The following is a 144,179-nucleotide window of genomic DNA, read 5'->3' on the forward strand; positions in this document are numbered from 1 at the left end:
GTTCAACCCCGACCGCTTCGTAATAACCTTATGCTAAGACTGCCTCTACGTCGCACAAATTATGGAGCGTACGGTGCGATTTGCGGACTGCAGAGAACATTCAACAGAGTTGCATCTGTTTTCGACTTTCATCTCTCCCGTGATGCGCTTCGTCGAAAGTTTTTTCCTGTTTTTCGCCGGCAGTAGTTAAGATATTGACTATAAGATATACGTTTTTTAATGTTTTTTTTTTATGTTATTACCATGCTTGAATGTATTTTTTTACCATAGTTGATAAGGTTAAAATCATTGGGGCTTCATCCAGCCTGTTGATGTAAAACAACAATAAACAACAATAAACAATACTCTTCCCACCGATGTAGAGAATACCACCTCAGCCACGATTAAGGGGTCTAAGAGGAGGAAGAAAAATCAAGGTCAGTCCAATGGTGCGAGTTGACGGGACCGCGACGAACGTCAGCGTCATTGGTGATTTCGGCGACGCCGTTGACAACGAAACTGCTGCCAAAAAAAATATCTGAAGGATTCCAAGGCAGAATTCTTCACGCACGACATCCCCGGTGAGAAGCCCTTCAAGGTAGTCATCAGGGGTCTACAAAACTTCTACCCCAAGATGGTCTAAGCTGAAATCAATCGGTACAAGCTAGCCCCAATCGCTGTCGCTGATCGATCTTCTCCGTCATCGTACGGTCGGAGCCATACCGTGGCGGCCATCGTGACGTAACGCAGTGCCAGCGATGCCTCAGTTTTGGACACGGTACCCGCAACTGCAACATCAAGCCACGCTGCAGCAACTGCGGTCACGAACACGCCACTTCTGACTGCCCTGCAGAGTCTTGGCTTTAAAATGCGCCAACTGTGGTGGTGCACATCAATGTTCCGACAGACAGTGCGCCAAACGCGAGGACTTCAAACGCATCCGAAAGCAGGCGTCAAGCAACAATCAACCAGGACGCAAGAAGGACAAAACCCCAGCATTCAGAACGGAGGATTTCCCGCCTCTTCGTGCTCCCCAGCAAAGGCAAGCGAATTCGCGGGTGCAAACCACCCCCCTTAAGAAGCTTTCGGTGATTCTGCTGGCCAAAGCTCTCCATCCCCCCTACATCGTCGATGTCATCAGAAACCGATATCAATTGAAAATCACGAACGTAAGGGGAGGTGGGTCGGCCAAAAAACAACACCAGGGCAGAAACAAAATGTGCAAGCAAGCTCTGGATTGTAACCCGGCAAGTTCACAAGGTGTTTTTTTTTCGAGGCAATAAGCATTTTGCACATGGTGGTCGGTTTTGGAAATTCAAGGGTAATTTTTTTCTCTCCATGCAATAATTGGCACCCTAATATATATTGTTGATATAGCACATATGTGCTCTATGTGTTTTTTTTTTGTGTGGCCAACTGAGTATATTAACGGCATGGCCTCTGAACCAGAACTAAGCCACATGATCTCTCATACCGATAGAGAGAGTAGTGCCATAGAATAACTCTATTCGACGCTGGTCGAACCACGAAAAATGTGCTACAGTTTTTTAAAAAAACCCGAATTTATCCACCTATGGTGTGATCAGACCCTTCTTACTTATTCAAGTTTATTTATTTTATTGTCATTATCAGTGACCAAGCCCCCCACTCCCGTGTCATCCAGTGACGCTACGCCACTGCCTGGGGGTACCCGGAATATATCCGGGTGTAGTCTATTTGGTGAGGCTACCAATCACCTTATCATCGTATTTTAATGTGATTTAATGGGTTTTAATTCAATTCATATTCAAGGTCTGGAACACTTAACACGACTTGCATTGATCTTATTTTTGAATTCTGTAGTAATTTGATGTGTCGAATGATGGTTTGGATACGTTTTCCGTTAAATCCAGCGTGAAGGCCCATATTCACCGGATCTTATTCCGGCCATATCTCCGGAACCGGTTCACCGATTCCAAAACCGTTCCAATGGGACCCCAAGACCTATCATTTGGCGCCGAGTTTGTCCAAATCGGTTGAGCGGTTGCTGAGAAACGTGAGCGCATTCATTTCGTTACATACACACACACATACACACATACACACGTACACACACACACACACACACACACACACACACACACACACACACACACACACACACACACACACACACACACACACACACACACACACACACACACACACACACACACACACACACACACACACACACACACACACACACACAGACATGTTCCGATCTCGTCGAGCTGTGTCGAATGGTATATGACACTCGGCCCTCCGGGCCTCGGATCGATAGTCGGTTTTTCAAGTGATATCTATACCCTTCTTTGTAAGAAGGGTAAAAAGGTAACTTGCACAATAGACTGATGCAAAATTTGAAATTTTCACTCCACAGTGCTTAAACGGTTCCAAATCGGGTCCTGCTTAGCCTCCCAAAATTTGAACTCCTTTAGTAAGCACAAACCATTCCAAGCACTTGCCACAAACCATTTCAAGTTTATATGGGAATTACTATGGGAAAACTTATGTTTTTGTTAATATCTATCTAACAATTTACCACATCACTATGCTTTTTAAAATTATAGCAGTAGTTGTAGAAAATTTTCCCAGCTACAACTTTGTTGAAAACTACTTTTCAATCAAATGTAAGGAACAAAAGTTATTAACGATTCAAGTCACTGATGTCTTATGATTATGCTCATTCAACTGTTCAGCAGGCAACATTGGTGTTTCTGGTGCGAATAATAGGGCACACATATCATGGCTACTATGTCACACTGCAGAATACAGTGTTGCCTACAGAACAGCTGCTTGATCATGCCATAAGATTATCAATCTCTTAAACAATTAATAACAATTTAATTTGACATTTGGCTGAAAAACGATATTCAGCAAAGATGTAGCTTAGAAAATTTTTCGTAAGAATAGTTATAGAAATTTTCGAAAAAATCAATATGCAAAATGGGTGGAAGACAATGAACAAAAAGTTCGGTTTGCCCATAGTAATTTCCACATAAACTTCGAATAGTTTGTGCCAAGTCAGTTTCTTACCAAATGAGTTTAAATTTTGGGAGGCTAATCAGGACCTGATTTGAAACCGTTTGAGCACTGTAGAGCGAAAATTTCAAATTTTGCATCAGTCTATTGCACAATCAATGGAAATAATTTGATTGAATCTATCAAATTAGCGTAATGACAGAATAGTCCCAGCAATCAAAAATAACTTTTGAATAAAAGTTGATGTCTGATTTACGAGCGAGAATTTAAAGGTGTTTTAATTTGATTTTCACATGATAGTTTCGTGCAAAAGCAAATACCAATATATCTCAACACCTGTCAAAACCATAAAAAAGTGAAATAACAATAAAATAAACTGCTGGTTTATCGCGTTGACAAGTTGCCCAACAAGAAAAGCGAAATAAAATGTATAAGCATTATCAAACTGGAACTCGATTCATAATTACGCAAAGAGTTCACTTTTGCACACCTAGCTGCTTTATGCCCTTATAATTATAAAGCTTCATTTCGAAAAATGCAGCCACATCAGTTACGGTTCAGTGTCAGGTTTTATTGGCATTGTTTTTCGCAGTCGACCCGTTTCCTCCCCCACTCGTCTACTTTAAAATGGCATCCGTTTTAGATGTCGCAAAAGTGCACTTTGCGCGTTATCAAATATTTCATTTGTTTAATTAAATTGCGACTGCTGGTGTCGTAACATATGTCTGGCAGAAGCATTCTGCTTGTCACGCGCCGATATTTAGTGCTTTATCTGCCACCATGCCACCAAAAACTATTGTACGGAAATATTAATTCCCAACATTTAATTCAATTTGTTCCACATAATCTCCGGTTCACCTCGCTCCAGTGGTAATCATAAATATACCCACCCAAGCACGGACCGAAAATCGCTATTATCATCAAAAATTTACCGCAATGCCGGCCATCGCTAATGGAGCTTATGAACAATACGTTTAAATAGCATTTTTCACATTAATACTACTCTGGTTTTTTAACGATCCGTGGTCGTTTGTGTCTCCAAGGGCATAAATCCAATGAAAATTTAACGCGCGTTAATAGTTTTCTACGTTATTTATAATCCATTGCCGGTTTTACCTCCCCGGGATTTTTATAGGTACGTTCAGAATTGATCCGGAAAACTGCAGTCTGCTGAGCGTGTTAAACAATCTCACCTCTTCTGATGTTGTTACTGGACCTACCTACCACGTGGATGCGTTTTCTTTTTTGTATCAGCTATGGCTGCTTCTTCCATGGCCAAAATTGAAGCGGAAGTGGTGTCCAAAGCTACATTCATATAAATGATGTTCGAAGGCGGCAGCAGCGCATGTTAGCGCCAAGAGGGTGGAAAACTGCTCGTCAGATACTGGAAATTGCACCGGTCAAGCGAAAGAGATGAGATACTGCAAATGAAAATTTATAACCGAGATCGTCTTTCCTATTCGCTGAATGCTAGCGCATGCTGTTAAAAAACAATTTTCACATACGGGCATACCTATAGGATTGTTGTTGATTTTTCAATCGACGAGGGAAAATCGACTGAAAATTAAATGCTGGTGGTATTGGATAAGGATATTAAAAATTTATAATTGTAGACGGGGAATTTTAAATCCAATGATAAACAGTTTTTCCATTTATCTGAAATAAAACTCATCGTGGAGCCTTGTTTGAGGATGTACTCAAAGTTTTTCATTATTTCAGTCATTTGATATGGATTACGTGATTTCGATGAAAACTAAAATTTGATTGAATTCCTACTTTGAGAACAGTTCCACGTCAAATGACGAATCGGAAAAACTTAACCTTCTCCGATTTGCATAAAACTTTTGGATTTTGTATTTTTTTTTGTAATATGACGTGTTTGTCATTTTCAATAAATTGTAGCACCAAAACGTCACTTATGACCAAAATGTCTTTTGAGACAAAGTTGTAGAGAAAAAAAATAAATTGGGAAAAATATACCGATAATTTTTTTTTCGAATGACGCCTGAACAAACCAGCCAGATTTGCCTTCAAATGAAACATAAGTATTTCACAATACGGCTGATTTCGAGTTTCCGATAATAGAACTCGCATTTCAAATGGAAAGATTATAGGAGAAAAAGAGGCTGCCGGCAATAGTCACTCTCAGTTGAGCAGTTAAGAGCGTTGTAAAAACGTTTTCATCCCGTTTAGGACAGTTCTATCGAAATACGATCTATTTTTTGAGATATTTGCGTGTTTAATTTGTTTGAATTTTCAGATCAGCAATTATGTTTTCGTGCTACAATTTATTGAAAATCCCAAACATCGCCAAAAAAACTACAAGCTCCAACATCAAATCAGCAACCCACATGAGCATTCAAAATCAAAATCATTGGTGATCATGTTGAGATTGCAGGTGGTGGTTTTGGACCACATTTACCGCATCGAGACTCATGTACTCAGAGAAGAGATTAGATTCTGACTTGAGCCAAAACCTATCATGTGGCTCATTAAATACAATGAAAATTCATTATCAAATTCGACCGCTCGGACATGTTCCAGAAGCGTAAACAGCCTAAAATAAAAAGAAGAAGAAGAAGAAGAAAATTACGAAGAAAATAAGATGAAAAGTGTATTGTTTGTATACCCAGGTCACCCAGGTAGGGTTGTCGAAGATCTATTAGACCTAGTTAGTTTTAGTTTAGCTTTATAATAACACCTGGCTGGTTCGTCTCTATAGGAAAAGAGTGTGGAAGCTCCTGAAAGAAGCCCCCTAGTTACAGAGTTTGGAAGGGCGGAGGTTCAAGTAGGGTGCCCCCCTAGTTTCGGATTTGGCGGTTCCATAAGGTTAACCCCTCTAATTACAGAGTTAAGTACGGATTTGTATCTAGGACGTAGTCTTGGTTCGTTGCAGTGGTTCAGTAAACGGGTATTCAGTAGTTGGTTGTATTGTAAGAGCAGGATTCCAGGTCGTGGTCAATGAGAATTGCAGGTGTCAGAATAAGATGTTTTTGGGTGCACATGAGCAGTCTTGTAAGCGGTCACCGTAGTCGACGCATTTTCTGTGATAATCGACTGCCTTTGCTTCCGACACTTGCAAAACAATCTATCAAATTGGAATACCAAAATAAAATGTCATATGACAGGCTCTGTCATACGACACTGTCGCCGAAGACCGTCAAGAATGAATGTTTATTAGTTTTTCTCATAATAAAAGCTGCTGATGTTGTGCTTGTGATTTATGAAAATGGAAAGCAACGATGTCCTATTAATAACATTTCCGATCAGAAATGGTTTAATTTTCACCACATTGAGGATTTAGCGCAAAATCACACATGTCATATGATAGTTATTTAAAAAATTCATTTTGCTCGAATGTTTTTCTACCGTTTGTGTTGTGTAAGAGAGACGATGGTAGATCATAAGAGTACGAATACAATCAGGGCGTGCATAGCACCAGTGTTCCCAAGTAACCAAAAGTTCTGATAAAAGGCAATTTGTGACTTAAGCAGTTTGCTTGAAGGTGGTCCATAGAATTCTAAGCAGCCTCATTTTTAAGTCGTTATAAGAACTTGAAAGTTCCAGTAATTATAGAGCATTCTTAGCAGGTGCTGGTGGAACTTAAACGGATTTTTTTAAATGGTTTTGTCCTCTGCACTAATTGTATATTTAAGTTCGCACTTTTATGAAAGTTATTAATTCTAAAGGACGAAAACTATTTTTTGTGCAGAATATGTAAAAAAGGAGAGATTTTGGATGTATCTTTTTTAGCAGAATATGTAAACAAAGAGTGGGATTTCGGATGTTGATCTAAATGCATATACAGTGCAAAATAGAAAAATTGCGACCCCCTTTTCATAATCCTCGTCATCCGCACACCATTGGTTCGAAACTCATACATCTTACCCGATTATTTAATCTAATTTATTTCATTTCCTCCAATTTCTACACAGAGTCAACAAAGAAATAAAATTCATTGTTACTATCCAAGCGATAGAATACATCAGGATAGCAACACCGTCAACATAATTTTCAAATGGCTCCAAGCCAACACTATCATCGGCCTTTTCCAGGGCCACCAATTGTTAAAGAAGTATGATATTTTAAACTGATACTTTATTTCATACTAATCCTCTATCCGAAATTTAATGTTCATATCTGATTGCAATTAACGAACCAAATTTAATAAATGTACATAGTTAGGAATTAAGCCATGCAGCAAAAATATGCACATAGGACTGAAATAAAAGGTTACATCTACTGTATTTTAAATCAATATCAAGAAAAATTCACGAGAAGTTCACTAAACCGCTCAACGTCAAACATGATTGAAAATGGTCACCCTACTGGTGGAATGAACAAATACGAGTCAATTATTTTTTAATAAGGAAGTACGATACCAATTTTTCCGAAATTCTGAGACCAGGGGTTTATACAGTTGACGTTTTTTACTACACTCGCTTTGTTGTCGTGCGCGACAGTCTGTTTGTATTCGTACACTCATGCTCTACCGTCGTCTCTCTCACACAACACGAGTGGTAGAATAACATTCGAGCTAAAAGAAAATTATCAAAATAGCTATCATATGACATGTGTGATTTCGTTGTAATTCCTCAATTTGGTGTAAATCAAACCAGAATTCACACAAGCACACCATCAGCAGCTCTTATTATGAGAAAAACTAAAATACATACATTCGTGACAGTCTTCGGCGACAGTGTCGTATGACAGAGCCTGTCATATGACATTTTAGTTTGGTACTGTATTATGATAACTTGTTTTGCAAGTGTCGGAGACAAAGGCAGTCAATTATCACAGAAAATGTGTCGACTACCGTGACCGCTTACAAGACTGTCTGAGACTCACTATAACTTCTTTCTATGGAATGGAGTTCCTGGGAATTCAAACACTACTTGAGGTATTTATTAAGTTATTATAACATACTTCCTTGAACAAAAATGTGCGCTATAATTTTACCTACACATCTTTTCAAACCCGCTTTTTCAAAACTTTCGAAACAAAAATATTTCTTTTAGGGACACCCTAATAAAACTCTACAAAATAGTTCAAGCATGGTCATATAAAGAGTTAGATATATCATGTTTACCGAAAAGTTGCTTTAAATAATTGTTTCTACAATACCTAGAGTTAATACAAAAAATGTTTGATTCTTGATTTAAATTTATATGAGGACCACCCTAGTCAGCACTTCAACTAAACGGAGGATCAATTAATTACAAACAACTTCTACCAAGACATCAACCCCCTAAAATGAACAGCTTAAATGCCATTTCAGACCACAGTGCAATGTTCCATGAATTTCTTCCAAATTCCATAAATAGTGTTTTTTAATTTCTCTCAATGTCACCAATATCTCAGAATATCCATTACCTTCTTCAAACTTCAGGGAAGAAGACCCTGAGCCATTTCTACGATTTTTTCTAAAAATATGTGCGAAAAATATTTTCCAAAACGTCCAGTAAGTTTCCAAGCAAACCCTGGAAGATTATGGAACTTCAACGATACTCCTTGACAAGGAAATTCCTTGAACTTCTACAATTTTGGCTGAAATTCTACGATGTTCCATGAACTTTAAAAAATCGAAATAATTGTCTGCGTGTGAGGGTGGAATGTTATGCAGGCATTATAAACGTGAAAGAGCCAGTGGGTGCAAATCCGAGAGTTTGCCACCTAATGGGGTCGGAATTTGCATCCATGTGTCTCATCCTAAAGGTCACGAGTTAAAATTTCTTACCCGAACAAGTATGTGTTAAAGTTTGTTAAAGTGACTATAATACAAAAAAAAAAGAAGTCTAAGATGAAGTACCGTAAACCAGGTGTAAATTTATCATTATGCCTTGCGTTTTTAGTTGTTACGTTGACATTTTTCGGCGATAGTTATCGAGAGAAATCGTGACAGCACTCCATTTTGAGACTCCAATGATAGCCTTGATGAGATTCTATAAAAATAAGTATATGCTAATGTACAAATTTAAATATGATTTAGCTAACTCTCAATAGCATACAATACATCCCAGCATTTAAACAAACTTTCAAAGGATGCTGCGATTTTTCATTAACTTCAAAATTTAATTTTTTCATATAAATATGAAAAATCATAAGCGTTTACCTCCTTGTTCACCCATTTGCTCGCGTCAAATATTCACAAGCATTCCCAGCGATCAAGAGTTCATGAATAATCAAGAAAGCACCCTATTACACTAGCAACCCCGCAATATGATGCTTTTGTAATTTTCAGCAATTTCAGGAATGCTAAGGAGCCCCCAACATTCGGCCAGAAAACTTATTACCAATTCAAAGCATCTTCCAAATAAGCTTCAGCTGTTACTTAAGCATGATCTATAAAATAACTGAATTCTATGGACTATGTTGTCAATATGAAAGGTGCATTCTCAAGGCTGTCATTTTTAACTAAGCTAATTGTTTAAGCTAAATAAATAACGGTAAAAATTTTCGAATATCAAGAAGTCAATGGTTTTTTTTTTTTGCGAAGTGATCCAGTATCCAGTTCCTTAATAATGGTTTAATAATAAATTTCGAACATTTGTCCATTTAATTTCTTAATTTTCGGCATTTCTGCTGAAAATAGACTTCGTCCAAGGATTTAATATCTCCTAGAAAGTCTCTTGGAGGGCAATTGAAGTGTTGGTCAATTACAGTCCATATCGGTATTTTCAAATTAACGATTTCAAAAATGTCCTAAAAGATAATCAAAACATAACATTTTTGTAATTTTTCAGAAGTTTATTTCTATGTTTACGTTAATGAGTGGCCAATTTGCCCCAGGATAACGATAGAAAAGTTCATTTGCTATCCATCTCTCTAACTGATCGGACGTTTTATCACCATACACTATTTTCGAGCATCTTTTGTGTTTTTTGATTTTGCTATGCGGGCTTTAAGAGCATATTGCGTCGTGTTAGACACGTCAATTCTTCCGAAGCGACCGTGTATCTCGGATATTAAAAATTTCTTGGACAATAAGCTGCAGCTCAACATGTCACTGGTAAAAAGTAGCCACATAAGAATCGCTTCAGCTCATCACCTGAATCATTTCATGACATACGAGGAGAAGAAGATCTTGATTCCAATTTACGACATGGATAATGATGCTATCATTGATCATATGCGTCAGTGTGGTGAAGTGATAGCCATTAGAAGCGAAGTCAGGAAGAGCTATTTTCCAGGCTTTGGTAATGGAGTGCGAGTTGTCAAAATAATGCTTACTCTAACAGCAATATATGTAGGTGGAGAACCGGTTATGATGACATCGATCATGCAGTTTGGCATTGTCCGGGTAATTACGCCTCTATACCCTGGCCCGAGGTAAACAACCCTTCTGTGAAGTAAGAGATGTGTTGGGAACCCGTGATCTTCCCTACATGCAGGTGATCTACGAATTCCTTTGTTTGTATGATATTAGAGTTTGATGTGACCATCCCCTCTTTTCCACACACTTTCCAGCCATTGTGTCCCTGTTTTATAATAAGACTCTTATTATCCACCTGTTGCTATGCTACTTGCCAAAATTTGATCAACCGTTCGAGAGTAGTATCTGAAGGAGGCTTCAGAAACCTGTTTCCTACCTAGATGCTTCCAATCGAAATTGTTACCCATTAACCTCGAGCCCGCCACGAGTAATTGGTACCCAATACTAACCTAGAACTACTGCTGTTTAAAATGTAAATTCAAACATTACTGATTTTTGGCTCCGCAAAGTGTCACACACGACTGAGCTTAGTAAATAAACGAACTAGTTAAAAAAGCTTACTCTCCCCATCCCGTCGTACATAACCGTCGACGACAAAATTACGATGGTATCCTACCTGAATCAGGTTAAAATAAAACATGCTGTAATTTCGGGCGCAAATCCCACCCCTAACAACGTTGCTCTGAGGTGACAACAGCAACTACAAAGAGGAAAATAATCACCCAACTGATCCGCAGAATAGAAACATCAACAACAGTAACAGCGTGAACATTGGAACCAGCAACATCAACAAGACCAAAAACTCAAACAAACAACAATCGTACGCAGTCAACGGTAAGCAGTGGCCCTCTCTTCCCAAACCAACACCTATTGCAGAGCAATAGCAAAACAATAAAACTGAAACGAAACGCCAAAGATCGATCCACTCGGACACTACGAACAAATTTGAACGCAAACGACTCCAGCGAAAGTGATAGTAGCTTGATCTCCGTGAGTGGTGATATTTGTCCCTATACACAGCACCCATATAGGATTCTAGATGTTTCGCACATTGAAGATCCGGCTGAACGGTGTGCATTGTTCGAGGAGAACAAGAGGAGGAATCAGTCCGCAGCGTGCTCTCTTGCCGTGCGGATCTATTTGCTTTTTGCTGAAGGAAGTATTACCAACAATCAATACGAAACTAACGATTTTAAATTGGCTCACCACTTTAGTAGCCTATTGGTCCCAAGCAAACGATTAACGTACCCTATTCTAGTTGAAATTCTATTACTACACTATGTTTGTTTTGATTCGCTATGAAAGTTTGACAGATAACATCAGGGGTGTGTGGATTCATGCAGAACATGCAGGGGTGAGTGAAATAGCTTGGGACTGCTTGGGACCGTTGTTCTGGTACTGAGTGAGCCAAAAATAATAATGATTTTCTTCGGAACCCAGTGGTCTTAGAGTTACCTCTATGGTATTACTACTACCTAAAGCTACAACAAATTTAAACAGCGCTTTTCAGTGCTCAACCTGTAAAAATTTCTACCTTGTTCAACTCTTATTCCTTTTCGATCCTTGTTTGGACCCTACCCAAGGTAATCCTTCTTGGATATCGATTTGGAAAATTCCTCTTCGATCCTTCAGATTCTTATAGTAATCTGCTTGGAAGTCGATTTGGATAAAAATTTACTGCCGCCATGGCGCCTAAACGCAAAAGAAAGGGGCAAACTCTTGATCCCCCTTCTGATGAAATTAATTTGAGCAATAAATTTGATTTGCTCACGGATGATGAGAATGATCCATAATGCCAAGAAGGAAAAGGTTCCCCCTATTGTGATAACCACTTCCGATTTCCATGCTCTTCGCATGGAACTTTTGAACTTCGTGAAAGTTAAATTTTCACTACAAATTGGACGCCGGGGTGAATGCCGTGTATTGGCTGAAACCTTGGACGGATTTTAATGTCTTCTCAATTATCATACTGAGAAGCAGCACAAATTTTTTACTTACGACACCAAAACTGAACGTGTGTTCAAGGTTGTCATGAAAGGACTGACCAGTGGTGAATCCCTGAATCAGATCAAAGATGAACTGGAAAAATTATTTGGAGTTGTGCCACTCCAAGTAATTAAAATGAAAATGAAATCCCGTCCTGGCGATTCACGCAACGGGATTTCTAATGATTTTTATTTAGTTCACTTCAAGTCCAGTGAACTAAATAACCTTAAGGCCTTGGAAAAAGCTAGCCTTATGCTCCATGTCCGAGTGAAGTGGGAACACTTCAGGAAGACTGGAGGAAATTTCCAAAACCTCACCCAGTGCCGCAAGTGCCAGGGATGGGGTTACGGAACTAAAAATTGCTACATGCCAGCTAAATGCATGAATTGTGGTGATTCCTCTCACGCAAAGGACGACTGCCCTGTGAAGGAAGATCCTAAGAAATTTAAATGTTCAAATTGTGGTGAAAACCATAAATCCAATTTTTGGGAATGCAAGACTCGCAAAGCGATCCTACAATCTCGTTCTGAGTGACAGGAAGAAACTCTCCAATTCCTCTGCTGTTAACAACGGTCAGCGAGGATCAAATTCTACATTCGTACCCGTAGGTACAAATATCACCCCTGCTTCAAATTTTTCATCTATACCTACTCCCCTCGCTGCTAACAATGTTCAGCCTATGCTGCTATTGCAACGGGTAGAAATCAAAATACTAACCAACGTAATTCTAACGGAAATTTTGAAAATTTTTACTTAGGGAGCATTACTGCTCCTAAAATGGATTTTTTACAGAAATCATTAATTGACATGATTCTAATATGATAAAATCTAACTCCATGTTTGATGCTATTCAAACTGGAGTAAAATTTTCAAACAATATTGTCATGACTTTAAAATTCTGCAATGGATTTTAAAGCATTAAATATTTTAAATTGTAATGCTCGATCTCTTAAAGATGCATATTGCCGTTATAACTGAAACTATCCTTAAAGCTGACCATAAGGTTAAGAAGGACGCAAATTATTTAATTTATAGAATGATCGTCTTGATGGACCCTGTGGTGGCGTTGCCATCATTATTCATAGACGAATCAAACATAAAAAATTTTCTTCATTTGAAACCAAAGTTTTTGAAACTTTGGGAGTTTCTTTTGAAACAAAATTTGGACAACTTACGCTCATAGCTGCCTATTTGCCATTCCAATGCGTCGGCCAGCAAAAGAATTTTCTCAAGGGTGACCTTCAGAAACTTACCCGCCATAGGTCTAAGTTCTTTATTGTTGGTGATTTAAATGCAAAACACCGCTCATGGAATAATGCTCAAAGCAATTCCAATGGTAATATTCTGTTTGATGATTGTTCTGCAGGTTATTACACTATTTAATATCCAAACAGCCCAACATGCTTTTCTGCTGCAAGAAATCCCTCTACTATTGATTTGGTCTTAACTGACTCATGTCGACTTTGTACCCAATTGGTTACCCATGCTGGCTACGTTTCTGATCACCTTCCAGTAACTTTTGAAATATCCCAAGAAATAATGTCTAATCCCAACAGCTCTACTTTCAATTACCATAGAGCTGATTGGGAGCCATATCGAACATTTATGGAATATAACTTCGATCCAAACATTCCTTTGCAAACCAAAGATGAAATTAATTATGCTCTTGAATCTCTGACTACTTCTATAGTTGAAGCAAGAGCTGCCTCAGTACCAAAATGCGAGGTTAAATTCGATTCAATTATAATAGACGACGATCTTCAGCTCTTGATCCGTCTTAAAAATGTCCGTAGGAGACAATATCAAAGAACACGCGATCCTGCCATGAAAGTTATCTGGCGGGATTTACAAAAACAAATTAAAAAACGATTCTCTGCCCTGAGGAACAAAGTTTTTGAAAATAATGTTTCTAAATTAGACCCGAATTACAAACCCTTTTGGAAACTCACAAAAAATTTGAAAAAACCTCAAAAGCCAATTCCCGCGCTTAAAGAAGGTGGTAAAATTTTGATCACATATTTGGAAAAAGCTCAGAAACTTGCTAAGCAATTCGAGAGTTCCTATAATTTCAGTTTGGGTCTTACTAGTCCTATTGAGAATCACGTTGCTCGGGATGATCTGAATATTTTCTCTCGGGAAAATATTTTTGATGATTCTTGGGGGACTGATTTGGACGAAGTAAGGTCTATAACTAAAAAGTTTCATAATATGAAAGCTTCAGGTGATGATGGAATTTTCTATATACTCATCAAAAAACTCCCAGAGAGTACCTTGTCTTTCTTGGTAAAATTATTTAACAGATGTTTCCATTTGGCATACTTTCCTGATAAATGGAAAAATGCAAAAGTTGTTCCAATTTTGAAGCCGGATAAAAATCCAGCTGAAGCTTCTAGCTACCGTCCAATAAGTTTGCTTTCTTCAATAAGTAAACTTTTTGAAAAGATAATTTTAAATAGAATGATGCTTCACATCAATACGAACTCAATTTTTGCAGATGAGCAGTTTGGATTTCGCCATGGGCATTCAACTACTCATCAACTCTTAAGAGTTACCAATTTAATTCGTTCAAACAAATCTGAAGGCCACTCAACTGGAGTTGCTCTTCTAGACATAGAAAAAGCATTCGACAGTGTTTGGCATGAAGGTTTGATTGCTAAATTGAAAAAGTTTAATTTTCCACTTTACATTATGAAATTAGTTCAAAATTATTTAACTAACAGAACTCTGCAGGTAAATTATCAAAATTCCAAATCTAATCGACTACCTGTTAGAGCAGGAGTTCCTAAGGGTGGCATTCTTGGGCCTATATTGTATAACATTTTCACTTCGGACCTCCCTGATTTGCCTCAGGGTTGCCACAAATCTTTGTTCGCCGATAACACAGGCATTTCTGCTAAAGGAAGAATTCTTCGTGTTATTTGCAGCAGACTGCAGAAAAGTTTAGATATTTTCTCTTCTTATTTACAAAAATGGAAGATTTCTCCCTACGCTTCCAAAACTCAACTTATAATATTTCCACATAAGCCTAGAGCTTCCTTTTTGAAACCTAGTAGTAGTCATATAGTCACTATGAACGGAGTTCCAATTTCCTGGTCAAACTAATGAACTTTTAAAGATCACATTGAGGGCATTCAAGCCAAATGTAACAAATATATAAAATGTTTGTATCCTCTTATAAACAGGGAATCCAAACTTTGCCTGACGAAAAACTTCTAATATTTAAACAAGTTTTTAGAACGGCCATGCTTTAAGCTGTGCCAATATGGTCTAGTTGTTGCACTACCAGGAAAAAAGCACTTCAAAGGATTCAGAACAAAGTTCTGAAGATGATTTTGAAGTTGCCTCCCTGGTACAGTACTACCGAAGTACATAGAGTTTCTAATGTTGAGACTTTAGAACAAATGTCCAACAAAATAATTAATAATTTCAGGCAAAAATCGTTGCAATCCTCAATTGCAACGATTAATTCCCTTTAAACTTGATAAGATTTAGTTTTAGTTTTTAGTTTTAAGATATCAATTGTTATACTGACATGCAGGTTTAAAAAACCTGTTTAAAATACTGAATTGCCAAGGCAGGAACAATGTAAAAACATTTAGATATATCATAACAATTAAGGCTGGTAAGTTACTGTTACCTAGGTTAAAATAAAATGGAATTTATTTTGATTTTGGAATAAATAAAGAGTAAAAAAAAGCAAGAGGAGGAATGATGCCGCCTATTTAGAGCAGTTAATGCATAAGAAATTGGGAAAAATGTTTCCTTATTAAAATCAATTGTATTTTTTTTTCAAAGCATTCGGCTTATTGACATTTGAGCTTGTATTTAAAAAATAAATAAATGCTGAGACAAAAGCGGTTGAGAATCCACTTCTCCACATGCTCTAATGGATGGGACAATCTAGCTTTGGTATTTTTCACGATATTTTCTGAACTCAACTTTTGTAACTTTTAGTGCACAATGTAAAATGCCGGTAGTTTACAATCGATTTTAATGGATAACTCATTTCTGTCAAAAAGCCCCGTATGAGTTATGCTGTTAAGGGCAGCAAAGATTACCAACATATTAACCTGCTAATGTACGACTCGTTAAATCATCATTAGAACCTAGAATACCGACAGTGCCATTCCGAGTAAAGCATTAACCGTCAATAGTGATCCTAATCTACACAACTTGCCGTAAGCACATTAGTGCAAGTGAAAACAACATTAGCTTCACGAAAGTTTCGTCAAAACAGGGCGAATAAATCGAAGTAGAACTTTCAGCTGTTTATGTTATTTTTTTTCAACAGGCGCTCATGCAAAGTTGATATCAGCTACGGTTGAGCTCGAAACGAACGCGTGACAGTCATAGTCATTTGGTGCTAGTGAGACGCGAAACCACACCGCAACGTTAATAGTGTGACTATATCGTGCCTCTATAAAAGCTATTGATTACTCATAAACACTCGTCAGTCGTCATTCGAGCAGCCGCAGCAACAATCCAATAATAAACGCGAGGAAAGGGTAGTACCTGAGTCGCTAGAAGAGCGAGAGAGATAGAAAAGCCGTGACTAAAATTTACGCTACGTTAGGCAATTTGAAACTCGATCCCTTTTTGTTAGCTGCCGAAAATTGACGCCCATAAATCGTTGAGCGTGCATAGTGTTGTGCGAAACCTGGCGCTAAAGGCAAATTAAGAATAGTGGAAATTGCTCGGGGTGTTTTTTCGCGAGGATTAACTGTTTTTGTTCCGATTTACGGTACAACGCGGAACCAAGTGCGGGTGCAAATATCTGTGAAAACAGACTCGTTATTTCGGAACCGGTGGACAGTTCATTACTCATTGTTGCGTTAACAGGTTCTTTTCGCTTGCGATCCCATTGAAATAGTGAGTTGAAAAACAACGTGCGACCAAACTCACACCGGTATCGCTTTACCACGTCGAAGCATCGAAGCGGTTGTTATTGCTGAGGGTCACCAACATGAAATTTTACATGTTTACACTGGTGTTGATGGTGGCATTTGTTTGCTACGTTTGCCATGGAGCCGAAATTCCCCCGCCTACGGTACAGGAGAATGGAGGAGATATCGTGCGGAGTAAGTAGTGCTTATTTTCACTGCGATGCGTCCCATTTCTATTTTGTTAGCTGCTGTGGGAACGTGGTCGGATGCATTGTTTCATAATCTTAAGCATCTGTAAATGCAGGTAACCGGCGTCGGTGGTGTAGTGGTAAGCTTGACTGCTTTCTCGCCCCAATGGGTCTGGGTTCAATCCCAGCCGAGGTCGGTGGGATTTTTCTGAGGCATAAATGTCTCTGGTCACGTTCCGTCGGAACTGAAGTAAAGCCGTTGGTCCCAGCCCCATGTGTGTGTTGAATGGGTGCGATATCCTACGCAGGTGTGGAAGCTGCCTTCCTTGCACATTCGATTGCCGTCAATGGATGGCAATTGATGTCCATCGGTGATTGGCACTAGATTGCGGAACAGAGACCGACGTTAAATAAAGGAATGAAGAAACGTAAATGCAGGTTGATATTTGCGGTACATGGCCCAGAGAAGTGCCAAAACTTTTTCTGTGGTTTCTATGTTGTTCTAATTTTGTTGTATTTTTTTTCCGTGTTGTGGACATTTTACTGTTTGCCGTGTGTTTTGATGATCAATCACTATTTAGAGTGATCTTCATTATTGTTCATCGGCATTATCGCAATATGGAAATGCACTTCGAATGAAGTTTACAACTTTATTTGGTATACTGGTTCTAATTTCTCCAGGTACGGTGAGTCCTTTATCAAGAAATTTGCATCGTTTATTAAAGAGTGCAGCGCAATCGCACAATAAATGTTCAGAGCTTTCACTCTACCAATTACAAAAGCGACTAGGACAATGCTATGTTATTAATCCAGTGTGGAAAGATTGAGTAACCTTTGCGTACTCAAAACGTTGGACTCAATGAATCGTTTCGATTGCCGGGCTGTTGAGGAATTATTCCAATTGGATTGTACCTTGCTTTTTCCCAGTTCTTTAATTCCACTTTCAGATTTGAAGGCGATAGACCAATAAACTGTTCGGAACCAATACATTGCTGGGATGAGCCAAGCTTTGCTAATTGATCAAATTTTTCATTTCCTTCAATGCCCCAATGATCAGGAACCCAATATAGATTAACCTTGTTACGACAGGACAATTTCTGAAGTTGATTATAGCATTCTCACACTAACTTTAAAGTGTAGATCATTGATTTAAGGGCATTCAATGTTGCTTGACTGTTCGAAAAAATGCATAGGTTTGCATTCCTATAATTTCTTTTTAAACATATTTCTTCACATTCTTGAATCGCAAATATCTCTGCTTGGAATACTGTTGGCCATTTACCCATTGCTACAGAACAGTTAATTCCGGGACCCGTTATTCATGCCCCTACCCTGTTATCTTGTTTTGAGCCGTCCGTGTAGAATGTTAAAGACTCAGAACAAATTAACAGCCCTCAAGTCTCCCAGTCGTTACGTGTTGTTTAAGGTGAAGGTAACCGGCACGAAAAAAAAAAATTCTGTACGTTTTTATTTTTCTAAAAATATTGGGAAAAATTCTCAAAAATCCAAGAAAATCAGTTTCTTCCTTAGATTTTTGTCAAAAGTTAAATGTAAAAATATTTTTCTATCTCATGATGAAAAATAAAATAGGACTCTCAGCAAAACCGAAAAGTCGATGTTTTGTGGTTTTTTGAGTCCAACTTTATGCCATAAAGACTTATGAAAAATTAGAAAAAAAATTAATTTTTTTTTTTACATTTTTTATACCTTTTTCCAATATTATTAGAAAAATAAAAACGTAATTATTTTTTCGGAGCAGTGAGCTTCCTCTTTGAATAGATGGTTGAACTCATGTGTTTTCGACATACAATCTTCATTCTTTAATATTAGTGAACTTAATTGAATCTCTTTCAAAATTCTCATATGATTTTTAAGATCTCCTTCAAAGAACTCTTTTGTTCGTCTGAGCCTAAGAGCAGTCATCATTGCATCCAGTTCAATGAATTGATGTAAAGGAAAAATATTAAGCAAAGCTTCTAAGGCTTTAGATGGAGAACTGCGCATTGCTCCAGTTATGGAGGTAGTGGCCAACCTCTGCAGTTTTTCAAGTCTTTTTTGGGCTGTTTTTTGCACTGTTTTTGGCCACCAAACTAGTGATGCATAGATTGTTCATGGTTTTACTATAGCCGAATAAATCCAATGTAACATTTTAAGGTTTGAGTCCCCATTTCTTACCAAACGGACTTTTACTAATCCAAAGAGCATTGGTTGCTTTTTTATTACTTGTTCTAAATGTACATTTCAATTGAGTTTACTATCTAAAGTTACTCCTAAGTATTGAACTTCCGAAGAATATTTTAACTCTGTTCCTTTCAAAGAAAGTTTTGAAAATAATACCTTTAGTCTTTTTGTAAAGGGTACAATCGTTGTTTTTGCAGGATTTATTCTCAATCATTCATTTTTGCACCACAGTGTAGTTACATTTAATGCCGTCTGCATTCTGCTTGAAATGATTTCATCAAATTTTTCGCGGACAATTATCACTATATCATCCCCAAACCCAATATTTTCGAACCCTAGCGATTCAAGACTAATAAGAAGCTCATCTACTACTAGCGACCATAGAAGTGGAGAGAGAACGTCTCCTTGAGGACAGCCTTTAGCAGCTGTTCCAGGCATGGAAAATCATTTGCATTCATTGGCATTCATTTGCCTCTTACTTTTTTCATCAACAGAATTCTGTACAATTATGTTTGAAGCTTTTGTAGGTTGTATAATTAACTACAACTTTTGTAAATAATTTAAATCTGTATCTTTTATGCATGATGAACAAGAGCGGGCATAACATGTTATTATTTTTCGGTGAAAGTAATTTACATTCTCTCAAAAACAATGGTGGGTTCAGAATGATCTGGTTCATTATGCATAAGAGATACAGATTTGAATGGCTGACAAAAGTTGTAGCTAATTATAAAACCTACAAAAGTTTATACATCACTTTACGGAATTCTGTTGATGAAAAAATTTAGAGGCTAATGAATGTAAATGAATGCACGAAATGAATGTAAATGATTTTCCATGCCTGGCTGTTACCTTTATGGTTGACTCTGCAAGATTGGATGATATTTCACGATTCGATAACATTTCTACTATCCAATATATTACGCTTTAATTAAACCCACGTTTTTTTCATGGCAATTTTCATTGATTTAAAAGAAGCATTATCAAATGCTCCTTTAATATCAAGAAAGGCAGCCATTAACACATCCTTTGCTTCGAAGGATTTTTCGATTTTTGAGACTAGAGTTTGTAACGCTGTAATTGTTGATCTACCTGGTTGATAATCAAATTGAGCTTTACTCATTGGTATTTTTGGAAGAATTTCAGATTTGATATGTTCATCGATTATCTTTTCCATTCATTTAAAGAAAATTGACAACAAGCTGATAGGTCTGAATGATTTGGGAGAATACTTGCCTTTATTTTTAGCCTTTGGTATAAACACTACTCGAACTTGTCGCCATGTTGTAGGAATATATCTAAACAAAAAGCTTGCTTTAAGTAAACTTACTAAAGCCGGAATCAATACTGTTTTACACTTTTGAATTAAAATTGGATAAATTCCATCCAAACCTGGAGATTTGAGTGGTTCAAAAGAGTCTATGGCCCATACAACTTTAGAATTAGTAAACATCACTCTCCATGGACTGTCTTGATCCATTTACTGAGTAATGACCTCAGTAGTTTAGGTAAAATAACCGTCTTCTTTTATAAGGCTCCTAAGTCGTTTGCATGATCCTTAGAAAGGACTTTTTGAAGTTTTGTGGTAACAGGAGTACTTTCAATGTTTTCACACATATGTCTCCAATCTTTACGTTTGGATCTTCTAATTTCTTTGTTATAGTCAGTTAAAGCCTCTTTATAGTGACACCAATTTCCTGTTATTTTAGCTCGATTAAATAGTTTACGAGCCTTTTTCCTTAGCTTTTCTAATCTGTCATTTCACCAGGATACATCTCTATTAGTAGAGCGTTCCTTTATAGAGCAACTTGCATAAAAGCTTACTTTGACTATATGTTTTGTACTACTTTTGCATGAAGTCAACGATTTGCATAGCTGAAAATTCTAATTTCAAATAACAGACTAAAGTGGTAATTTTTATACGATAGATGAGGAGATGAAAGTATAGAGTTGATAGTTTCGCTAGAGTACGGCAGTGTGAAAATTGTATATAGAGAGTTGAAAGCGAGCAAGGACAACTGTAGGACGGTACAAATCAGTTTGATCATCTCTCTTTACCAAACTCCCCCGTTGGAGAGGGATGGTGAGGGGTGTTCCCCTCCACCACACTGGCAAAAAGAGATGATCGTCGACTTGCTCATGTACCGACGATGTGTTTGAAACAGTTCTATCGATTTTTACCGCACTCAAGTTGTTATCTGAAGGAAGGCATCCAGTCGTAGATTTGGAAATTGCAGCTATTGTTACCTCTACCACGGCATGGACAGGAGCACACGGAATGTGGAATCTGCTGTTGCTGTGGCCTCTACTGTTCGTACTTAACTTTTCGCAGTCGGAAGTGTTCGAGCTACCATCGCGGAAACAGTTTCTGGTGCTCTTCCTGAACGGTATGATTGGGACAGTTCTGTCCGAGGCTCTCTGGCTGTGAGGCTGCTTTTTAACGTCTTCCTTGGTTGGAACTGTAGCCATCTCGTTACAAATCTCAGTGGCTATGATGTTCGATATGCGACTTCACGGCAAGAGCTACCCATTGCTGTTCTATCTCAGCTCGTTGCCGATGTTCCTTTCGCTGGTGCTCGTAGCCTTTCTGATGAATTTCGATGACTGTGAATTGCCCAGCAACTACACATTGTCAGTGAGTAGCACGTTATCTAAACTACAATATAAATATTTTTTTTAATATGCAATTTGATTAATTTTAATTTTTTTTAATATTTTTTTTTGTAAATAATAAAATAATTTTTTACAGAGTATATTTTTTCTTGAAAGGCACACTACTTGTCCGCAACTTCGGCCAATACACCATCTCGATCAAACAAATCGTTCGTGAGATATACGTTTTTCTATTGATGTGTATCATTTTTGCATGAGCCTTTTTCAAGTGTTAAACGTGTACAAAACTAGGGAACTAAATATGTAAAATGGCATGTTGGACCATAATAAACAACTGTTTAAAATAACAAGTAATTCTAAAAACATCGATCCGAAACGGTTTGCGAATCTGTGTGGAACTACTTTCCTACGGTTTTTCGATACAAGGGAAAGTAGCCTATAATGCACCCTTGGGGTAAAATGCCCACTTATAGAAAACCAATGATAACTTTTCCTCAGATGCATTTTCCAGGTAACGAATTGCGTTTGTTTTCAACTGGAGGTTTCACAGATATATTGACCTACAGATTCCTTTAAAAAAAGCATTTTGTGCAAAACATGACACAGTTGTTAAAATCGAATTAAGCTTTTAACAGCCTCTCATACATCGCAAAAGAATGGAACAAATTCAGTTTTCGAATATTTTTTAGATGTTTTACTTCATGAATCACAGACCTTATTTGTGAAGTAATATAAAGGAATAATCATTTTTAAAATACCTCAAGCCTTTACATTCTCAACTTGCAGGGGTTATGGTTAATCTCAATCATGCGGTGCATTTTACCCCAATGTTGTGGTGCGGTTTGGCCATTGTTGTCGTGCATCTTGTACTAATGTTGTCGTGCATACTGCGCCGTGAATCAGGCGTTTTGCCCCGTTATCATTTTGGAACCGATATATAAAACACCTTGATAATCATGAAAATTCACCGTTTTGTAGTTCGAAATCACTCGATCTTCGTAGAAAACATGTTGATGAACCATACACCATTACTTTCTCCTTGATTTTATCTTCCATACGCCAGAAATTGACGATTTTGCTTAAACGGTGCGTTTTGCACCATTCTACCATACTTGTTTTAAAAACACGTGTTCCAGTGTTCACTCGGCTGTCAAGTGAAGCAGACCACTCTCGATGTGTGTCGTTCAGTCGTCTGTTTACTCGGCGGCAACCATTGTGTGGTCCTCCTCATTGTTCTTCATTAGCAGTTCTTTCGGTCGATGTGTCGTCGACTTTGGAAAGCAATCGTTTCGTGATGAATGTGTGAGTGATGACGACGTTTTGCGTCCATTGCTGCAGTGGAAGTGCTCTGCCACCCGTTGGCAATGCTGCCATACAATGAAACCACTGGAAGCGGCTCCCGTTTTGATGGAGGAGGCTTATTGGATAGCGAAAGATATTTTTTTTTATTGTGTTGTACCTTTTGACTATAGTTTTAAGATGTGTTGTATAGTGAATTAAGAATCCTCGGCTCTGTAAAGTTAATTTGATTGAACCTTAACATATATATTAAGAAATTAATTTCCCTGGAAAAAAATCAATCTGTTTGCAGGTGAGCATGGCTATTTTATTTCTGTAGTGCTCGCGAGAGTGAATGAATTTTCCCATGCTTACTCATGGATAAGGTAGAGTGCTACAACGTTCAAGCATATTGCTGTAATCCCTTTGAAATAGAAACTCACAAAGGAAGAAGAAAATCTTTGTGCGTTACTTAGAAAAATATGTATCTGTTACATTCGAAAGGCATGCAATGGGTAACGGATAAAATGAAACTGTGTGTATCTTGTCGGCTAAAACTATCACACAGCAACGGGCATGAGGATTTAGTGACTGCTGCTTTGGAGACAATAGAATCAGGTCTGAACATTTCACCAATGTACTCGCCTTCTGCAACAAGAGACGCACCTTCGTTGGTAGGATTTGGCCAACACGTTTCATCACTGTTTTCACCAGCTTCAACGGTTGAAACTGCGTTGTCCGTAAAATCTTTTCAGCCTTTGTTCAATTAGGAAAGAATAGAAGCTCTGGCCGCATTTTTGGGAATATCTATGGCAAACATACTTTTGAACATAAAAACCAATAAATGATCCATAAAATATTGGAAAACGTTCCATAAAAAACATCCAAATGATCCATAAAACTTCGGAGAAAATCCTTAAAAAAGTGTGAATGATCCATAAAAAATATCAATATGATCCATATTTAATGTAAAATTTAGCAACACAATTGTAAAAATGTACCGCTAAATTTCTAAAGAATGAGCATTGAAATTGTACGAATTACCCATAAACATATTGCAATTGATCCATAATACATTCAGCAGTGAACCTTAAACTAAAGAAAGTGATCCATAGAAAATCATGTTTGCGCACTTAAAAATATAGCCATGTTCGTATTAATGAAAGCAACTTCCTCAGAGCAGTCTCGTTTTGGACAGCTTGAAGCTGAAATAGGTTTTATTAAACTAATATAAAATCAAAACCAATCTTAATGCTTATAATAAAACCTATTTCAGCTTCAAGCTGTCCAAAACGAGACTGCTCTGAGGAAGTTGCTTTCATTAATCCGAATATTCTTGAAGAACAACATCGGATATAACCTCAAAATGTCAGAGGGATCAACACCACTATACGCTTTGTGAAGGCCATGACCACGTAGATGATATGGTTCAGTGTGATGTCTGCGATTTCTGGACCCATTATAGTTGTGCTGGTAAGACAACAGCTGTAAATGAGGTTCCGTAGACGTGCTCTAAGTGCACAAATATGCTGAAGGTGGCAAAAGGAACCAAGAAGTCTGTCTCAAAGAAACCACCTAGCAGAAATAATAGAGCGAGGAGTGATGCCGCAACCGAATCTGGGAAAGGAAGTACCAATGAGGTCAGCCTGGAAGAATCCCTAGACCAGTTGCTGCAGGAGTAAAGCGCAAATAAGAAAGCGCTGGAGGAAGAGAAATTCCTCCATGAAAAGCGATAGGAGGCTGAGCGGAAGATTTTCAAACCGAGAGTTATCTTCCGTCACTCTTTCAACAAAGATTTGGCTAGATTTAGCATTTAGGGATTCAATTATTATTTTAGTTAAGCACGCAAACGATGTAGAATGCGCTACTTACTAGTTACTTAGGGTAAATCATGTATATAGGGTTTAGGAACAAATTGTAGGTTACCAGATTTTAGGATCAAATTGTAGTATCTAGATTAAGCAAATATGGGGTTATTAAATTCAATATTTGCACGAATTCCACCTCCAACTAACCTACTTCAGTAGCTACATAGAGGTAACTTTAAGAGCAGAAGGTCCCGAAGAAATGTGCTCAACTTTTTGGCTAAGCTCTGGTACTATCTTCGGTCCCAAGCTTATCGATGTACCCCTATAAAACACGAGAAAATCCACGAACCCCTCATTTTACCTGTCAAACTTTCATAGCGAATCAACTCAAACATTGTGTAGTACTAGAATTTTGACTAGAATGGGGTACGTTAATCGATTTGCTTGGGACCAATAGGCAAGTCAAGTAGTGAGCCAATTTAAAATCGTTAGTTTCGTATTGATTGTTGGTAGCTAGGTCACTACAAATAACTACAATTTAATTAAACGATAGGTATATTAACAAATTTAGGCAATTAAAATAATTTAGCAATAAAACGTTTTTTAGATGGTTTGGAATTGTATCTTCTTTTCCTCTTTTTTCTCGTTCATACTCCGACCTATCTAAGGTTTGGCTCAACGGAACTGTGAGTTCACAGTTCCGTTGAACCAAACCTGACGTCTGTCATTTCTGACAGCGACCGTTACCGTAGCTCTCTGAATCTCCCACAGGGTTGTCACTGGGTTTGGCGGTACAGGGTTATCCCGATATTCCGAACAGCCATGATCCATAAATTAGACGTATATTATTCACGTTGTGGACACTGTATTATTAATTTTTATCCATAAACCATGAAAAATAGCTCCATTACTGCTTAACTACTTAGATTTACTGTCCTGCCGTGTTTTTAGGTAGATGTTATCGATGGTCAAGCGTCTAGAATTAGCTTCCAAAAGAAGCTTCTATAATAATCTTCTTAAGAAAAAATGATAAATAATACCTAGGGTAGGTGTTCCAGTTGTTGGTAGACGTGCTTATTTTGGTGTGTTCCAATTATAGTCTATATCGAGGGGGGCGACACATCCAAATCTCAATTCTAGATGCTCAACAGATCTACCACTAGCGAATCAATCTTCGAAAAATATTCTTTCATTTCTCGCATCTACTTGCATCGCGCCTCATATTCTTACAGGAAATCTTCAGAATCGTCATCAATCTTATTTCTATCTACTCAGCGTGCACGCAGCTAGCCGAAACAAAACACAATTTTTCCTGCATCGTAACTAGAATCGCCCCCCTCGGTCTATATACATATGTTTTTTAATTTGATCAATAAACCTTGGAAAATTTCTACATTACTGCGTAGCTACTCAGGTTTACTGTTCTGCCCGTGTTTTTTTTTTGTCAGAAGAGCAGAACGATGAGCGAGCGTCTAGAATAAGCTTCTTAAAAAGTTTCTAAATGAAGCTTCCATAGGATGCTTCTTAAGAATATTATTATAGAATCTTCTTTTGGAATCTAATTCTAGACGCTTGCCCGTCGCTTCGCACATCTACCTTAAATACACGGGCAGGACAGTAAATCTAAGTAGATAAGCAGTGGAGCAATTTTTCAAGGTTTATGGATCAAAATTAAAAAAAAATAGTGTCCTAAACATGAATAATATACGTCTAATTTATGGATCATGCCTATATTTTTAAGTGTGCAAACTTGATTTTTTATGGATCACTTTCTTTAGTTTAAGGTTCATTGCTGAATGTTTTATGGATCAATTGCAATATGTTTATGGGTAATTCGTACAATTCCAATGCTCATTATTTAGAAATTTAGTGGTACATTTTTACAATTGTGTTGCTAAATTTCACATAAAATATTGATAATATTGATATTTTTTATGGATCATCCACACTTTTTTAGGGATTTTCTCCGATGTTTTATGGATCATTTGGATGTTTTTAATGGAACGTTTTTCAATATTTTATGGATCGTTTTATCAATTCTAAAGGTGCAAACTTAGGGCTGCCAATATCTATCGATACAAAAACGTCAAAACTGGATCCTTCAGACAGTAATTACCGAGGTCCCACAGTTGACGAAATGCATTCAAAATTGTGTGTACAATAAGGAAATGGCTTCCCGATGCAAACGAAGATTAAAATCCGCTTTTCTAATAGCGGATACAAAACAAAACAAAATGAAACGTTTAAATTGATGCCAAAAAGTTGGTCATTTACCAAAGGAGTTTTTTTTTAAAGATAGTAAAGTGATTTTTGAAAAAAAAAATAGCGAAGATTGACTAAGCTAGCGATTGAAAAAAAAGGTCCAACCATCATCAGTTTTTGAATAGGTCCAACCAGAATCAATTACCCTACAAATATTATAAGCCGTTAATGACCTTAAAAAAAAATTAACTTCAAGCACCTCTAAATCATCACCGATTTTGCTGAATATTTCCTCAGAAGTTCAGATTAACACGAAAATTTATTGAACGATTTCAAACTTCAAGATTTATCAAAACACTGTGTCTGGTATGTTATCTACATCCTCCCAAGAAGTACATCTGAAATCGCCGTCTGAACTCTGAATTAAGGGTTTGACCGAAGGTAATTCACGATTGATTGAGGTCAATTAATAAAAGTTCAAATATCAAACAACTCGCCACCTCAAATAAAAGCTAGTACTCCAGGTGAAGATAACATCAAAATGATTTGACCGATGCACCTTTCATAAAAAAAAAACTACGGTGGTGCTAACGAACTGGAAATATCGAAAATCCATGGGAAATAGAGTGCACTTCCGATAGACAGGCCGGTCGTAGAAATTCAAAGCATTCACTCTCACCAAAACCCTTTCGGGTCAAGCCCCACAAAAGCACAACGAGAAAAAAGTAAAACCTCGGAAAAAAGACGGAAAAAAACGAACCCGCACACATCCCCTACGAACGCCACCAACGTCCAGTTCGTTAGTTGGGCTGTGCCGAGTCGTTTTTATTATTATCTCGTATTAGCTGCCAAACTGCGGCATCGTTTGAAAGACTACCCCCGGCAGCAGGTTGCTCAGTAGTCGTACACTGGCGTGCATGCATTGTGCTTTCAAGGCAACGGGTGAATCACAGAACATACACAAAAACAAAACTCAAAAGCTCGGAATGGAATTACACCACCAACAACACTGAAGGTACTAACTCCCCCCCCATTCAGGGCAAAGGGGAAGCATCGAATGAATGTGGGGCATATTATAGTATTACCCATTGGAGAAACGGGTTTTATTTAACGATCTGACGGAAGCAGCCAGGGGGAAGTAACACCTACTGCTGATTTTCCCGCACCTGTGTGAAGCCAAGCAATGGCAGTGATAATCGTATTGAAGGGGAACAAAGGTTAAAGAGATATGTAGCAACGTGGTATTTCAAGTCTGATCAAAATTACTGTAAGTGAGATCCTTTGTCGGAATTAATCCGTTGTAAATTTAGTATGCATTGTTAGAAAACAACACCGCATTGAATAAAATTTAAATTCTTTTTTTACTCATTACCAAAACCGTATCCCAGGATAGTACAAAACACCCATTTACATATTACAATAGAAATAACACTTAAGCAGTATTTTGATATTCAATGCGACTAACATATATCCAAAAAACAAACATGAAACCATAATCAATCATATCCCCATCCCCATGCACGGTCAATGCAAACCACTGTTCGATTTGCCAGCATCCAGCAGCAAGGCAGCTCCACGGACAACGCTATCACTTTCACTACTTTTTTTTCGGTTTGTAAACAGTTGGTCCACCACGAGTGGTATGGTGTTCCTAACGAGTGTTCTTTTCTGCCTTCTTGCGCTTAGCGGAAGATTCCGCCACGGTGTGCCAGTGACCGTTATTATCAACAAAAAATTTCCATCAATTATGTGAATTGCAGTCGATAGAGTTGATCATTGGTTTTGTGGGATATCACGATTTTAAAACAATAAGCGATATCCTCTTGGAGCGATGATTATTTGAAAAGGCTTTTGCAACTTCATTAAACTATATCTTTTATGGATGAATTTCTAAAAATTTGCGGTCTTGAACAAACTTTTTAAGAAATCACTGACAAACAACTTGGTGCTAATATTCTGTCACTTAGATAAATTTAAAACAAGTTGATTTATGTCGATCCAACCGTTAACAGTTCAGTAAGCTAGTTATTTCGCTTTCTTTATTAAAGATAACAATCTATAATTCAGTTTTGTTGTGTCCTAAATAAGGCGCCGTGTGTTTTCATTCTTTTTTTTTCGAACGGTTTTTTTTAGGAAAATTAATTCAGGCATTCATCCAAAAAAGTTATAGTTTAATAAAGTTGCACAAACCTTTTTAAATAATCGACGCTCCAAGGGGGAATCGCTTATAATCTTAAAATCGCTATAGCTCCAGAAACCCTCAATGGATGATTTTGATTTTCTCAAAGAATACGTAGAATGACCAACCCTATCGACTGCAATGCACATAATTGATGGACATTTTTTGTTAATAATAACGGCCACAGGGACACCGTGTCCCATCTTCGATCATTTTTACACCAACTGACATTGCGGCGGCAGCGCGTGAATCACATAAAAAAAAAGACGCTGCCAGAACGAGCGGCAAATATTAAGCACAGATTAACGCGTCATGATCGGATCGAACGTGTGAACGAGTCGCGTGCATCCAGCGTTGTAGCCATAAAACGATTTAAAATTACTATATTTTTTTCTCATTCGAGTCGAGTTTCAGTTGGTTACTCAAGCGAGTTGATGGGAATGATCATTATACTAAAACGATGACGATGGTGGAGGGAGATGGGCGACGAAGCGTCTCCACCAGTTTGACCGGTAGTTTTGCATTGTAATGCTTCAGCCACTTCGATTGAGATGTTATCGAGTTGTGGTTAATTGTCAAGGATAACGATACATCCCGAATAAAAATTTACCATACAAAAACATTCGAACCTATTGCTACAATGCAATGCAAAATATGGTGCAACCATAAATCTTATAGTCAAAAACAATAAAAAAAATCATTAGAACTTATTGTTATGTACAATAGAATCTATTGTAAACCAGACTTTTACTATAGAAAAGGGGGGTTTTTAGTTACCGTAATCATAAAAAAAAATCTATTTTATCTCGAACAAATTTGATCTCATTACAAACAAATTAATTTTCAAAGTGTTTTTATGTTACTTCATACGCGAAGTTAGCGTTTTCAGAGTTGGTTGGCAATGCTAACATGAAGCTTTAGTGTGATAATTTATTAGCTAGAGAATGATCTTTAGAAGATAGGTGGATAGTTCCGTTAGAGTACGGGAGTATGAAAATTGAATAGAAGTTGAAAATGAGCGAAGGGCCATTAATGCGACAGTTTTTGAAACCAGACGCACATCTTTTGCCTAACCCGCACGATGTACGCGGAGACTTGAAGTATGTCTTCAAGTCTACAGGCAAAAGATGTGCATCCTCCTTCTGCTCATAACTGACTGCGGCTGTGGAATAGTTCTAGCGACGTTTCATCACTGCCTAAGCCCCATCTTTTGGCGAGAGCATTTCCAGTCGATGGTGTGTAATAATGCAATTCTTCTTTACCCAACTATTGTGTTGCTCCTCTCGTCATGACCAACGTGGTCATCTCAGAGAGATAGCAGTAGGGTGGTTGTTGCCTGTAGATTTGAAGATATAGTTCAAGTCTCCGCGTACATCGTACGGGTTAGGCAAAAGATGTACGTCTGATTTCAAAAACTGTCGCATTAATGGCCCTTCGCTCATTTTCAACTTCTATTCAATTTCATACTGCCGTACTCTAACGGAACTATCCACCTATCTTCTAAAGATCATTCTCTAGCTAATAAATTATCACACTAAAGCTTCATGTTAGCATTTCCAACCAACTCTGAAAATTAATTTTGTTTTATGATTCAATATTTTGATACCAAATAATTTATTATTGAAAAAAGTACTATTTTCCAAAATACTACCTACATTTATCGAATTAAATTAAATTTACAACAAAAAAGCAAACAAAAATAAACACTGTTAAAAATTATTTTATTATTAACAAAAAAAAAATTAAAATTACTCAAATTGCATATGTTTTTTAAATATTTTTTTTTATATTTATATAGTAGTTTAGATAAAGTGCTACTCACTGACAATGTATATTTGCTGGGCAATTCATACACAAAACCCGAATTTATCCACCTATGGTGTGATCAGACCCTTCTTACTTATTCAAGTTTATTTATTTTATTGTCATTATCAGTGACCAAGCCCCCCACCCCCGTGTCATCCAGTGACGCTACGCCACTTCCTGGGGGTACCCGGAATATATCCGGGTGTAGTCTATTTGGTGAGGCTACCTATCACCTTATCATCGTATTTTAATGTGATTTAATGGGTTTTAATTCAATTCATATTTAAGCAACTTCCCCGGGGTACCCGGAACATGTCCAAGTGTGTCCAATGTGGTCTGGAACACTTAACACGACTTGCATTGATCTTATTTTTGAATTCTGTAGTAATTTGATGTGTCGCATGATGGTTTTGATACGTTTTCCGTTAAATCCAGCGTGAAGGCCCATATTCACCGGATCTTATTCCGGCCATATCTCCGGAACCGGTTCACCGATTCCAAAACCGTTCAATAGCGTTCAATGGGACCCCAAGACCTATCATTTGGCGCCGAGTTTGTCCAAATCGGTTGAGCGGTTGCTGAGAAACGTGAGCGCATTCATTTTGTTACATACACACACACATACACACATACACACGTACACACACACACACACACACACACACACACACACACACACACACACACACACACACACACACACACAGACATGTTCCGATCTCGTCGAGCTGAGTCGAATGGTATATGACACTCGGCCCTCCGGGCCTCGGATCGATAGTCGGTTTTTCAAGTGATATCTATACCCTTCTTTGTAAGAAGGGTAAAAAGTTATGAATTATTGAAAAAAGTACTATTTTCCAAAATACTACCTACAGTTATCGAATACCTTTGATATGGTGTGATTATTAAAACACATTAAATTTACAATAACAAATCTCTTCTTCTTCTTCTTCTTCCTCGCATTTCAAGCTTATTGCATATAGCATATTAGCTTATTGCGTGCTCTCAACTTAGTGTTCTAGATGCACTTCCACTGTTATTAATTGAGAGCTTTCGATGCCTGCACCATTTTTGCATTGGTATAATTGTGTGGCAAGTCCAATCATACTTCTATGCCCAGGGAAGTCGAGAAATTTTCCAACCCGAAAAATTCCTAGACCGAACCGGGAATCGAACCCAGCCACCTCCAGCATGGTCTTGCTTTGTAGCTGCACCTTTACCGACTGAGCTAAGGGAGGCCCCAAATCTCTCAGTGCTTAAATTTCCCAAAGCTATTATTTTCGAGATACTTGTAGGTTAAAATTCACTTATCGCATAATTAGAGAAATTTTCACTCTGTTGAGATGTTATTCGTGTTGCAACTAACTGTTTCAGTATGTTTTGCAGTATGCATTTTCAAAAAGAATATTGGTTTTTCATACCACTAAATATATATCATTCATCATCATTCATTCATAGTTTAGAGTACCCTAGACAAGTTTATTTACATAGAAATAATAGATCTTATGCCCGAGAGATAAGGGGAGTAAAACCCTTCAAAATAAAATCTTTTGATGATGATAATGGTCCCACCATTATCCCTACAAAGGTTTGAGCTGGACGATTTATCTTTAAGATAATTGAATATGACATTTTAACCAGGTTGGCAAACAAAATCGAACTGGTTTCAGTTACAGATATAAATTCCTTCCAGAGTTTACAGTTGCTTTACAGCGATACAAATGTGGAAAAGCTCAGACGTCCACCTCTTAGTTCGCCTTTTTGTCCACCTAAAATATTCATAAGTATTACAAGCAATCAAGAGTTAATGAGTTAATAAACAATCAACAAAGCATCCTATAACACTAGCAACCCCGCAATCTGATGCTATCATAATTTTCAACAATGTCAGGAATGATCACAAACCCCTAACATTTGCCAGAAAACTTACTACTAACTCAAGGTATCTTTCAAATAAAGGGTGATACGGTCAAAATTTGGTCAATATCAACTTGACGTATTTCTTTCAATTTTGCATTTAAAAAACCTGAACACCCCTCATTTTGAAGGTGTGTGTGTGTAGAATGTTGCTCCTATTTTGATTTTGGAATTCACTCTTCAGTTGTCAAAATGCCGTCCAAGCAAGAAGAGCAGCGTATCAAAATTTTGCTCGCGCATCGCGAAAATCCGAGCTACTCGCACGCAAAGTTGGCAAAATCGCTAAAAGTTGCCAAATCAACCGTTACAAATGTAATTAAAGTGTTTGGGGAACGTTTGTCGACAGCCAGGAAGTCTGGATCGGGGGGAAATCGAAAACCGGAAGCCGCTGAGACGACAAAGAGAGTTGCCGGTAGTTTCAAGCGAAACCCTAACCTCTCTCTCCGAGATGCCGCAAATAAGCTGGGTGTATCGTCTACAACCGTGCATCGAGCCAAAAAACGAGCCGGACTATCGACTTACAAGAAGGTAGTGACTCCAAATCGCGATGATAAACAAAATACGACGGCCAAAGCGCGATCCCGGAGGCTGTACACGACGATGCTGACGAAGTTTGACTGCGTGGTAATGGACGACGAAACCTACGTCAAAGCCGACTACAAGCAGCTTCCGGGACAGGAGTTTTATACGGCAAAAGGAAGGGGAAAGGTAGCAGATGTTTTCAAGCACATGAAACTGTCAAAGTTCGCAAAGAAATATCTGGTTTGGCAAGCCATCTGTACCTGTGGCTTGAAAAGCAGCATTTTCATAGCTTCCGGGACTGTCAACCAAGAAATTTACGTGAAAGAGTGTTTGAATAAACATCTGCTGCCTTTCCTGAAGAAACACGGTTGTTCCGTACTGTTTTGGCCGGATTTGGCATCTTGCCATTACGGTAAAAAGGCCATGGAGTGGTACGCCGCCAACAACGTGCAGGTGGTTCCCAAGGACAAGAACCCTCCCAACACGCCAGAGCTCCGCCCAATTGAGAAATACTGGGCTATTGTCAAGCGGAACCTAAAGAAGACCAAAAAACTGCTAAGGGCGAGCAGCAGTTCAAGGCAAACTGGCTTTCTGCGGCGAAGAAGGTGGACAAGGTGGCTGTACAAAATCTGATGGCAGGGGTCAAGCGTAAGGCCCGGCAATTCGGATTTGGAAAAGCGGAAGCCTAACTGAATATTTTTCCTGAATTTTATACTAATTGAACTTGAAAAAGAAATTTAATTTGATTTTTTAAATAAACGATTTCACCGATTTACACGCGTTTTCCCTTGACCAAATTTTGACCGTATCACCCTTTAAGCTTCAAAATTGCATTTTTTTTATCAAATGTTAAATTCAGTCCTCTATATCCGTAATACGCGCGCGAGGCTCAAACCTTTGCAGACTACTTTTTTATTTTTAATTAATCTAAAGGGCGAACACGAAATTATTGCGACACCGAAAATGTCATGCCAATTTTCTTATAATGTTTAGAATCAAACCAAAATTTAAGGGTAGTTTTATACATATATTTACTTCAAAAATCAAAAGAAAAGTTAATCGATGGAGCCTTGAGTGTAAAATTGAACGCATTTTCGCTTGATGCCCTCCATCAAAGTCTTTACAGTGTCATCCGGTACCAGTTTCTCAGTTTTTTTTTTTCATTTTCTTAACATGTCCTTCTCGTCTTTGACTGTCTTCTTGCTCTTCCGAAGTTCCCGCTTCATTATTGCCCAGTACTGCTCCACCGGGCGCAGCTCCGGACAGTTTGGCGGATTCATGTCCTTTGGAACACAATGGACAGAATTGGCCTCATACCACTCCAGGACACTTTTAGAATAGTGGCATGAAGCCAAATCTGGCCAAAATAGCGGAGCTTCGTCGTGCTGCTGGAAGAACGGCAAAAGGCGCTTCTCGAGGCACTCAGATTTGTAGATCTCGCCATTTACTGTGCCCTTTGTCACGAAAGGCTCACTCCTCAGTCCGCAAGAGCAGATGGCCTGCCAAATGAGATATTTGGAGGCGAACTTCAACATTTTCCTCTTCTAAAATTTGTCGTCCACATCGAACTTGCTCTTGCCGGTGAAAAACTCCAACCCCGGAATTTGCTTAAAATCGGCTTTTATATACGTTTCGTCGTCCATCACACAGCAGCCATATTTTGTCAGCATCTTCTCGTAGTGCTTCCGTGCCCGAGTTTTAGTCGTCGATTGTTGCCGCTCATCGCGGTTTGGGAAGTTCTGTACCTTGTATGTATGTAGTCCAGCTCTCTTCTTTGCATTCTGGACGTAGCTCTGCGACATGCCGATCTTTTTAGCCAACGGCTTGAGAATCGTCTATTATCGACGATATGTGCTTGTACCGCAACCACTCAGTATCAGTCGATGTGAACAAACACAGCTCATTTTTGTTGTTCATCTTACATGCTGAAATATGTCCAGTACAGTATGACTCTAACATTTTGAGCTGCCGGCCTCACCTCACCAGTAGACCATAGGTCCACCGTTGTATAATTGACAATGCACCCGTGTACTGAATGGGAATTGTGGGTTCGAATCCCACCGGTGCCCTTAGATTTTTTCGCAAATTTTCTCACACACACGTCTCTTACCGATGATATGTGCTTTACCTCTCAGTATGTTCAAACTTTCCTACTTTACTATTAAATCAAATATTTAAAATCCATCATCACCCTCGTGGCGAACAGAAATAGTTTTTGCAGTGCTACAATAATTATTAAAAAGTCGTTATGACAGCTATCCATATAAAATAATACGTTAGAGATAACTTCGTCAAGATACATAATTTGTCAATTCATAAAAAAAGTCACTGGATAACTGTTCAAAAGACAGTTTTAACGTGTGAATTGCAGTGTCTTTTAAATTCTGTAAGTGTTGCTAAACGTTTGATATGTCTAGGCATCGAATTGAAAACATTTAGTTCTTTATAATATAATGAATATTGTGAAGCACAAGTCAAGAAATGTGGTGTTCTTATTTCAACCGCGTTTCTAGTATTATATCTATGAAAGTCACTTCCTCTTTCAATTCAATCACACAAATATCGAGGCAGCAAACCGTTAACTACTTTAAAAATGAACACCATAGTCAAATATACAATTCTTTGCTTCACCGACAACTATTGTAAGGCGTCTCACATCAAAGTTGAGGAAGTGAATCTATTACATCTCAAAATCAAACGCATTATTTTATTCTGCAAGCGCTGTAATCTCGATATTTGTGTTGCATTGGCCAGAAATAAAATGAAAGGGCAAAAGTCTTGATGAGGAGAGATGATTGATTTATATAGCTGTATTTTACTGGCAATAGTTAAATCGTTTTTCAGTCGACATAGAATTCCATACTTCTTGGCAATTTTCTTGATGACATTGTCAATGTGAGAGTTGAACTTAAGTGTGTCATCAATAATCACGCCAAGATATTTAATCTCCCGAACGCGATCAATAGTCTCATCATCAATTACAACAGAGACGTTCTCATTTACTCGATTCCGCGAAATTACCAAAAATTTAGTTTTGCTTGTATTCAATTTTAACTGCTTATACTTCAACCATATACTTAGAGAACGCAAATCTTCATTCAAGTGTAAAACGGCATCATCTAAATCCTTAGCTGCAACGAATAACACAGTATCATCTGCAAAAAGATTAATGTCGCAAAATCGTAAAACACGTCGCAAGTCATTAATGTACATAATAAATAACAGGGGCCCTAATACACTTCCCTGGGGCACTCCAAGGTTATTCCGCACGGGACTGGAAACAGAATCATTAAAAACAGTCCGTTGAGTTCTGTCAGACAAATAGCTTTCAAACCATTTATATGCAGTACTCGTAATTCCAAAGCGCTTGATTGATCTTAACAATAAGGGCCTAGAAATTGTTTCAAAAGCACGTTTAAGATCAAAAAAAAAAAAACAGCAGCAATCGTACCTTTTCACTCCAAGTTATTTTTCCACTTCGCTAATACCAAATTCAACGCGGTTTCACAAGAATGACCTTCCCGATATCCCGATTGTTCTGGTATCAACAAAGAGTTGCTATTCAAATACTCCAACAGCTGGCCTTTAACAACAAGTTCTAAAATTTTCTCTAATGTGTGCAACATGTTGATGGGACGAAACTCTTCGGCTTTAATAGTTCCTGCAACTTTTTGAATAGGGACCACTAAGGATTCCTTCCAAATTTGTGGCACATGTCCAGTTTGTAATGATTAATTAATAAGGTCTAGCAAGATGTGGCCAATGACATGAAAGCAATCTTGAATAACTCTAGCATTAACATTATCCAGCCGATTTTCCTAATGAAAAACAAATAACTCTTAGTTCATCTAATGTGATTGGGTGCAAAACTTCAAATCTACAACTACTATTAACTGGCTGTTTTATTTCGTCAGGTTCATTGACCAATTCAATAGATTGATTAATCAATGAAACGCTATCTACGAAATAATCATTAAACTTAGCTGCAATTACTTGTTCTGACTGTTCTAATGTGCCATTAAAAGTTGTGGACCGCGGTTTGCAATTACTAGTTTTTAATAAAGATTTCAAAATTTTCCATAACTCTTTGCTGTTGTTTTGATGCTAATCAATCTTCCTTTGAACATATTCACAACGAGTTTTCTTTATCGATTGTGAATACTTATTACGCGCGATTGTGTACCTAGTCCAATGATTGTCATTATTAGATCTACAAAACTTTTTGTACCATTTGTCCCTTTTCCGTTTAAAACGCAAAAGATCCAAATTGTACCAGCTGTTCGAGTTTTTCAAAGAAACAAACTTTTGCTCAACTAGTTGATTGGTACACGCTTAAAAGCGTTATTAAGAACAGCTGTAGATTCATCTAAGTTACCGGCCGCGAATGGAAAATCCTGGCTTCTCTCAACAAGATTCGAAACAGCTTGCATCGAATATTTCCTCCAGCACTTCAATTTTACAAATTTATCGAAATCGTTAACATGGTCTAAGACATTAATCACTAAAGTCTCATGACCGGTTATTTTCAAATCAGTATCCGTAACTGAACAATTTTGTGATCAAATTGGGTCAAAATTCAATGTGTAACATATTTTTTAAGGTGGCCGTAAATTGTTGATTTTTTAACTCACAAATCATCGAAATCAGCTGACTTAGTGTTGACAGAAATCAAAATCTTATCCAATAATCACCCAATTTTGAGAAAACTTTATTCAATGTGTGGGAAACCTAGAAAAAATATAAAATAATGAAAAGGACAGCAACAACTAGCAAACAGAGAAAGTAAATGCTGCATGCGGAGGTGGTGAAAATGGACGTGGCGTGCCTGGAGATAGAAAACGTAGCCCAAAAGCATAAACTCTAACTCCTAAATATTCCTAAATAATTTTGAATTGCAAGTTTTTGTGCCTTATTTAACATTTCACTGTTTTCCCCAGAACAAACGTGAGTTCAATAACCTGGAGGTGGCTGTTGTTGGTTCGCCGAGATCAATTAAATTAATGCTTATTATGTGTCTAAATGGTCTAAATGCGTCCGGTGATAAAATAGATTTACTATATCGCAATCGTTTGGAACAACATTGTCTCTGCGAGCCTACGTTTTGCTTTTACTCCGCTTCGATGCGGTCTTCAGTAATAATTGATTGCGTTCCGGTGTGATCGTAATTTCACTTGGCGATTTGTGTTGAACAGCTACCTTTGCACTCGTTGCATCCGTCATTTTTATCATCATCATAACTTCCCAAGTAACCAAAAAGCCCGCTTATTCACCTTTTTGCAATATGAGGCTGATACACAGCCAACATAGGGCATGCTAAGCTTTATATTAGAAGCATATTAGCCATATTATATTGCAAAAAGGCGAATTTGCGGGCTTGTTGGTTAGTTGGGTATTTATGGATTTTAAGTGAAATATTCTACCCACCCCAAAAGCTCTCTCTTCTTAAAGGATTCCGTTAAAAGGTTTTGTTTAGTGTAAAAGATTGAATTGAATTAAATTGGCTCTACATTTATTTGCCGTACAGTGTTGATACCCAAAGTCTGCCTTTCCATCTTACTCCTATCACAAAAATCATCAGCATATTCCAACTAACTTTCCCGAAAGAGGCAAAATGTCACCGCGTTACGTAATGCCAACTTATTTCCCATTCCTGCTCATTCGTACTCGGTAACAGATGTCATTAATGCATCCGGTTTGAAACTTAAATGTGAAAGTTTTTGGAAACTCTTGTCACAATTTTGTGATGACAAAAAAACTTTTCCTCATTCCACCATTTGGTACCGGTAATTGGGTAAACCAAGATTGGTTGATAGCTAGTCACTGAGTTGTACCATCGGGAGAGAAAATATGCTTCGTTGGCGATTACACGACAACTCAACCCTGAAAAGAGGCTCACCGACGGACGACGACAACGACGACGGTCTGATTCGCACATGTGATGATACGTTAGGAAGTTTCCGCACAGTACAGTCTGTATGCATATAAAAAATTAACGAATAAAATATATGACTAGTTGTGATTTGAGTTGAGCACCCTAAATTTTTCAACCATCTAGTAGAAGAGATATATTTAGGATCGTCCTCGTACAGATTTTTTTTGCACTAGTACTCAGCACTGCCGGGAGAATACGCAAACATTCAACCGAACCGTCATTTTTCCATGCACGAATCGAGTGCATTCATTCGGGACTGCTACGAGAATGTGAGTTGAAAAACTGGAGAAAAATGTAACCGCGTGAGGTTGCTCTTTGGATGCTGCGGGAACCCGAGTAAAAGTTGAACTATTATGATTTGAATAATTGATTTGGAATAAAAAATCCATTCCAATGAAAAAAATGTATGATAAAGGCACATTGTAGATAACCTTTCAGGAACAATTTTTATATCGGCATTCGTTTGAACGTGACCAGCCGCTGAAAAATTTCAGTAATGTAACTTCGCTTTGGTCCGAAAAAAAAATTTAGGTCACATTTTATTTTCCCGTCAAGCGTGAATCCCACAAACATTCATCACGGAGCAGAAATGAAATAGCACTTGACCACTTCAGCTGGTTCTGACCGCCTGCCTGGTGTACGATCTAAATGCGTTCTCTTTTTGGTAGGCCAACCTAACTTTTCAACAAACAAAAAATATGTGTTTTTTAACCGAAACAAAAAACAAGAATTCGGACGACTGCACAAAGACAAACACGCCACCATCAGGACGGACCGATTCCGGAGAAAATGTTCGCATTGCGCGGGATTCGTTGATTTTGGTTGTCATCCGCAAATTACACCGCCGTGAGCAATTAATGCAATTAATTTCGTCGGAAATTCTTATGCTTTTTTCGGTTCGGGTGTCGTATCTTTGAATTTTCAGTAGTGGAGAACATCGTCCACACAGTCAAAACGACCGACGGGTGATTTTGTGCTGCTAGCTAGAGTACGCTCAAGTGGGATTTAGTAAGGTCCTTGCATCTAGCCTCAGGACGCGGAAACGGTGCCAACAACGACGACAACCGGCTGAGTTGGCTACCGCTGGAGTGAAACGGTGCTTTTGCTCTGCTGCAGTAAAAGCAACTAGCTCGTTAGCAGATAGTATTTTCTCTAGAAGCAGCAGTAGAAGCAGCGTTGCTCTCAACCGTGTTGGATGTATGTGTACGGCCGAGCTGGAGGTCTCATGATTGAAATTAAGTTTAATAGCCCCGGACGGGCGGGCTCTGCCGAGATTGCTCATGAGCCATATTCTGCGGTGTGCTTCGGGCTAGATTAGGAATATTTGCTTTGTGAACCTGGAAGGCAAGTGGCCAACTTGACGAGGCAATCCTTGTCCGAGGAGAAGTAAGCTTTTTAAATGTTCAAAGATTTAAAGAAATGAGCTTTGATCTAAGTACGTGGAAAGCTTGCGTTTTATGGTTGGTATGTTGCTTGTTTGAATATTTCATTGAAACATGTTTAATGAGTGTCTGAAGGGAATGCAGATAATGCTTAGGGACCATACATAAATTATTTATTTATTTAACGGTGGTCGACGTTCCGCAAATGAGTGCCAATCACCGACGGATATCGATTGCCATCAATTGACCGCAATCAAATGCCAGGGAGACGGCTTCCGCACCTGCTAGGTATCTCACCAGTCAACACATGGGTCGATACCAACGACTTCACTTCCGTTCCGAAGGGAATCGGAGATCGGAGATTTTTTCACCTCAGAAAAAAATTCAACGACCTCAGCTGGGATTGAACCCAGACACACTGCACGGAGGAAAATAAACTTAAGGATTTCAAGGCACGACTTATGAACAACACTAATGAATTTCATAAGAGTGACTTAGGAATGATTATCGTCTTACACGAGATAGTTGTTACATGCCTTTAGCCTTTTACGTTTCCCAATCATTGACAGGCGAGTCAACGCGCGGGCCCCGTAATCTCAACGTTCATGGTGCGATCGCAGTCTGCTCTGTTTTATTATATTTTTTCTAGTCGAAACCACCATTAGCATTTTTCCATTGTTATTTTTCATCAGGCAAATCAAATTCATACCGATTACTTGTGGATAAAAACCATAAGGCAAACTTATGAATATCAGTAGCAGGGGTTGAAACAGTTGACATTTTTTACTACACTCGATTCGTTGTCGTGCGCGACAGTATGTTTGTATTCGAACACTCATGCTCTACCGTCGTCTCTCTCACACAACACGAGCGGTAGAATAACATTCGAGCTAAAAGAAAATTATCAAAATAGCTATCATTTGACATGTGTGATTTCATAGTAATTCCTCAATTTGGTGTAAATCAAACCATTTATGATCAGAAATATTATTACTATGACATCATTGCTTGATATTTTCAGAATTCACACAAGCACAACATCAGCAGCTCTTATTATGAGAAAAACTAAAATTCATACATTGGTGACGGTCTTCGGCGACAGTGTTGTATGACAGAGCCTGTCATATGACATTTTAGTTTGGTACTGTACTATGATAGCTTGTTCTGCAAGTGTTGGAGGCAAAGGCAGTCAATTATCACAGAAAATATGTCGACTACCGTGACCGCTTACAAGACTGATCAGTAGTTTATTTCCCGTTCGTTGACAAACTATGAGCTGTCATAGCCCACAATTCTCGCGTCTCTTTTCAAATAGACCTATCTACATTGATCGATTCTCTTCGTCGACTCTCTCTTTAGTAAATAACTCGGCTAAAAAAACGTTTCCTGCTGTTGAGTACATAGACGGCACAATGTCGTACTGGGTGTCGAAAATATTGGGAAATATTTTAACGTGGCCGTGGCTAGACTCGGTGTATGTATAATCACACCAAGTCTTCCTATTGAACTGTCAAACCGGTTACCTATCGTGCAAAGAAAACAAACATTACGATTCTATGAATGCTATGGCAATAAAATAATAATAAATAAAGAAAATATAATCAAAGAAATGATCATAAACACGCAGTGAGCTTAAAATATGCATGTTATCGGTAATGACCAGTAATGAGAATTTGTAATATTTGTTTGATAAGACAATTCAACAAAATCACTGATAGAGGAAATGGTTCTAATGTTGGCCTATGGATCTAAGATTGGGCCCATCGCTAAAAATATGCTATTTATCAATCTTATCTAGAAGAACACGGCATTGGGACGGTACTAATGGATATTTTGGTCGCTATTGAAAATTTAGTCGATTGCTGAATTTATGTATGGGTCCAAATTAGGGGCATTTAGGCTGACATTACATCCATTTCTTCTATAATGATTTCAAGCTGAACAATTCATTAGGTCGGAAGTAACATTGATCGATTCTCTTCATCGTCTTTCTCTTTCTTTAAGAACTTGTGTACAGGGGGAAAGGTAATGCCTGTGAGTGTTTTTTTTGTAGCAATTGTAGTATCAAATGGGTTAATCACATACATGTCTGCATATTTTTCTTTTAGAGTGTGTTCAAATGTCAACACGGCATGCAAGTTTGTTTTGAATTTTCATTCGTTTGATACTTGTGATAATCATGGACGCGAAAAGGGAACTCGTGATAAGCCTGTTTTTGAAGCATCATAAAGGGTGATACGATCAAAATTTGGTCAATATCAACTTGACGTATTTCTTTCAATTTTGCATTTAAAAAACCTGAACACCCCTCATTTTGAAGGTCTGTGTGTGTAGAATGTTGCTCCTATTTTGATTTTGGAATTCACTCTTCAGTTGTCAAAATGCCGTCCAAGCAAGAAGAGCAGCGTATCAAAATTTTGCTCGCGCATCGCGAAAATCCGAGCTACTCGCTCGCAAAGTTGGCAAAATCGCTAAAAGTTGCCAAATCAACCATTACAAATGTAATTAAAGTGTTTGGGGAACGTTTGTCGACAGCCAGGAAGTCTGGATCGGGGGGAAATCGAAAACCGGAAGCCGCTGAGACGACAAAGAGAGTTGCCGGTAGTTTCAAGCGAAACCCTAACCTCTCTCTCCGAGATGCCGCAAATAAGCTGGGTGTATCGTCTACAACCGTGCATCGAGCCAAAAAACGAGCCGGACTATCGACTTACAAGAAGGTAGTGACTCCAAATCGCGATGATAAACAAAATACGACGGCCAAAGCGCGATCCCGGAGGCTGTACACGACGATGCTGACGAAGTTTGACTGCGTGGTAATGGACGACGAAACCTACGTCAAAGCCGACTACAAGCAGCTTCCGGGACAGGAGTTTTATACGGCAAAAGGAAGGGAAAGGTAGCAGATGTTTTCAAGCACATGAAACTGTCAAAGTTCGCAAAGAAATATCTGGTTTGGCAAGCCATCTGTACCTGTGGCTTGAAAAGCAGCATTTTCATAGCTTCCGGGACTGTCAACCAAGAAATTTACGTGAAAGAGTGTTTGAATAAACATCTGCTGCCTTTCCTGAAGAAACACGGTTGTTCCGTACTGTTTTGGCCGGATTTGGCATCTTGCCATTACGGTAAAAAGGCCATGGAGTGGTACGCCGCCAACAACGTGCAGGTGGTTCCCAAGGACAAGAACCCTCCCAACACGCCAGAGCTCCGCCCAATTGAGAAATACTGGGCTATTGTCAAGCGGAACCTAAAGAAGACCAAAAAAACTGCTAAGGGCGAGCAGCAGTTTAAAGCAAACTGGCTTTCTGCGGCGAAGAAGGTGGACAAGGTGGCTGTACAAAATCTGATGGCAGGGGTCAAGCGTAAGGCCCGGCAATTCGGATTTGGAAAAGCGGAAGCCTAACTGAATATTTTTCCTGAATTTTAATACTAATTGAACTTGAAAAAGAAATTTAATTTGATTTTTTAAATAAACGATTTCACCGATTTACACGCGTTTTCCCTTGACCAAATTTTGACCGTATCACCCTTTAGACCGTGTTCTATTTTGAAGACGCTGACACCACTCGGAATAAACGAAAAATTCATCTTTCGCACCATTAAACGGTACAAGGAAACCGGTTCATGGAAAATCCCTCCCAGACCAGGCCGAAAACGCAATGTCAGGACTCCGGAAGTTATCAAACGAGTGAGAGAGCGAATTCGGCGGATTCCTTGTAAGTCTGGGCGAATTCTTACAAAAAACAGCGGGTGCATAGTTTGACTGGAAGGCAAAAGATAGCTAGAGTTGAAACATGTCGGAAACTACTCAATGAGAAAATGTTCCTGCTACAGGATTACCACAACCAGCAAAATGATCTTGTGTATGCTGCATATCTTGCTGATATTCCTCGTGACAAATTGGCTGTTCAAAGGTTCCAGAATGTTTCTCAAAAACATTGAAATCCATTGCTGTTCATTGAACCTGGTGTTAAAATCAACAGTAATTATTACATCGATAATGTTTTGAAGAGCCACTTGCTTACCTTCGTCCAAAAACATTATAAGAATGCACCATACTACTTCCAACAAGACTCTGCACCGTCCCATCAGGCAAAAGTTACACAAACTTGGTGTGAGGCCAATTTCCCGGATTTCATTTCGTCGAAAGAGTAGCCTGCTTCCTCACCTGATTTGAATCCCCTCGACTTCTTTACATGGGGCTACATATTAGGTGAACTAGGGAATACCAAAGGACTAACCGTGGAAACTTTTAAACAACGTTTGGTGAAAATATGGGACGAAATGCCTCAAGATATCGTGCCTCAAGATATCGTGCCTCAAGATATCGTGCCAGCTGTAACGATTTTCAAAAACGGATGCGGCTAGTAATTAAAGGAAAGGGAGAAATATTTGAATTGGACTAAGTTAACACACATGTTATAAATACACGAACACTGAAAATTAAATTTCACCTCATCTTTTAATTTTTATGACCATATACTTTACTGACAGGAATTACCTTTTACCCTGTACAGCACCGTTTCTTGTCATGATTGTCGTATTAGAAGCTTCGTTCATCGATCTGTGTGGTGAAAATAGGTGGGACTGTCTTAACATGGCCGTGAGGATGTAAAGAGAAAGTTGACGAAGAGAATATGTCAATGTTATTTAGGACCTAATGTATTGTTCAGCTTGATTTACTACAGCCGTTAATTTGCTTTCTCCCAAGAAGTCATTTGAAGTGGATACAGAAGTCCTTTGTTTCCAAGTGGAAGGTAAGGAAAGCTTTCGAAAATCGTGATGCGAGTTCCACTAATTTTCTCTCAACGTGACTCTTAAAAACTCAAAAGATTTTCAAATCTAAATAGATTAAAATTTATTCTAAATCGACCGACGGATTTAAAGGAGGAGAATACGAACTTAGTACAGTCAAATTTCGCTCGTTGGGCTATGTATAGGTTGGCTTCGTTTTAGTTGGGCTCCCGTTAGTTGGGCTGTAGCCCACCCAAATCGAATTTTTGACAGTGCTATTTCTTTTTCGAGGGGCTCATGTATGAACAATTTGGATAGTTGCTAAAGGATTGTGATAGTAATAAACAATCAGAGTATCCCTCAACCAATTTTCAGCTTGACAGCTCAGCCCAACTAACGAAAGTCTTTCACTAAGTGGGCTACAGGTTTAGCCCAACGAGCGAATGTTGACTGTATAAAATTGCTTTATACATAGCAGTGTAGTGCACGTATTCTATCTATGTATAATCGTTATTAATTCGGGTTTGGGTTTTGATGCTGCTGTCATTCATTTAATTGTATGCGTCATTTTTTTCCTTTTGTGAATAATAACAAAAATAAAGTCAGCGGCGCCGGTGGTGTAGTAGTAAGTGTGATTACCTCTTACCTCAGCAGACCTGGGTTCAATCCCAGTCGTGACCACCGGGATGTTCTGAGGCATAACATCTCTGATCACGTAGTAGGGAAGTAAAGCCGTTGCCCCCCGCTTCATGAGTTGATGGTTCGATAGGTAGGGTTCAGGTGTGGGAGCTGCCTCCCTGGCGTCGGTACACGCAAACCAAAAATCTATTACAATGATTGTTAGTTCCGTTTCCTATCATCCTCTGTTCATGAGCATCGCAACGAATGTTAGAAGTTGACCTTACAGGCGATGTAATGGTTTTTTGTATTTTTTATTTTGTGTTCTATCTACGCTTTCGGCTATACCAGTAAGCTTGTAGAACGACGCACATTGTAGAACATTGTAGAACGACGCACACACTTGCCTCGAATCTATCCAGCAGAAAAAGCGTACGAAGTCGAGTATGCGAGAAAATGAGCGCTTCATGTTTGTTTTTAGGCTACCTATATTCAGAAGCATGGAGAGAGCAGTGGAGAAAGCACAGATCTGATGATCGCAACGTTCGTGGTTCGAGTCCAATCGGCAACCTTTTTCCTATTTTTTCGACAAATAAAAAATTTACCTCACTAATACACTCTACATATTTCGGTCTCCAATTTTCTTGCATTGGACCGCAGCTAGGTATATCGCATCCTCGGTTCATGCGGTCTCCACTAACATCCTCTGATGATGAATCCCACATAATTGTAAGCGAATCTTACATCCCCCGGTTGGGTGTAGCATTAGTGCTCAGCACGGAAAAGAAGATCGACGGAAAACAAATCAAGAAAAAAATAGAAATAATGGAAATGGCTCTAATGATCCAAGATTGGACCCATCACTAAAAATCTGCTATTTATCAATGTTATCTAGATGAACGCGTCATTGAGACGGTACTAATGGATATTTTTGGTCGCTTTTGAAAATTTAGTCGATTGCTGAATTTATGTACAGGCCCAAATCAGGGGCATTTATGCCGACATTACATATATTTCCCCTATTGGTGAGTATTTTATTTCAATTAGAGAGATTTAATTCGAATTAACTCCGTGTATGGTACCCGAGTCCGATAGATTGTCTTCCACATTCTGCCTCGGACTCACCATCGGCTATTCCACCGACACTGGAATCTGTTCCCATTTCTGGCCCTATGGCACCCATCATCGTGGCATTCGAATTGAGCAGGTTCATGTCCTTCTTGATAGCGAGAAGAAAGCCCCGGTACACCGGCTCCGAATGGAAGCTTCGATCAGCTGCTTGCACGCCGTAAATTTTTTTTTTCTTCTTATAGTTTTCGACGCTTCTACTGTAGCTTTACGAAAGCAGGATCACCAGTTGGTATCTGTGGACAAAAGAAAGAATTAGATTCAGCATCAGTATAGAACGACGTAACTCAATACCTTAAATCTTTGATCCTCATGCTCTCTAGTAAATGTCTGACCAGCTCATGCGAATCATGCTGCCTGTCACCGGCAAACTGTCTCATGCAGTCAGCTCACCGTTGATCGGTCACAATTCCGTTTCGGATTCATCCTTGAGCTTCAGAAGTCCACCAGGCAGTTGGATTTTATCCTCTTTCGTAGCGGATGCCTTCAGATCGTCCTATAGGAACGGAGTTCGTGCAATTAAAATGCAATTTCCATGGATTTCACAATTTAAACTAACGCGACTGTCAAGATTGTATTTAATTCGAATCATCGATCTTTGAACGGTTATAACTTTTTTTTAGAGATTTTCTAGAACCACACATTTTTGTGCAAAGTTGTTAGGCGTTTCCTGGGATATACTTTTACATCATTATTTACATGGTTCATGCAAAATTGTGGTCCCTGAAAGCAAACTGGGCTGCCCAATCTTGGTGTATTCAAGAAGGTCTAAGCCAGTGGTTCCCAGCCTTTTCAGTTTCGGGACCCCCTTTGTGAACAATTGGGTGTTCCGTGGCTCCCTGAAAAGTACCTTGTATAAATTACGCTGAGATGAATAAAAACCACTAATTTGATCTGTTAGGCATTCGTTTTATTTTAAAATACTTTGTTAAAAACAGCCAACAACTCGTTCAGTGAGATTATTGTAGATCTCAAATCTAGTTACGATACCAATCACATATCTTCGTCAACGTTCAATCTGTTTCTTGTCATGGTTTTAATGTGGAGAATAGTTGAAAATCCGCCCTCGTACGTACGTATGAAGATGCAAATGGGACAAAGATCTTCAATGTCTGCTAGGAGACTTTGGGATAGGACATGGCACGCCAGAACCACTGGTTCAAATCTTTTTCACGGAACACATCACGCAATGAGGAATCATGTCTCTGGTCCAAATATTCATCTTGTGTTTCATCAAGGCTTCCACATCCATTGAGAAAGAAAACGGTTTGCGGGCTTGTCTTGACTTGACTTGACTCTTCTTGTATTAGCTAGTGACTTGACTCTTCTTGTAATAGCTAGTGAAACACAGCTCACATTAATAATCAAGTGGGGGGCAACCCCGGCGTAGTGGTTAGCATCCATACCTCTCACGCCAAAGTCACGAGTTCAAATCTCACCCCCGGACAAGTCACGAATGACCCAAGAGCGTTAAAGTGACTATAACAAAAAAAAAAAAAAAAAATCAAGTGAGTGAAAATAAGCAATAATTTCTGATTAAAGATCCCAAATTCAGCGCGTTCGCTCTTTTGTCAGTCATACTTCAGAGTCTATGGAATATGGCAACATTTCCAATACTAACCAGTTTTGCTTGAATGCTTGAAGATCGTCTTGGAAGTGAATTGGATGGGTTAGAGAGTAGAGGGCTATGAGATGAACTAGCCATCGGCTAAAAATCTCATTAATAAAGTATTGAAAAAAAAAGTTTACTGGCCCCGTAGAGTCAAGTCCAGCGAATTATGATGCACAAACATTTATTGAACAAGCGAGACGCTTATCAGATAACTGTGGAACTTCATGCTAATAGTGCAAATTTATGTTCAATACGATGTACATAAATGAAGCGTAACATACATATAAGTTTACATTATATGTCGTGAAATGCTCTGAGACATTTCATGAAATGAAATACAAGTTTACATGAATGTATCTTTATATCACAATTAAAAGCCAGTGCCGGTGATGTAGTGGTAAGCGTGACTGCTTTCTAACACCCCAATGGGTCTGGGTTCTCAATCCCCAGCCGAGGTCAGTGGGATTTTTCTGAGGCATAAAAATCTCTGGTCACGTCTTCCTTCGGAAGGAAAGTAAAGCCGTTGGTCCCGGCCCATGTGTTTTTGAATGGGTGCGATATCCTACGCAGGTGTGGAAGCTGCCTTCCTGCACATTCGGTTGCTGTCAATGGATGGCATAGGTCATCCATCGGTGATTGGCACTAGATTGTGGAACAGAGACCAACGTTAAATAAAAGAAAAAAAAAATCACTATTAAAATTCAGAATTTTTTGCTGTGTAGCTGACTAAAAGATGACCCCTTTTTGTATTGTTGTTGTGGTATAACTGGTATAGTTGGCCATCAATCTGTCAAAATACAATTTTCGTTCATAAGGACCAATGTCGAAAAAGTAAACAACGGCTTCTTCGGCTAGTTCAAAGTCAATTCATGTAAGCCACCAATTCTATAGGCTCTTTTCATGCACCATCAATGTAGAGTGCGCTAGCCGATTTGTAGAGGAAATGTCATCCAATCCATTTGTTTACATCATAATGACGATTTTCAAAACTCAAAATTTCCATCGAGAGTGGTCTTATTTTTCGATTATCTACAGATCTGAACTGATTTACAGCTGAAATAACCACACATTAAAAATCCGGAAGATCATAACCGCTGCGACAATTCTATAAATCTTAATTTTTCGCTTCAAAAATATATGGAAGCACCAGCCGGTTCACTTCAAATCCGATACAGAAAACAAAATATTCCACGTGGATGATGATTTCTAGCACCTGCGGTGGATAAATTAATAAGGAAAGGTGAATATATTTTAATATTCCTATGCTTCACGTTGAAAATTTCCACCCTCATCACTCTTTTGAGGATTCCTCTATACATCGTCAGAGGCTGACTCAATCGCTTAGTTTCTGTTGGATTCGCCTACCGGAAAGAGGGACTCTCCATCTACAAAATCGTCGTGGTGGTTTACTTCAATTGTGTTTCATTCTCGAGAAATTCGTGGAAAAAGTAATTGTTAAACGTTTGCGACATTGGCTCTTATGAAAGAAAAGCAGATATATGGTTGCAATATTCCAGTATTGACCTCACATAGGCAACATATAGTGTTTTAATTGTGTATGGGTCCTGAAAGTTATAGCAAAAGCGCTTGATAAAGCCTAGTATGTTATTTGCCCTGTGAATAATTGTATTGTAATGGTCCTATGAAAGTTAGTTTGGAGTCTAAAAAAGTCCCTAAATCCCTAACTCTTTCACATTTGTCTATATTCTGATTTCCTAATGCAATTGAATTGTTTGATGGTGTTCTTTTTCTGCAAAATTGTTTTAAGTTGCATTTTTACGTTCAGTTCTAATAGGTTTTTTTTACAACATGTGTAGAATATGTGTATTTCATTCTGAAATATATTGATGTCTTTATCATTTCTTATTTCCAAAAAGAGCTTCATGTCGTCGGCATAGCTTAGCAATTTTATGTTTTTGAGAATGAAGGAAATGTCGTTTACATACAGAATAAAAAGAAGAGGTCCCAAATGAGACTCTTGGGGGACTCCTGAGGTGACTTGAATTGGGGTCGATTTCTTTCCATTGCGTTTAATTATTTGTTGGCGGTTAGTTAAATATGATTCAAGCCATTTCAGGCAGGAGTCCTGGCTTGATTCCAATTTTTTTTTCATTTTGAAGAGTAGCATTGGTATGTCAATTGGGTCAAATTCCTTGATTTAGTCCGTATAGAGGGCTTCTACGTGGTTTCCATTATCCATTGCATTTAATGTATAGTCTATAAATTCAAGTATATTTGTCGACGTCGAACGTCCTTTAAAAAAGCCGTGTTGCGTGTCAGTTATTATATTTTGGTTTGAAGGAATAATTTTTCATTTACAATTGCTTCGAAAAGCTTTAGACTGCAAGAGATAATGGCTATTCCACGATAATTACGTACGTCAGCTTTCCCGCCAGATTAAAAAAAGGTACTAAATCTACTAAAATCTAGCGGACTTTGTCTTATCTCTTCACTCTATCATGGTACTAGCGAGCCGCCGTCTTGTCACGCTTAGATTGACAGTATCTTATGGGATTTTAATAGAAGTGAAACGGTAAGAAAATGTCCACCATGTGGCACTCACAGACTGACGTTTGCTAATTGGATTTTACCATTAGAGTAAAGAGTTACAGAGTGGCGGAAAAGGTGAATTATAAATTGTCATGGTAATGCAGCCATTCTTTTTTCGACTAGCTTTACAGGGGGCTTATCAAACGATTTTTTAACTAGTATTTTCAAGTCGGTCAAAAGCCAATCAAGAGAGCTATTACACAGTAATGTTGCCTATTTACAAATGTAATAATTCTTCGTCCCTTTAGCCTGGTTTAATTGCATTACATTAATTACAGAAATTACGATAATTGAAGGTAATTTACTGCATCCAATTTGAAGATTCAATGATTGTTGTATGTTTAAAAAATTGTTCACTGTTCTTTTAGCAAGTCAACTTGTGAATGTTATGATTACATCACGAAATATTCTGTTGGTGGATGTTAACGTTTGCATTTAAAAAAAAAGTTGATTTTTTCTAAAAAGACTAGAAACAAAACTAGGGTAAGTGTTCCAGTTTTTGGTCCTTAGCCGTTCCTGGTAACTTTGAGGCTGCTAGCTGGGAGTCCCGGACTAGGACCTTAGCCATAGTGGAAGAAAAAAGCTTGTTAGGATCGGCTTTTGCCTTTTAGATCAACTTTCCTACGTTTTTTTTTAGTAAAAAGTGATTGAAGTAGATCTTTGTGTTGGGATTTGAGCAAATATGTTCATTTTCCGGAGTTGAGAAACATATCGAGGGTTGAATCCTTGGATATTTCTGGTCGAAGTTCTTGTGAATGGAACAATGGACAGCAAATTTTCCGCATAAACCGCAAAATTTTGCTGCTTCTTTCTGGACTTCAAAATATATGCAGTTAACTCCTGGGTGGCAGGTCATTGCAAAAAAAAAAAACGGTCTATTTTTTAGGCAAACGTTAAGTTTTTTTTCTACCGAGCTCGGCTGTGCAAATCTCGGCAAAAAAAGTTTTACTGAGATCTCAGCAAACATTTTATTTGTTTGCTGAGATTCAGCTAATCATTATCCGAGACTCAGCAATCAAATGTCTTTTTTGCTGAGATCTCAGTGAAACTTATTTTTGCCGAGAATTGCACAGCCGAGCTCGGTAGAAAAAGTGTACTAAGTGCGCATTTTTTTCTGTGTGAAGCAAGGTGATGAGTTTGTTAAAGATAGTTATATAGTTGTAAATAAAGGACATAAATGGTTAAAGAAAAATAAATACAAATTCAGAAGTGCTAACAAAACTTAGAATTATAAACCACGTTATAATTATTTTAATAGAATCGACTACCCCCTTGACAATGACCTTGGAGTGCCTCAGGGAAGTGTATTAGGGCCCCTTTTATTTATTATGTATATTAATGACATGCGACGAGTTTTACGGTTTTGTGATATTAATCTTTTTGCTGACGATACTGTGTTATTCATTGCAGCTAAAGATTTAGAAGAAGCTGTTGCACGCTTGAATGAAGATTTGCGTTCTCTAAGTAGATGGTTGAAGTATATAAAATTGAAATTGAATATAAGTAAAACTAAATTCATGGTAATTTCGCGGAATCGTGTAGATGATGATGCCTTTGTTGTTATTGATGATGAGACAATTGATCGCGTTCAGGAAACTAAATATCATGGCGTGATTATTGATGAAAAAGTCAAGTTCAATTCAATGTCATCAAGAAAATTGCCAAGATGTATGGAATTCTATGTCGCTTGAAAAACGATTTAACTATTGGTAGTAAAATACAGTTATACAAATCAATCATCTCCCCTCATCTAGACTTTTGCCCTTCGGATTGAAAGAGGAAGTGATTTTCATAGATATAACACTAGAAACGCGGATGAAGTAAGAACACCACATCTTTTGAATAATGCTTCACAAAATTCATTATTTTTCAAAGGTATAAATGTTTTCAATTCGATGCCTAGACACATCAAGCGTGCAACTACACTTACAGAATTCAAGAGACGCTGCATTTCACATGTAAAAGCTGTTTATTGAGCAGTTAAATTTTTATGAATGGATAAATCATGTATCTTGACAAAGTTCACTAACGGATTATTTTGTATGGAGACTGTCATAAAGACATTTTAGTAATTTGTGTAGCATATACAAAAAACTACATTGTTTGCCTCGATGGTAATGATGGATTTTTAGTTTTTTTGATATTGTAGTAGTAATAGTAAAAATAGCTTTGAGTAGTCTACAATGGTTTGAGCCTCGCGCGCGGAATACAGGTATAAATGACTAATACGTGGAAATTGTGGCAAAAGCCTTGAATTAGTAAAGGATTGTCTGGAAGTCGTTTCCTTGGATATAGTCCTGGCACTGCGGAAGCTTTAACGTGTAAATCCCAGGTCACGTGTAAATGGAAGTATTGTCGAGGATTATACTTGGACTTTTGATAACTAGTAACACCTTTGAATGTTTTTGGTTGATGCCTATAGCATATTTAACAGGACATTTATATCTGTAATTGTAACCAGCTCGATTTTGTTTGCAAACCTGGTTAAAATATTTATATTTAATTATCTTAAAGATAACTCGTCCAGCTCAAACCTTTGTAGGGGTAAGAGGTGGGACCATCATCATCATCCCCCTGATATAATCAATTTGACAGATCGATGACCTACTATACCACTTGAAATTACTGAAATGGGGTCGATTTTTGATGATCGAGTTCCACATATGTTATGTGCGCTTATGCCAACCTTCGACACTAAAATTAACAATGAAATCATTTTTCCCTTGAACTTCCAAGAATAGTTTGATTTCGCTCTTCAATTCAAAAGCACGGTTGAGAACATTGCTTTTGGACAACCAGCGCACAACAGTGTAGAAAAGAAGAACCACGTGATCTGAATAAATTTGCTTGTAGAGTTCTTTGAATAAACGAGTGTTTAGAGTTCCAGATTTGACATAGTTAACAATTTTGATGACAGAATCAAGTACTTTTAACATTTATTCCGGCGGAGTCTTGCTCTTGCTGACATGGGCATATAGAAATCCTGTGGCGTATGGAGCAAGATCTATAATCTCTTTCTGAAATCTTGATTTGTTACCAAGCTTTGCTAGAGCGCCATCGAACAAACCAAGACTCTCGCGGCCCCTCTGAAAAGACTTCACGACGGTTGGGAAATCCTGGTCTAAGCATTAACCCGTCAAAAGCTGTAATTGTCCCTTTCATTTAAAAGAGGAAGTTCAACACTTTTAGGATGAACTTCCTCTTTACCTCAATCTTGGAGGAGTAGAAATCCAATTTGATGTACAGGTTAAAAGGGTAATGGGTATATTTTGGTCCATGATCATATTTTGGCTCACTTGGCTATATTTTGTTTTATCACATAGAATTAATAAAATTTTGGAATTTTGTGAAAGTTACATGACATTTATTACACTACTAAGCGTCTTCCATTTTTGTTTTCAGTAAAACGTTTCCTTTAGAGGTAGTAAAGTAAGCATTTTCACACTCGTGCTGAATCGGACCTAAATCAATAGGAGATGGCATAATTGAACCTAACATTCAAGAGTTATTATTTCTTAAATGTATACATTTTGAACATGCGAATGGGGTTATTGTGCCAAATAAATTCTATTGATACCGTTTCTCAACTTGAAAAAGTGATAAATATGTTCATCATATGCCATTGAAAAAGTGATAAATATGTTCATCATTATCTAGAGATAACATATTTTCGTCATGCCCGCAAATAAGCACATTAAGGTGGTTCAAAAAAGGTTCCAAACCTGGTCCAAAATCTGTTAATACTAGTGGCTTAAAGTAGAAAAGGTTGACCAAAGAATGTTTTGTTGGTGGTTCAAAATAAAACTTAGTGGTGAAAAATAGTATTTGTGTTCTTCTTGCTTATTTCTTTGATTAACTGCGTTGTACGGCAATTTATTTTGACAAAAACATGCAGCTCTTTGCAATGACCTGATGTAACAAAATCATACTTGTTCGAGAAATTGTATAATTACTTGTATAATTGTAAGCGGCCCAAAATACCTCCGTAACCCTGCTTTGAAGTAGTTCTAGATGTACAACTGGACTGGAATGTTCATCTTGACTCTGTTATTAGCAAGGTGCGCTGTGCTTTAATGGTTAAAAGCTTAAGAAAATAACACTCCATTGGAGACAATCGCAAATATATATATTGATTTTTAACTAATTTCTCTCATACTTGATTTTACAAATAAGTAATCATCATGAATGCCAATGTTCAAAATCAGATAACTTTAAAGCTTTAAGCATTTTAATGTCTGCCTGTAGAAAAAATAATTACCACATTAAAATGGCAAGCCGTATAAAACTCCGAAACATCCTCGGCAATGATTGCCATAAAAAATCGAAATAATTAAACACTTGTCGAAATAGCATCATCAGCCGCGTAGTCAGATTACGACCGCCCACCTGGGTGTCAAAAAATTAAGCTCATTTCCATAACTCACGGGAAAATATAGGGCCCAATATTGCTTTAGTAGAGCACCACCACAAGGGAAAACCGGACGGAAACGTGCAGAGCGAAGCCGGAAAAGAGTGAAAAATCGCATCGGCTCCAAAAATCCCATTGGCATAGTCTTTCTGCTGACACTCAGCACCAACAGTGGTATCGTATCTAGAGAATGAAAATGGATGAAAATTGTTATCAAAGAGAAAATTATTTTTATTATGATGTTATTAATGTTAATGGCCCTAGGTAGACGACGTGTAAGACGTGGAATGATAATTGCCATTTATTTTCGCTCACGCTAACGCGCGAAAACGGTCACGACTCTTCCGCCATTCTGCACACACATACACACACACACTTTACCTGATTACCGTGCATGGTGTGGCCTATTGTAATAAGAAGGAAGGAAGATTTCCGCCCAGAATAAAAGTTGATTGTAGATGGAACAGAAGCGCTGGGAGCTAGTGCTTGTTTCAACAGCTTCCGATATCATATGAGCATTTCCCGACACCATCCATTCACAACACAGTATCAAGGGGGTGGGTAGCTCACAGCACGATATGTACCTACGTTTAGCACCTGACTCCGGCTTTCAGCATTGCCTCCTCCCGGCAGTTCACAATATTTATTTTCATCTATCCGACTGACTGGAGGGCTCACGTATGCAGTAGGTATGAGGTAGATTTTTCCCCGCTGCTTGGTGCTATAATTCGCAACTTCCTGAGCTTCTTATGGCTGACTGAATGGTGCGGATTATGAAGATTTCTCTTCTCCTACTTCAGTGGGAACGTTGCTCGGATGAGGCCCGGCAAGCAATTTTCTTAGGAGTTCTCCATTGTGGTCTTTAAAATGATAGTTTTTCGTTTCGTTTGTCACATATGTTCCATTCAATTTTACTAGCAACTGGCAGATGGCAGCTTCCCAATGTTAATTGTGAACCAACATTCCAACAACGGCTCTACGCATCTTAACATTTTTTATAGCACAAGGCTCTTTAAAATGTGGTTCAGTTAGAAACCAGAAGTAATAAATCAGGCAAGTTTGTTCCATTGTTCCATTTGTTCCAGTAAAACTGGAAATTGCAGCATCTCGAGTCAGCTCGCCAGTCTTCTTCACATTCGCCTTACAATTGCTCAATATTTCTCGTTTTTTGCGGAAGTTGGGGGCCATTGTATGGATTAATGTTCTTTGGATGAAATCCATCTCATTATCACGGCACCACCAAAGTACCTCCCGGCTGTAGTGGATGCTTGCCAAAACCGGCCAAATTTTCACATGTCTATTGTGAACGGCAGAGTGCGTTTTTCCAAGCACTTTTGCTTGTACACCTTCGTCTTGTTTGTGATGAAAACCTGGGTTTTTTTTTCTCCGCAGTTGCAAATTTATTGCCAGATCGTGAGTTTCCGTGCAAATTTATCAGCTATAATGAACTAAAATTGGACGTGGAAATTTCCTCGTGCACATTTTGCACGATAGATTTGAGTAATTTTAACATCTTCGTGATTTTTAGAGCTGACCTCGTCGGATTTTCAATGTGGGTGTACGAAAGATCAAATTTATTTTCTCGACTTCCATCTGGCACATCTTTTGATAAACTGCATTTATTTCTAGATGAAAATTATCGTTTTCAAAATTCAAGGCATAGCAGAATTTTGTAATTTTTTGGATCGAAAAATGATAATCGAAAGATACCCGAAAATCTAGTACAAAGTCCAGTGGAATTTTTCTTAATCATAGTTCTCACAAAATACACAATAAATTCTTTGAAAATAAATTGCAAAATGTTGGTTTAGGATCTGACTAAGAGGTCAGCAAGTACCAAAGTGCTAGCTTTAACCGTTTTAGAGAACGGAGGCCGAGAACCGAATGACTCCCGAAAATCGGTTTTCGTGCTCCTGTGGAACCTTAAGGCGGATAATTTGATCTACATAGATGGGTTAATTACTAACTGCTGTGGTTTGGGGCTTCGATATTTGTTGTTTAACATTGGGGGTTCTTCGTCATTTTCTTTACTTATTATCGCTTAGGAGTGGGCACTATATTTTGACCAACGATACTTCATAGGCTTTTTGGCTTTTTGAGTGCCAATCTGCCCTTAAAATCATGTTCATGTTTGGGACTATTTGAGGTGTAACCTGATTAGGAGGGGCCTCTGACTCAGAGACATTAATGAATCCTTCTCAATAACATGTTTCAAGAAATTAATCGTTGATTAGTTTTGTATTTGTATCGCACACTAAATCTTTGAAAATTTGAAACAATAAATCACACAAGTTGATAATATGAAAATAAAAGTAACAACTCTCACATATACTGTCAGATTACAAAAGAACATTAGGGCAGTTAGACCGGTAGCGTGACCAAAATCTCAAGTGCCGTGGGCATTTTTTCTTCAGCTACAGTTGCTCCGTTTACAAAGCACTAATTGTTTAAGGTTTCTGTTTAGTTCGTGTTCCCACCACCGCCTAGAATTCACTGGAATTTATCTTTAAATAGAGCGTTCTAGGGAGATTCTTGGGTAAAGTTGTGCATTTCATAATATTGACAAATGCTGCCCAAGTTGATGATTTACAAAAGCAGGCCTTCATAACAAAAATACCACATTAAAGGCATGAGAGTCTAGGATAGCGATACTTGCGAGAGTTGTGTATCCAGAATCACACATAGGTCTTTAATTTGGCTGACGTGCTCAATTTCAGTGCCTAACAAAACATATTTGAACATAATAGTCTCTTTCTTGCGAGAAAAAGAGGTACGGATTAACATCCATATGATTCAGAATACACCAGTCAGCTGACGTTGAAGGAATCAACAGTCTTCAATTGAGTGAATTCGAAGGAAGAGTTTAAGGTCATCTGCGTAAGATAATCGTGGTCTCTCAATTACTAGATTCACGTCGTTGAAGTAAATCAGGAAAATCAGCGGTCCCAGGGGAATACCCTGGGGTATGCCAGACTTGGCAGGGAACATACGGGACTAGTGATTACCAATGACAACAGTTAGATAGTGATCGGTGAAGTACGAATGAAACCATTGCAAAAGGCAGCCGTGGATACCGAGCCTGTCTAGTTTTGCGATTGATATGTGGTGCTTCAATTTATCGAAGGCAGCAGATAAGTCAGAATAAATGACATCCGTCTGAGCACGATCCGACATACTGCTAGAAATGTAGGAAGTAAGGCACAGCAAGCTAGTGGCAGTGGAGCGACCAGCCATGAAACCATGCCATACGGCTGTCAGTGATCGAGAAACGGTTCCATAACAACGAGTTCGAACAATTTAGCAACCACGCTAAGCGAAGTGATGCCACGGTAGTTGCCAACGTCCTGTTTGTTGCCCTTCTTGTGTACTGGAAACATTTGCGCTAGCTTCCAGCAGGATGGTATAACTCCGACGTCCACGGACCATTGAAAAACGTGCAGCAGTGGAGACAATAAACTGTCCAAGTGCGTTCTGAGGAACGTTGGTGGAATTCCGTCAGAACCCGGAATGTTCAACGGCTTGAGTTTCGAGAAAGCACTGGAAAACATCTCGGGATTTATATAAATTTTGCTGATGGTTTGGCCAGAGAGTGGCAGCCTATCGGGCATGGTCGTCACTCAGCCTCTCGTCCGTGAAGACACTAGCAAATTTTTCAGAGAACAGCTGATCGACATCTTACGTAGATGAGGCCACGTTACCATTATGTGTCATAGACGACGGCAGACCAGCTTCATGACGTTGTTCGTTGACAAACTTTCAAAACTGCTTGGGACGTGACTTCCCAAGTAACATTGCAAGTTTTATCGAGGTTTTAAAGCATGCTACAAGTCTGAAGCATGGCCTCCAGAACCTTCATAAAACCAAAATTGTTACTTGGGTTAAGCTTTCTCTGTAATCCACGTCGATAATGAAGAAACCATCGTTTCGCAACTCGTTTGTATTCGTGATTGATCCTGACATAGTAACGTTGAAGGGATAGTGATAGTTACGAGCGAATTTCGTCGGGCTGAAATCCAGAAAAAGAGCCGCTCTTAGGAAATTCACCAAGCACCAATTTCCTAAAGCTGGGTTTAGACTAGGCAAGTTATTTGAACAACTCAGTTGAATTCAATTGGTTTGAAAAATTGAGCCTGGTTCAACTTTTTTCAATTCAAGTGAGTTGATCAAGTCAGTTGAATGGCATGGTTTACACGTTCAATTCGCGTTCAAGTCAGTTGAGTTCAACTGACTTGATCAATTGACTTGATCAATTGACTTGTCCTGTCTAAACCCAGCTTAAGAGCGGTTCTCTTTCTGGATTTCAGGTGACGAAATTCGTATGATGATGAATCTTTTTCGGAACGTGTCTATCAATGACTTATACCAAGACATTGGAAATAGTTTGAGCGGCGGGCTCAATGTCAATGGTAACTTGGCGATACTATCATGGTCGGCGTTGCGAATATCGTAGGAAACGGTGGCAGGTGAAATATTAAAATCATGCATCAGCTTAGTACTTAACGTCACCAGTAGCGGCGGGTGGTGCCGATCCAGTCTCACTAGAGGAGGGCGCCACGTATAAGAAAAGAGCTGTGTCCTGGGCGCTTACAAACAAAGATCAAAACTGCGGTTGTTCTGGTTAATAACATGATTGATTTGAGAAAGAGTGGCTGAGCTGTAATTGTCCAAAAGGAGCGAAGCGTTAAAATGGGTTACAGAGGGATCCATATCAGGATAGAGGAAGCCGTTGCGATTTTTTTTCCAATGAAATTCCCGGGAGATTGAAGTCACCAAACACAATAACTTCATCGGTTGCTTTAGCGGTATCCAGAACAGAGAAGACCGATTGACAATGGGTTTCGATGAGGTTACGCTCACGTATATGATTGGGAGGAAAGTACACCCCACAGTGAAACAAGGTACGATCACCCTGTTTGATCGACATCCACACCCTCTCTAAGCATATTCAAGAATTATTTTCTAGTAACCTCGCTTTAAACCTAGAATTTACAGCCACTAAAACGCCTCCAACGCAACGGAAAACTTCGCAATCGTCGCCGAACACCTGACGAGAGAGCGTGCGTGAATGCAACTATGTCTCCGTGAGAACAATGATGTCGTAGCAAAGATCCGAGGCAACTACGCAAAAATCATCGAAATCACAGTTGATACCACCGACGTTCTGGTAGTAGACGGATATCTCATGCTGGCAGTTGGCAGAACGGATGCATGGACATGATGTGGCTAGTGCGGAGGCCACAGAACCGGAAACACAGCTAGAAGTTGAAGGGGTATCAAGCAATGGAAAGGTTGAATCGCCAATATACTTGCCAGTAATAGTTGGTTGGAAGATCCTCGACCTATATTTACACTCAGGGCCGAAACGACTATGCTGAGCGCTGGCTGGAGTAAGCGCTGAGGCAGATAAATCGGGGACTTCCACAGTACTATCCACGATGCGTCTCGGTGGTGATGTAGGTGGTCTAGAAGCAGTAGAGGTAGCGTTTCGTAAGAGCGGTGTGCAAGTACGGACCTATTCGGGCAAAACATTTCGGAAACCCCGTTTCTCGATTCAAGCGCAGGAACGGGATGTCTACTGGTCGCTGGCGGAAAGGGTTCGAATGCGGAGAGTAGAAAAGGGGCTTCCTCAAGGCGAGCGACAAGAGTGCGTCTCGGTATGCGGTTAGCAGATGAGGCTCCGGGAAACCAACTGGCAGATGTAGTTTGTTTGGCACTTTTTTTTTTATTTATTTATTTTTTTTTTTTTTTTTTTTTGATTATAGTCACTTTAACGCTCTTGGGTCATTCATGACTTGTCCGGGGGTGAAATTTGAACTCGTGACTTTGGCGTGAGTGGTATGGATGTTAACCACTACGCCGGGGTCGCACCGAGGTCGCACTGAAATTCGGATCAACATCAGGCTCCGAAAGCTGAAGCAAGCTGGGAGACCCTAAGCCCACAACTAGACTCAGGGTCAGGACGACTTGAATGAACGCAGGCAGCAATAGGCGCGACTGAGCTAGAGCAGCAATAGGCGCGACTGAGCTAGAGCAGCTGGGGACTCCCAAAATGCTTTCTACGGTGCGTCCTGGTGCAGCATCGTGGAAACATCTACGGTATGTTCCGGAGGAGCAGATGGACCATTCGAGGATAACGAAGACGCATCGTTTAGCCTCGCAACCATATATTGGTAATACATATCTTTCAGATCATGAATCACGAACCACTTACGTTGGTGAAAATTGTGATCAGCATTTTTGAACTAAGTGTGTGTGTTTTTTCAATGCACTATGACTAGAATGTCATCTCATTTGTTTTTGTAGAGATGGTAAGTTTTACAAACTAATTAATCATATATGAACTGAATCCCAGTAGTATTGCAAGTTTTATCATAGTCTTGCATAAGTCCAAATGAGATTTTCACAAACATGGAAATAATTCTCAGGATATTTATTTCAATGATGACCACAATATTGATCACTTCCATTAACATATTCGCAAATATGAGGAGTCGTAAATAGATTTAGTTTATTTAGTGCGTTAAAATAAGAGCAGGTTGGAAAAACAAATTTAAACAAAACAGGATTGCCTCAAGTACTTCAAATCAGATAATCCGTCAAACCATAGGATTATTATTTTTATCTACTTCTTTTCCTTCATTTAACGTCGGTCTCTGTTCCGCAATCTAGTGCCAATCACCGACGGACATCGATTGCCATCCATTGACGGCAACCGAATGTGCAGGAAGGCAGCTTCTACACCTGCGTAGGATATCACACCCATTCACAACACACATGGGCCGGGACCAACGGCTTTACTTCCCTTCCGAAGGAAGACGTGACCAGAGATTTTTATGCCTCAGAAAAATCCCACCGACCTCGGCTGGGATTGAACCCAGACCCATTGGAGTGTTAGAAAGCAGTCACGCTTACCACTACACCACCGGTGCCGGCTATTATTTTTATCTAGATAAACATAATTTGTCCAGCATATCAGACACAAACTAATCCATAAATTTTGAACGCATCTTAGTTGCTTACACAGCAAAAAAATAATTTTGATATCACATCAAAGTGGATGCACTACAATCATGTCGAAAATTTCATGTAATTTTTATGACCACATAAATAAACAAATGCAGTAAAAGCAGCGTAATGTCAGTTCATGCATTGTATTAATGATAATTTTGTCCTTTTTAGCAAGTAATATTACACCATATTTTCGACATGATTGTAGTGCATCCACTTTGACGTGATATCAAAATTATTTTTTTGCTGTGTAGCTAAACGTTTTCCGCAAACAATTTTTGTCCGCTGTCATACGCTCTCAATAGCACGCGTGATATTGCAACAAAATATTATGCCTGATATTGATTTTACAAGCTGCTTTGATATTGCGAGACTATTCACAACGTGCACAAATCAACCTGAGAGTTTACTCGACACAAAAATGATTCCGTTGCACATCGTTTTCTCATATTGAATCTGTTTTTGATTCAGTTCCAATCTGGATTGGGTATGAAGTTGAAGATTGGGTCTGCTTGTTTCCTTCCAAACGTCAGTGTTAACGTTTGTTTTTTGTAACCTGGCTCGGGTTGAGGTTTGCACTGACAATAAGCTCGTGTTCGCACGGGTTGGAACTGGCTATTAGAAAGGGAAAGTTTAGTTTGCTATCTCTTTTTACTCTTCGACAATGGCAGACACGAAGCTACTGCTGACAGCAGTGACGGTAGTTTCGGGTCGTGGTCGGATGTAAAGTGAAAATCATGAAACTCAAACGCACCACGGTTTGGTTAGAATTGCAGCTGTTGAGATTTGTTAGCTTGTCATTAGTAGCTACGATATCACGGCGTGTAATATCATCCGCAGTAGCTTGTTTGCTGATATTTGTCTATGAAAATCAAGCGTGATCTTTGGCATTGGTGAGATTTGATTTTTTTTTATATTTTGCCAACACTGTTAACTTCTGTGGTCATTCATTTCGGTTTGTCGGTGGACAAGGCAATATGTTAAGGTGACTAAAACCCAAAAAAAGAACTATCAATTACAGATTCAACCTCATTGTCATATTCAACTCGGCAGTTGGTATACAGTCACATAAACATAACAACAAACATTTCTTAACCGATTCGTTCCGTCGGGGTTATATATGACCCCTACACAAAATAGACTGACAAACATCACTGTTATCCCAGGTTATTATTTTTGTTCAATAATTGAAGTATTTTTGAACACTATTACTGAAGAATCTATATGATTACCTTGAAACAGTGATTTTTGACAGCCTGTTTTGTGTAGGGGTCATATATGAACCCGACGGAACGAATCGGTTAAGAAAGTGTTTTGGACGCCCTGATTCTCCAAAACCTCAGGAAATAATAAACCAGCAATAAGTTGCAGAGTTTTCTTCAAATAACGAGCCGTTGTAACAGTAAGACCAAAAAGACATATCTCAAACCTGGAGACATAAACAGGACCGACATGGTAATAAAATTTATCGTGAAGTTCTACATGTTCAAACAAGCATTATATGATGTCTCTAAATTGTACCCGATCATATTTTTTGAGCCCTAGAGCTTCATTAAGCCCAAAATTATTCTATAGAATACATTGTTAAGTTGACAAAAAATCTCTGGTTCTACAAATCACCCTGAAGTTTAGATTTTCAAGTTGTGACTTGAACAACGTACCAACAGGTTTACCAGCATCATAGAGCCTCGTTACATCATGTGAGGCATATAACGGTGTTATCAAAATATGTTTCATTCTCCGAATAGTCCTGGAGTTAAGATCTTGACGTTTTTCAGATTCAACTAAGTATTGGGTGATGTCTTGACTAAATGTGTGAACCCAGAAAGCTTTGTGGAGTCCCATTACATAATGTGGGATATGTAGTTGTAATGACAACATATTTTGGGATCTCCAAGTTATCTTGAGGATTGGGTCTTGATGTTCTACGGACTCAACACAATGTTGCTTGATGTCCAGATGTATCATACGTTGTTCATCATATCAATAGTGATAAGAATTTGTATTAACAAAATATATTCCAATCCTCAAATTGCCCTCGAGTTCAGATCATGATGTTCCTCACGCGATTGAGGTGATTTTATGCTTGTGACTAGATCTAACCATAAACTTGTCATCCACAGAAATTCGGCTCAGATGTACTTAAAAAAAAATTATATGTTCTTAATGATGCACTAAAATTCATAAAAATATGATGACATCATACAGTAAATCGATACAACGTGAAAGACTTCAGTGATGCTGAAGAGCTTCTTGATATGGAATTGAGGCACTTTGCAGTGCCTAAAATATTTTCAAAAACAGGTCCACGAGGCTACATGGATTCGTATGATAAATCAGGATATCGTACAAATCCTTATTTATCAGTCATACAAAGGTTATATAACATGTGTGTTGTTTAGAAGGGGCTCTACGCAGCTCTACGATTGCAAAAATTTAGTCGGAACAATATCTTGTTGAGTCTGTAGAATTTCAAAATCATCGGTATGAGACGTATGTGTGAGAAAACTTGCGAAAAAATCTAAGGGCACCGGTGCCGCAACAATACAGTGTATTTTCAGTAAAATTCCAAAAGCTATGCTTTCAGAAATCGATTATGTCACAACACACGATATCGTCTATCTTTATGGAAGCAATCACCGGTTGCCATTACTGCTCACGCCATCAACGCTGTCTAAAATTGACCACTCTTCACCCATAAACAGATAGCGTTTATCCATCCCCCCGCAATGCCACCGTTCTTTCTGCGCTTGTGCTTTGCGGGCAGTCCGTGAAAAATATCCGTCGAACAAATATTTGCTATTGTTGTCGGGGTGTAAAAAGCTTTTGTTTCGCCACCATTCAACAGCGTTAAAACGGACAGCAAAGACACTCCACCATCCGCAATCAAGCTCCTGTTGTTGAATTTGCTATTGGTGGTGTGTGTGGATAAAGCAGCACAACACTCTTCCAGCACCCACTAAAGCCTCTTATAATGAGAGTACAAGCAATGGCAAGCATAATGCTGCTGGTTGCTTGTTGTAGGATACGTGTATAGCTGCTGCCTATACCTACATTGTGGGTGTCTGTCAAAAATGTTTTACGTTGAAATTGAGGATAGGATAGACTGAAGTCGTTTTTGATCTTGGTCGGAGATTTTGTGCTACCATAATCCGCATAGACATCGCCCAAATGCTTCATAGATGGAGGTATACGTGTTGAACGAACGCTATTGATCCGTTTCTGGTAGGAAGTGGCTGGCTGTGAGTGGTTTTCCCGGTGAAAGGCGTTTTTTTATTGTATATTTTGCACATCCTAAAATCTGTCTGTTTGATTTGATTTTAAGGTGCCGACAATGATGGAATCGAGTGAAAACAGCGGCCGATATTACCTACAGAGATTGATGAATGCTGAACACTTTCATGTCAATTCAATTTTATTCAAATCGATCGTGAAATAAGTTGTACTCAGTTAGGCAAATGTTGTTTTCGATTTTTTATAACTTTATTGTTAAGATGTGGTAGGGTAGAATGGTGCAAAAATCACCCTCTAAGCAAAATCGTCGATTGCTTGCGTATGCATTACGGAGAAAATAATTGAGTGTGGTTCATTACAAAGTTGTATACGAAGATCGAGCGATTTAAAACTTCAAAACAAGGGTTTTTCAAGGCATTTTTTAAATCGATTCCAAAACAATAGCGGGGTAAAACGCCTAATCCAAGGTGCAACAACAATGGACAAAACACACCACAACATTGTGGTAAAATGCACCACTTGAAGAGACAAACCATAAACTGCAAGTAGAGCATACAAATGAATGAGGTGTTTTAATTGATTATTCCTTTATTTACCATCAGAAATAATGTCTCAATAGAGTGCTTAACTGTTATTCATAAAGTTAAACATCTCAAATAGATACGAAAAGTGAATTCATTCCATTGTTTTGCAATATATGTTGTTGAAAGCTTGATTTGTAGTCAATGATTTTAAAAACTGTGTCATGTTTTGCACAAAACATATTTTTTAAAGAATCTGTATCAGAATCAATATATGATTTCATGGTCAGGAATTATTGGTGAAACTTCCAGATGAAAACAAGCAAACGAAACACATCTAAATTTAATGGCTGACGAAAAAGTGTTTGGATTTACCGAATTCAATGGAAAATTAGGTAGAAAATCTCCTAAAATAGGTAAAAATAAGCTTTACACTGTGAAACGCCTGATCAATGACCATAAATTGGCAAGTAGGGCACATGATTATCTTGATGTATTTTTTGTTTTTTTTTTGTTTATGGGGTTGGATCACATATTATACTCGTGTGGCTTTCGTCCGTTGCGGCAGTGGACGAACCTTCGAAACATGTCAGATTAATTATTTTCTCTCCTAAATCTCATTTTAGCATTCCAGGGTGTAAGTGTGTACAAAATGGAACGAGCGTGTGCCAGACAGGGTGGACTTTGCGTTCACTCAAGCGACTGCCAGTCTCATACCGCCATCAAAGGACTTTGTCCTGAGAATGCTAATCGGGGCGTCGAATGCTGTTATGAAGGTTATTTTTATTAATATTTTCTGCATGTAATTTGGAGGCATGATTAACTGACAATTGTTAACGTTGCTTTAGATTCGTGTTTCAAACTATTGCATTCATTTCAAAATACGTTCTAACTTCATCATAATTACATAAAAATTAACATCCAATTGATATATATATTCAGAATTTAATATTACTGCATCCAATAATTTACAATCGTGTTGAATCTCTAGAATCAGTGTCTAGATCTTGCATGAGATCTACAGTAGTGAATAAAATAAATCATACACCCATATAATTTTTCTTTGGAGCTCGATACATCAGGTAGATTCAAACATACAATAATGGTTTGTTCTGCAATACTTCTATATGTTTTTCGCTAAAACTGTGCAGGTATAGAATATCCAATATATTGTATGACTTTCTCAATCATCATTTATAACTTGTAAAAGGAGAATTTCGAGTTGGACAAAATAAATCATACGCCTGATTTCTTATTGAAAATTCTTGTTTAATTCAACTTTCAACTTACATTTTAGCACTCTCAGTATTAGGTATGACCACCCTTTGCTTTCAATACTGCTTCCAACCGTCTTGGCATACTTTCGACGAGGTTTTGTAGATATCCTGAATTGATATTCTCCCACGCTGCTTCAAGTGCTTCAAAATAAACGTTTTTGTTGGAAACCAATGCTTTATCCACTTTGTTGTCCAAGTAAGACCACAAATTCTCAATTGAGTTAAGATCGGGAGATTGGGGAGGCCATTTCAGCGTTTTGATCCGATTTGATTTGTAAAATACCGTTGTTTTCTTCGCTGTGTGCTTTGGGTCATTATTTTGTTGGAAAATGTAATTGGATTCCAGGCCAGTTTTCAGTAGCGAAACTTCCAGATTTTCACTTAACAAGTCAATGTACACATCTGCAGTCATTATTCCCTTTATATCAGCCAAGCTTCCAACACCAGATCCCGCAAATGCTCCCCATACCATGATATTTTCGCCTCCGTGTTTAACCGTCTTTTGAATGTATGGTTCCTTAAGAGCGTCACTGGAACCTAGCCAAACTCTTGATCGCCTTTTCTGTCCAAATAACTCAAGTTTGCTCTCATCCGTCCACAGAACTCGTTTCCAGAAGTCCACAGTCATTCCGGCGTACTTTTTAGCAAATTCCAGTCGCTTCCGTTGGTTCCACTTGTTGATAAAAGGATGCTAGATGCCAAACAGCTTTTCAAACCACTCTCATTAAGTCGCCGGCGAACAGTACGTCGACTTACATTGAGATCCATCGATTCCACAAAATGCCTCGACAAATACTTCGGATTCTGCTTAGCCATTCGAACAATTACTTGTCACACGATGACGTCCTTGTCCGGATAAACTCCTCACAATTCCTCGTGTTTCGTACTTTTTTCATATGTGCTGAACAGCTCCAACTGAGATCGAGTACTTTTCGGCAAATTTTCCGTTTTCACGATCGCGAATCACCAAATTTCTAACATCGAGCGAAATCTGCTTTATCGATATTTTTCACTTTTTAAATGACGCAAACAAAACAGAATGGTGCGATGCGCACGCTTCCTGAAACAAGAACTGTCAAATATTACGCCGTGATGCCAAATTTCATATTCACTGAAAAACAGTAACAAGTTCTGCCCGCTCTAATTCGTGAGGCATACGAGATACAGATTTGAGTTATGGGCAAAAGTTGTAGCTATTAACAAATCCTACTAAAGCTCTATACATCATTTCGCGGATTGCTGTTGATGAAAAAAGTTAGAGGCAAATGGATGTAAATGATTGCATGAAATGAATGTAAATGATTTTCCATGCCTGCGCACAACAGTTAATGATTGCCCATAACAAAGAATTTTGCAAAGTTTCATGCAAATTGGAGAAGTTCGAGTCTGATCAATTTTTACTGCACTGAGCTTGTCGATATCTTTCGCCGATCATGAGTTATTGAAGTTTTTCTACTTAAAATATGCCCTTTGCAAATGTTGAGGCAAACAAAAAAAGTTTTTTTACAGCTTGCAAAGTCATCTTCTAGCGACTTTTAAAGCTCTTCAAGACGAATGTTTTAAAGCAAAAGTTGTTGTCTGTATCTCTTCTAAAAAAAGATACCCCCCAATTGTAGTAAAAAATATGGATAAATTCAAATTGATTTTATGCGAGTTTAAAAAATAAAATACCTCTAAAACCTTTTCATGTTATTGAGAATAACATACGCCCTTGCAAATGCTGTAAGAAACTTTTTTTTTTAATCTTTTAAATGTGTCGAACCGCTTAGCGGAATCCCTTTATGAAGAGCTTTGAGTGTGTTGGTTTATTTCCTTTTAATTTCGTTATAATTGCTTATCTTTTGACAGATACGCGTATTTCGTCTACTACTTGCAGACTTTATCAGTGCTAAGTACTCAACACCACTGAAGAATCCATCTTTTATCTACGAGTTATATACTAATCAATAGGTACTAAGCATCAGTAGGTATCTACTGCCATGTTTAGAAGTTTTGGCTTAGATTTAGTATTCAGCAGCAGGACAAATCAGCTGAAGGTAGGATCAACACAATATTCAATAAATGACTTTGGGAAACCAAGAGTCTACAAAATTTCTTGTCCAGATTGCAATAAAATCTACATTGGTCAGATGAAAAGGACTTTAGAAACAAGGTTTAAGGAACACATCGCAGAGGTAAAAAAGGATAACAAAGAGATGGATAAAGGACTTCATTATGAATTCAAATCCAAGGTTGCAGAACATATCTTTACAAAGGGGCACATTTTGACAAAGAATAACATTAATATTATGCACTCCGCCTTGGAAACTAGACGTAGTAGAAAGTTTAGAAATATTTAAACATAATCCATCAACATTTCTTAATAGAGATCAAGGAAACGGATACTCGAGACTCTTTAGCATGCTACACACTTAATCTAGCTCGGTAAAATCTCCAATAGCTTATTACCTCGGCATTTACTTTTGCTGATATCTCTTAAAAATATCGCTTTGTTAGCTGATAGCTCAGCAAATTGTTATTTGTTGTCTCGGAAAATGTTTTACCTTTTTTTTTGCCTCAGCCAGAGATATTAGCATTTGAATAGGGCATATTTTTAGTAGAAAAACTTCAATAACTCTTGATCGGCGAAAGACATCGACAAGCTTTGTGCAGCAAAAAATTGCGCCTTCAAAAGATCTAAAAATTATTGAAGACATCTTTGCTGAGAAATTTGAAATAATAAAACGAAAGCAAAACAACTTCTTTTTTAGAGACACCTTAACTCAATTCAAGAAAATAGCTCTAAATCGGTCAATTTAAGAGATACAAGAAGTTTTTTTTTAACAACGTTGCTTAAAATTAGGACTTTGCCAAAGAATGTATGCCTTAACTTCTTTAAAAAAAAAGTTAGATTTTTGGTTTCAATGATAATAAAAACCACCCTAGAATTAATTAATTCTAATCCTCATTAACACATTAATTAATGAGGACCTAACTATGAGGAACAACTTTGTAGAAGAGACTTTTAGTCTAAAGTTTCAATTTCTAATCTAAATCTGCATTCTGTTTAATGTAATTGAGTAGTGGCAGCTTGGCAAGTCCGGCCAGAATAGACAATCCACCTCATGCTGCTCTAGAAAAAAAAACAGTAGCCGAGTCCGTTTGCACTCCTCCTGTTAGATTTGCTGGTTCATGGTCCCAGAAGTAACGAAAGTTTCTCTTATCAGCCAACAAATTGCAAATTGCTTGGCGTATAAAGTTTGTACACGAAAAGATCCGGGCGCTAAAAAGTTGTCATTAAGGCATTTTGAGTATTTTTTTTAAATTCATTGAATCAAGCTCAGAAGGTATAGAATCACAGTAGGTATTGCTTGTCAGGATAAGTTAATTTTTTACATCATGGTTTCACCGGAGCAAGCACGTCGCGATCGTGCACGCTCGAAACGAAAATCCTGGTATATCCACTCCTGGCAGTTTTAAATCAAATTCCTGCCCAGATACAGCCTTGGTACTAGCAAGTTGCTAGTGTGGATTTTTTTTATTATTTTCAACCACGAAATCCACCGTCAAAGTGTTCAACTTGACAGCGGTTTTTATTATATTATTTATTTTCAGTTAGTAAAACGCATGAGCACAAACGAAGTGACAGACGACTAACTGGCGAAGAAATCAATTAAAATAATGTGGTTCGCTGTAATAGAATTTTCTTAGAAACTTGTGCCATCAGCCACCAAATGGGCTAGTATTTTTGTTTTGATTTGAACATAGTTGATTTTGTGTGCAATATGATCTTTGACAGTGTGCAAAGAGTGTATCATTTTGTCATTTTTTTTTTATGCATTTCAGTTTAGAATAGAGTGATATAGATAGAACCAAAACATTCTAGTACATTTAGTGTTGCCATGTGGTACAATCCATTAGTAGTGTTGCCATGTGGTACAATCCAGTAGTAGTGGTGTTGCCATGTGGTACACTGAAAAATTGCAATAGCAGGTGCGTCACCAAAGCTTTCGAGCCGCTCCGTCTGTCACTTCGTTTGTGGCATGAGTTAGTGAAACTGCTCACTAATACTAACGCTACCGTATGCGTGATAATGTTTGCACCATCGTACAAATAAGGTTCCCGTTTCACCTGTGCATACAATGCCTTGGTTTTCTTTGCATGCACGTAACCTATAGCTCATACCATAGTAGGTTGTGTATAAAAGAAAATGATTTACTTAGTTTGACAGTTGCACCATGACGAAGTGGCAGCGTATTCGTGATTTGTCCCACGCGCAAATGTCGCAAAAAGACATTTAAATCGCCGTGGGAGTGTCCCGGTGGATCGTCAAAAGGGTTTTAGACCGAGAAAAGAAAGGACAACTATCCGCAAAGGTGGACACAGGTCATCCTAGGTCAGCTAGGGTTCCGAGTGTTATCGCTGCTATCAAAAGGAAGAATCGGGTAAAACCAGTGCGTTAAATAAAGAAAATGGCAAAGGAACACGGGATCAGTGACTTTATGGCACGGAAGATCGTAAAGGAAGATTGCGGGGCGAAGTCGAGGGCACGGAAAAAAAAACTCACATGATTACCAACCGCATCCGGGAGCTACGAGTCGAACGATGCAAGAAAATCTTGAAAATTCGGTAATCCTTTTCACCGACGAGAGCATGTTTACCGTCGATCCCGTATCAAATTGCAGAACCGACCGGTATATTAGTTCTCTTCCGGTAAAAGACGTGGCCGACGAGCACAAGAACGTGTATCCGATCAAGCATCCTGCTAGCGTTATGGTGTTTGGATTGGTGGCTTCCGATGGCAAAAAATGGACCCGGTGTTCATTCCAGAAGGATTTAAGGTCAACACGGAGGTCTACATGGGGATTTTAAGTAAGTATGTTCTTCCGTGGATCAAAGAACAGTACGGTCGGAAGCCAAATTTTGTATTTCAATAAGATGGGGCTCCGTGCCACACCTCGAGCCGCACTCAGAAGTGGTTGCAGGAACATCTTCCGTTCTGGGCGAAGGATATGTGGCCGCCATCTAGCCCCGATCTTAATCCGCTGGATTACTCAATAAGGCGCGTCATGAAGGCCAAGGCCTGTTCTAAACGCCACCCGAGTACAGCAAGCCTCAGACAAACATTGACTCGTACCTGGAGAGAAATGGATCCAGACTGTCGTGACCGGACCGAGGTTTCCAGCCTTGGTCACGGCTACACGAATTAGCGATGCAGCTCCCACGGGTCATTTGTTTATGCTGCTGCTGCTGTTTCTGTTGCTGCTTTTTCTTTTTGCTGCTGTTTTTGCTGCTGCTGCTGTTTCTGTTGCTGCTGTTTCTGTTGCTGCTGTTTCTGTTGCTGCTGTTTCTGCTGCTGGTGGTGGTCCGCCACCTCCAAAATTTCTGTTGCTGCTGTTTCTGCTGCTGGTGGTGGTCCGTCACCTCCAAAATTTATTTTGCTGCTGTTTCTGTTGCAGCTGTTTCTGTTGCTGCTGTTTCTGCTGCTGGTGGTGGTCCGTCACCTCCAAAATTTATTTTGCTGCTGTTTCTGTTGCAGCTGTTTCTGTTGCTGCTGTTTCTGCTGCTGGTGGTGGTCCGTCACCTCCAAAATTCGTTACAAGAATGACTTCAACGAGCTTAGGTACTTCATATTTATACCTGCTAACCTATCAAAATTCTCTAACCAATGAGATTCCGTTTACATACGGACTATCATGCTTCACGCTCACTCGATTCTACTCATTATTTGTTCAACTCTAACTCTATCTACTACACAGACTACATTATTAGAACCTGCCATGCATTCCGGAAGCGTGTGGAGGCCGTAATTGCAGCAAGTGAAAACTCGATCGATGATTATTTAACATAGTTTAAGACTCTGAGAAACATTTCCCTTTGAATAAATAAAAAAAAACTCCAAAAAGAAATTTTCGGGATTTTTTTTTTAAATTTCAAAAGGTCCTATCTGCATTGATCGATTCTTTTCATCGACTTTCGCTTTCGTCAATAACTCAGGTGCAAAACCTTTCCTTGTTCTATTTGACGTTTTGGACGCTAGATAAGATCCTCCTTTATCAAATTATGTGGTAGAACTAGCGCGAAATCTGTTTGCAGCATACCAGTGGTTATGGAAAGAGAAAGTCGATGAAGAAAATCGATCAAAGCAGATAGGATCATTTGAAATGTTCATCGAGAACTTTGGTAGAAAAGTCTATGGGAGTTGAAGAAGTGCATTACGAAGAAGAATTCAGTCTATTTACATGGTTTCCGATAGCTACACATTTAGTTTTTGTTATTTCTGGGTGTGTGTCTTTATTCTCTTATCCGCTGCTTTATAATTACACAGGGCAAACTTTGTGTTTCCGTGATTCTAACTTAGTGGATTTCAGAAAATCAGCGCATTTAGCACATTGAGTGGTCAGATAACAGTCCTGGGGGGAAAGAAAAGAAAACTCTTTTATGAGTAAATCATTGATTGATAAAATTTAATTACCTGCAATTGAATTAATGTCAATGAATTTCCAAAGATCTGAAAGATTTGAGTCTTAAATTCACTGGCATTAATTCAAGGTGTTTCTTTGATCGTTCACTTCATTTATAACGAAAAGTGGATGATAACACAAGGAAAAGCACATGTGATCTGTGCTACCAGATCAGTGTTCCTGTTATGAAATTATCCGTAACTCATGAGGACAAAATGTGAAGGCAACTCATTGAAGTTGAATGGTTTACTCTCAGTCCCAGAGCTTTGATTGATGAGCTCTAACAATTCTCCATCCACCCAGCACTGAGCACGATCTTAAAATAGAATAAGCTCTATTTAGTCAGTATTTATGTGCAATTGAACTGCCTTTGCGAATTCTTTGTATGCGAAGACAAAACCAGGGCTGTGGAGTTGAATCTAAGTTGATCGAATTCGACTTCAATACAGGCTGATATCCCAACTAACAATTTTCGCAATGTGAACGCTTTACTCATTTCATTTATACAGCCTCAAGCTGTATTGAAATGTTATAATATATGAGAAAACCTTTACTCAACTTCTATTCAAGCAAATCTGGCGAACTTAGTCAGCTACTGATGGCTATTGGGACGGTTGTGAACAAGCTCTTATTGCATATCCATTTACGCTTCAATACTGCTGTTTAGTTGTGACTGAACTTGAAAGACGCTTATTCAACCTTTTCCTGGTTATCCAATAATCACTACACAGCTATCTCTTGAAGCCGGGTTAACTCTTAAATGCATAGTGTTGTTTAGTTGTTGAAAAAGCACTTTTGATGTTTTTGTTATTCAGCAAGAGTGGTTGGTTGTGTAGAAGCCATCAAATGAGTAATATATTCACTTTATTTGCTTTGTTTTGCAGCTACAAGTTAAAAGTTGACTAGTATGTGTATTGAAGTGACAGTACCGTTTATTGGCTGAAGTTATTTAGTGCGACTGACAAAATGAATAATGGTTGTGAAAAATTTCAGTAAACGCTCTCCAACACTATTTTTCTAGTTTCTGCTTGTAGCTGTATCTGCAGCTGTTTTCAGTTACTTTACAGCACAACGCTGTAAAATTTGGCTTATATAGCTGAAAATGTTAGCTGGAATAGGTTCTGCGATCGCTCTTCGCAATAATTTCGTTGGGAAGATTCTTAAAGCCCACATGTGATAAATTTACTCTCAAACAAACACTTCCCAGTAGCAGGGCGAACAGAAAAAAAGCAATCACATTGATCGCATAGTGACTGAACTTGTTCATGCTCTTTTTTGCTTGCCCCCGTGAAAAGTTGTGCAGCAAGTGTAGCATGAAAATGTGAAAAGTTCTCAACTTAACAGCGGCTTCAGCATTAGTTGTTGTCCTGCTGCTGAGCACCTACCCACACCTACCGACAGTATTGAATGGTATTCTGGTTTGTGATGGTGAGGAGGGAGGGCCCGCTGTAGGCGTTGATGATGATTTATAAAGATGATGACGGCGACGCATTAAATGCTCGTGTTGTGACAAACGGAGCTACCCTGGACCTGATGTCACTGGAAATCCTGAACCCCCGTCGGTGCCAATCTAATAAGATGAAAACTTAGATCGTTAATCATACTGCCCGGATGGGGGCAACTTTTTTCATTTACCCCAGAGATCATGATTTTGTGTAACTTTCATTCAAGATTTAATGAAAAATTCTAACGTTGGGTTTTAATGACTAATTGGTATTTATTTATGTGACATTTTAAGGTAGTTATGATATAAATAAAATGAACATTATTTAACAACCAAGGGAACCAATTGGCCTCATGATGTTTCGTCCACTGCTTTTTAATGGAGTTGGCTTATTGAGATGAAGAGACTTACGTTTGATTTCTTTATAGTGACACCGCCGCAAGGATTGAGGTGCCATCAATATGATGGCAAATGTGATGATCAGTGTCATCGTACGCAGCGCATGCCAGCCACAGATTGTGCCAAAGGGCTTAGTTGCTGTGCCAGCGAAAAGAAATAATGTTTTATTTGAGTTTTGTAGGGCAAAATTTCCTCTTCCTCAAAGTACAAATTCAGTAAGATATTGATAAGTTAGCTTATGATTATTTGTTGATTTATAAGTTTTATATGGATAAGCTTTTCAGACGTGTAAGGTGAGCAACTGCAAACTTACAAATTAATCAACTAATTTACAGTGGCATCCCAGTTTATTGGCAAGAATGTACTCAATCATATTAATAGTAGTGAAAGTAAAACTTCTTTATGATAAACTGGGACATCACTAGAAGATGTAAAATTGCACGAATTGGCTTTATTAAACCTAACATATGATATATAACATGCTTATTTAAAAATAGCAGATTCGAATGAGGTACCTTTACCATTGCCGGAATGATAATTGATCTTCTATTGTACTAACAGTTTTCTATTATTTTGTATTTTTCTTCACCTTTCTAGTAAACAAACCGACCGCAATTCATACTTGTGCCGAACATTTGGGTGAATGTATGACTCATTGCGGTGTGGCAGGTTTGAGACGTTCGGCAACCGATTGCGCGGAGGATGAAACGTGTTGCGTGCTGGTGGTGTAATTGGATGCTGTTCAGGCAGAATTCTATGTATTCAGAAGTATACAAAATGATGACAATTATATGTTATATTTGATGGTTTAGCATAGGCGTTAACATAAAAGGGTGAGCCCATCACATTGGAGAACATTGGACAAATTAGGTTGAATGTTCGACGTAAGAGCTTTGAATTGTTCTTTAAGTCGTTTATGCTGCTAGTCTACATATGCAAAAGTGAAAACACAGACAAAAAGAGTGAATACTTTCAATGATTCTTTGTCACCATAATGAGTGGAAATGTAATGGAATAATTTCCAAATAATTTTGTTATGACAATATTTTTTTTTGTTAGAAGCTTCCAAAATTGTTTGATATTTTTTGAGTCTTTTAAATGTTTTTTTTATATGCAGGTTTTAACAATTATGATCCAGACAAAAAGCATATAATAAATAAAAAAATAATCCAATTGGTGTAAATTGCGTTTTGATTTTTAATATTTCCGAATCCTTATTTTTAAATAAAATCCTTACGTCACAAAAAATAACCAATTACCGACCCAAGTATCACAGTTTGCTATGAACGGGTTTTCGTAACTTATTTATGACAATCTATTTAAGCTGAAAAAATAACGTCTAGTCACTAATATACAATTCAGAAAAGCTCAAGAGATGGGATCAATATATTACTTTTTTTCCTTTGGTTTGTTTTCCGTCGATCTTGTTTTCCGTGCTGAGCACCAATGCTATCGACGCCAGGGAGGCAGCTCCCAACATCTGGACCCTACTTATCGACCCATAAACTCATGAACCGGGGACCAGCGGCTTTACTTCCCATCCGAAGGAAGGCGTGATCAGAGATACTATGCCTCAGAACATCCCGGCGGCGCCGACTGGGATTGAACCCAGGCCTGCTGGGGTGAGAGGTAATCACGCTTACCACTACACCACCGGCGCCGCTCATAAAAAGCTCTTGATTAGTTTTCAATTATGACATCATTTTGATTGGTCATTCCAGCTCAAGTGGGTACAGAATTTAAAAAAATTGTAGTAGATGTCACCGATTTGAGCCAAACTTGTCCAAAACGCTTTTTTTTTGGCATTCTTTACGGTCCTCGGTTCATGAGTTGATGGGTCGAAAGCAAAGCAAAGAAAAAAAAAATAGCTTTTTAAGATATCTTTGTTTACAATATTGATTATTAAAAAGATTAATCCACCTGGCATTTTCTACATGACGAAATTAAAAAAAATATATATATATATATATTGAAAATTGTTATAGGAAGGAAATTTCAATATGGAAGCAGTTCACTGTGGATTATACTACACTGACCCGTTCGTTAACTGGAAGGGACTTTTTGACAGTTTTTTTTTGTCAGGAAATTCCGAGTAACTTCAAACGAGTGTGAGCTGCGCCATTAAATCCATCTATTTCAAGTGCCTCCACTGTCGCACCGTATAGCACCAGAAGCAGAAGCGCGGTACTTTGCAAATTGGATTATCTATTCAAACGTTTCCCACATATTAAGCAGCTGGAATTGCCAAAACGAAGGAAGAAAAAACCGGAATCAGCTCGGCATGAGACCAGCCTTAGCTCTAAATAATAGATCTAAAATACGCTGTGCGAGATGCAGCAAACGAACGGCCAAGATGGAGAATAGGGAACATGTCACTCAGATTGTACCCCGGATCTGTCATGATGGAGCAATGAAAGGAGGGGGAGGGCTTTTCAGTTGTGTATGCTTGCTGTTCGTCATTTATTATCGTTTGAAAGTGCGCATAATTTCACCGGGTCATGGTAAAATGTGAGCAACGCTTAACACCGTATTTTAAGTAGTCGTAAGTTTTGAGTGCACTATGCGGGTGGGAGATGTTAATTTAATAGAATATAAACCATTTAAAGACTCATGTGTTGATAGGTTCAATATCAAGGGTCCAGGTGAAGCTAGCTTCTCTTGCGTCGAAGATTGGTAAATACGGGTAGAATATCCTCTGCTCAAGTGTTTTATAAAAAAGCACTGGTAAAGAACACTATTGAATTGATTTCACACGTATCAGATGGAATTTGGATTACCTTGTTCCTTTAGACTTTGTGTTCTTTGATCATATCCTCAGTGAGAGCTTCTTAAGCCTGTTCCAATTGTATATATTGTGTCATACTCTATGCCACGGAAGACCACAAATTTTTCAACTCGAAACATTCCTATTGGGAATCGAGCCCAAGGAGAGTTAAAGGCTTTTTGATGGAAGCATTAGTTCACTAAGCAGAGATGGCTACAGACATGGGTTTATGCAGAAGCGCCAATTTAATAGAATGATTGGGTTGGGTTCGGTTGGGTTGGTTAAAAGTTGACTCATGGACTTGTAGTTAAGCAAACATTGTTTTATTCATGTTTTTATTATTGTCGAACATTCATTTTTTGTTTCAAATGATGCCTTACATATCTTCTTATGCGTAAAATAAGCGCTGCATTTAAATATTCTTATTGATGAATTCGTTCCCCAAGTAACACATAAAACATCTTGTTGGAAAATAATTAGAACGGCTTGTTATATAAATGTATTATAAGTGATGCAGAAAACATCCCACGTTATATATGAGGTTTATAGATGTTATCTTCATACTTCCTAGATTCAACATTTGCCAAAATAGTTATCCTTTGCTTTTATATTTAAATGTTTTTTAAACGTGCATCTTACTGTTTTAATACCACTATAAAACTTGACGAATACAAAATCAATCTTAGTTGAATTTATAAAGTTCTTGACGAGATTTTGAACTTTCCAGATTGACGTAAACATTGACGGCGTCATTGAGCCGGACTGTCTCTTCACGCAGTGATTGACAGTTTCTTATGAGGTATTCGGAGGTTTGTTATAAAGAAAGATGAAAACACTTGTTTATGACATCTCATAAATTAATACAACTGAAAATGTGCAGGTTGTCTTATAAGGAGTTGAAAATACTTTAAAATAACACTCTGTCAATTAGATGTACACTTTGCTGCTAACGAAACATCTTTATGACGGATCGAAAGCGTGTTGAACGAGAATATTCTTTTCATGCCATTGGCAAGAACCTCATAGATACTTATAACAAACCTCTCATCAAGCGGAGTTGGTCTAGTTAGGAAGTAATAAGTCTACCACGCCAAGGACCAGTGATCGAATCCCATGCTCTAAAGTTTTTTTTTAATTGTTTTTTTTGCCGCTGGTTTTTATGATGTTACCAAAACATGTTATAAGACCAGTATTTAGTTGTATAAACTCCACGTCTTGCGCTTTTTAGGTTATATAAATGTATTAAATGACGTATATTACAGTATTATTGATTCTTTACGTAAGTCATTAAAAAGTATTTTAAACTTCTTTATGACAAGCCGTGTTGCTTGGGTCATGATGACATCCAAATCAAGACCATTAGCCATGTTCGTATGAAAATGTAATTAAGAAACGGAGTTCAACCTTTGCTGTCCCATGGTTGAACGTAGATAGGCCTTCAGTAGCCTATGACCTGAAAATGACCTCTTAGCAGTAGCAGATGACACGGTAATGGTAAGGTAAGTTCTTAAAAACTTGCCGTCCGACGATCGAATGAGCCCGGGTGGTAGTAGTAAAATTATGTTTATTTCTGCTGATTATGGTAGTACATTGATTTATCATATTAATTGATTAGCCTATCTGGCTCTTCATCTTTGTTTAATTTGATATTCTAATTAAATATTTGCGTTTTTCAACTAGTTTACAGAATACCCCTTTGGGGATGTGTTTTATTTGAATTGAAAAAAGTGATAACCTACCTAACTACGAGTATAACATAGCCTAACGTGCTAGATCACGTATGATCTGATGATTTGATCTCAGACAGGTGAACCTTTCCAGGATGAATACTCTCCGTTCTTCTAATGTCTGAATTCCAGCCAGTAGGTGGATCTCAGAATTTCTAGTCCGCGGGGGACTGTTTAGGACCATCCTAAGGATCTTGTTCTGAATCATTTGGAGTTTAAGGTGATGGCATTTTGCGCAACTCTCTCAGATTGGCATACCGTACTCGATTACAGGAAGGATGATTTGTTTGTAGACAGCAAGCTTATTTTTAAGGGACAGGGTTGACTTCCTGTTGATAAGTGGATACAACGATCTTATCAAGATGTTGCACTTGGTTTTCGTTTTGTCAACGTGCTCCCTGAAAAGAAGCTTGCTGTCTAGTTCACCCGAGGTACACGACCTCTTTGGACCATTCCATCACTGTGCCGTTCAGGCAGATCTTGTTATTCTCCGACGGAACAAGTCTGGGAGATCTAGAGTGTAGAAAGATAATGACCTGTGTCTTTGCACACCCTGGTGGGGCACTGCTGCTGCTTTTATGGAGATATTCTCTCCTCACCGTCCGCCAATTGAATGCCGGGAAAACTTTTACTTTAAATGATCTTTATATCAGTTCAACTTGGATGATTACCATATTCATTTTTCTAAGTGATTTAATTGCTTTCTTCATCTTTAGGTATAGGCAAAATTCAAAATTTGTTTTACAGAATTAGTCCTAGACTTAGTGCACGGTCGACCACCTTGGTGGGATTGGTTCGTTTTGTTTTTAGAATTTGAACAGAAACTACTTAATACTGCTATTTACAGCTTAAAACTAACTTACTCTACTATATACACTTAACCTACTATGTAGACATTGCTTATTAAAGCATGTTCAGAAAGATTGCATTTTTGGATAAATTTGGTTGTCATATCCTTAATTTTGGAATCTACTTTGGGAATTTCTGCCTCTTGATGGACGTCTGCTATTCTTGTGTCGAATGGACGATCTAGGATCATCCTCAACACTCTATTCTGTACAACCTGGATTTTGTTCCTGTGGGTCTGAGCGCACGATTCACGCACCGGGGCGGCATAGAAGATCGCGGGGGCTATGATTTGTTTGTAGACAGCCAGTTTGTTTTGCCTTGAGAGGCGGGATCTGCTGCAAATGAGCGGATACAAACACCTAACCAAGGCGGAGCACTTAACTAGGGTTTTCTCTATGTGCGAGCGGAACAGGAGCTTCTCATCGAACAACATCCCGAGATAAGTAACATCAGCGGACCACTCGACCCTTGTACCATCCATTATTACGGTACAGGAGGGAGACGGTTTAAGTTTTGGCGATTGTCTGTGAAGGAACATTATCGCTTGGGTTTTCGAGGCGTTGATTTTGATTTTCCACGTGGTGGCATAATCAGTAAAGGTGTCAAGGCATCGTTGGAGCTTGTTCGTAATTTCACGAGGCATCCTACCCTTGACGGCTATCGCGGTGTCATCTGCGAACAGGAAGAACACGCAACCGTCTCCTAGAGGAGGGATGTCCGACGTGTAGATGCTGTAAAGCAGTGGTCCCAGCAGACTCTCTTGCGGAACACCTGCTGGGATCGGAAATTGTCCCGAAAGGGAACTATTCTACGACACCCTGAACGACCTTTGCTGGAGATAGTTACGGGTGATTTTCACAAAGTATGGTGGAAAGTTGGAGTTACAAAGCTTGTAAATAAGTCCGTCGTGCCAGACATTGTCAAACGCCTTTTCAACGTCTAACAAGGCCATGGCTAAGGCTTGGATTCAGCTTGTTACTTCGGATGGTATTCATCACTCGCACTAGCTGATGATTGGTGGAATGCCCCTTACGGAACCCGAACTGTTCCGGAAGAAGAATGTCATGTTCCTCAACAAACTTGTTCAGTCGGCTGAGGATCAATTTTTCGAACAGCTTGCTCAGCGCTGAGAGCAGGCTAATCGGTCTGTAGCTTGACGGTACTGAAGGGTCTTTCCCAGGTTTGCGGATCGGTATGATTTTTGCCACCTTTCAGCAGCGAGTGCACCCTCGGGCTGAGATTTTTCAACGCTAGGTTGAATATTCCGTCAAACCCGGGAGCCTTCATGTTCTTACTGTATTTCATCGCTGAGCAAATTTGTTCCTCTGTAATCCGTTCTTCTGGAGGGACGGCACAAGGGGAGGCATCTAACGTCTGGACGCACTGCGCAACCTGGTTCTCGAGTGGACTTGGGATTGTGGAGCCAAGCAAATGCAACTGGGCAATGTGCTCCCCAATCGCATTGGCCTTCTCTTCGTTGGTGATAAGCCGTTCGTCATTGACTCTAAGTGGTGGAATGAGCATGGGGTGAGACTTCAGCACCTTGGCAACCTTCCAGAATGGTCTGGAACGGTCGTCCAGGTTCTGAACTAGCCGCCCGAAACTCTAGTTCCGGATTGAAACCATTCTGGAAGCGATCTGCCGATTCAGATCGACCATTTCGTATTTACGCTGCAGATCCCCAGTCCGCTGAAACTGGCGTCTACGAACATTTCTGAGCCGAATCAGGAGTTTGGTGTGGGAATCAATTGCTTGAAACTTACCCCTCACAGGAACTCGTCGAACGCACTCTTCGTCAGCCACGGATATGGCTTGATGGAGACCCTCCAGGGCCCGGTCGATGTCCTCCACTGTGTCAAGCGGTGGGTTGTCGTCAATGTGGCGGTCGACCACGCGCCGAAACTGGACCCAGTTGACTCGATGGTAGTCCTTCCGCAGGCACGGGGCAGGGGCCACGTTGCAGGGGCCACGTTGCAGGGGCCACGTTGCAGGGGCCACGTTGCAGCCCAGCTCGGTCTGCACCGGTTGGTGGTCCGAACTCAGGTCGTTGACTGCAACCGGCTTGGCTAATCCGGTGTTTGCCAAGAACAGGTCCAGCGTCGATGGGTTGCCCGCCGGTGATGTGAAGGTTGGTTCGTCCGGAAACCTGACGGAATAGAGATCATGCTGGGAATGGTCGAATAGCAGGCGGCCGTTCTGGTTCTGCTGGTAGTTCCGCCAGGCCTCGTGCCGGGCGTTCAGGTCCCCTCCGATTACGAAGCGGGCATTGGTGCGGGTTATGATGGCAAGGTCGTTCTTGAACTGCTGTGCTGTACCATTGCTAACGGTACATTGCCGGGGGCAGTAGGCGGCGATAAACCGGACGTTTCCGGTCGATGTTTCCGGTCGATGTTTCCACCTCTACGCCGACGGCCTCGATGATGGAAGTGCGGTAGTGGGGTAGGGTGCAGTACTTGATGCCTTTCTTGATGATGACCGCGACACCGCCCCCCTGGAGCTGGTGCGATCAAGCCGGACAATGCTGTGATCGGCCAGCCAGAAGCTGTCACCGGTCTTGAGGCGGGTCTCTGTGAGAAGGCCCACGTCGATGTCGTGCTTGCGGAGGAAGTCTGCAAGCTCAATGTTTTTCGCCCCTACGGAGCGAGCGTTCCAGTTGGCGATCTTTATGGCTTCACGGTCCATAATTAGCGACGAAGGAGATGATAGCTTAGAGCTGTTGTGTTCTTGTAGCGCAGGTGCGCTTGATGATGATGGCCTGGGCCAACAGTGTGACGATCTCATCCGTTGACAGCGGATAATCGTCTGTAGCTTCGCCGGTTGTACCGGCCAATCCCGGAGTTGGGGGATCCGTTGATGGCCCGGAGGTTTGACCGGGTACTGCAGCGGCAGCCGCCTGGGCAGCTGCCAACTGTTGGTTGGGCGGGAGCGGCGGCAACACTGGAATTGGCCGTGGTTGGACCGGTGATAACGGAGGAAAGTTCTGCGCGTTGTTTTCCGGAACCTTCTTGCGACCGGGCTGCCTGTTTGACGAGGCCTTCTTCCGGATCACGGCGTATTTGGCCCGCTTCGGACAGGCCTTACTCGTGGCCTTGTGGGCGGCACCGCAGTTGGTGCATGTGGGAGCGGCTTCCTCGATGCTGTCGCAGTTGTCGATCTTGTGGTTTTTGCCGTATTTGATGCAGCGGCTGGCCATGCGGCAGTTCCTGGTGCCGTGTCCGAACAATAGGCAGTTCGAGCACTGAGTGACGCCACGGTGGGTCGGCTTATACCGCTCTCACTTCACTACGATGTGGAACAGTGTGCGTGTCGTCTGGAGATCCTTCACGGTTGTGGAGTTCTTCTCCAGATGGACCAGGTAGAGCTGGTCACGATACTTGATGGCCTTGCTGCGGGTCATCTTGTGGATTTCGACCGGCTTGAGGCCGTTCGCCTTAATCTCGTCCATTAAGGTGGTGGTGTCCATGTCGTGGAGCCCGCGCAGCACCACTTTCAGCGGCTTGGTGGCCTCGACGTCGTGGGAAAAGTACTCCAGCTTCATCCTGTCCAAGAGGGCCTGGACTGTGTTGTTGTATTTTTCGGCCGGGACCATCAGTTTGTAGCCTTCCGTGCACCGTTGAATGGTGCAGCGAAGGCCCTGCTTAATGTAGAAATCCAGCTGCTCCCATAGCCCGGGAGGGAAGCCCTTCACATAGAAGGGTGGCAACTTCACTGTTTTCGGCACCGTCTCAGGGTCCAACTGCGGCTGGGCTCCGTTCTGCAGGGCGGAGAACGGATTGTTGCTCAGCAGCTTTTTTGCTGCCAATGCGGTGGCGCTGCTGTCTTCAGGTCTGGGTCGTTTAGTTCCGGGATGCTCCAGCTGCGGGTCCGCAACGCCCGTCGGGACAGGCAATGGGGTTTTCTTCTGCTTCTTCTGTTTTCCCGGTGTCTATACTAAAAAAAATCATTGATTTTATTCAGTGCAAACACGAAAAAGTTTTTGTTACATAACTTTTTTTCTTTATATATGGCTATCTTGAGATATATGAACGAGTTATAGATAAATGGTCTGTCTACCTGTAGATTATTTTCTGATTTAAAAAAAATGTGTTTTTCAGAAATCTTAATTTTTAATTTTAAACATTTTTTTCTTCAGTGAAGCAATAACATTTTTAATGTTTTGGTATTTTATTATGCAAGCTCATTTATTTATCTACAAATCATTTTTTACAAAACTTTTGTAGGACTTGACATTATTGAGTTATAATTTTTTGAAGAAAGTATTAATAAAAAAAAGTTCCACCCTTTTTAAATGTTGGCCTAGCGTTTAAAAAAAAATAAGTATGCAAAGTTGCTTAAGTAGACGAAATCTACACACCCACAAAATTTCATTGAAATCTGAGAGGGTTCTACCAATTCCTTTGTCGAGTTAGCGTGAAATTCGCCCACAGTATTCTATTTTGCATCATTCTACGAACACGCTGTAAAGTACCTACATAATGATAATTTTATGATAGGATTGTCCTCCAAATTGAAGAACAAAGAGGTGCATTGTTTTACCCCTTCCTCCTCTGCTTCACTGACATATGAACCAGCATTTTGTTCAATATTGTAAGTACTGTCTTCTAATAGGGAAAACAGCTGCATGTTGCGTTATCATCAAATGCAACCTTCACTCTCTTCTCTGCTTCAGAGACCTAATTCAAAACTAATGAAAAAAACTACTGAAACTACAAAACTAATGAAAAAAACTACTAAAACTACAGCATAAACTGCTGATCCATAGCACCAACAATGTTGCAATGTTTGAGTTACAAGGCGATCTTTCGGAAGAAGCCCTGGAAGCACACACACGAAAAAGTTTCTTAGTAGGGGAAAGTGGAGCAGTTTGGCCACCTTAAGAAAGTCATCACTAATCATACACAACTCAGTGGAAAACTAGAATTATGTTTAACCAAATGGATAGTTTCAAGCCCTATTTGCATCATGAATACAGATTGAATATTAAAAGTAAACTGTTAAATCTGATGCAAGAAGGTTTGAAAAATGTTCGTTTGTAACCGAAATTAAACCCGTCGGGGTGGTATAACCGTACGAGCGACCTTGTAAACAACAGGTTAGAATATGATATTCTTCTTCTTCTTTTTTGTTTTATTATCGAGGATTTATGAAGGGTCAACAATGAACAGTTCAAGCATAAAAAGAATGTAGAATAATTTAAATTTGAGAAGTACTGCCTATTTGATGATATATTTTTTCAATCTTGTGAATGACTGATTTTTTGCCAAAGCAGCTGTTTCAAAACGTGAGTTCATGTGATACAGTCATATTTATGAAGAATTTCAGATGAAATATCAGTGGTGTTCATTTTGGTTTCCATTTTGTTAAGAAAATCTTTAATGTTTATTAAAACCTAGAATTCAGTATTCACTCGGCTGTCGACAGAAGCAGACCACTCTTAATTTGTGTCACGTGATTGTCTGTTTACTCGGTAGCAACCATTGTGTGGTCATCCTCATTGTTCTTCATCAGCAGTTCTTTCAGTCGATGCGTCGTCGACTGTGCAAAGCAACCGTTTCGTGATGAATGTGTGAGTACTGACCACGTTTTGCGTCCATTGCTGCAATGGAAGCGCGCTGACCCTCGTTGGTGAATCTGCCATACAAGTAAAGCACTGGAAGCGGCTCCCGTTCTGGTAGAGGAGGCTTAAAATGTTTAATTTGTTGTTGAACAAAATTGTTTCAACAAACTACATATCAAATGGAATGGATATCAACAGTAAGGCTTTTAATTTAATAGTTTGTTCAGAAAGCTAAAAAAAAAGCACACACAAAAATGGGGTGCACAATTTTGCACCTATTTTACTCAATATTTCGTAATTGATCGCGATCAGAACATTTAAGCTAGAAATCCCTCCGATTAATTTTCGGTAGGGGAAAACAGTTCAAAATGCACCCCGGGGAAAAACGCCCCATGCAGAATTTAATTCGCAAAATTTGACAAGCCACAATGCATTTTAGCACAAAAAATCCCAGATTTATGGCTGGAATTGCTATGAAATTCCATATCGGGTTTTTGCTTAGGCTGTTCTACCTTTAATATTTTATCTACTAATTCAGTGCTTATGATTCTGCTGATTTATTTTTTGATTTTTTGGAAAATTAGAAAAAGGATATCTAACTATAACTTTCATTTTTTCACGAATTTCAAAATGGGTTTTGGTGGACTGAAAGAGATGAGTAAGAAAGTCAACAGAGATGCAGAGATGAGTAAGAAAGTCAACCAGACTGTATTGAGGAATTTTTAAGAAACCCGTTCATTTTATATTGTAACAAATTAGCTAAATAATCCACATTTAGCATTAAACAATTTAAAATTTAACATTAAGCATAAACGGCTCGAGTAAACCCATACTTTTTCGGAATAAATATCGATTCTTTCTACCACCCATCTCAGCGGTCTCGGGATCATATCAAGTAAGTAAACGTTTCTTCCAAAACATTCTGTCGACTAGAACGGTTCTCTGCCTCTTCTATGTTTGCCGTATATCGTACTTTCGCACGTTTTCGCACTCTCAATTTGCCATATTACCGTGCGTTTCCGTCTACAGTATTTTCATCAATTTATGGCCACTGTCCGGGGCAATAGCTGCTAGCTATGGGCATGGGCGTCCGTTTTTTTTCCTAAGATATGTACCAACTACCGTCAGTCAACGGTGGAAAAACTGACTTTGACACGTTCGGAGGAAAGTTAAAAGGTTTCGGTATAATTTACGATGGAAGTTTCTGTTGTTATGTGGGAAGCTTGCACTAGATTGAAGAGTGTTCTAGCTATGGGAAGTGTTGGTAAAACACCTATTCAAGTGGATGTCGAAATATTATTTATGGAGGAGAGTGCCTAAAAACGATTTTCCTGAATTTTTCCCATCCTATTTCGGGGTAGCATCAGGCTAAGTGACTACGTGATAAAGATAAATATTTTTTTATTTGCTTGAATTGAATCGCATATGTACTGCTATCATCGAAGTGCCATTCGCTTGGAACATCCCCTAAGACGACAGTTAGTGTAGACTTTCAATCAAATTGAATGTCACGATTTGGAGATATTTGCCAAACAAGCGGATGGTATTCCGTTCAAAGAGGTATCAGCTGGCATTTGCAATCGAATTGTTTTCCCAATCAACCGTTAAAAACTAATGTCATTCCAGGACCGAGATTCGGAGAAAAACTGTCATTCTCAGCACAAAGAGCTGCGAACTATCCAGTGATATGAAAGCAAGTAAAATACACAACGACACGTCACTTTCCGATAGCGACGGTATCACGTCATCACTATTCCCCGAACGAAAACGTTGGTGATGCCAACATCTAGAGGGAAATAGAGTCTGAATCGTGTCCCGCCGTGCACCGTGAATGTGTGTCATTGGTGATGTGATTTGATTCAATTGAATCCAATTCCGTTCATGATGACGACCATTCTCAATTTTGGTTCAATTTAGAAGGATTTCAGCTAACCATCGGTTCTCGTGCATCACTTGTCTGTGGTCAGCGTTGCCAAGCACCCAGACGCCCAGCCCAACATTGCATGGTAACAAATCAATTCCATCGACAACACTGATGAAAAGTGTTTCCTCCGGCAGAGGAAAGCGGAACCGTTCATTCCGATAACGGGATTGGCTGCCTTCGCTGCGATGCCTCGAACGTTATAATTAATATTCTATATCTGATGTAGGGAGCGATTGCTAAATTTAAATCACGTTCGTTCAGTTCCATTAAAATTTGCATGAATGTACACTTCGAATCCAGTAGGAACGGATTGCGGCAACGGATTTTCCGTCGGGAAGCTTCCCAAGTCATCGGAGAACGGTGCGAGCTTACCTATGTACCTATGTAGGGAGCGGAAGTTTCAGAACTTCCCTTAACAACGTTTGGTGAAGATGACTGCCATTTATCTACCATTTTCCGTGCGTTCCTAGAGTGGTGTCGATGAAAAAGGAGTGAGTGAGACGAGAGATTTAAATTCGCGTAATATACCTATGAGCGGAGAATTGCGCATTTGGTGGTAACTTGAATGTTAGGGAATCTGAATCGAGTGTTGAGAGTAAGTGCAACCATTCAAACATTTTCCTTTCGTGCACTCAACGTGGTAATGTGTTAAAGCGTGAGTCGACTGGTTGATAGGGATATATTGGGTGTAATGCTCGTAGATGGATTTTAGGGTGGTGCATTTTAGAATGTCATCACCATGGTGCTATAACTTTTATGCTAAAGGTGATATTCCTGACAGCTTGGATTCAAAAATACATTTTAAATGTATCCCCCGAAGAGGAGATCTGTCCTATCTTACTTATTGAAACTTCCGTCAAAAATGCTCAGGTTCGCATTTAAATTCAGAGGAGACATTTTACTCTAATTGTTGAATAATATGTGGATCTTTGCGTTTAATACTATCACATATAACCGAACGTAGTTAACATTTTACATATTTAACGATAATTTCATACATCAACTATGAGCTTAAAGGTCAACATAATGGCTTAATATATAGTCATATTAAGCCATTATGTTGACCTTTAAGCTCATAGCTAAACTGTTTCATTTAGAATTTCAGGGCTTTTAGCCTTCGTTAAATACAATTACACTGGGACCTCCATTTACGAACCTAACCGGGGGCTCGTAAATCGAATTAGTTCGTAAAAAGAAAACTCGTTATTTGGGATTTACTTCGTAACAAGAGGCTTTTGAAAATGTTGTCAAATACCCCACAATATTGGTATTTTTGGAATCGAGGAGACGTGTAGGAACTGGAAATCTATGTCTGACCCCATTTTGATATCCAAGATGGTGGCATCCGGGTACAGAAAACCAAAAATACCCATATTGTAGGATATTGATGGTATTTCCAGTTTTTCATGAACCGGATACCGCCATATTGGGTTTCAAAATGCCGTCAGGCATGGATTTCCGGTTCTAAAAGTTTCTAAAAAGATCCATCATGGCCCACATGAACCAGTCTGCACAAGTCTTTTTTAGGAACAAAAATTAATGTACGTAAATATGAAATGATCAGTGGTTGAAATAAATCATAATTCTTATATTTATACAGTGCATTAATATTCCATCAAAACATAAAAAAAACTAAAGAGTAATTTCCTGGATTCGAACCCGTGTAATCGGCATGCGACCTACGAACGTTATCAAGGTGTTGTGTTTCGTATTCAAGTCAGTCAGCTGGCACAGAAGACTCCAACAGTAGGCGGGACAACAGCTCACTTTAATACATCTCAGTGGACGTAGCGGGTCAAGCTGGGGCTCTCACGCAGAAGGACTGGTTTTAATTCTTCAAACAGCTCTAATACTACTACTAATGATGATAAATCAACTTTTTTTAAAGTGCGAACTAAATAGAAAATTGGTGTAGAAAACAAAAACAGTTTTAAATTTATTTTATAAAAGTTCCTTTCAAGTTCCACCAGAAGCTGCTTAGAATGCTTTCAATTATGGTACCGGAACTTTCAAGTTCTTAGAACGACTTAAAAATTAGGCTGCTTAGAATTCTATAGACCACCTTCAACCAAGCTGCTTAGGTCACAAATAGCCTTTTATCAGAACTTTTGGTTACTTGGGTGAATACTCACCTGAGGAAGAAGAATTATTTTCAGATTCCATTTTCAAATATAACAGTTTCATAGATGAACTTAAAAAAAATCTTCACGAGACAAAAGCAAAGCCTACTTCTTAAGCTCATCTGAAGCTACCTGGTTCAGTTACTCGCTCTTTGTTGATATCACACACACTTGCAAATGCAACATGGTGTCCATGTCCATGCAATTTTACGAATTCTTGGATAAAGCGCGGACATAAGCTCACCTATTCACCACCTTCGTTGGGGTCAGTTTGATTCAACGACAACCCCTACGATAATCACGTTGTCAAAATGTCGAAATGTCAATGATTAAAGACATAATATGACCTTCGTTAATCATAATTTTTTTAAGCGGTGGAGGTTTTCAATTACCAATGATGACATTTGTTATAACTCCTATTTCAATGTTCCTCGGAAGATCTCCTTATAAAGTGTTGTGCATATTGTAGCCAAAAGTTAGTATTTTCCCATGAAAGTTGGCTGATCTGCCACAACTTGCCTTAGTTCAAGATATACTTATTGGAAAAGTGTCTAAGTTTTCATAATAATCTTTAATAACTTTTCAAATATGAATCATAGCGAACACAATATTCGACAAAAATGTGTACTTTGATACAATGATAAACTTTGTAGACCATTTTAAAGCAATGATTGTATAAAAAAGTAGAAGGGTCTGTGCCTAGGAGCACGAACGGGAGCTTGACGTAGGACCGCTAGGGCACGGAACAAAGGGAAAATATTCAGATAATCTCGAGCAACCTGATTCTCAATAGGACTAGTAAGACCCAAACTGAAATGATGGGAACTCTCGGATTGCTTAGCAAGTTTCTGAGCTTTTGCCGAATTTATGATCAAAATGTTACCACCATTTTTAAGCGCTGGAATAGGATTTTGAGGTTTTTTCAAAAATTTTGTGAGTTTCCAAAAGGGTTTGCAACATTATTTTCAAAAGTTTTGTTTCTCAGGGCAGAGAATTGCATTTAGATAACTTTAATGGCATGATCGCGTGTTCTTTGATATTGCCTCCTATCGACATATTTCAGACAAATCAAGAGCAGAAGATCGTCGTCTATTATAATTTAATAGAATTTAACCTCGCATTTTGGTACATAGGCAGCTCTTGTTTCAACTTTAAAAGTAGTCAGAGATTCAAGAGCATGGTTTGCAAAGAAATGTTTGTATCGAAGTTATAGTCCATAAATGTTCGATATTGCTCCCAATATCGCTCTTTGATAATTTAAGGTAGAGCTGTTAGGATTAGAAATGATTTATTGGGATATTTCAAAGGTGATCTAAACCAAAGCCAGCATGGCTAAACGATTGGCTACAAAGTCGACATGAATCAGTTAAGACAAAATCACTCCAAAGGGGGAGTGTGGTAAGAGAGATGATAAAACTTCCTAAAAATTGTCCTAGCTCGCTGTCTACTCTCTATATGCAATTTTCACACTGCCGTACTATAAACGGAACTATCAATTCTATACTTTCATCTCCTCCTCATCTATCGTATAAAAATTACCACTTTAGTCTGTTATTTGAAATTAGCATCTTCAACTATAAAAATCATTAGAAATCCCGTTGCGCGAATCGTCAAAACGGAATTTCATTTTCATTTTGATTTCTTGGACTGGCACAACTCCAATTAATTTTGCCAGTTCATCTTTGATCTGATCCAGGCATTCATCGCTGGGCAGACCTTTCATGACAACCTTGAATACACGTTCAAATCAATTCAAACCAAACCAATATCCAAGCTGAATTACCTCGGGTAGGGTCCAAACAATGATCGAAGAGGAATAAGATTCGAAAAAGGTAAAGAATTTGAAAATATATAGAGCACTGAATAGTGCTGTTTACATTTTTTGTAGTTTTAGGTAACAGTAACACTTCCTTCAGCAAAAAGCAAATAGATTCGCACGGCAAGAGAGCACGATGCGGACTAAGCACAATATAGTGATTTCAAACAGTACACGTCTTTGAAATCTTTGACTACGCGGAAAATCAGTCCTAGGTTTCTCGAAGCTTTGTCCGTTATATAAGAGACGTGTCTATTGAATGTTATCCCAAAATTTTTCACCAGGCTCTCTCTACTAATACGAATATCTGACTAGGATTCTTGCGAATGAAATTACAGCGCACTTATTCAGGTTTAGCACCATCCTGTTCAAGTCGCACCTGATGGCGAATATATGTAGCTGCCTTTGTAAGAAATTTGCATAATGTGGTTCAGCTATTTTCCTCAATATTTTGAAATCGTCTGCATATGATAAACGAGGTCCTCCTACTAAAATGTTGATGTCATTCAGCTCCAATAGGAAAACTAAGGGGCCCAGATGGCTGCCTTGAGGAACTCCAGAAGTGACAGAGAAGGCGTTAGATAGGCAGTTTCCAATCTTGACGTTAAGACGCCGACCGGTCATGTAAGATTGGAACTAATCAAGAAAACAGCCGGTGAAACCAAACCTGGCGAGTTTAGCAACAGCAATTTCTTGGTTGATTTTGTGGAAAGCGGATGACAAATCCGTATAGATAGCGTTGGTCTGCAGTCCTTCAGGCATTACGTCAACAACGTACGTAGTGTAGCAGAGGAGATTCGTAGTAGTTGATCTTTTTCGGCATAAAACCATGCTGATCTTCGGAGATAGGCTGCTTGCATTGGAAATAAAAGGGTCCAGCACCACTAGTTCGAATAATGTAGCACAGAAATACCCCGGTAATTGTCAACGATAGTTTTGTCACCCTTTTTGTGGACAGGGAACATATACAGCTAGCTTATGGCAACGTGCCGGTACTTAGTGAGAGTTAAAAGATGTGACGTAGAGGTGTGAGTAAATTATCGATGCACTTCTTCATCAGAATATGAGAACGAAAGAATAATTTGCAGTTATACTGGGTTTTCAGGTCCACATTGGTCCCAACCCCCGGGTAGTTTCGGGGAATCCAAAACATGACGCAAATTTTAAATAAACCTATCGGGACCACATTGGTCATACCCGGTTATCGAGTGGTGACATTTATTATCAGAAATAATTGAAATATACAGAAAATTAAAGAATCATAACCAAATAACGATATCATACCGAAGCAATTTGACAGGTTTCTTTTACTCGAATGTTGTGTTAGAGACGTGACAGTAGTGTTTGAGTGTACGACAACTCTCAGACTGTAGTCCACGGCATCGAACATTCATTCGGTAATACAAAATCAATCACATCACATCAAATCATATCGGAATTCAAAAGAGATGAACTAGCCATATAGCTGAAAATCACTATAATAAAGACAAAAAAAAATCATCGGAATTCAAGCATATTATTTTCTGCAGCCATTTCAAGCGCTGAAAGTTGCATTAGTGACACCCGGGAATGTTCTGAAAGTTGCATTAGTTACACCTGGGAATGTTCTAAGTTCTTCCTTTTCAAAATCTATTTACTACTCTACAGATGAACAAAACTTGGGATTTTTGGATCAGAAATGCGCTTTAGAATCAATTTTTAGGGCCCTTTTTTTAAAAACAACCAAGCGCTTTGAATTTATGAGTACTGCACAGTATAGAACTCATTTAACTGTTTTTAATAATTATGATTCCTGTTCCGTGGATATAATCTTAGTGTTCCCTAGGGAAGTGTATTAGAGCTTTTTTTTTTTTGATTATGTATATTAATGACTTGCAACAAGTTTTACGCATTTGTAACATTAACCTTTTGGTAGATGGTCTGCGCTTAGATGTAGCTGGTCTATGAATTCATTTTCACTTTTTTATCATCGACCTTGAACATTTTTGAGAATTTTAAATACTCTCGAGGTCTCAGATGCTTTGTTAAAAGAAAAACATACAGTGTATTTCAAAATTTATCGTACACCCTAGATTTTTTTTAATATGGTGAATAAGGGTTGTTGATCTAATTCCGTCCTACAAAGCACAACCCACGCTTTACTTCTCTTTATTGAACGGGTTTTAATGAAATGTTTCTACCAAAGACGACTTCTAAATTTATTCCCCTTTCCATAAGTACCGTTGAGTTTGATAAAGAGCCACACATTGTTAAGATATTGTTCAAAATCTAACACTGCTTCTTGATTCCAAATTCGTCCTACGCATTGAAACGCCATTGGATTTCTTCGTCCTATGGATGAAGGCAGAAATGCGTTTTGAGAACAATGAGTATAAATATTCACACAATACACTCTAACAGGCTTTGTGTTGTAGCTTGTGAACTAACGCATCGGTACAAACGTATTACTGATTTGTGCACGGTTAAATCATTGATTATACTGATGTTTTCTGCTCGATACAACGGAAATGGGCGATTACGACGAAGTAGCGCTCTTTCTTAGACGTATTTGTTTATTAAATCGTGGCTGATGAGTGAACAGATGTTTATTGACTTATCGCTAAAATTTTTTGGTCTTCATTGGAGGAGCATGTATGAATTTAGATTTATTTAAGTAAAACGTTCAATTTTCAACTTTTTACCTAGTGGAAGAAATTTAGTTAAATTAGTGGCAGATGAATGATCTTTATTACGACTAAAAATGAACAAAATTTCAAGAAGTTATGTTCATTTAATTTCAAGAAAATAAGGTTTTTCAAGAAAAAGGTATTTTCCTTAAACTGCTCAAACTTTTTGTAAACTCAACCAAATATGCTCTGAGTCAGCAGCCAAAAATTCAGAGATGTATCTTTTTGACTTGTGCTTTTAGAGCCGTGTTTCTAAAAATTTAGTACCGCAGTACGATTAATTTTAAGATACACTGTACATAGTAAAATTGAGGAACCTGGCATGTTGAATATGTTTGTGAGTTGTGTCTCCTGGAAATCTTGAAACTTTTACATGACCTACATTATTGAACAAATGTGGTTCTTGTTTTTTGTCTGTATCCAGTGTATGATCAATTTTCTAAATCTGATATCTCGCAGTTTTTTTTTTTAATCAAAGAACGTTATTTTTTTTTTTTCGTCCAAGCAAGAGATTTCCATATAAATTTACGTTTCTAGAATATTTAAATCATCAAACTCTAAGTCATGATTTTTACTGTGTTCACGATGTTGCAAGTTTTCTTAAGTCTGAGATCTTAAAAATCTCTGAGTTCTCGAAGTTCAAGATTTCAAGGATTCAAGGTCTCAATTTCCTAGCTAAATGTTTGATTATTTCAATCATAAAAATATAAGTCATGGGTCTTGAAGAACTTCATTAGCTTGGACTTAAAACAATATCAAAACTTTGAGACCTGTACATATTTTTAGATTGAGGCTACATAATCAAAGCAGTGGTTCTCAAACTTACGTTGATTGCGACCCACTTTGAGATAATCCATAATCTCGTGACCCACCAATATTATTATAATTAAGTTAAATATTGAAGCCAGTGAAAATCGAGGGTTGTAGAATCGCCAAAATGACTCTTAAAACGCAAAAAATGACCAAGATTCTATAAATTAGTGAGATATGAATGAAGTTGTTATGTTGAAGGTTGAACATAGAATGTTTATTATGCTCTAGTTTTGGTTACAAGAAGGTTTTCAGGAATACATATTATTATAGAGGGAGATACTTGGAGTTATTTGGCTTATTTACTGTTTGGTTATATGCTTGAAGCGTACAGTACTCAAGAATGGCTCTGTATTGATGTGTAAGGTAGAATCATCGATGGCCACTTGCGACGTGGGAACGTTGCGCCGAGGCGTAAGTAGAGAAATCGAATTACGCCTCGCACCAATTGATTATTAGAATAAGGCATGGTGACAATGACATGGGTTATCGACCATGTTTCGAGACTGAAGAGGTTTGCAATAAATTAATTTGAAGTGGTTGCACTTGCTAGATACATTTGAACTGCAAGCCTTGGGTTCTATGGGAATGATGATGCGCAAGTGATTTCTGTACTGTGAGAAAGTACGAGTAATTTGAGTTGAGGAAAATGTCAACGAATTTCTGTTGTTAACGAGTCGTGCATGTTTCAAGCGTCCGAAGCAATTTGATAATTGATGAGTTGTTTTGTACAGCGTTTCATGGATGCTACATTAGTCCTAAATCATTAAATGTCTATGAATGCTTAAAAGGAATAGATGCATTAAAAGTACCAGATTGTGATATTATAGATAAATAGTGCGACATAGCAAGTACATAGCTTAGTATGTAATCAACGAATAATTTGCTATTGTAACGATATTCAGGTATCATTAATTTAAGAGCTTGTTTTGATTTGATAGCAGAATAAGCTTTTAATATGTCAGTTAATTGAGTAATATAAACAATATGCCAATAGCTTGATGAATTATAGTATTAATTAATCATTATGATAATAATTTGCAAAGATTTGTTCTATTTTATAGATATGGCAACAACTGAACTTGATATTACTCCCATAGATGTTTAGATCAAATTTTTAATATTTTACTACTAACAATAATCAAATTAATAGTAATATTTGCTGTTCGGTTCCCTACTTTTAATAATAAAACTTGCTATAGTTTTGATATTTTGATATTCTGATAACATATTCAGTTATCAAATCTTGGTAATCGGGTATTAAAATGTATTATCAATTTGGTATAACACTGTACTTGGGTAGTCTTTACATAACATTTGACCGCTAGATTTCAATTCTTTTTCTAGACTATTCCTTGGTTACGAAGGTATACAAAAAAGAAAACTCAACATCCCATTAAAGAAGACAACCCATGCTCTATGCGATGAAGGAAAAACTGCAACTAGCTAGGAAACCATTCGAAGGAAATCAAATTGATAACGGTGCCACTTTAGTTGCTTTATATCGTCATCCATCCACAGTCATCCTACATTTATCAAAATTGGCAACGTACCTTAGCCAAAAAAAAAATGCTTCCAAGTATAATTTATGTCGAACTTGACCTGAATCGCCACATATTTCATCGTACGTGATCATGCCATTTTGAATAATTGTACTTTTCAACGCTTTATGAGTCCTGTGCCTTTCTTGATTGCGGCCCTTATGCTGTCGATGGCGCAAAGTGAAATATTGTTTTTTACCAAACGAGGAACGTGCTCTGGATTGCTCGTTTTAGATAGCGGAAAACTGTTAAAATTGGAAAATTTGGCATTTCCACTATGGAAGCAATGCTACCGGGAAATAGGGTAGATTTAAATAAAATGAGTAAGTCGAAGTTGATGGATATATAAATTATTCAGTGATGGTAAACATTGTAACGCACCTACGTTTAAAGACATCTGTTCAATGAATTCTCCAAATTGTGCGATACTCATTTTAACAACAGTCTAAACTAACTTTCCTAACACGCTCATTACACACCACTAAAACTTTAATTTTCTCGTTCGTCTTGAAGTTCATGACTTGAAGAGTATAAAAATCCACCCAACAAAAAGCTCACGCATTGAGCGGAAGAGAGCAAACGTTTATCACGTCACAACACAGCCGAGCAATGCTTAAGTTGAGTGAGAAAAAGTGGAAAGATGGTCCCCAAAACAAGCAACCACGGTCGGTCGGTGGATGAGTTCAAAATGAATAAACCGTGGAAAAACAACATGATATTGCACATTGAGCAGTCGAGTCGAGTCGAAGGGGAAGCTTTTCTTCCGTTTATGATGGAAGCAACATGGTTTCGTTTCAAGAGCTTAACAATCCGAAAGCATTCCGGAACAGCACAAGGGAGGTTGGTAAAACCAGGCATCGTCATCCAGACCCGTGCGATCTTAAAAACCAAGCATTGTGTTTGCTGGATGTTTGTATATGAAATTTGGTTCGGTATTTTTTTTTTATTTCAACCTTCCTCTCAGGCAGTCAGCACTTAGTATTTATTTATCATTCAATTTTGTTCTCATTTTCACGCATTTGATTTTTTGTTCCTCGCGAATCAACAATACCACTTAATGCTTGGTGCGTTCTGGAGAACCTACAGTACATACATTTCGTTTTTCAATTTTATTGACGTAGGAAGGAAACACAAACAAAAGCATTTACCCTTGTTATGTACTGCTGGAAGTGAATTGTCCTTCTGTACAACACAACGTTGAACTTTTAAAAAGCAAAACCATTGCTTGGCTTTAAAATGAAGCTTTAAAATGAAACTTGCTTAGTTTGTTGTAAAAAGAAGGGAGTTTCTACTCAGGAGAGTTTTTTTTTCATTTCTAATTAAAGTTACTGATTGTGTTGTTTAATGATGATGCTACCCCATTATTGTCAGATCAGCTGTACTTACACAGAGAATCAACAAATGATGCTTGGGATTATCGATTGTGTTGGGCGCCGCACGCTTTGTGTTGGAGAAGGCTTTCTTTTAGTTCAGATCGGTAACCGAACCATCAAGGGCTTCGAAAAGTAACCTCCTGTTCGGACCGAAAGACTGTCAGAGTTAGCTCTCAGTCAAAGATTGGTTTTTATTCAAAGGAATCATTCATTTATCATTCATAGTTATTCACACGTTCCACTGTTTACGATTAGATAGGATAGCGAAGGTGTTTATATACGACAGTCTCAAAATTCGTGTTGTTCAACCTGAGCCAGTCCTGGTCAGAAGTTAAACAGTGCGTGCGGTGCTGATGCGTGAATAGAGTCGCTGTTGTTGTTGTGTATATCGGCGGTCTCAAAAGTTGGTATACATCAGCTCGGCTTGATTCTGGTTCTTGTCGAATCCTTTTTTGGATTCTGAGCGAGACGGTTATTTCGCATTGTATAGGAAACCTAGCTTGCAATTGTACAGTGCAGTTCTAGTTTCAGGGTAGATTTCTGAGTTTTGCTATCTCCTGTTTACAACTGAATTTACATACTTCTCCTGGTAGGGACTTCTCTCTGAAAGTGTGCTGCAGAAACGTAGGGTGAATTTGATGATCATGGATCCATGTAGAATTTGTGGCAATCCAACTGAGCCCACGGATAAGACCGTCCTGTGCAGTGGATCATGCGCAAAATTTTTTGACCCCTGCTGTGTTGGATTAAACGCGACGAATCACAAAGCCTGGACGGCGAATGTGGGACTACTGTGGTTTTGTGACATCTGCCGAGTAAATTTCAATCCTGTTGTCATGGACCGAGAGACAGTGCTGCTGAAAACTTTAAGGGATCTTCTGGTACGTGTGGATTCCATGGACCTGCGCATCGGACAATATGGAGAAAATTTGAAAGTTCTCAATACTATGTTATCGGCTGTACCATCTAACAGAAGGGAATCCAGTGCATCCAATCGTCTTCAGCAATTACTTTCCGGCTGTTCTGGTGGCGGTCTTGCGGATTTTCATTCGAGTATTGATCGGATAAACCTGGACAGTTCCTTACAATCGCAGTTGGAGAACTCATCAGCTGGTGAGGATGGTCTGGCAGCTCTATCACCTATCGTGGAAAACAATTATGTGAACCAACTCACAGCCACCCAAAATACTGCAGGTTCCGATTCGACTGCATCTACCAATACTATTGCAACTGTTACTGCTACTACCGCTGCTGCTGCTGCTGCTGCTGCTACTGCCACTACTCCTGCTCCAACTACCATTGCCGCCACTACTACTGCTGCCACCTCTGCCACGTCTACTGCTACTGCTAATGCCACTGCTGCTGCCAGTACTCCTGCTGCCACTTCAACTGCTACTACTGCTTCCACTTCAACTGCTGCTACTGCTTCCACCTCCACCGCTCTCTCTTCCTTATCATCTGCTGCAACGGTCACCACTAACCCGGGAGATGATGAACAACGAAACCCACAAACGGAATGTCGTCTGAGAGTTGCAAATAGGAACCAACGTCAACGTGATCAGACTGAAGAAGTGCTGAGGTCTTTCTATGTAACACCATTCGCCATTGATCAAACAGAAGTCGACATCCTGAAATACATCAAAGAGATTTCGAACGCTGGGAATTCTACACTTCGCTGTGCCAAGTTAGTTCCGAGAAACAAAAACATCGATGAGCTAACATTCATCTCCTTCAAGGTGACGGTATCTGATGACCTGGTTGGTATTGTCAGTGATTCCTTCTACTGGCCCGAAGGCGTTCAGGTCCGTGAATTCGAATCAAAAAACGCGAATCGACCAGTGAGCCTTCAGCAGTCCTAACAAATGAGATGATGATCAGTTCCGAGGTAAGGCCCGATGATGTCTATGAATCGGTTAATTCACGTTGCATTTCTGATACGATCATGAAACACTTTATTGAGAAACCCGCTAGGAACTACCGTTCCGATTCAAATTTCGGACACTTTCATTTTTAATTAAATATTACATCCAGTTAGAAACAAAGTAATAATGTTAGATGATCGTGGAGGGCACTAGTCAAAAAAATTTAAAATTTACAAGACATGTGGATCATATTCGACCGAGATAATCAACTTTTAAAAGTGTCCGAAATTCGAGTTTAAGTGTCCGAAATTTGAATCGGCACGGTACATTAAAATTGCCTTCCATAATCTTCGTAGCATTGTTAAAAATATTGATTATTACAGAACCTTCTTTCAGAACTCAAAGCTAGCTGTGTTGGGGATTGTTGAGTCTTGGTTGAAGTCTTCAATAACAAACAAATTTGTTGAGTTAGATGGCTACAAAATTGTTCGTTCTGATCGACTTTTAGACAATAAGAAGCGAGGCGGAGGAGTTGCTTTCTATCTAAACAGTAAAGCAAAGTATAAGGTTCTTGCTAAGTCTGATGCTGGTGATGAAATTGATTACCTTTTTGTTAAATTAGTTCATTCAAAGCTTGTGTGTGGCATTGTCTTCAGACGTCCAGATGTAAGGGTTTCTAAACTTAACAGTATTTTTGAACTTGCACTGGAAATCAGTGCTACTGAATCTCATTTCGTATTGATGGGCGATTTCAATATAAATTTGTGTGACACTTCTTCACCTGTTACAAACAAGTTAATCGATATGGTTAAATCGCTTTCTGTTAAAATTTTACCTCTTTCCCCCACTTGTCATAAATCAGGCTGCAGTTGATCTTTTATTGATTATGCACTTGGAAATTGTACGTTTAACGTTAGCAGCATCTTTCAATCTTATATAGGAGGTGTTAGCGATCATGATTTGATCTGCTTCGATTACAGAGTTAAAGTACCTCATCAACCTCCAGCTGTGTATTGTACAAGAGAATATCACAAGATAAACACCGATAGTTTAATAGCTGACTTGCAAAGGTACAATCTTGATGCTATTTATTACTGCAACTCAGTCGATGGAAAATTACAAATTTTAAACGATATGCTTTATTCTGTCATTGATGATCATGCTTCGATGAAAATGACAACAACTGTTGATCCTAGTGCTCCATGGATTAATCCATACATCAAAAATCTCTTCCAAAAACGATCTGAAGCTTATGATAAATGGAAAACAGATAAACCCAGCGCAGCTAAATGGAATGCTTTTGCAAGGTTGCGAAATAGGTCAAACCGTGTAGTGAAACAATTTAAGTACACTTACTTCTCTCGGCTCCTTAACCCTTCTCTTTCTTCCAATAAACTTTGGGAGAATATAAAACGTTTGGGACTTTCAAAAACTCAAAGTAGAGCAGGTGGTGGTGATGTGTGTAACATCACTGCCGAATAATAGAATCAGTTCTTCATGTCAAATCAAGCTCCTATTACTTTTGATGAGCAATCTGTGGCTGGTAGGTCCTCGTCATCTACTTTTTCATTTAGGAATGTAACGAATGAAGAAGTCCTGACCAAATTCAATTACGCGTCCAGTGATTCTATCGGCTTTGACCAGTTACCACTCAGCGTTTTGGTAAAAAAACTCTTGTTGTCATTCTTCCTACCATAACGAACTTATACAATCACATTATAACAACTTCAACATTTCCACAGCTTTGGAAGATAGCACGTGTTGTACCTATTGGCAAAATTGATAATCCAATGAACAACAAGGACTACAGACCGATTAGCATCCTACCTGATATTTCCAAAATTTTTGAAAGTCTTCTGACTAAACAATTAAACGATTATCTGATTCATAATACGTTACTATGTCCTTTACAATCTGGTTATCGTAAACATTGCAGTACTACAACAGCTTTGATTAAAATAGAAAACGATATAAAAACTGCGCTTTACAAACGTAATCTAACAGTTCTAGTTCTTTTGGATTTTAGTAAAGCTTTCGATTCTATCAATCATAAACTGTTATGTCGGAAGCTACGTAGTTTTTTCTATCTCGATACAATTTCTGTAAACTTACTTTCCTCATATCTTACGGGACGAGCGCAATATGTTGAATTTAATAATACAAAATCGGAACTTTTGAATGTAACAATTGGTGTGCCACAAGGATCTGTTCTAGGTCCACTGTTATTTTCCATGTTCATCAATGACCTTCCAAGTATTTTAAATTATTGTGCTTACCATCTCTATGCTGATTATGTTCAGTTATACCTCTCTGGTAAAGTCGAAAATTTACAAAATATCGTACGTTGTGTTAATTCGGATATTTCAAAAATTTGTGAATGGAGTGTAACAAACGGCTTACAATTAAATGCAAACAAAACTCAAGCAATCATATTTAAAAATAGATCAGTAAACATTTCAGATGCTTCTTGCATTATGATAGGTGATACCGCAATAGCATATTCAGATGTTGTTAAGAATTTGGGAATAATAATGGACTCGCATCTGAACTGGACTGCACAAGTAAACAGTGTTTCAAAAAAAGTATTTTTTGGTCTGCATTCATTAGTGCTGTTGAGAGACTGTACTCCTAAACATATTCGTTTGAAATTAGCTCAAAGTCTTCTGATGTTCTATATACATCTACTACCTCCAATAATACTCGAAAATTACAACTTGCATTTAATGCTGTTACAAGATATGTTTATAAAATTCCTCGCTTTGAACATATTGGCATCAATCACAAGGGGATTTTAGTTGCACTTATGAAAATTACGTGAAGCTGAGAGTATGTACCCAAACTTACAAAATTCTGAATGAAGGTCCTGTTTATTTGCATAATTTCTTTTCATTTTTGAGGTCATCTCGCTCAAGAAATTTAACACTCGCTAGATGTCGTACAGAGATCTACAGATGCTCTTTTCATCAACGTGCTGCGAAATTATGGAATGAACTGCCTATGAATTGCAAACAAGCTGCCTCATACGTATATTTTAAAAATCAATGTAAACAATTATTTTCGAGACGGAACTGATCATCTCTCAGTGTAGTACGAGCTTTGGGAACACATGTGGTTATTTGTACTACGCTTAATACTTGTATTAAATAAATAAATAAATAAAAAAAAAATATATATGTTTTCAAATTTTGGTCTTAACCTATGCTTTGTATATGAGTGAGCGAGACATCTGGAGTGACTATCGAAAAAATATGTATATAATATAATATATAATTTCCTATTTTCGGTTACTATGCATTTTTGAGGCGTTTGGCCTTTATGACTGTTTGTTGGTGTTTGGTGTGGATCGATATGGATCGACAGTGGTTCTCAAATTAAATATTACTACACGATCATCTTCAATGTGTAACGACTGGTGATTTAATTAAATTAGCATAAACCGATGCTGACCACGCCCGAATGCAGATCAAGAGAAAATTGGGTAGGGATAAATCACTGGGATGTTTGATAAAAGGGTAGGATATGCAGCATGGTTTGTTTTGGCAAACAGAACGCTGAATTAGTGATGGGTTCGAGTTAAGAAAAAAAGAAGTGATTAACGAATCTTGGATGTGGAGCAGCATGATATTAAACTCATGATGTACTACTCAGTGAACAAAAACGGTCGCTTTTAGGCCACCAAGTCCCTCATTTCACATCAGACCACTTATGATCGAGTTGTTGTAGCCACTCAAACCCGGCATTAGGGTAGTTTTTGATCCGGAGCCACTTTCACTTTTCACAATCTGTACCTTTGTAACGAAATACTATAGAGACCTCAAATTTCCTCACTTTTCCTAACATTTGTTTTTACAAACATGGATGTAGCCAGATCCACCTTACGGTCCATGGCATGACATTTTTTTTACTTCTGGAAGACGGTACAAGTACATGAGGATTTGGGAATGTCCTTTTGTACCTTATCGGAACCGGTGACAGGTAGCCTATATGGCCAAATTGTAGAAATACTGAGCAGGGTGCCATTCTATGAACCTTCATCTTTCATTTGAGGCCAATAGATCTTCGGTTCAAAAATTGATTTTTGAGAGCGATTGGCAGTTTGGGTCTTTTTTGACCCACTAATGCACAATCTGTAACCTTTTCCTAATGCCTTAGGAAGGTTAATATGATGGGGCCACGATTTTCTACTCACCAAGAAAAAACGGCTGCCTGAGGCAGTCGAGCTGTTTATATCACAAGGTTGAAAATCTCTCTAATAAAGCAAAAAAAAAATATCACAACACACCATTTAAGATGGAGTTAATGCTATAACTGTTGAAACTCAAGGGTGGTTTCCCTTACACCTGAATAAGCCAACCGACAATCTTTCAAACCCGGAAACTTGAAGCAACGTAAAAGCGATTATGCCTTCACTAAATTCACACACAACCGCATTGAATTTAAAGTCTGGAAAATGCATAACAAATCTGAAATGCTGCATTTGGAAGTATATACAATGGTTGCTATGGGTTTTCACCGTTTGCTCTCCAGTTTTTGAAATGACGTCCAAGCAAGAGGAGCAGCTTGTCAAAATTTTGCTCGCGCAGCAAGAGAATCCGACGTTCCCACACGTCAAGTTGGCAGAATTGCTGGATGTGGCCAAATCGACCATGACAAACGTTTTAAAAGTGTTCAGGGAGCGTCTATCGACGGCCAGGAAGCGTGGAAGTGGCGACAATCGTAATCCGGACGTGGCAGTGACGACGAAGAAGGTGGTGGTGAAATATAAGCGGAATCCTAACCTCTCCATCCGGGACGTCGTTGACAAGCTCAATGTCTCCTATACTACTGTGCAGTGAGCCAAGAAACGAGTCGGGTTGTCGACGTTTAAGAAGGTGAAGGTGGCGAACCGAGATTACAAACAAAACACGTCGGCAAAGCAGCGGTCTCGAAAGCTGTATACGAATCTGCTCACAAAGCTCAACTGTGTGAAGGCGGATTTCAAGCAGCTTCCGGGACAGGAGTTTTATACCATATCAGGAAAAGGGAAGGTGGCTGAAATTTTCAAAACTATCAAACTATCGAAGTTCCTGAATATATTTATGAGATATTTATCTCGTCTAGTACGCAAAATGTACGTGTGGTCTAGAAAGCGGCATTTTCATTACTACGGGAACCATCAATCAAGAAATTTACGTCCAGGAGTGCCTGGAAAAGCGGCTGCTACCATTTCTAAAGCAACATAATAGACCTGTGCTGTTCTGGCCGGATTTGGCAAGCTGCCACTATGGGAAAAAGGCAATCGAGTGGTACGATGCGAACAACGTGGTTGTGGTACACAAAGACCACAACCCTCCCAACAGCCCAGAACTCCGCCCTATTGAACGTAAATGGGCCTTGGTCAAACGGAATCTAAAAAAAAAAAAAAAAACTAACACATCCATGGAAAACAATCAGCAGCAGCTTATATTCAACTGGCGTTCGGCGGCGAATATTGTCGATGAGACCACTGTGCACAATTTAATGGAAGGGGTTAAGTGGAAGGCACGGCAGTTCGTATATGGCAAACCAAATGAATGAACGAACATTTTTTCCTTTAAATGTATGAATTGAACGACCAAAAGAAAAATAAGAAGATTTTTGTGATTGTAATGCTCTCAATTGTATAATAAATAATTAACACAGTTTTACTGTTTAATCAAACAACATAGTTTTTATTCCACTTCTTTTGCACACACCAGAACCTCATAGATCTACCTCGTCTGACAGTTCGATCCAGGGCCGACTCCAGGTACTGACTCTAACGTAGCATAAATAGGCGAGGCCCGTACTCGGGCACCACATCTCCCCTTTTTCCAGAACTGAATATTATGGTAAGTAATCTACAAATCTTGCAGGCTTCTTCGTGGTACGTCGTTGTCGTGGTGAGGGAACCGATTTGGGCTCTTCGTTTTGATTCAACCCGAGGTCAAACCCGTAGGATACATCTTCTGAATTGGTAGACTCCGGAAGCTCATTGTGTTCTTGGTTGTCGTTTTCCTCAGTGGCTGGAATCGTATCTGTCGCATTCTCAGACACCTTTTTCAGGTGGACCACGTTCCTATCATACGATTTTCTTGTCACTGGATCTTCAATTGTAACACGCGGTCCCGAACGGTGCATAACAACATACTCTCTTGGATTGAACGTCGTTGATAACTTATTACCTGGTAAAAGGTTCTGCATCAGCACTGTATCGCCTGTGGTGAGTGATGATTTCCTAGCACGGCGTCGGAGGTCTTCTGAGTGTTTCCCCTTGTCTTTCAATACTCGATCCCTGTCACGAACTTCATTACTAGCCGGTGTTGTTTCGATATCATCCAGAGCAGGTTTTTAGATCTGATCGTTCTTCCGTATAGCAACTCCATTGGAGTTTTACCCGTGATCGAATGTAACGTAGTATAGTACATCAGCAAATATTCACGAAGATCCCGTCGCCAGTCTCTGCCGAGTGCGTGGCTGATCTGTAGGCGCTTCAGTAGAGAGCAGTTTTGAGAGCGGCTCTACCAACCCATTTTCCTGGGGCCAATAAGGGGTTGAGTGTCTGAGAGTGATTCCTTTCATTTTGCTATACTCTTCCAACTCAGTTCCAACAAACTGTTTCGCATTATCTGAGGTGATTGTTTGTGGGTAACCGAGTCGGCTAAATATTCTGTCAAGTCTTTCTACGGTTTCTTTCGCCGTTATTTTGGTCATTGTCTCCACCTCCTTGTAACGACTAAAGTAGTCGATAATTACAAGTAAGTACGTTCCACACGGCATAGGTCCGAAGAAGTCTAAAGCCACCTCAATCCACGGCTTGGAAGGCATCACGCGACGACACATCGGCTCCGGTCTATTGGGCATACTCACCAATCTACACCCTTCACATGATTTAACCTTTTTCTCTGCATCACGGTCCATCCCGGGCCACCAAACTCGGTCACGCAATCGTCGTTTCATCACCAATTCGCCCGGGTGACCCTCATGAGCCAGGTCTAGCATTCGTGATCGCAAGCATTCCGGAACAACCAGCTTGTTTCCCCTGACTACCAGGTCTCCGACGAACCCCAATTCGTTCTTGAAAAGAGCAAACGACTTTGCTTGTTGTGCATCCCAATTTCCGGTGCGTAAGCACTACTTTACGGCCTCCAAAGTTGCGTCTGTGCTGGACATCTCTTCAAGCTGCTGCACGTCAATTGCCGCTGATTCCAGAACCGCTAGCATCATAAATTTGCTTTCAGGGTCAAACTCTTCCGGTGGTTGTTCCTCAACCAATCGTGATATTGGATCTGCCACATTACTAGTGCCTTTCCGATATTTGACTATAAACGAAAATGACTGGAGCCTAAGTTTGAAAATCGCCTCTAAGGGTTTGTGGTCCGTTTCCAGCTCAAACTTGCGTCCCAGAAGATAGACGGAAAAACGCTCCACGGCCCAGACCAGCGCCAGAGCTTCTTTTTCCGTCTGACAATAGCGTTTCTCTGTGATTGTCAGACTTTTGCTGGCATAAGCAATTGGTCGAGGATCATCGTCGGTGGATCCTTCAAATTGTATAAGAACTGCTCCGAGAGCCACAGGTGAGGCATCAGCGATAACCCTTGTCCGCAACATTTTGTCAAAGAATCGCAATCTCTTTAAGCTTTGCGAAAGATACCTGTTGTTCTTTGCCCCAGGTAAATTTAACCCCAGAGTGAGTAAACTCTCGTAGTGGAGCGGTAATCGTTGCTAGGTTTGGCAGAAACCGACCGATGTACGTCACCAATCCAAGGAAACTCCGGACTTCCTCCGAAGTTGTAGGTGCTCGAAATCTTTGGAGGGATTCAACTTTACTGTTCGAAGGGTAGATGCCGTCACAAGATATGACATGTCCTAAAAATTCCAATTCAGAAACCTTGAACACGCATTTACTCTGATTCAACAGTATTCCATATTCATTCAACGTAGACAATACTGCTTTGAGCACTTCATCGTGTTCTTGTTCCGTGCTGGCAAAAATTAGAATGTCGTCAATAAAGTTAACCACATTCTTGCTATAGGAACTCAGAATTTGCTCAAGGATTCTTTGAAATAGCTCTGGGGCACAAGCTACGCCGTACATAAGACGCTTGTATCGAAAGAGGCCCATGTGAGTTATGAATGTGGTTATGTACCGACTTTCGCTATCAAGCTCAACCTGATGAAACGCTTCTTTGACATCGAGCCGGCTGAACCACTTTGCAGACGTGAATTTTGGTAAAAAATCCTCTATTGTTGGCACAATGTGTCGTTCCCGCAAAATTGCTGCGTTTGCTCTGCGCATATCCACGCATAAGCGAAGATCCCCGTTGTCTTTAACCACTGTAACCAACGGAGAGACCCAAGAACAGCCACCTTCAACACGCTCTATTATATCCCGAACCAGAAGCGAATTCAATTTATCTTCAACTTTCGTCATGAGTGCGATGGGAGGCCGCCTAGGTTGTTGACATACTGGTGATACAGATTCGTCTATCGGTATCTTTACCTGAATACCCTTGATCTTAGGAAATGGCTGAGTTCCTGTTGTGTTCACTACGTTAACCCCGTGAGTGCTCGGTAACCCGATAAATAAGACACCCAAGTCTGTAGCTGTGACTCGACCTAGTAGGCACTGCTGACCGCCTTTGACTACATAAAATGTAGCGACCGTTTCGAGAATCCTACCAGCGTCATCTATTGATACAGTTGTGTCAAACTTTCCCAAAAGTGTTAACGGCTTCGCATTTTCTCCATACGGCAGAAATACCTCATTGCATTTCTTTGTTTGGTTCCATATCTTTGCTCCATTCACTTTGATGTACTTCCAAGATTGTTCGTCAACAATGTTTTTCTTACATCCAGATCCACGAGTACCTGTAATACTACTCCGCCGAACTTGATCCGAATCAGCTCACCTCCATCAATAATGCTGAACAGAAAGTTTTTACCTTCCTTGTCACCTGATGTTTCGATCTCGTTAACTTGGTACGACTTGAAACGTTTATTTGACCACCGCGATTCTTGCTTCGGAAACCGCTTGCGTTTCCCTATAGAGAGAGATCGGCATTGAGCAGCAAAATGACCGATGTTTTTGCATTTGATACATTCCTTGGACCACGCGGGACAAGCAGGATCATTCGCAGAATGGCCACTACGGCCACATCGTGTACATTCTTTACTCGACCATTGTTTGATCTTGTTGACACTCGACGTCGATGTGAAATCCGGCTCATTGGAGAAACTTGTTCCCGGAAGGTTAATAGATTGCGCCTGCTGTTTTACCGACTCGTACGAGCTGACAATTTTAGTAACGTCGTCCAGTTTCAGAACATCCTTTTGAAGCAGCTGTTCTTTAAGATCACTCGGTGCGTATAGAATTACCTTGTCAATTACACTGATGGCACGACTTTCCTCTGCATTGCTACCAAAGTTGCACCTAGCAGCTTGGTCTTGACATCGTAACATGAACTTTCCTAAAGTTTCCTCCGACTCTGGCTTCAGTGTCCAAAAGGTGTTCCGTTCAAATGTCTCGTGTTGTTTCGGCGAAAAATATTCATCCAGCTTGCTTATTGCTACCGCAAATGGATCAACACTTTTGTCCTTGTTTTCCTGTACATCTGCACCGGGAATGGAAGCGAAGACCTCTTGCAGGTCTGGTCCAGCTTTTGCCAAAAATATATTCTTAATTCGTGTGCGGTCTGTTTCTCCCGTTGCCGCGATAATGTAATCAAGATTTCTCTTGTATTTGATCCATTCATTTCGAATGAGATTGCGAGGGAATGATTTAAACTTAAATTGGGGAATATCCCACTTCTCCATCGTCGAACGTTTCCCTAAAACAAACGTACCAATTCTTAGGTTATGTACATTAAAGTACTCATATGTTAACCCATACCTACTTGCAAATTGCCCTCTGGCAGCTGTTGTTTGGGAAGGAACGACCTTTGTCTTTTCTTACGACGGAAAATTTACTGCTTTAAAGCAACCGTTATAAATTTCCACGTCCTGCAATCAGTAACGTGTCCGCCTCTGCGGCCTTTTCCTAAGTTCGCCTCTGCGGTTTTTCTGTGTCCGCCAATGCGGTGTTTTTTTTCTTTGTCCGCCTCTGCGGTGTTATTTCGCTGTCCAGTAACTATCGTTATAACCCGATAACAATCTTTTGGCGTAGCTAAATGAAAAAAAAAAAAAAAAATCATCGCATAACCATTAGTGATGTTGTTTCAATTGTCTTCTAAATGCTGAAAAAATTTGAATAAGCACTCTACTACAATTGTTACCTGTTGTTATTCCTCGTCGCCAATGTAATGCTCTCAATTGTATAATAAATAATTAACACATAGTTTTTATTCCACTTCTTCTGCACACACCAGAACCTCATAGATCTACTTCGTCTGACAGTTCGATCCAGGGCCGACTCCAGGTACTGACTCTAACGTAGCATAAATAGGCGAGGCCCGTACTCGGGCACCACAGTGATATTAATTTTTACTGAAAGAAATGATTTTTTTGTCGACCAATTTTTGTGCGTTCCAGTCTTTAGTAAAGGGATTAGTTCATAGATTACATTGATTGCTGTTTGCAAATGTAAGAACTTGAACAAAAAGAAATAAGTTAACTTAAATGCTCTAACCGTATGTATCAGAGATTTCGCGTATTGAGAGAATAATATAGGAATCGAGTACAATAAACTCAGGGGAAAATAATACCTACAAAAGATTACAAGTTATTAATTGTCACATACCTCTAATTTTTCTTTTTACCTAAACTATTCCTCTCCTTGTTAATCTACTTAATGCTATTGGTCTGCTTGCGTTTTCTTATTGAAGTTCAAAACTAAATAGAAAGATTTATTCTACAAATTTAAAGGTAAGTTGCCTCCTTAAGCGGACCCCCCGCATCCAAATTATTTTGCTAATCTTCTTAATGTTATTAGACTTTCTGAATTTTCTTATTTAAGTTCATTTGATGATTATGATATCTCGTTAGTCAAATTCAATAAATAATTGAAATCTCTAATTCACCTAATCCATCATAGCCCATGCTTTGTTATGTACCTGCACATGTGCTTGGAATCTAAAATTAAACGTGTTTCAAATACTTTGTCTTTGATCTATATTTATTATATTTTAATTCGACCCAGGCGACACATTCAATTGACTAAAATGCTTCACTTTGAAGTTAGTTTCCTAGCTGATTTTTAAATAATATAGGGTATATGCTCCAAATATGCTCACACGCTTCCACTATGTCGCACCACAAAAATACGAATGGGTATGTCACAATAGAAGCACACCACAGTGGAAATCCCGAGCCGTAGTTCAAACACTTATCCCAAATCAAAATGAAGCACATATAAGATTAGTTAAACTACCATATACAAAAATGATGTTTAGCATTGTTTCCTGAGTAAAACCTCAATGAAAACAACAATGGAAGCTTGTCACGCAAATAGAAGGAGCACCGTTGTACACTTTCTGAAATATTTCAATAGTATAATTCCCTTGCAAACCCAAATAAATCTATCTGCGTACAAATAAATCAAATAAGAGTGATTTGCAGAAAAAACCCGCCAGTATTGCACCCAACGTCAGTGCCTATACCTAAGCGTACTACAACGCGGCTCTCAAATAAAGGAGTAAGAAGTGTGATACTATAACTGCTGAACTAGATCTTTGGTTATATCATGCAGTGGTTCATCAGAGAGGGAAAGCCCCATCGCCTGCCCATGGCACCATTCTAATGCGGCATGAGCCAGCAACGCCAGCCAGTAGTGGTAAAATTACGTTTATTTTCCATTGATTATGATTTTGTTCATACATTCCAATTGATTAGCCTGAAGGGATCTTCATCTTTGTTTAATTTGTTATTCTAATTTTCATGTTAACGTTTTTCAATTCGTTTACAAGATACCCCTTGGGGGTGTATTTAGCTTGAATTTAAAATTAATTTGATAACCTACCTAACTACTAATAACTTAACCTAATTAGCAAGAATGCGTATGACCTCGTTGATCTAAGACAGGCGTCTCTGAGCCTTTCGAGGATGAGCGTACTCCACTCCTCCAGTGTCTGAAGCAAGGTTGCAAAGACTCATTTCAGCTAAAACAATGTTTTTCTAAATTATGAAATAATTAGATGCCATGATCAAATTTTGAATTGGTAGGATACAAGAAGAGGTTGCAAAGAATGTGTTTGACATATTAAACCTGTTTATTTCACTTCATGAGAGTCACAATCAGCGATTTTTCACAAACTCACTCACTCACTCACTCACTCACTCAGCGATCAGTAAATCGCTTATTGTGACTCATAGAAAGCAAAATTTACAGGTTTTATGTTTCCAACGCAAGTTACAAGTAAAACATGCCATCATACCATCTTTTGGTTTTATTATTCCGAAAAACATTATTTTAGCTGAAATGAGTCTTTGCAACCTTGGTCTGAAGACCAGCCAGGCGGTGGATCTCAGAATTTCGAGTCCGCGGGGGACTCTTGAGGAAAATCCTAAGGATTTGGTTCTGGATCCTTTGGAGTTTGAGGTGATTGTACTTAGTATAGCTCTTCCATATTGGCGTTCCGTACTCAATGGCGGGGCGGATAATTTGCTTGTGGCCAGCAAGCTTGTTTTTAATGGAAAGGGTAGACTTTCTGTTGATAAGTGGATAGAGCGACCTAATCAAGATGTTGCACTTGGTGGATGATTTGTCCACATGTGACCGGAAGAGCAACTTTCTATCAAGGGTGAGACCAAGGTAGATTACTTCATTTGACCATTCAATGGGAGTATTATCAAGGTTATCTTTTAAGTTAAGGTGGGACAAACCGAGGTGAATTGAAGTGCGGCAATAGTATGGTATGTGTTTTAGCTGCATTGCTACAAATCTTACAACTTTTGAAATAGTCGGACAGAACATCCAGGCCTGATTGAAGTTTTCTTGTCAGAGCACGAATCACTTGACCCTTATAGATGATGGCAGTGTCATCCACAAACATTGACAAAATACCACCACTCGGAACGGGAGGAACATCTGACGTGAAGATGTTGAAGAGGATAGGACCAAGAAGGCTACCCTGGGGAACCCCAGCATCAACGTTGAACGTATCAGAAGGGAAATTGTTTAAGAAAACCTGGACTAATCTGTCCGACAAGTAGTTTTTGATGGTCTTGGCAAGAAAGATCGGGAAGTTGTATCGATGCAGCTTGTACACTAGGCAATCATACCAGACAATGTCATGGCAGATTTATTGAAAATGGACTTGTTCCGCTTGATGATGTTAGTAACCCATGTGAGTTGTTGGATGGTAGAGTGGCCTTTCCTAAACCCGAATTTCTCTTTGCTCTTATCATTTGAAAACACCAGCAGACGGCTGAGTATCAACTTTTCAACTCGAGGTTGACCACTGCATAGGCACCAGCGGCCTTCATTTTCTTGGTTGATTTAATGACTGCTATCACCTCATCAGCCGATATTCTACTTTCGTTAGGGACAACTACGGGGGTGACACCGACTCTAGACATTGCCTCCGATACTCAACCACAGTATTGCCTTCGATACTCAGCAACGACGAATTTAACGTCACAAGAACAGTGGGAGAACGAAACAGACGATAACCCGCACCGCCGGACCCAACCCACCGGAAGGCAAACGGGCCTTGAATCATCCTTCACGAAAACCATCGCCAATCCGACATGAATAATTATCATTCTGCGAACATTTTCACAAATTCACGCCCCCTTTGTATGACAGCTTTGTTTTCTTGTAGTAATAAAACTTTTCAAACTTTTAATTGTGATTATATACTCAATCTTTAAAAAAGGGGGGAGAATAAGTTTGCGCTACATAATTTTTATTCTTGTAAAAATTGGGCGACTACGGTAGGCAGGAAACGTCGTAAGTATGCCAGAGGACAACCCAGTGAAAATGGTTCTCGACCCAACAGGAACAAGAAGAAGAGGCGCGCAGCGGGCAAGGTGGATCGACCAAGTAGAAGGTGACCTGAGGACCCTTCGCAGACTACAAGGCTGGCGACGTGTGGCCATGGATCGAGTAGATTGGAGACGACTTCTTCGGGCAGCAGAGGATATCAAGGCCTTAGCGTGATTGGTAAGGTAAGGTAAGGTTTTTGTTAAGCGTTACTTATTGTTATATACGCACACACTTAGAAATACCTAATTTTACACGTGACGGAATCTATCTTTGACATAAAGGATGAGACTTAAACAAACATGTCATGTAAAATTAAGTGCTCCGAGACTGAAAAATGTGTTACCAGACGAAAAGTAGGTTTGATTGAGCTGAATTTTGCGTCCAATATGACTTAATTTTATGTCAAAATTGACGCTCGTATATGTCCGTCTCAGAGCACCTGAATTTACGTGAATTTTTCTAAGTGTGCACGATTTCCTGATTTTTGCGTTTCGTATATTGTGTACCGCGCCTAGTTTTGGTATACATTTTACATTTTTAAAATAGCTTGTAAAAAATTCCTATCTTTCAAAACAAGCTGAATCATGGTTAAATTGACTATACAAGAAGTCCAGGTAATAAACAACTCAATAAGATCTCCGATCATAATGTGCTTTTAAACTACGCTTTTGTTAATATTTTTACCTTTATCCAATGCTAGTTACTTCTTCTTCACATTTCAAGCTATTGCTTATCCCATACTTATTGCGTGCTCTCAACTTAGTGTTGTAGATGCCCTTCCACAGTTATTAATTGAGAGTTTTCAATGCCTGTACCATTTTTGCATTAATATAATTGTGTGGCAAGTACAATCATACACTAAGCTCAGGGAAATTTGTCAACCCGAAAAATTCCTAAACCGGACCGGGAATCAATCCCAGCCAGCTCCAGCATGGTCTTGCTTTGTAGCTACGCCTTTACCGACTGAGTTAAGGGAGGCCCTGATGCTAGTTAACCGGTCTTAGAAAAAATCATGCGCCCATTCCATGGAAAACATTCCAGAACATGATCTCATATCTGTTTTTCTTTCTGCAGTGATTTTTTTATTATTTACTTCTCATACCCTCACATTCGCACCCACAATACTAAACCCGTGGGATATCTGCAAAAAATCTTCTCTGCACCGAGTCCAAGCGCAAACAAAAAAGAACGAAATCCAATAAATGTGCTCAGCATATCAAATTACCAACAAAGCAAAGTCACTTTCAATTTCGTCACCATTTAATGTGACTCAATTTATTCGTTCCGGCGATGGAAACGTGTTCAAAATTTACGCACGTACCAATGTCTTCTTCGTTTGGTTCTTCCGGAAGCCCAGTCAGCAAGGTAGAGCACTCAACCTCCAGAAGCATGATTGTTCGGCTGTTCAAATGTGAGATGTGCTCGAGTATTTACTGAGAAGTGTGGTGCCATCGCCCCCCCCCCCCCCCCTCTGGCCTCTGTCTGCCGACGCTCTGCTACAATTCCGATTCCAGGACACATTTGTAGATGAATCCAGTCCCATGCGGGTTGCTTGAGCCCGTGCACCATCAGGTACCGATATCAAGGCCAATCCCAGAAATCTTCTCAAGTGTATTTGCGAAGGCCTCCGTGGCTGCAAAGTAAACTTTCCCAGATGTACCGGTGCACATTTGCATAATTCAATTATTATTAAATTTGCTTTTGGATTTCGATTGTGAAATGGAGCGGAGGGAGCAGTGATATGGTTTCTTGGAGTTTTGTGCTTGAGTATCTTCAAGGCCGGGCATGGGTAGATAGTTATTTACTTGCCGTTGGAGCGATAATGCCTTGCTGTGGTTAGGCAGAGTTGTATACAACGAGAAACAGTAACATTGAGATTGTGATGATTCACTTGTGTTGAGATACATATATTATATGTACCTTCTAATATATAAACGCAAAGCATTGTTCGTTATACTATTTTTTTTTCTTTTTCTTTTTGATCGGCTGAAAATAGAATGGTAAAGGGAAAGTGAGAAAATGAGACTATGAGTGTGTGGGTAAGTGAGTAGTGGATGGGTGAGAAGTAAGTGAGTGAGTAGAGAGAATTGAGTTAGCATATTAATGCAAACAAATTTCCAGAGCAATGCTGCTGGAATTCTATTAGTTTGTAGTTGGTTGTATTATATTAATATTATCATGTGGAGTGTACATACTTTAAAAGGATTTTAAATATCAGTGTTTAATTTTAATGGTATTGTTAAGTAAAATGTATATTTAACTGATACTTTAGTTAATAAACTATGAAATACTGATATACAATATTAAAAAAATTGTGAATCGGTAATGAATGGTCAAAAGTACTGAACACAGCATTTTAATTTACTGAAGAAGTCGTTAAATTGGTTGATTTAGATAATTCAGAGAAGTTCGGTGAACAATACTATAGAGCAAACGGTATTTTACAACATTTTATTGTATTTTCATTAAAATGTTACTCTTAATTTCCGTATTCATTTTGTAAAGTCTGCAACTAACATTTCTTATTCGCATGGAAAAAAAAACAAAGAAACTTTTGGATCTAGAAACAAATTTATAAGTTTTCCGGAATACTTGAGTTAAAACGCAGTAAGAAATTCAGAGATAAATAACATTAACGACTTATTTTCAATAATTCGGTCATATTTCAGCCAAATGTATCATCAAACTCTTGCCAACACAATTTAGAATAAGGTTTTCTGAATGTTAAATCATGTGAACACATCCTACTGAGTAAGTGAGTTCTCAAACAATGTACATCCAAAGAAGCCGGTGATTTTGCTGGAGCCCCGCCTAACGAAAAGTGGCAACAAAATATTCCGTTAAATCCTAGAAAATCACACCCGAAATCCTTCTGGAACTTCGTAAATGAGCAACACAGCTTACCCTCTTCCATGATTTGTATTAGTGAAACTGCTGGCAATCAACAAGACATTTGCAATCTGTTCTCTGCCAAATTTGCTAGTGTGTTTAAAGACGAGCAACTCTCCGCTAATCTCATTACTTCCACGGCCAGTAATGTTCCTTTGGTCAACTAAACGCTCAGCATGGTCGAAGCCACTACAGATACGATTTATAGAGCAGCATCTAAACTTAAGACTTCAGCTATGGCTGGACCCGATGGTGTTCCGTCGATTATTCTTTACAAGAACATCACTTGTCTTTTAGATCCACTGCGCCACATTTTTAAGCTCTCTCTTTCCAGCGGCATCTTTCCGTCTTTCTGGAAGACTGTGGATATGTTTCCTGTTCATAAAAAGGGAAGCAAACGCGACGTAAACAACTACCGGGGAATTACGTCGCTGAGTGCTGTATCAAAACTTTTTGAATTGGTTGCGCATTGCAAGCAATATCTAAGTATAGATCAACACGGATTCATAACTAGGCGTTCCACAACTACGAACCTGCTGTGGACAGTTTGATTGCTCGGACCCAAACGGACGTTATCTATACAGATCTTACGGCAGCCTTCGATTAACTGAACCACGAAATTGCGATCGCTAAGCTTGATAGGCTAGGGATCGGTGGAAATCTTTTGAGATGGTTTCCGTTCATACCTCACGGAGCGCCAACTGACTTTAGGTACTTGTCACTCAACAAGCTTCTGCACAAAGTCCGGTATACCTCACGGTAGCCATCTGGGACCATTGGTATTTATCCTTTATTTCGACGACGTTCACCACTCACAGGGCCACGATTATCGTTTGCAGACGATCTGAAAGTTTTTCTGCGCATCCGCTCACTCGCCGACTGCCGTTCTCTTCAATATCAGATTGACATCTTTGCTGACTGGTGTAGTCTAAATCGATTGGTGGTCAACCCAGCTAAGTGTACAGTCATTACTTTCTCACGCAAGAAACAACCGATTATTTTCAACTACAAACTACTAGGCATGACTATCGAACGGGTGCATTGCGTGAAAGACTTAGGCGTTTTTCTAGACTCAAAGCTGGCATACTCACACCATATATCGGCTTTGTCTTCAAGATTACTAAGAACTTCACAGACATTTACGGCTTGAAATCGCCCTATTGCTCTCTCGTATGATCTACGTTGGAATACTGCTCTGCAGTCTGGAGAACCTGTAAATGTTGCTTTCTATGAGTCACAATCAGCGATTTGGTGATCGCTGAGTGAGTGAGTGAGTGAGTGAGTGAGTGAGTGAGTGAGTGAGTGAGTGAGTGAGTGAGTGAGTGAGTGAGTGAGTGAGTGAGTGAGTGAGTGAGTGAGTGAGTGAGTGAGTGAGTGAGTGAGTGAGTGAGTGAGTGAGTGAGTGAGTGAGTGTGTGAAAATATGATCATAGCATCTAATTATTTCATAATTAGAAAACATTGTTTTAGCTGAAATGAGCATCTGCTACCTTGATTTTGTCAGTTGTCTTTTACCGAAAATTTGTTTATCAAATTACTGAACCAACAGTTTTTTTTTGACAGTCCATATTCATAACCGAGAATTCAGTATCAGTACTTTTTGTAGAAGATTTGATTACTGATTTGATTACTTTACCGACTCCAGTAATCTAAAATGAGTTGCATCGTCGCCTTGAAAACTAGAAGTTGCATAAAGTTTAGCAATATTTAGACATAATCCATCAACATTGTTTAATAGAGATCAAGGAAACGGATACTCGAGACTCTTTAGCATGCTACCTAAAACCACACATCGTAGCATACATCTACTTATTGGAGACTAAATTTAGGTACCAACCAAACTTGTTAGGTAGATGTGACATGGCAGTTGAATATAGTACCTATTGATTAGTATACAAGTCGTAGATAAAAGATGGATTCTTCAGTGGTGTTGAGTACTGAGTCAAAAGATAGGGTAACCAACTTGAATTGGACCCCTACATATTTTGGACCCTTTTCATATATTTTCCTCGCTTACTGTCTAGTTTCTTCAAATTCATCTGGGTTGATGTTGTAATTACATTCTTTCAATTACTTGCTATGTCTCAAGATCATTAGTTCACCTCAAATTGCTTACAATTGCTCAATTTATGCAGTTTTAGAAAATGTTATCGAAAAAGTTTCATGTTTCGACGTTTGTCAAGAGGAATCGGCGTTAGTGGACTTGTTTTAAATTTGGTCTAAAATATACAATTCAATGATTTTTTTATCAAATCAGTTTATCTGACTTTGGAAGATGTATTTCACGTGTTTATAAAGATTTCACCTCAGGATTTTACTTAAAAAGTATTAAATAAAAAGTGTCCAAAAAAGATCGTAAAAAAATGTTACCAACTTATTTTGGACACTTATCAAATGAGAATCATCAAAAAAACGACAAAAAAAAATTCCGGTTGGTCGATCGTGCTATTATCTCAGATTTCTGATTAAATTGGTAAGTAAATCAATCAAAATTATATGAATTCATTGTTTTAAATATATTTCTTGTTTATCAGGCGATTCAAAATGGGAAAAACGGCAAAACACGTAGAGTGGTCTACTCTGAGTTTTCCTAGTTTTCCTAGTTCCTAGTTTTCCACAAAAGTTTTCCTATCTCCCAAACGCATTTAACTAAGGGGCTGTTCATAAACTACGTAGACGCTTTAGGGGGGTGGGAGCGCTTGGCAGATGTCTACGGTCCATACAATTTTTTAAATTTTGTGTTTTATGGTATGATCAGTTGTTTCCTTATGTTATATTATATTTCCTCCGTTACTCGCGCCAACTTTTGTAACACGAGTACTCACGCGTTGTACTTTGTACAACAGTGTGAGTTTTCCATTTCCATTTTGCAGCCGAGCTACCAATCGATCTGAAATCAACGAGTATTCCTCAGAAAACTTGCTTTTAACTAAACAAGCTAAATATTTATTACAGTTAACCCCCAAAATATGCGGATAATAGAGAAAATGTAAATGGAAACCGCGTAAATGGTGTCCATACTACGAGGGTTCTGACTTAATTGGTTACAACATGGAATATCTCGAGATCCTGACCAGATAGAAAGTTACTGTCTTTGCCAAAGTAGTTCTAAAGATCATAACCTGTTTTGCTGGTGGACAGTAGTTCAAAATTTACTCACTACATAGCGCTAGTATACATGTGAAGTTCTCGCATGTGATATATCTCAAAATCCTAACCAGATAGAAAGTTACTGTCTTCGAAAAAGTTGTTGAGGAGTTCAAAGCCTATAGTTCAGAATTTTTTCACTATATGGTGCTAGTATATACGTGAAATTCTCATATAAAATATCTCGAAATCCTGATCATATAAAAAATTACTGTCTTCGGCAAAGTTGTTCAGGAAGTCTTTGCATTTTTGCTGGTGGACTTAAGTTCAGAGTTTTCTCACTTTGCAACGCTAGTATACATGAGGAATTCTCGCATATAAAATATCTCTAGATCCTGACCAGACAGAAAGTTACTGTCTTCGGCAAAGTTGTTCAGGATGTTAGGATCTTTTCGTTGGTGTACAGTAATTCAGAATTTTCCCTTTACGTGGCGCTAGTATGCGGGTCATTTAGAGATATTTTATATGCAAGGATTTCACGTGTCTTTCAACGTCACCTAGTGAGAAAATTATGTACTTTCCACCAACGATAGGGTTTGATCTCCTGGACAACTTTGCCGATTACTGTACATTTTTAGCAGGTCTTGAGATGTATCATATGTTAGAATTGCACGTATATACTAGTACCATGAAGTGAAATATTCTGAACTACCGTCCACTAGCCAAAAGGCCTTGATCCCCTGAACAACTTTGCCCAAGACAGTAACATTCTATCTTGTCATGCTCTCTAGATATTTTATATGAGAGAATTTAACGTGTATACTAAAACTACATAGTGAGAAAATTCTGAACTATTCTATACCAAGCAATAGACTTTGACCTCCTGAACAACTTTTTCAAAGACAGTAACTTTCTATTTGGTCAGGATCTCGAGATACATCATATGCGAGAAGTGTATATGTATACAAACGCCACGTGGTGAGAAAATTCTGAACTACTGTCTACCAGTCGAAAAGTCTTGACCCCCTGAACAAGTTTGCCCAATAAAGTAACTTTCTAGCTCGTCAAGAGCTCGAGCTATTGTATATGCGAGAATTACACGTATATACTAGCGCCTCGTAGTGTGAAATTTCTGAACTACTCCATCAACGAAAAGAGCTTGACTTCCTGAACAACTTTGCTGAAGGCATTTACTTTCTATCTGGTCAGGATCTAGAGATATTTTATACACGAGAATTTCACATGTATACTAGCACCACGAAGTGAGATAATTCTGAACTATTGTACACTAAGAAATAGGCTTTGACCTCCTGAACAACTTTGCCGAAGACAGTAACTTTCTATCTGGTCAGGATCTCGAGATGTTCCATGTTGTAACCAATTAAGTCAATCCCACGTAGTATGGACACCGTTTAGGCGGTTTCCATTTAAATTTTCTCTATTATCCGCATTTTGGGGGTTAATTGTAATCAAAGTTTAGCTTTTTTAGTTCAAAACAAGTTTTTTGAGGAATACAAGTTGGTTTCAGATCGATTGGCAGCAACAAAATGGCAATGGAAAACTCATATGTGTTGTACAAAGTACAACAGCGCGAGTAACGGGGGGTTAACTTTTATGCATACCGTAAAACGGGGTGTAATTGATCAGCGGGGCAAAATTGATCGCTGAAATTTCTCGTGATATTTTTTCATGCGTAACATGTTTTTCGTTACTAAGCGTACGAATGTATCTTTGTATACATTGTAAAAATATTATGCATAAGTACAATATTGGGTATACTCAGCGATCAAATTCACCCCGCTGATCAATTTCACCCCGTTTTACGGCACCTTCTTTGAAAATTTTCCCACCTAGACGGACCTAACAAATGCGAGATAGGAAAAAGTGACCGTCGTAATTAATTTTAGGCTCATAGGTTGAAAGAACTTCAGCATGTCCAAAATATATTCGTTCCCATTCAGTGTGTCCAAAATATATTATGGACACTGTCCAAAATCAAGTGGAAGGGTCCAAAATATGTGAATATCATGATGTGAAAAGAATTATTTTTCGAGTATATATCAATAAATAAAACATCTAGTGACATTTTACATCCAAGATGAGTAGCTTTCAAACACAACCGCATGTAAATTGCATAATAATAATAAACAAATAATATTATTTTGACATAAACGTGATCTCACTTCCTCTAGGGGTCCAAAATCAGTTGGTTACCCTACACACTTAGACAAATTAGTGTAAATTTTTGTGCTATGAGAGTAACATATACGAGCATAAATTTTGACATAAATTTGAATCATAACAGACGCGAAATATAACTCAATCAAACGAACTTTTCGTCGAGCAAAGAACTTTTCCGTCTCGGACATGACATGTTTGTTTACGTCTCATCTTTTATGTCAAAGATGAATTCAGACACGTGTAAAATTAGTTATTTCTAAGTGTGTATGCACGGAATCAACATTTTGTAAACAACCAAAGTAACCAATACAAAGCTGATGTACGGCTTATATAAAACTTGGAAGGAATTTTAATATTGAAAAAAGGCCTTTATCGGGCTATTCACGGGCTTTGTGGTTAGTTTGAAATTGCTTTAGTCATCGATATCTCCTAACAAAAAAGCTCATTCCTCTAAATTAACAATGCTAGCTGGTAGAGAAAACATTCCTTTACCAGTTGGTGTGACTAGTTTTCATTTGTGATTTACAAATGTAATTACGCCAATTTTGTCAATTTGGGTTTAAATATTTAAAAAGTTCATTTTTTTATGAAACTTAAAAAGATATTGAAAATTTATTTTTTAAGAAATTTGAGTTTTGAAAACATCTCTTTGATTTTTTACTCAAAATTATAAAAAAACATGTATATTTTTCCCAGAATTTATTACTCTCTACAAATTTGTCTCAGGTATTATTTTGATCCGATGTGACGTTTTCGTGCTACAAATTTATTGACAAATTACAAAGACGCCATATTGAAAAAAAATACAACATCCAAAATGTTTGTTGATTGCCCATAACGTACAATTATGCAAATCGGAGAAAGTCGAGTTTTTCTAATTCGTCATTTGACGTGGAACTGCTCTCGCAGTCTGTTCATTCCTCGGAACTTCTTTATTGTTCGTACAATATTGTGGATCGCCCTAAAGTTCTTTAATCTTTCCTGAGATTCTTGTTACTCTTCCGATGATGTTCCAGGACATTTAATAAACTGTCGTAAAGCATGACACAATGACACATGAGCATTATTAACCGCCTGCAGATGCTACTCTGTTATTGTCAGATCAGCTGTAATTGCACAGAGAACCAATAGACCAATTGGGACTAGCAATCATCCTTAATGCTTAAAAACTGGTGATCTCAAACAAGGCAATACACGCGCCGACCGCGCCCGAACACAGATCAAGAAAGGAAAGGGTAGGAATGTGTTGGCGTGATACTCGCTAGGTTATAAGCCGAGAAATCCTCTGGAATTCTACGAGAAATCACTAGGATGTTGGATAAAAGGGTTGGGTTTGCAGCAGGATTCGTTTTGGTAAATGATAAGCTGAATTGATGTCTTAACAATCTTAAAACGCAAAGGAGATGGGATTGAACCCATGCTCTACTGCTCAGTAAGCAAAAACGTTTGCCACTAGGCAAACAAGCTCCTTTTATTACAACACACCGCTAGATTTGTTGTTATTCCAATGTATTCACAGTAACAAATAAAGCGATATTGGGGAACAGAGACTGACTCTACAACTAGAACGATAGCGGCGCCGGTGGTGTAGTGGTAAGCGTGATTACCTATCATCCCAGCAGGCCTGGGTTTAATCACCGGCATGTTCTGAGGCATAACATCTCTGATCACGCCTTCCTTCGCAAGGGAAGTAAAGCCGTTGGTTCCCGGTTCATGAGTTGGTGGGTCGATAGGTACAGTCCAGGTGTGGGACCTGCCTCCCTGGCGTCGGTAGCATTGGTGCTCCGCACGGAAAACAAGATCGACAGAAAACAAATTAAGAAAAGGAAAAGAAAACTAGAACGAGAGATAATTAGCTTTCATAATTTTAATTTATCGACTGACACAATCCAGCATACTACTGCACCTCGAATAGAGTTAGGAAGAGACATTTTCGTGTAGTTCCAAAATTTCAATCGCATGTAAAGTGCTAATAAGGTTAATGAAATCCATAATAAAATTTAGTGTTGTTCCTTCCCAATGATTTTGGCAAATGAAACCAGTTGGGATGAAAGTGTTAGAAGTGAAGAAGTTTTTGGAAATAGTTATGATCAAAATTTTCAAATGTCTGAAAAGAAGTCAAGAGGGGGCTTTTATTGCCATTTCATCAAAATTTAATTCAGGGCTAATCGCTACTACTAAATTCAAAGAATTCGAACATGTATGGATGAAAGTGCATGTGACAGGTGAAACACATAACTCCCCCAAACTATACTCGGAAAGACACATATGACCAATTTTTTCATATTGTTGACACATTTTGTGTAAAATAGAAAAAGAATAGAATGACATGAGCTTTTTGCAATCTGAAATAAAGCGTCGAAAAAAACAGAATTTGAATTTTTCGAAAATGCATCAAAGTAAATTGAACCATAAGAGCTAACGTTCTGTTTGGCCTCCCTTAGCTCAGCTGGTAAAGGCGCAGCTACAAAGCAAGACCATGCTGGGGTTGGCTGGGTTCGATTCCCGGTCCGGTTTAGGCATTTTTCGGGTTGGAAAATTTCTCGACTTCCCTGGGCATACAAGTATGATTGGACTTGCCACACAATTATACCAATGCAAAAATGGTACACTGAAGCCTCCGTTTACGAAGTCTTTTTTTACGCAGTATTCAATTTACGTCCCTCTTTTTACGAAGTAAATCCCAAATAACGAGGTTTCGTTTTACGAAGTAAATTCCAAATAAAGAGGTTTTTTTTTACGAAGTAAATTCCAAATAACGAGTTTTTTTTTGCGATTATGGGAATCTGGGAAGAACTATGAAATATCCCACAATATGAGTATCTTTGGAATCGGAGTGAGATATAGGAACCGGAAACCCATGTCTGACGCCATTTTGAAATCCAAGATGGCGGCATCCGGTTCATGAAAAACTGGAAGATACTTTCAATACCCCACAATATGGGTATTTTTGGAATCAGGGTGACGTGTAGGAACTGGCAATCTATGTTTGACGTCATCTTGAAATGCAAGATGGCGGCTTCCGGTTACAGAAAAACTTGGACATTCTGCCATATACATTACAAAATAGGTATTTTTGGAATCGGAGTAACGTGAAGGGACCGAAAATCGATGTCTGACTCCATTTTGAAATCCAAGATGGCGACTTCCGGTTACAGAAAAACTTAGAAATTCTGTCATATACCCCACAATATGGGTATTTTTGGAATCAGGGTGACGTGTAGGGAATCGATATCTGACGCCATTTTGAAATCCAAGATGGTGACTTCCGGTTACAGAAAAGCTTCGAAATTCTGTCAAATAGCCCACAATATGGATATTTTTGAAATCGGAGTGACGTATAGGGAACGGAAATCAATGTCTGACGTCATTTTGGCATCCAAGATGGTGACTTCCGGTTACATAAAAACTTGAAAATTCTGCCAAATACCCCACAATATGGGTATTTTTGAAGTCGTTTAGGGACCGGAAATTGATGTCTGACGCCATTTTGAAATCCAAGATGGTGGCTTCCGGTTACAGAAAAACTTGGAAATTATGTCATATACCCCACAATATGTGTATTTTTGGAATTGGCGTGACGTGTAAGAACCGGAAATTTATGTCTGACGTCATTTCGAAATCCAAAATGGTGGCTTCCGGTTACAGAAAAATTGGCAAATACCACCACGTCACCCCGATTCTTAAGATACCCGTATTTTAGGTTACTTAACATTATTTTATGTAACCGGAAGTCACCATATTGATTTTCACAATGGCGTCATACATGGGTTTTCAGTCCTAATAAGTCACCCCGATTCCAAAAAACCCATATTGTGGGGTATTTGACAGTATTTCCCAGTGTTTCTGTAACCGGATGTCACCATCTTGGATTTCGAAATGGCGTCAGACATCAATATCTGGTCCCTACACGTCACTCCGATTCCAAAAATACCCATATTGCGGGGTATATGGCAGAATTTCCAAGTTTTTATGTAACCGGAAGCCACCATCTTGGATTTAAAAATGGCGTCAGATATTGATTTCTGGTCCCTGCACATCACCCTGATTAAAAAAAAACACATATTGTGGGGGTATTTGGCAGAATTTCCAAGTTTTTCTGTAACCGGAAGTCGCCATCTTGGATTTTAAAATGGCGTCAGACATCGATATCCGGTCCCTACACGTCACTCCGATTCCAAAAAGACCCATATTGTGGGGTATTTGGCAGACTTTACTAGTTTTTCTGTAACCGGAAGTCGCCATCTTGGATTTCAAAATGGCGTCAGACATCGATTTCCGGTCCCTACACGTCACTCCGATTCCAAAAATGCCCATATTGTGGGGTATTTGACAATATTTTCAAAAACCTCTTTTTACGAAGTAAATCCCAAATAACGAGTTTTCTTTTTACGAAGTAAATCCCAAATAACGAGGTTTTTTTTTACGCACTAATTCGATTTACGAACCCCCGTTTTGGTTCGTAAATGGAGGTTCCAGTGTACAGGCATCGAAAGCTCTCAATTAATAACTGTGGAAGTGCATCTAGAACACTAAGTTGAGAGCACGCAATAAGCTAATATGCGATATATAACTTGAAATGCGAAGAAGAAGAAGAATAAGAAGAAGAAGCTAACATTCTGATCTTCTCGCTCTGTTCGTTCTAGAAAGAGCACTACATGCAGTATCCAGGCGCCTAATACATAGGTGACACAGTAGAAAGAAGTGTTAGTTTGTTTACTTAAATGAACTATGCCCATTTTGCTATGGCAAGTTTTGCTATAAATGCTCCTTGTGTTTATTAGCGAAATTCACATCAAATATTGATTAATTGCGTAGGAAATCAGTTTGGCACGGCATTTGTAACCAGCATACACCTTCCAGTCGTATGAAACAGGTCAAAACCTGTCCAAATCCACCCATAAAAAAAATTGTTTTGATTTTCTGTATGGCAAAATAGTGAACTTTTCGTGAACATTAACGGCAAAGAATTCACCAACACTGGGAGACCGTGAGCTCCTGCCACCTGTCATTAAAACATCTCGATCCAGTATATTATTCACTACACCTTCAAGCTGGGCTTAGATAGGGCAAGTCAATTGATCAAGTCAGTTGAATTCAACTGACTTGAACGTGAATTGAACGTGTAAACCCGAGATGGGAGATGACAGGTGGGCAGGAACTCACGGTCTCCCAGTGTTGGTGAGTTCTTTGCCGTTAATGTTCACGAAAAGTTCACTATTTTGCTATACAGAAATTCAAAACAAAAATTTTTATCTGCGGATTTGGACAGTTTTTGACCTGTTTCATAAGACCGGCGGGTGTATGCTGGTCACAAATGCCGTGCCAAACTGATTTCCTACGCAATTAATCAATCTTTGATGTGAATTTCGCTAATAAACACGAGGAGCATTTCTTATAGCAAACATGCCATAACAAAATGGGCATGGTTCATTTAAGTAAACAAACTAACACTTCTTCCGACTGTGGCACCTCTCTTACTCGCCTAGGTGTAAACCATGCCATTCAACTGACTTGATCAACTCACTTGAATTGAAAAAGTTGAACCAGGCTCAACTTTTCAAGCCAATTGAATTCAACAGAGTTGATCATTTGACTTGCCTAGTCTAAGCCCAGCATCAATATGTGTGTAGTTTTTGGAATGAACTGCGCGGTGAGATTAGATCACTCTACACTGGTGGGAACTAGTGAGCGACATAAGAGCTCAAGAAAACTCTGCAGTGAACTCACAGAAGCGCACTCCAGAGAATACTGGAGTGGGAGAACTGGTTGGTCCTCTGGATATAGAGCAAGTGCAATTGTGGAGACAATTTACTGGACAACATCGTCCCTTTTTCTTTATTCAGTTAGTTTTTCTTATTTGTCAATTACACGCTCAGATCAAATTCACAACAGATTACCATATCAAAAACTTGAAAAAGAGAACATTTCATTTAAGGTTTGGAGTATAAGGAGGATAATGATTTCTTTTCTTAACATTAAAGTAGGACAATGAGTTTAAATCGTTTTAATAATATGTGCGCTATCACAAAATTCATGATTTACAAAGGTTCAATTGATATTGTTCATTTTTATTTATTTATTTATTTATTTATTTATTTATTTCATCAACCGATGTAGACTAGTACAAATACATATACAAATTTGTTTTTCTTAAGAATATTAAAAAATATATTGTCAGCTATTATATTTTTACTTCCTACGAGTTATGATTCCGTATGGAGTTAAAATATTGTTTTAGTTTATGCCGAGACATTGAAAAGTCAATGGTTTCGCAGTATTGATTGTAAGACGCCATCATGCGATTTAATGGCCCAAATTTTGCATAATTTGTGCGATGATGGGTTACGGCAAATAAATTTCGATTTCTGAGTTGTCGAGTAGGTACATAAAAATTTAATTTTGATAAAAGTTCTGCTGAGTTAATGCGCTGCGAAACGATATCGTTTACAAACGAAACCATTGCATATTCACGACGCTCTTTTAATGTTTGTATGTTTATAAGCATGCAGCGTGCTTCATATGATGGAAGAGGAAATGATGTCCAACCTAATTTACGAAGGGCATATAATAGAAATTGCTTTTGTACTGATTCTAATCTTTCTTCGTGCGTGATTGAAAATGGAGACCATACAATGCTGCAATATTCCAGTATTGACCTCACATAGGCAATATATAGTGTTTTAATTGTGTATGGGTCCTGAAAGTTATAGCAAAAGCGCTTGATAAAGCCTAGCATGTTATTTGCCCTGTGAATAATTGTATTGTAATGGTCTATGAAAGTTAGTTTGGAGTCTAAGATAATCCCTAAATCCCTGACTCTTTCACATTTTTCTACATTCTGATTTCCTAATGCAATTGAAATGTTTGATGGTGTTCTTTTTCTGCTAAATGATATTAAGTTGCATTTTTTTACATTCAGTTCTAATAGGCTTTTTTTACACCATGTGTAGAATATGTGTATTTCACTCTGGAATATATTGATGTCTTCATCATTTTTTATTTCCAAAAAGAGCTTCATGTCGTCGGCATAGATTAGCAATTTTATTTTTTTGAGAATGAAGGAAATGTCGTTTACGTACAGAATAAAAAGAAGAGGTCCCAGATGAGAGCCTTGCGGGACTCCTGAGGTGACTTAAATTGGGGTCGATTTCTTTCCGTTGAATTTAATTATTTGTTGGCGGTTAGTTAAATATGATTCAAGCCATTTCAGGAGTCCTGGCTCAATTCCAATTTTTTTCAATTTGAAAAGAAGCATTGGTATGTCAATTCGGTCAAATGCCTTGCTAAAGTCTGTATAGAGAGCTTCTACGTGGTTTCCATTATCCATTGCATTTAATGAATAGTCTATAAATTCAAGTAAATTTGTCGAGGTCGAACGTCCTTTAAAGAAGCCGTGTTGCATGTCAGTAATTCTATTTTTGGTTTGAAGAAATAATTTTTCATTTACAATTGCCTCGAAAAGCTTTGGAATGCAAGAGATAATGGCTATTCCACGATAATTACGTACGTCAGATTTTCGGCCAGATTTAAAAATAGGTACTAAAAATGAGCTTTTCCATATTTTTGGGAAGGTTCCGGATTCCAGTGACATATTAAAAAGCCAAAACAATGGAGCAGTGAGTTCCATTGCTAGACTTTTCAAAAATACTGGAGGAATTCCGTCAGGTCCAGGACCTTTTGAGGCGTCTTGTAGTGGTTACCAATTCAATTAACCTTCTCGTTATACTTCTGAAAAAGGAATCAAACTAGTCTTCATAATTCATTGTTGATACTTGGAAATGATCTTGTCCACCTGTTTTGCATGAAAACTACAGCTTTACAGCCTTAAAACCATCCCATTTTTTATCATGTACAAAAATCAGGATACATGTAACCGCTGATTGAAACCAACATGGATCATGTAAGCAGCCTGTTAATTTTACCATTTTTTTTCCTCTGTTCGGGACCTATCACTACTGCGACCAGTAAATTGATCTATTGTTGTATATCCCGTGTCCTTAGTTTAGTGCATGTTGTATTACTCCATCACTATTGAGAAATAATGAAGTATTCGATTATTTTACAGTTACCACTCTTGCTTTTATCGCAAGGATCCGACTCTAATTGAAAGGTCCCTCTATTTATACCCTTTGGAGTGTTGAAACACCCTCGAAAGGCGCACCCCTTTGTCCGTCAAAATTGGATTCCTTAGCAACAAAATTAAGATGTGACACCGATAATGACCATGCATCAGAACCCTAGTCTTAACCACTTCAAACTAGGGAACAACGAATAGAAGATGCGGAATCACATAAATGAAGACAACTAACTTATTTTTTTCCTTGTTTCAAGATCATCCTCGGTAGACAAAGCCGAGTCTTGTCACTATCAACAAGGCATAAAAAGTAACAATGACTAAGATGTGTTCCTTGGATTACTGAAAAATCCTGTTCCTCTATTTTGAAGTAGTCAGGACGAGGAATCGGTGGTAGATCTTACATCCCGTAACGTACCACGAAAAGGTGATCTACCCACGTTACGGGGAAAATAATTTTACCATAGATTCAGGATATAGGATTCTAAGACCTCTGCCATAGAGAGAGGGAAGAGGCGCGCTTAACGTTCTATACAAAAGAATTCCTATTATTGATATTATCCCTTAAGCTGGGTTTAGACAGGGCAAGTCAATTGATCAATTCAGTTGAATTCAACTGACTTGAACGCGAATTGAACGTGTAAACCATGCCATTCAACTGACTTGATCAACTCACTTGAATTGAAAAAAGTTGAACCAGGCTCAACTTTTCAAGTCAATTGAATTCAACTGAGTTGATCATTTGACTTGCCTAATCTAAACCCAGCTTTAAGCTGGGTTTAGAATAGGCAAGTCAAATGATCAACTCAATTGAATTCAATTGGCTTGAAAAGTTGAGCCGGGTTCAACTTTTTTTCAATTCAGGTGAGTTGATCAAGTCAATTGAATGGCATGGTTTACACGTTCAATTCAAGTTGAATTCATCTGACTTGATCAATTGACTTGCCCTGTCTAAACCCAGCTTTTCGTTCGATTTCACGTTTTGCGTGCCTCTTTGCTCTCAGTATGGCAGTGGCCTAAACAAATCAAACGTAACTACTCAAATCGACGCATCTGCCTCCGTAAACAATCTTTTCAATCGACGGTTTGTCTTAACTGCTAACTCACTCACGCTAACAAACACCATCATCAAGTAGGGGAAACTTTCGCCTACTAGCTAGTGAGCTTGCAGTTACCACAAATCGTCGATTAAAGAGATTGTTTACAAAATCAGATACGTCGACGTGAATGCTTGAAATACCTAAAATCCCATAGAACCAGAACGTCAAAATCAAACACATGTTGGATTCAATCTGAGTGGCTTGGTGAATTTTAACTTAAATTTGGCAGATAGAACATTTTACAAAAAAAACAGCTATTGTACCAGACTTATTTCTGGCAGACAAGGCATCAATTTGGTAACAAATGGTAACCCTACGCACGACGCGAAACGGTCATGTGTAGTGATTTACTTGACTTAAAATGATCTTTATTTCTTGTATTTATGTGGTTTACATGTATGCCTTATCAAGCGGCACAGATGCGTCTTTTCAACTTTAATTCCTATTCAGGCCTGTTTAGAGAATGACCGCATTGGGGGATTAGTTTATGTCTCATATGTAGTAGGTAAATTTTGTGCTTAATATGCTTGTACCAAAATAATGCTTTAACTGCGCTCAAACCCGAGATGTGAAATGACAGGTGGGCAGGAACTCACGGTCTCCCAGTGTTGGTGAGTTCTTTGCCGTTAATGTTCACGAAAAGTTCACTATTTTGCTGTACAGAAATTCAAAACAAAATTTTTTATCTGCGTATTTGAACAGTTTTTGACCTGTTTCATACTACCGGAAGGTGTATGCTGGTCACAAATGCCGTGCCAAACTGATTTCCTACTCAATTAATCAATCTTTGATGTGAAATTCGCTAATAAACACGAGGCGCATTTCTTATAGCAAACATGCCATAACAAAATGGGCATGGTTCATTTAAGTAAACAAACTAACACTTCTTCCGACTGTGGCACCTATGTATTAGCCGTCTCGGCTCAAACCTATACTCTGGAGAGTGGGCTCTGCAGTGAAGTCTCTCGAGAGGTACGTAACCCCCGAGGGCTTTTAGCTGAGTGAACTCGAGAGCACATTAAATTCATTTCTGCTCAGTTGTTAATAACTTTTCACTCAGTTGTTGAAATTTGTTTTTCTTTATAGTAACTGATATATTATGATCATAGCTTTCTATTGATATGCAGAGTAGGTAAATCTTAAAATTTGAAGCAACACCAATGATTTTTTTTACATTTGAAGTAGAAGTTTAATTTTTACAACGCAAAAACAAGCACAGTTTATTACTAAAATTAAAATCCACTTTATTTTACGTATCTATAACAAGCTTAAATTCTATTCCATCTTCTCTATTTTAGCTTCAAAAAGAACTATGTTTCGTAAACTGTGTGAAAACTTATGAGCAAATGAGCAGTTCGTGACCAAAACTGTGTATACCAAGCATGCATTGCACACTTCCTCGATTCAGCTCAACACGCTCTCATCTGGTGGAAAAAGGTCACTCATCAAAGGTGTAAATAGTCGAAAATCGGAAGCATACAATAAATGAGTTTTTAACCAGGTGTCGGCAACATTTAATTATTCTAGTTTTTGCAAAAACACTATCGGCAATTTAAGGTATACGGGCTCTCTATGCTAAAAAGGACTATGCAAACTATTCCAACTTTTGATCAAGCGACATGTACAATCAATGTGTCCTATAAAACACTTGAGCAAATCGAATTTCAAGTTTTTCTTTTACGACACTCAAAATCTAATTTCAAACCTTCGTCTTGATGAGGTCAAAACTAGCGCAAATTGTTTAAAGTAATTAAACTACCTCCATCCTAATGCCATCCTCAGACGGTAACAAAACTTCACCTTTCCTCTGATGGCATTAATTAGGACTCCCAAAACAACTTCTCCTTCGCCGCCGAGACTGGTTTTGAAGATGAGCTAAATCCACGTCGTGATACAGGCAAAAACCGCCTCTCGATTGTTATACAAACAGACCACTTCCCTTCCGATAACTCCTGTAAATGAACGAAAGATAAACTTTCCCAACGAAACCAAATGAACTAGATCTAACTTTTGGAAAATTTCTCAATTTTATCCACCCTGCCAGCATCCATCTGGACAGTGTCAGCTATTTGTGCTGGTTTAGAGAATTGAAAAAAAAAAACATCTCAAACAATTTTCCTTAGTTTTCCAATTGTTTCACGTTCCTGCTTGGCAGCTGCTTCTTGCATGCTTCCATTCGGTATCTTTATTATTGCATGTCAGTTTCTCTTACTTGGATCAATTTCCTTCCTACCACAGTTCCAACCATCACAATCTATACATGTAAGTTTTGTTTTCGGACAACTTTTAACATTATCAACATATTTTTACAAAGTTTCTCGCTCGAATACACAGTGGGACGAAAACATAAATAGTGGGACATTTCTATTTGCTTCGAAACTATTGAGTGTAGCATTTTGATTTCCTCTAGAGTTTTTCTTCATTTTTCTGAGTGCTTTATTTAAGTAGTTAACAAATTTACTTACACTGAGATATAAAAAAAAACTTTTTTTATGACTTGTTAAAATTGATGTGCATTGATGGAAACATTGTAGATGAAGTCATTTAAAGAAACTATGTCGAAGACAACAAACAATCTGTCAAGTGGAGGAAGTTATAAGGTGAAAATGGAGTACAAATGGTAGTGCCCCCTTAAAAATCGTTGTTTGCCATAACTATTTTGCAAAAAAATTTACATCTCAAATAACGTTCTCAAAAAAATTAGATACATTATTGAAGACATCATAATGCTACACTCAATAGTTTCGTCGCAAATAGCCATGTTCCACTTTTTTGATTTCGTTCCACTGTGGAACGCTGGCGTTGGGTTTCTTCACTCGCCTTCCTGTCTCGATACAGATTCCTTGCCGTTTATTTTAACCCTCCAACTGCGTGCCCGTACAGGAAAACTATTCGCGCAGCTTACAGTCTTTAAACTTGTTCAACAATATCCATGTTTCCCATTGCTCAGCTCACTTTATGCAAGCTGTAGGGTAGGCAACTACTTCGACATAAGAGCCCTTTACCGTCAAATTGAGCAGAACGAGCAAACCTATTCATATGTCGAACTGAATCCAATGACGTTACAATGTGTTAGGATGGAATTGAAACTCGTATGACAGAATTGGAATCAAAAGGCAGTGTTAGATTTTTAACGATATCTCAACCATTTTGAATATAGAAATAAATTTAGAAGTCACCTTTGACAGAAATATTCCATTTTATGATCAAACCCTTTTGAAATAGAGTGGTAAAGTGCAGACTTAGCTTAATATGACGGGAATTAGATCCTAACCCTATCGCATGAAACTTTTTTCAATTTGCTCTGCTCTAGCTGGTATCTGGATGACGCTTGGTTGGTCGGTTGGTAATCGCATCTTTTGGCACCACCGACAAATCGACTCAAGACTCCCTTCTGGAGAAGACCAGCATCCTTGGCTGATATGCAAGCAAACCAGAAGTGTAAGAATTTGTGCTCATTTATTTTGTAGCATTTTGTTGAGCTGAGGGAAACTTTTCAGACTCCTAGCTAGACTAAAGCTAAATAGATCGCGTGCGGGTTGTGACATAAATGGATGTTGGAAGCAATCTGGGTTTACTGGAAAGTTTATATCAAGCGGGAAATGTTCCGTAGAGCTGCACGAAACTTTGTTTGGGTTGTAAAAATAAAAATACTGCGGAATAATTTTCGAACTGATGACTCAATTTTAGTTTGTCCAAAGAAAGTTTTACCCAAAGCTGTCTCGATATTTTCTACCCCTACCTATATTGCAGTCATTTAGCTGTCATTTAAAACACAATGTACATTTTCAGTGGTTTCAGTACTGGGTTTTGTGGTAAAGCATAATCCATTAATAATTGAAACAAAACTTTTCGGTTATTATAGTCAAGGTCCGTTCAGGAGTTACGTAAAGAAACAAATCCAGATCTGAACTCTTTCTGCTCCCTCCCCGTTAAAATAAAACATAAAACCTGAAACTATTTTCACACTCCCCCTTCTGGTAGCAATACAAATGTTTTTCCCTAGCTCTTCGTTATTTTTTTTTCGGTGATTCTACGGGTGATACCATAACATGCAACTAGACTGCAATCAGTAGAGATGCAGTGCCAGACAAAAGTACATAATATTTTTTCTTTAACGGATACAAATTTAATCAAGCTTGAAGCATGAGGCTTTTCAAAGATCAATATTCTGGCTACCAATGTGGGAAATTTCAGTTGTTTTGGTTCATTATACTTCAAGAATTTGAAAAGGGCACTAATATAAGACGATTTACTACAATTTCTCAAACATCAAGTAAACTCTTCTAATCAAGCCCAAAACTATACCGATAAACCTTCAACAGTTGATCAATCAGCAGCTAACATTTGAGAATATATGATGAACATCTTAAAAAAACTTCAGCTTATTTAACTTATTCGAAGTGAAAAACACGATGATCATACCGTTCTGATTCATGTTTCAGACACTTTATAATTATATCTTAAAAAACCTATACACCTATATCACAGACAAGCAGGCATTAAAGCTGAATAAACGTAAATTGGTACGCACAAAAAGATCTGTAATGCGTGATGCAATAAGTTTAAAAGGTCAATTAATGGTTGCTTTACAGTACTTTAATTACAACTCCAGTTCAAACGAAATCTCGAAACTTCCTTTTGATGGAAACCATCAGCGCCCGGACAGTGGAAACGAACAGCGCATTTCTTCCATTTTCCCCGCATTTGCTGGATGTTCTTGACTGCCCCGCCGCTTCGTCGAAGTCGCTGCTTTGAAATTGCTCAGTATTTTTTTCGTTTGGCCGAAACTCCGGGTAATTCGGAGGATTCATTAGCTTGGGGACAAAATCGATCTTGTTGGCAGCATACCACTCCAGAACCACCTTGGAGTAAAGGCAGCTGGCCAAATCAAACCAAAAGATGACTTATGCTTGTGGATGAACGTGCAATACACGCTTTTTCAAGCATTCTTCGATGTGAACTTGGGATGTCATCGTCGAGGATTTGAAAAATGGTTCCGTTTCAGGCCAAACTGCAAATCGCTTGGCAAATCATGCACACTACCAAAAAGTAATGTAAATTTACGTGCCCAGAGACCGACACATGCAACGAGAAAATCAATTCAATCAAGCGTACTTTTCGTCGAGTTGCGTATGCTTCGGTTTAGGAACACTTAATTTTACATGACATGTTTGTTTACGTTCCATAATTTACGTCAAAGATGGATTACGTCTCGTGTAAAAAAAAAGTTATTTTTCAGTGTGTGGTCTTCTTCGCGTAATTGTCGGCAAACACGAACTTGAATCTTCCCGGCACATCTCCACGTCCAGTCACCATGTACAACTTTTGACCGGGAAGCTGTGCCCTTGTGTTTCGTCAAAACACGGTCGTACAAGAGCTTTGCACGTTTTTTGGCCACGGAATTCAGCTTCATTTGCCGGTTCGCATGTTTACTGGCGTTGTAAGACTAGTATACTGTCCTGGCAAGGATATTCCGCACCATTTGAATGTTGCCGTTGTACCTTCTGACCACATCTCGGATCGAAAGACCGGGGTTGGCTTTAACGCACCTCAACCCGTAAAAAAAAGAACCGTAGAGGTACAATGAAATGTATTGTAACCATACAATAGAGTTTATGGTATTTACAATAAATCGTATTCTCCACAACGATAAAAAAAACAATAGAATTTATTGTTTCTACAATATAATCAATGGTAAATGGGGGAATATACAATGGATTAAGGGGGTCGTTATGTATCTTAACCATACGAAAAATCACTTTTTCCCGAACAAACTTGAACCATTTATCATTAATTGTATTGTTGTTCTATTGTTGAAAACATGTACGTATTGTACATCTATTGTAATAACAATATGTTAAAACTTCGTGTACTATATACACACAATAAGATCGATTGTTGGCAATAGATTTACTTGTAACTGTATTTTATTTTATGGTAATTGTATGGTTATTTTTTTCCGGGAATACCTTTCTGCGCAGCTGACGATCCCTGGTTCCAGTTTTTTCGTAGGTCCGCTGATTCCTTTCCACACTCAGGGTTTCCTTGTAGGTTTTGAGCACTCGACAAACTGTTGTTTTTGGCATCTTCAGCACTTTAGCCAGTTTGGAACCGGACCAATCCGGATTTTCCAGGTGTTTGTGCACAATGATTAACTTGATTAAAAATGATTAAACTTGCACAAGTTGTTCTCTATAGAAGTGTTAACAACCATTGTCAAATATTTTTGATTCCCAAAACTAGAGGCGTGCTGGCGGCGCGCGAGGGGCGTACCAATTTATTTTTAATCAGCCTTTAAAACTTCATTCTGGATCATCGTTCATGCATTAAACGACTGATTTTAATATTATCACATCCATGAACTACTCACCGCAGCGCTGGCATCGGATCACTTTGACAATTCGACAGTGAGCATTCATAAGGGCGAATACGCGATGATCGCTTCTCTTCATCGATTTTCTCTTTGCATTGCTACAGCTAAGCGAAACAATTTTCTAGAATTTGTTCAATGCAGAGTAGTAACAGGTTGTATTGGCTATCAAAAGCAACAGCAAACGCACCGAGAAACGTTAAATCTAGCGAATTGTTAACAAAAGAGAAAATCGACGAAGAGAATCGATCATCGCGTATAGGCCCTTATGCATGCTCACTGTCGAATTTTATATATTCTGTTTACCTTGCATGCAAAATTGCTTGCAACTTAGCGAGCTAGCTTGTTTTCCACGAGAAGTTCAAGAGATGTCATTACTGAGTTCCTATTTTCGGAGTCTTGGATTCTCGGAGCACCTAATATTACATGACATGTTAGTTTACGTCACATCTTTTATGTCAAAGACGGATTTTGTCACGTGTAAAATTAGTTATTTCTAAATGTGTAGGTTGAAAACCATATACAAAATTTGGCTGTCCGAAATTTGAATCTTTTCTGTCCGAAATTTGAATCTTTTCTGTTCGAAATTTGAATCTCTCAAAGACAAGCGTCCAAAGTTTGAATCTTGGTAGGTAGGCCTAGTGAAAAAATAAACTTTGTGTTTAGAAATTTTTTGATCTTCACTTTAAAATATCATCTCAGATAGTTCAATTTAGAGATACTTCAGCAATGTTAATGTATCGAAGAAACGTAACTAAATAATGTGTTAGCATAAAGAATATGTCCGTTTTCTGCTGAAAATGCCTTAAGTGCCCCACGTATGAATCAAAATGGTACTTTTGTCCGGTACTGTAAATTGAATCCAACATTTATGTATGTGTTAGAGTAAGTAATTTAGCTTCGTGGTTTAGTAATTTTACTACTCCTGCTTTTTAAAATAATAGTTATCAAACAAATACTTACATGGGGTAGCTTGCAACCGTTGTCTCTAGTATAAACATGATGTGGAACTGCAAGCTCAATATATCCATCTATCGGCACTTTTGCTGTACCACCTCCAAGGCAGAAGTTTTGGCTCTACCTTTCGCGCATCTCTCGTGACGTCACAGTGGAGCTAGTACGTGAACTGCACGGTTAGAAAAAAGTACCCAACGGCCAGTTCACTTTTACCTACTTTTGACTAGTTTGTCTCCTTTTCTCCTTCTAATGTTGTCAAAAAAGGAGGAGCAAAACCACCCAACAAGGGTAGTAAAGTGTGGGAACCCAACGTTGAGTAAAGTCATATTTACCTACCTTTGGGTACAACTCACTCACTTTTGGGTAGAAAGCGAGTAGAAAATTCCATACGAATTGCACACAAGTAAATGAAAACTACTTTGACCCGCTTTACCTACTTTTGGGTTCCTGCACTAAAGTGCCGAGATGAGTGAAAAGAACTTACTTTTGGGTACTTTTTTCTTACCGTGTGGCGATGCAGAGGTTAGGAATAAATGACGTTGAGACATTCAGACTAGTCGCCAATGGTGAGAATGTCAGCAGTCTGTCATTCATTTCGTTCAAACTCGGTATGAGTCCTGAGCTGAAAGCAAAGGCTCTTTCGACTGCAACGTGGCCAAAGGGAATACTATTCCGTGAGTTCAAGGACAACAGGAATGTTACAAATTTTTTGAACCCTTCTCGAACGCCAAATGCCAATTTATTCCCCAGCATGGAGTCACCCAATTACCCGGATCACCAAGACAACGCCATGACATAATAAGTGACAAATCCCATCACTGCACAGAGCTCGTCAACCAACCTGTTCCTGAATGGCCGGTTTCGTCATTGCCATCTTCTTTGACACATGTTTCACTTGTCTCTACCGAACTTCATCCAAACTCTTTGCCAGCCCAGCAAATTCCATTTGGCTTTTCTTATCAGCCACAGTTAGGCAGCTGTACACTGCGACGCACCGAAGTTTTCCACATGGAAGCCCTTGTACTTCCCACCGCAGTCGAGCCATTCCAGCCAGCGCTCAGCAGTCGTCCCGGCCCTGCGTGTGGGAGTAGTGCAGGGGTCTTCCAACTCGACAGCATAGGCAAGTCAACTTCTGTTATCGATCCAACGACTCCTGATCCGCTCATTGCTTCCAGCCAATATTCGCCTGCACCATCAAGGTATCCTTCGCAAGTTGCTCAGACTCTAGGATGTATTGAAACTATACCTGCTCCTTAAGACTTGCTGCTGTATTATCAGAACGTCGGTGGTATCAACTGTACATTGTACTGTGATGCCGACGATTTTCGCGTAGCTACCTCGGATCTTTGCTACGACATCATTATTCTCACGGAGACATGGTTAGATTCACGCACGCTCTCTCGTCAGGTGTTCGGCGACGATTATGAAGTTTTCCGTTGCGATAAGAATGCTGCTAATAGTCGGAAAGTTAAAGGTGAAGGCGTTTTAGTGGCTATAAATTCTAGGTTTAGAGCGAGGTTACTAGAAAATAATGCTTGGACATGCTTAGAGCAGGTGTGCACGTCGATTAAACTGGGCGATCCTACCTTGTTTCTCTGTGCGGTTTACTTTCCTCCCGACCGTATACGGGAGCGTGACCTCATCGAAACTCATTGCCAATCGGTTTTCTCTGTTCTGGATACCGCCAAAGCAACCGATGAAGTTATTGTGTTTGGTGACTTCAATCTCCCGGGGATTTCATGGGAAAAAAAACTCGCAACGGCTTCCTCTTTCCTGACACGGATCACTCTTTCATCCATTCCTACGCTTCGCTCCTTCTGGACAATTACAGCTCAGCCACTCTTTCTCAAATCAACCATGTTATTAACCAGAACAACCGCAGTTTGGATCTTTGTTTTGTAACCGCCCAGGACATGGCTCCTTCCTTATGCGAGGCGCCCACTACTCTGGATTTTTGCAATGCTGACCATGGTAGTATCGCCGAGTTACTCTCCAATTTAGATTGGGACGACTTATTGGACACCGTTGACATTGAGTCCGCCGCTTAAACTATTTCCAATGTCTTGGCATATATCATTTACAGACACGTTCCGAAAAAGATTCATCATTATACGACCCATCCACCATGGCATACGAGAGAATTTCGTCGACTGAAATCCAGAAAGAGAGCCGCTCTTAGGAAGTTCACCAAGCACCGCACATATCCTTTCAACGTCACTATGTCAGGATCAATCACGGATACAAACGAGTTGCGAAACGGTGCTTTCTTCAGTATCGATGTGGATTGCAGAGAAAGCTTAAGTCACGTCCCAAGCAGTTTTGGCAGTTTGTCAACGAACAACGTCATGAAGCTGGTCTGCCGTTGTCTATGACACACAATGGTAACGTGGCCTCATCTACGCAAGATATCTGTCAGCTGTTCTCTGAAAAATTTCCTAGTGGCTTCACGGACGAGAGACTGAGTTACGACCATGCCCGACTGGCTGCCAGTTACGTAACACTCTCTGGCCAAACCATGAGCAGAATTGACATCAATCTCGAGATGTTTTTCAGGGCTTCCTCGAAACTCAAGTCGTCGTACAATCCGGGGCCTGACGGAATTCCATCGGCGTTCCTCAAAATGCACTTGGACAGTTTATTTGTCTCCACTGCTGCACGTTTTTCAACGGTCTGTGGACGTCGGAGTTTTCCCATTCTGTTGGAAGCTAGCGCACATGTTTCCAGTACACAAGAAAGGCAGCAAACACCTGGGACCGCTGATTTTCCTGATTTATTTCAACGACGTGAATCTGGTAGTTGAGGGACCACGGTTATCTTACGCAGATGACCTTAAACTCTACCTCCGAATTCACTCAATTGAAGACTGCTGCTTCCTTCAACGTCAGCTGAATGCTTTTGCTGATTGGTGTTTTCTGAATCGTATGGAGGTTAACCCGTCCAAATGCTCGGTTATCTCTTTTTCGCGCAAGAAAGAGACTATTATGTTCAAGTATGTATTGTTAGGCACTGGTTTATCACAGGTTTATCTTCAGGATTGCCAAAGACTTCACGGATATCTACTGCCTTAAATCGTTGTACTACTTGTCTCTCTCCATATTAGAATACTGCTCGGTTGTCTGGACTCCTCACAACAACAACGGTGTCGAAAGAGTTGAGTCTGTTCAGCGACGGTTCCTGAGATATGCGCTACGTAAACTGCCGTGGACGGATTCCAATTGCCTTGCTACGAAAGTCGTTTGCAACTGATCCATCTGGAGTGCCTGTCGGTCCGAAGAGATACAGCAAGGGCATTGCTAATTGCGGATATTTTGCAAGGACGCACCGATTGCCCTGTCCTCCTTGAGCAAATTGACATCAATGTTCAACCCCGAGCCCTACGGAATAATTCAATGCTGCGCCTGCCCATACAGCGAACTAATTATAGCATGTTCGGTGCAATCGGTGGTTTAAAAAGACTCTTCAATAGGGTCTCCGCACTGTTTGATTTTGACCTGACTCGCCAGCTGCTTCGCCGGAGGTTTAGTTCGTTTTTTTCTAGATCAGTTTAGTTTGTTTAGTAATGTTCCTTTTTTTTACGAGATGACTATCTATGTACTTATTGATGTTTTGTTTTAGTACTTTTCATGTTTAGTTTAAGTTACATCATTGGGGCAAATAACGCCTGATGATGTTCAGTCATATAAATAAGTAAATACATAATGTTTCGTCTATTGAAAACCAGGTAGTTAAAGGTTCTTTGGGCATATAAACTGAATTTCAAATGTACTGTAGCATACGCCCCTCGCGCGACTCCACACCTACTCTTTTACCTCACTAGCGGCGCTGCATCAATACCTTGCGCAGAAGCTTCCTGCGATATTAAACCGAGAGGGGAGCTGTCAAACCGTCGGCACCAACTCGGGAATAAGCATTGTAAATATACAAAGATAAAACGTGCCAAATCATCAATTGAACTAATTTGTGCAATAGTTCTCTCTTTATTTATTTATTTATTATTTCTTCATCAACAGGCTTCTTGACCCCAATGATGGTTAAGTTGTTGCCAATGAACTAAATTAATATACATTAAAACTACACATATGTTTCAAATTATCTAAAAACATTAAGAAATCTAGCACGTAGCAAGTCACGTGGAAAGTTT

The 144,179-nt window shown here is 38.9% G+C and overlaps 1 protein-coding gene across 1 annotated transcript; it reads left to right on the forward strand.

Annotated features, from left to right (window-relative positions):
• Positions 1–16,552: 16,552 nt before the first annotated feature.
• Positions 16,553–77,597, forward strand: LOC135707293 (U-scoloptoxin(19)-Sm1a). Its single transcript, XM_065229097.1, has 3 exons — positions 16,553–17,259; positions 67,509–67,658; positions 77,043–77,597. Exons 1-3 carry the CDS (start codon positions 17,145–17,147, stop codon positions 77,174–77,176), a joined length of 399 nt encoding a protein of 132 aa, XP_065085169.1. The 5' UTR covers positions 16,553–17,144; the 3' UTR covers positions 77,177–77,597.
• The last annotated feature ends 66,582 nt before the right edge of the window (positions 77,598–144,179 follow it).

Source organism: Ochlerotatus camptorhynchus, unplaced genomic scaffold, assembly GCF_037179485.1.
Source record: "Ochlerotatus camptorhynchus isolate MF236.1 unplaced genomic scaffold, CSIRO-AGI_Acam_v1.1 ptg000307l, whole genome shotgun sequence".
Lineage (NCBI taxonomy): Eukaryota > Metazoa > Arthropoda > Insecta > Diptera > Culicidae > Ochlerotatus > Ochlerotatus camptorhynchus.

Coding starts and splice junctions, on each gene's coding strand:
- LOC135707293 (XM_065229097.1), top strand. CDS start 17,145: ATGAAATTTTACATGTTTACACTGGTGTTGATGGTGGCATTTGTTTGC. Junction 17,260..67,508: donor TGGAGGAGATATCGTGCGGA/GTAAGTAGTGCT, acceptor ATCTCATTTTAG/CATTCCAGGGTGTAAGTGTG. Junction 67,659..77,042: donor CGTCGAATGCTGTTATGAAG/GTTATTTTTATT, acceptor TCACCTTTCTAG/TAAACAAACCGACCGCAATT.